Source organism: Ostrea edulis, chromosome 9 (assembly GCF_947568905.1).
Source record: "Ostrea edulis chromosome 9, xbOstEdul1.1, whole genome shotgun sequence".
In the NCBI taxonomy this organism is placed as follows: domain Eukaryota; kingdom Metazoa; phylum Mollusca; class Bivalvia; order Ostreida; family Ostreidae; genus Ostrea; species Ostrea edulis.
Window position 1 is genome coordinate 27,042,071 of NC_079172.1, and position 144,179 is coordinate 27,186,249.

At 35.2% G+C, this 144,179-nt stretch overlaps 8 protein-coding genes and 1 pseudogene across 22 annotated transcripts; 6 read left to right on the forward strand and 3 right to left on the reverse strand.

Annotated features, from left to right (window-relative positions):
* The first annotated feature begins 11,238 nt into the window (after positions 1 to 11,238).
* Positions 11,239 to 12,848, forward strand: LOC125657594 (uncharacterized). Its single transcript, XM_048888273.2, has 3 exons — positions 11,239 to 11,501; positions 11,829 to 12,046; positions 12,306 to 12,848. The coding sequence occupies exons 1-3, from the start codon at positions 11,383 to 11,385 to the stop codon at positions 12,413 to 12,415; spliced, it is 447 nt and encodes a 148-aa protein (XP_048744230.1). The 5' UTR covers positions 11,239 to 11,382; the 3' UTR covers positions 12,416 to 12,848.
* Positions 12,849 to 17,312: 4,464 nt separating this feature from the next.
* LOC125657595 (uncharacterized) lies at positions 17,313 to 37,322 on the forward strand. Of its 2 annotated transcripts, none has more exons than XM_048888274.2 (12): positions 17,313 to 17,437; positions 17,769 to 17,839; positions 20,456 to 21,169; positions 22,295 to 22,684; positions 24,498 to 24,620; positions 26,860 to 26,951; positions 27,203 to 27,326; positions 27,763 to 27,957; positions 29,416 to 29,511; positions 29,879 to 31,553; positions 32,849 to 34,719; positions 35,128 to 37,322. In XM_048888274.2, the coding sequence occupies exons 3-12, from the start codon at positions 20,686 to 20,688 to the stop codon at positions 36,600 to 36,602; spliced, it is 6,525 nt and encodes a 2,174-aa protein (XP_048744231.2). In that variant the 5' UTR covers positions 17,313 to 17,437; positions 17,769 to 17,839; positions 20,456 to 20,685; the 3' UTR covers positions 36,603 to 37,322. The 2 variants fall into 2 exon arrangements, with proteins under 2 accessions (XP_048744231.2, XP_056005974.1); XM_056149999.1 differs by having other exon boundaries at positions 17,315 to 17,426.
* A 9,146-nt stretch (positions 37,323 to 46,468) lies between these two features.
* On the forward strand, positions 46,469 to 77,727 carry LOC125657592 (histone deacetylase complex subunit SAP130-like). 5 transcript variants are annotated; one of them, XM_048888271.2, is made up of 18 exons: positions 46,525 to 46,543; positions 50,094 to 50,228; positions 53,005 to 53,098; positions 56,840 to 57,070; positions 57,651 to 57,852; positions 60,425 to 60,846; positions 61,469 to 61,552; positions 61,723 to 61,951; positions 62,596 to 62,741; positions 71,691 to 72,105; positions 72,247 to 72,372; positions 72,658 to 72,770; positions 73,202 to 73,301; positions 73,797 to 73,903; positions 74,533 to 74,667; positions 74,924 to 75,027; positions 76,039 to 76,167; positions 76,643 to 77,727. In XM_048888271.2, exons 2-18 carry the CDS (start codon positions 50,112 to 50,114, stop codon positions 76,790 to 76,792), a joined length of 2,904 nt encoding a protein of 967 aa, XP_048744228.2. In that variant the 5' UTR covers positions 46,525 to 46,543; positions 50,094 to 50,111; the 3' UTR covers positions 76,793 to 77,727. The 5 variants fall into 5 exon arrangements, with proteins under 5 accessions (XP_056005978.1, XP_048744228.2, XP_056005976.1 ...); XM_056150001.1 differs by lacking the exon at positions 46,525 to 46,543 and adding an exon at positions 46,745 to 46,880 and having other exon boundaries at positions 56,861 to 57,070; XM_056150000.1 differs by lacking the exon at positions 46,525 to 46,543 and adding an exon at positions 46,749 to 46,880.
* On the reverse strand, positions 77,708 to 80,116 carry LOC130050309 (uncharacterized). The gene is made up of 2 exons (XM_056150004.1): positions 80,006 to 80,116; positions 77,708 to 79,531 (listed from the first exon to the last, which is right to left on the reverse strand). The coding sequence occupies exon 2, from the start codon at positions 79,407 to 79,409 to the stop codon at positions 78,117 to 78,119; it is 1,293 nt and encodes a 430-aa protein (XP_056005979.1). The 5' UTR covers positions 79,410 to 79,531; positions 80,006 to 80,116; the 3' UTR covers positions 77,708 to 78,116.
* On the forward strand, positions 79,872 to 91,270 carry LOC125657593 (uncharacterized). Of its 3 annotated transcripts, none has more exons than XM_056150005.1 (10): positions 79,872 to 80,151; positions 81,413 to 81,516; positions 81,925 to 82,038; positions 82,878 to 83,036; positions 83,921 to 84,057; positions 84,997 to 85,096; positions 85,902 to 85,996; positions 88,873 to 89,036; positions 90,251 to 90,391; positions 90,729 to 91,270. In XM_056150005.1, the coding sequence occupies exons 1-10, from the start codon at positions 80,127 to 80,129 to the stop codon at positions 90,845 to 90,847; spliced, it is 1,158 nt and encodes a 385-aa protein (XP_056005980.1). In that variant the 5' UTR covers positions 79,872 to 80,126; the 3' UTR covers positions 90,848 to 91,270. The 3 variants fall into 3 exon arrangements, with proteins under 3 accessions (XP_056005980.1, XP_048744229.1, XP_056005981.1); XM_048888272.2 differs by having other exon boundaries at positions 79,873 to 79,986; XM_056150006.1 differs by having other exon boundaries at positions 79,939 to 79,957.
* Positions 91,271 to 94,809: 3,539 nt separating this feature from the next.
* LOC125659129 (uncharacterized) lies at positions 94,810 to 117,740 on the reverse strand (annotated as a pseudogene).
* A 190-nt stretch (positions 117,741 to 117,930) lies between these two features.
* Positions 117,931 to 129,531, forward strand: LOC125659410 (protein N-lysine methyltransferase METTL21D-like). Of its 3 annotated transcripts, none has more exons than XM_056150012.1 (5): positions 117,931 to 118,172; positions 122,191 to 122,368; positions 126,468 to 126,587; positions 127,135 to 127,198; positions 129,132 to 129,531. In XM_056150012.1, exons 1-5 carry the CDS (start codon positions 117,934 to 117,936, stop codon positions 129,176 to 129,178), a joined length of 648 nt encoding a protein of 215 aa, XP_056005987.1. In that variant the 5' UTR covers positions 117,931 to 117,933; the 3' UTR covers positions 129,179 to 129,531. The 3 variants fall into 3 exon arrangements, with proteins under 3 accessions (XP_056005987.1, XP_048747038.2, XP_048747037.2); XM_048891081.2 differs by having other exon boundaries at positions 127,135 to 127,272; positions 129,132 to 129,270; XM_048891080.2 differs by having other exon boundaries at positions 127,135 to 129,531.
* On the reverse strand, positions 129,457 to 130,932 carry LOC125659409 (uncharacterized). Its single transcript, XM_048891079.2, has 2 exons — positions 130,695 to 130,932; positions 129,457 to 130,128 (listed from the first exon to the last, which is right to left on the reverse strand). The coding sequence occupies exons 1-2, from the start codon at positions 130,814 to 130,816 to the stop codon at positions 129,528 to 129,530; spliced, it is 723 nt and encodes a 240-aa protein (XP_048747036.1). The 5' UTR covers positions 130,817 to 130,932; the 3' UTR covers positions 129,457 to 129,527.
* Positions 130,933 to 131,844: 912 nt separating this feature from the next.
* Positions 131,845 to 140,125, forward strand: LOC125657934 (NFX1-type zinc finger-containing protein 1-like). Of its 6 annotated transcripts, none has more exons than XM_056150009.1 (4): positions 131,845 to 131,956; positions 132,399 to 132,449; positions 133,601 to 138,927; positions 139,016 to 140,125. In XM_056150009.1, exons 2-4 carry the CDS (start codon positions 132,439 to 132,441, stop codon positions 139,207 to 139,209), a joined length of 5,532 nt encoding a protein of 1,843 aa, XP_056005984.1. In that variant the 5' UTR covers positions 131,845 to 131,956; positions 132,399 to 132,438; the 3' UTR covers positions 139,210 to 140,125. The 6 variants fall into 6 exon arrangements, with proteins under 6 accessions (XP_056005984.1, XP_056005982.1, XP_056005985.1 ...); XM_056150007.1 differs by having other exon boundaries at positions 131,845 to 131,952; XM_056150008.1 differs by having other exon boundaries at positions 131,895 to 132,093.
* The last annotated feature ends 4,054 nt before the right edge of the window (positions 140,126 to 144,179 follow it).

Genomic DNA, 144,179 nt, shown 5'->3' on the forward strand with positions numbered 1-144,179 from the left:
GATAGACTCAATTTTGAAAAATGAAAAAAAAAATTAACAATTAACTCGATATAACGAGTTAATTATCTCGTTATCTCGTTATACAGTACTGTACATGAGGGTATGAACCGCGTACCTCTCATGAAGAGCGTATAAAAAGTACAGTATGTCGGCGTGAAGCATTGCAGTTCATTCCCTCATGTATTTTAAAAATTGAAATTTATTTCTTATATTTACATTGTACTTTTATTTCTGTCGCAATTCCCAGCCGTTGAAATACACGTATTATATTCATGAAGATTCATACGCGCTTCCACAACTGCGAGGAATTGGCTATCATTACAATCGGTAAAAATATCAAAGACACAACCAGTGGACATGTGTCCACTCTGTATAAAGACTACAGTGGAAGTACTGGGACTTAAACTGGAGGGGAAATAAGGATGTGTATGAATGTGTATAAACAGTAGCAAATTCAGAATTGGGCGGAGACTAGTGATACATGTAACATGTAATAGTTTGGCGTGCGTTCTTTTGTTAAAAGTGTGGGTTATCTGTACATAACCAACAATATCATATGGGGTCAATACTACAAATCACACACATGCATACAATATCTTCCATACAAAAACTTTCTACATGAACTGGTATTTGACAGCTAGGCATAATTTAAAGTTATTGAAAATATACATATCAACAAAATGCTACTAAAAGTAATGATAACAAATATAACCTATAAAGCTTTGGTTTTTCATCACTTGTTATAAACAATATCATATATTGACCATTAAAACATTTTTAAAGAAAAGTTTATTCAGTAATTACAAAAATATTGTCCCGTCTGAAGATTACTAAAAGCACTGAATATTTAAAACATTTTTGATAAAAAGTTTATTCAGTAATTACAAAAACACTGTCCCATCTTCAAAGGCCCCTAACATACCATATTCAGAAATACATCAAAACAAAAAAAACACATTTTCATTGCATTGAAAAATATTTTTGATATGCCGTTCTGCCACGGTGCAGTTTTCTTTTTCGTGACATTTCAGTTGATTTATAAGTAAAGTGAAAAGAGCGCAAATGTTTTCTTTCTTGCCGTTTGACAGCCACCATTGTTCTACGTTTGATATATCTGGACATCTTATGATTACATTTCAGTAATCATGTTGTGGCTTGCCGCTGTAGAAAACACCCAATTGCAGATTGTATTCATTCACCAATAAACGATTTGCGGAAAATTCAGTGACATACTTTGTAGATATGATAAACGGCCTTTTACAATAATATTTGTAAATTTCATTACCTTACATGTTCTGGTTTTGTGATAAATGCTAGTAAGTCTCGCCAAGACATGTTTCATGTGTCACAAAAAACAAGTGTTTCCCTTTGTCTTCTTTGGTTGTTTATTCAGTATATAGTAATACAGAAATTAAAACTTTTTAACTTTCTTTCATTCATCTTTAGAAAGAATTAGAAGATTATTTTGACTTTCAAAGTTTCGGTTTTTTATGTAACCGTATCACCAGTCGGTATTATGATATGGGGGGGGGGGGGGTGCGGCCGAGTATAACATATTGTTTTTGCTCCGTTTCTTATTATTCTTATTTTCTTCTTCTTCTTCTTCTTCTTATTCCTCTTCTTTCCTGAGAAATTTGTCCGCGCTCGATTGTATGAAAGTGCTTTGACAGATCCACTTCAAACTTTGTGAGCTGATAGGTGGTCATGAGGAGGGGTGCAATCAACTTTCCAAATTTTCAAAATGGCGGCCAAAAACGTCAAAAAATCAAGGTTGTCGGATTTCAACCAAATTCTCTTTCTAGGGTAATTTAGTGACCCTGAGTCCATTTCCACCATCAAAATGTTTTTTGAGCCGCCATTTTCAAAATGGCCGCCATATACCGAAATATTTAAAAGTGTTAAAATCTCTACAACATTTGGGTTCCGGAGTAAATGGAGAGTCCACAGTTTATTTCTAGCATCAGTATTTCCTTCCAATCAATTTTCAAATGTTTCAAAATGGCCACCATTGAAGAAAATGGCCAAAAATCAAGTCCGTCGGATTTCAACCAAATTTAGTTTCTAGGGTTTTTTGGGGATCCTGAGTGCATATCTGGCATCAAAAACCATTTCTGACATGGGGAGGTATTCGGAGACATTTGTGTTGGCATCCCAACACAGTTATAGCTCGTTGATATTGCTTTTTCTCCAAGGTATTCTTTTTATATTTCGGAAAGCAAAACTTTGCGCATTGTTCTCATTAAATTCATTTCGTGTAGAAAAATTATCTCCTTACGAACATGTTACCACCCATGGTTAAAAAATTCAAGTATGATAAATTGCCATGAGAACACCAAGAAATTTTCAGGTTATGCCTAAACAGCAAATTGAATTTCATTTTTGAAAGAGAATTTCCTTTCACTATATTCGTAATGGAACATTTGTAGCTTTTGCATTGGGTAGAAATAAAGACAATGTTACATGTATATATTTGCATAACTTCATTAACCTAGAATTAAAACACTAGAATTAAAACACTAGAATTAAACCACATGGTATTATCAAATACGAGTAGCATCTTTATAAAACACAATGAAGTCTAAATTACACCAAATGATTAGTTTTTGGTCTAACATCATTAAAGTTGGACGTTAATATCGCTTATGTAATATATTCATATAATCTGCATAATTTTTACTTTCAATATCTTTAATTCTGTGTTTTAAACAAGCGGCATATAGATAAAAATGCTCGCTCATCTGCATGTATAATTTTGGGTTCGTGTCGTACTTAGTATGCGCCGTTGTCTCCCAAATAAAATCAAAAGTGTAGTTGTCCTTTGTAGACATTCAAAAGGTTGTGCACCCGAATGAAGATTGAGAAGTTGAAGCATCTATTTGTTTTCTATTCAGTAGTCGTAACTCAATTACGTGGTCGCAACTCCTCAAAGTAATATATCCCCTCGCGACGCGAGTCAACTCCTCAAAGTAATATATCCCCTCGCGACACGAGTAAATTCCTCAAAGTGCTCCTCTTCTCTTGTGACCTTGAGAATGTCTCAGTCTTACCTCGCTCTACGGTTTAGTAGACTGCACGATTGAATTTTTTTTTCCATTAATTAAGTAACCTGGGTTCAGATACAAAAAACGATCACAATTACCTTCCAATCAACGCTATAAAAGCTGAGTTTTAATGAACATTTGTGCAACTGATTCCATTTTAAAATTGGTTTGTACTTAATTACGTTTCTCAACAGAACATCAAAATATATTTCCGATTTATATGCCCAAATGCAACTATATCGTATTATTGTTATTATTTAGTTGTTTATCAATTATACATATTAGGGACAAGTGTCGAAATCGTGCAAATTACTCTACCGTAACCAAAAAACCAATAAATCCATTTACGTGTAATGCAGGTAAGAATTCATAACATTTTTGTTATGTATACAGGAAGACCAAAGGACAGCTCGGACAACACACGATGGTGTGCTTATTTTACGTTATGACGGACAAATTCCCCGTGCTTGACAATGCGATACAGACTAAAGGACCTTGGCTAGTTTGAGTTATAGACAATACCGGCGACTCCCAAAATGACCGGAAATAGTCTACACACCCACCCACGCAATGACGTTCAAAGGGATTTATATTGTTTTGTTCTTCGAGAATCCGGGGGTGGGGTGGGGGGGGGAGTTCAATACTATATCAGTGAATATTCATTATTGTACTTTAAATATATCCTTTGTCTATATAAAGCCAATTTTGTCATTTCTTGTAATTACAATTGATCAATAAACACATGTGTACATTAGTTGCTCTTGACGAATAAACTAATGAGAAAATACTAGTAAAGTACCCGCAAAACGACATTTTACATTTAAACTTAAAACTGAACCGGGAAATGGATTTTCTGCTGGGTACAATGCTATAAGATAAGTAAATATCGAACAGGAAATAACAATCAACCTGAAAACTAAATCATCTCCAAACAGATGAGGTATTTAGTTTTCCCTCCCTCCTGAGACGTACATGTAGTTTGATGGCGTCAAATAATTCTTTTACAATCTTTTAAAGAAAGGAACCTATGCAAATCTTTATGCGAGTAGCATTCAATTTTGATTTTTAAAATGAAGAAATGTGGCTTTATTATTGTAAAACACTGTGTGCAATAACAATCTCGGGTGATATGACCAGATTAAGGTTTTATGCAACGTCTTTATAAAAGATATCGACCATTGGTTATGACGTCTTCGATGAAAAGCGCATGAAGGTAACAAACACTAATCAATCTCAAAAATCCCATAAAGCATACAAAATTAAGAGTTTGATAAACATGGACCCTGGATACATCAGAGGTGGAATCAGGTATCTAGAAGGAGTAAGCATCTCCTGTTGACCGGTCGCACCTACCGCGAGCCCTCTATTTTGATCAAGTAAACGGAGCTATCCGCAGTCAAAATCAGTGTCCCAAGAACGGCCTAACAATCGGTATGAAACACGTCAGACAGCATTTGACCCGATGAGAGGTTGTATTGGCAAACTAGATCGTTATAACGACCACAGAATTTGTGAAATGCTGATTTCAAACGAGACTGTGGAAACCCCTTTAACATCAACTTATTTGTCAGTAGCTTGCCTCGATTTAAAAATATATGCAGAAATATCCTAGATGAGTTCAGAAGAATAGGCCCATTGTTACTATCAAGACACCATACCTCCCAAACCACAATTTGGCCGTCGAAATCCGGCTGAAATATAGTTTACTCGGCTCAAACTCCAAACAGTCATACTGTCCTTGAAGCGTAGGTTTAAGTTTTTAACTTAATTTTGACACTAGACAAACTTATGTTAATTAATTGTTTAGATTTATGTAATATATTCAACCTTTTATACACAAATGACATTTATCATGTTGATACATTTGTACTAATATTCATAACAAATGCACGATCTTCGACCTCTTAAAAGTTCATAAAATGACTCTGTAAAATTATGAACGGCCACTAGAAGACAAAATCGTACGTATACATATACAAATCCTATTTGGCATTTAGAACATGTATATATGCAGGTTTAAATTATGAAAATACAAGAAAAATTCTACAAAATCCCCTAATATACACACCGTGTACTTGAATTGTCCCATGGCTAAATCAAAAAGTTCACATTCAGAAATGGGCGGAGTGGAAGCACACCTCGGCAGCTGCTCTGCTGTTTACAACATGGGGCGAAGCAAGATCGTCCAGTACTCCGTAATATAGCGGCAAATTAAGCTATGTTGTTACCTATTCAGAAAGGGTCGGTATTAATTTCTTTGATCAAGCACCTTTCAACTAGAAAATGAAATAAATACACCTTTAGAGTACAGAATTAGCATTTCAAAATATAAAGAAGCATTATTACTTAGTATCACTCATTTGGTTAGAAAGAAAACAGATGTATGAATTCGTTTATTATACGACACTAACCGTATTTTATTATATCTACCCACAATAAAATAATGAACACGACCTCAAAGGATTTCACAGAAGACCAGAAAATGAGTTCCTAAATATTACTTGCAACGTAAGAAATGTATTCATCTCGTATACCGCTATTTTCTGTAGAAGATTGTCATATTTTACGGGGTGTGTGTAAATACAAAAATTAGAAGTTATCATATTGTAATTTTTGTATTTACAAGCACCCAGTAAATTAAGAAATTCTTAACCATATGACAAAACGAATCATAAAGTGACAACGCTTAGATGCAAGTCAGCAATGTTGTGGTCTTTCTCTAAGTTCCGTAAGTCGCAGTCATCCACATTTACTTTTCACAGAAATCCTGGTACTCAACAACTGGGAGAGTTCTTCCCCAATTCTCCGAGAATAAGGCAGAGGCGGCAAGTAATTTGTTATTAATTAATGGAATTTCACCAGTTCATATGAACTGAAGGTCCTCAAGAGGATATGACAGTCTACTCATAAACAGGGAGGAAATGACACCATTTTGTAATTAACCTGTATTGTAGACCACCAACGCCAATGTGATAAATGTTCGCTGTACCAAGATTCGGATCTAGAGCACTATTGAGTACAGATGTATAAGCATTATTAATAGTGGACTTGGGAAATTGCAACCCCACCTCCCTCACGTTTTCATGACGCAAGCTTGCGATTCTCTTGGTGGACAGAAAAGCGGTGTAACTGTCATATGTTAGATTGTTTTATGGAATAAAATTGATAGACACATTTTAGTTCATATAAATCTAATAACTGGATGATATTACAACATACCTCGTATAAATGATTCACAAAATGAGAAACCGTTTAAAGCATTTTTGCATTGTATTTTTAACAGTAATTTAGAACCATAAAAATTACATTACTCTACCATTAATTAAGCTTAGGGGCCAGCTGTACAGCAATATAGGTACGGAAATATCTTGTACAGAAGCTTTTAATTCACAGGCTATGTTAATTGTGACGGGAAGCAATTTCAAAATGATATATGCCTTTCGTTCTATATTTAGCAAATAACATGTATTTGTGATCATATTTAACCATCAAGTATACTCGTATTCATGTAAAAAAATAAAAATAAAAAAGGTGGTTTTGGGATAGAATTTCGCGTAATTTAGCTTTCATCAACGCTACTTCCATAATGAAATAATTTGAAATGCATTTATCCTCTTGATATACTTAGTAATTCCCTTTGAAATGTCTTCATGTTATTGATATGTTCGGAATATCTCTATCTCATTGATACATGTATGTTAATAAAATCTCTATCTCATTGATATGTTCGGAATATCTCTGTCTTATTGATATGTTTATAACATCTCTATCTCATTGATATGTTCGGAATATCTCTGTCTTATTGATATGTTTATAAAATCTCCATCTCATTGATATGTTCGTTACGTTATGGTTTATAACATCTCTATCTCATTGATATGTTTATAATATCGTTATCTTATTAATATCTCTGTTTATAAACTCTTATTGCTTCTCTGATGGTCCAAATTGGATTAATAATGTATTTATCCTATTGATGTATTTGGAATAGTTCAATGTTGTTGATATATATTTGTAATATCGACCGGTCGCGGTAGCGCAGTAGTAAAGCGTTCGCTTCGTACAGCCGAAGGGTCATGCGTTCTCGCGTCAAATTGTTCCTTCGCCAAACGCTCGGCATCTAGAAGTGAAAATCACGTGTCTTTTGGATTTTCAACCTTCAAAAGGGAGATCCCATGTCGCGGCAGGAGTTGGCACGTTAAAAAACTCTCACTGTAACGACCTTGAGATGTGGTACCTCACTTGATGACGTGAAATATGAGTGGAATATTCTGAAAGAGACGTGAAACAAACAAATTTATTAGATGATTGAATAATTCCTAGCTCTCTAATTGGCTGAGATCGAACAATGTAGAAATCATACTACGTTATGTTTACCTGCACGTGACCTTCCAGGTGAACATAAGGAATTATTTTATCCACATAGGACCAAAAATAGACCTTCCAGGTGAACATAAGGAATTATTTTTTCCACATAGGACCAAAAATAGGTTGTTGAAACTTACAATTAGAGCAAAGAACAATCTTGAAGGGTTTTTTAATCATTTAATCATATGATAAAACAATTATTGCTGTTTTTGAGGTCAATACGATGATTTGGCCACCTTCGAAGTACAATATTCACCTCGCCCTTCGGGCTCAGTGAATATTGTACTCCTCAGGTGTCTAAATCATCGTATTGACCTCAAAAACAGCAATAATTGTATAATATCTTATCGAGGTGTTTGGGATGTCTCTATCCTAAAAAATACGCTTGCAACATCTCTATCGTATTGATATTATACATGTATTTGGCATCATCTCGATCAATCTAATTGATATGTTCGGAATATCTCTATCTTATCAATATGTTTGTACTATTTTTATCCTATTGATATGTTCGGAATATCTCTATCTTATTATTATGTTTGTAACATTTTTATCCTATTGATGTATTTCTAATATCTTTATGTTATTAATATGTTCGGAATATATGTATGATATCTCTGTCGCATTGGTATGCTTGTAATACCACTGTCTATTGATATGTTTGAAATATATCTATTTAATATAAATGGTTGCTCTATCTATATTCCATAACAATGGAAAGAGAAGAAAACAGCTCGTTAAAATTGTATATCTTTACGTCCCATGTGAAAAAAACAGACTTTTGTAAAAGATGAATATAACGGGTATTGGTCAATCTCATAAATCCAGTAAACAATATGAAATCGAGAACAGGGTGAACACGGACTCCTGGGAATATCAGAGGTGGGATCAGGTGCCTAGGAGGAGTAAGCATCCCCTGTAAAGTGTAGACTGTTTGCATCCGCCTAGCTTGAGCCCTTTTGTCTTGATCAGGAGAAGAAATGATCCGCAGTCAAAATCAGTATGTGAAGAAAGGTTAATGATTGGTATTAAACTCATATAGAGACATTACCAGCTTCAGGTAAAACGACAAAACTTATGACCTATGCATGGCCTTGAAAACAGTAAGTAAGTAAGTAATTTATTTATTATAGTGACATGTGTTTTAAAATACAATATTTTACAACATTTTACAAAGTACATAAATTGTTAAACACCCGGCCCAAACGGACCTATATGTCACTTTGAATCAATATATATGTATCATAACATTGTTTATATACATGCGAATGGTGATATAAGATTATCAATTTCTATGTAATTTTTGCTGTCTGATTTTGTAGGAATTAAATATAAAGTTTGCTGTCTGTCGTGGATAATTATTGATTACGTTTACAAATAAGGAATAATCTAAAATTAAATTTTGGTATTGAGATACACCTATTCTGCTGAAGAAATCCTTTCTTAACCTATTATATAAAGAGCAGTGTAACAAAAAATGTTTCTCTATTTCTATTTCATTTTGTTCACACAAAACACATATTCTGTCCTTAAATGGTTCGCATTTATATCGACCAGTTTCGACTCTCATGGTAAAACTCCACATCTAAACATGGCCATAGTTGATCTCACGTTTTTGGGGAGGTCGAATTCCACATATTTCTCAACAGTGTATCGAGTTTTAAAGAGAGAGTAAGTTCTGAGTTTGGGGATATTTTGAATATTTTGGAGCCAATGAACCGAGGATTGCTGATGTAATGTGGCTTCGGTGGCTTCTATATCGCATACTCTTAAAGTCAAGTAATGTTGAGTCATATCTAATGAATCCATTATGGCTTTAATATGTGCGGCCCAGTTTGACTGACTTGACTGAGCTCGATCCCAGTAAAATACTTTTTTGGTAGTTCGTTCCTCGTCCATCGTCAATATATGGTTCCAAAGGCGTATCATGTTCAGTTAATGTCGGCAGAATGAGGTTGACCATCCAATTTCTCCTTGGATCGCTAGGATCGGTGTAAAACGATGAACGCCGAGGCTCTGTTTTGGACCATTTCCACACAGTGATATTTTGTATAACCCCACACTCCACTACAATAATCTAGAATTGGTGCGTCACAATTAATTTTTCATGTTTTAAATCCAACGTCTTTCAAAGAATGTATTTTTGAAATTACAGATCCCAATGCACGCCCTCCAGATTTTGCAAGGTTTTCCGCATTCCTTTTGAAGTCAATTTTTTCGTCAAATATCACTTCAAGATATTTATAAGATGTTTCATATTCCAGATGTTTATCTCCTATCAAACAAACACCTAATGTGATACAGACATCAAGGTCATGTCCAAAGACCCGTGACTTTCACTTTTAATGCCGGGCGCTTGGCGAAGGAACAGTCACTACGTATGTTAAATGTAGGCTTAACTTAGTGATGAAACGATTGTCGATCGTTTTTGGCGCTTCGATTCCGATTATCGATTCTATTTTTCATAATCGATTGTCGCTTGTACACTAATTAATATCTAATCTGAGATTCATCTGACTGTTACTCCCGCTTTTATATCGAGACATGTGCGGGGGAGAGTCAGAGTGGACTCCACATTGAAAATTGGGAATTCAGTGACACCAGCTAGTGTGTATACTGCACATATCCATAAAATTAAATAGAAATAACTCCAAAAATAATAAACATTATTAACTACATGTACATGTAATCACCGATTATCTCGATCATTGATCGAAACAGTTCTTTCGATTATGACCGATTATCGATTATGAAATTTTCCCGATTATTCAACACTAGGCCGCCGCTTAAAGTGGATCGATCCTCACGTGATTTCTCAATATCCGTTTGTCATTAATCGCATTACAATTACACAATATCAAGCTCAGAGTTGTTTGTTCAGCTAAAGGCTATAGTCCCTTGTCTAATGGTTTTGCTTTTGTTTTGCATTTTAATAAATACAAATGACCTTTTCTGCAAAGTCGATTTATTTTAATTTGCGACGATTTACTAATTAATTATGTTTTGAACATATTATTGTTTTGGGTTGTACAAAAGTTCGGTCACACGTTATAAACCACTTTCTGATATCCTGAGTAAAACTATCACATGTATGTAGATGAATAGACACAGCATGAATAGATCTCCAACGAGATCTCCTGTAATAACAACCAATTTGTTTTCCAAGTTTCACATTCTTTTAGTTTACATTATATTTGTTCATGTCGAAATACATCAGTTGTAGACCTATATGTCTATTTGCTCAGTAGTACCTTCTGTCGTCTGCAAAAAAAAAACGTCTGCATGATTTCCAGGCAGATGTAAACAGAAAGAATTTTGTTTTGGTGAAATATTCATCAAAAGTACATGTTTTACCATTCTTTAGTACTATGAATGTTTTCACTCCATGCATGCGTGTTTAAAGGTATATTTGACACTGCGTATATCCACTCATATTTCAAAATAACACATCCATTAAAAACTTTATTAGTCAAACCTTTTTGATGCTTTTCCGACTGTCCTTTATTCATCTTATTCACAAGATTGACCAAATTGACTGATTGTGGAAGACACAAAATTCAAAACAATAAAAGATTGATCTGACATGCTGCACCACAAGATGCATACTTGAACAGTGTATTCATTATTTAACTTTCTTACGTTCACACAATACATGTAAATCTATATTTGTTTTGAAACGATCATACAAAATATGCGTAAACGCAAACATATGCTCGACATTTTTGCGCTCGTTTACCTGTATTGTTCATTGTCTTCCGTTCAAATTTCTCACCTTGCCGAGGTGGGAAATTTGTAATATTCGGTCACGATTTATTTACTCATTCATACATGTGCGTATTTTGTGTTTACTCGCGGCATGTTTTGAAATGTGTAGGATGACGCTTTCGAGTAGTATAAATGTCCTCCTGCATCCTTCACAACCATCATATTCTTTCAAAACGGTTCTCGAATCGCATCTCTGTAAATTACAAGCATGTCTACATTTAATGTTTGCGTCGCCCTTGCTGTATTCATATCTCAGATACACGTATTGGTCTCTGTACCAATCTGGGATCGAGCCAGTCTTGTATGTCAAAATATTAATGGCAAACAGTAAGTATCATATAGAGTCAATTTTAAAATCTGAGAAATGTCCTCTTTTTTTTTCTTTTTTCTTTTTTTTTTTTTTTTTTGATAACAACTTTTTTGCAAGAAAAAATTATATTCATCTTTTTTTTTTTTTTTTTTTTGGTTGAAAAACTGACAGATTTCAATTTCTAAACTGAACAAAAATCCTTTCAATTTCATTTTTGTAAACCGTCAAATTATGCAAAATGTATGCTCTTGCTTACAAGTTCTTTTGATTTAATTACAATATCATCAACAATTTCGTTTGTACAGTATTTGTTATATTTTAAATTCACGTTACTACATTTTCAGAATAATTGATGAAGATTCACATCGTGAGTTATATGTTGACTCTGCATGCTCCTCTGGAGAGGTTGTGTGGCGCATGACCAAAACCCTGGTGACACTGCGCTTTCAGAAGGCTTCGCCATTCACAGTCTGTTTCAGTAGCAAGGCGCCTGTAGGTTACGAGAAGTTTGGTGTCTACAGCTTCTCGTTGAATAACCTCTTTGTTGGCAATCCAAATATTGGTACGTTTTTATAAGTCAAACAACAATGACTACTTAAATCACTAAAGCTGAACATTTTATCTTTACTGATACATTGTAGTTCACAAATTAACTGACGTAATTATCAGATTCACGGCTTTTTAAATAATAAAAATATGATAATTTTGTATGATTTCATTTGCTGAGTTTTCTTCGTCACATTTTCTCTTTAAGGCAAACAATATTTTTCTTCATTATTATATGTGCACACGGTATAATTTTCCTTTCTTTCTTTCTCTAGAAACTGACGTCTGTTTGAATTCCGTCGGAAACGCCTTGGATGTAAACTTACTGTCGCTAGGGAAATACTACGCAATGAAAGCTTACTTCAAAGTCAGATGCCTCTCGTGACGTCATTCATAATTATAGCTGTTCGAAATCCCTCCAGTGTCCACAATTATTCATTGTGGACGTTCAGCGCTACTGACCAAGTTATCTAGGGCTTGGTGTAAATACAGACTGTAGTAGAAATGCGCAGTGATGCTTGAAATTACCATATACGGCTTCTAGATAGATTCACCATAAGAGCGATTGACGTTGCTCGTTGCAGACCCGGTGCTCAACACAGTAATATATTGCGAAAGTCGCTGTGAATAGTTCCATGCATAAAAACATCTAAAATAGTTGTAGTGTACATAGAAACTGCTTTTCGCCATATTATTGTTCAATTGTTGCTGTCATTGTGTTACGGAATTTAACTTCCGTTTTGTAAACATGTGCACAGTATCGTATCAATTTGTAGATTTAATCTGCATTTCCACCAATTACAAATTGAATAATTCAATTACTCAGACTTTATTGTATTTAGTACATGGGGAAATATCATTGATGCAATGCATGAGGATAGACAAACGGATCCTTGCATTATGCCATTTAAGCGGAGAAAACACCGATCGCGCTTTCTCCATCTTGACAAAATACTTCTTTTTCAATCCCTCCTTTGCCCAAAATGAACAAATCAATGAGAGTATTGCACGGAAGCTTGAAATCATCATTATACGCTGGAGTTTAATAATAGGCATAAGGGCAGTTAAGATCATGTACATATAATTTGATTTAATTTTGTCTGCATCAGGGACCTATATAGTATATAGGTCCCTGGCTGCATATAGAATTCTGACAAATATATTGAGTTGATAATTATAATTTTACGAAATTTCTTAAAATCTGCTTGCAATAAACATTGCAAAGTTCGTGGCATGTTTTTTATATTATTTTTTTAGGGAGAGGGGATAAATGAAAAAAGTTTAATTTTTATTAAAAGAAGGTATTTGTAACATGCATGAAAGTTGAGGTTAACGAACAGTGAACAAACTCATAACTCCTATAAGCAATACAAAATAGAGAGTTGGGCAAACACGCTCCCCTGGACACACCAGAGGTGGGATCAGGTGTCTAGGAGGAGTAAGGATCCCCAGTCAGCCAGTCACACCCGCCATGAGCCCTATATCTTGATCAGGTAAACGGATTTATCCGTGGTCCAAATCAGTGTGCCAAGAACGGTTTAACAATCGGTATGAAACACGTCAGACAGCATTTGACCCAATATTAGGTTGTATTAGCAAACTATATCGTTATAACGACCAACGAATTTACGAAATGCTGACTTTAAACAAGAGTGTTGAAACCCCTGTACCATCAACTTGTTTGTCAGTAGCTTGTCTCGATTTAAAAACTGATCATACGCAGAACACACTCTTACGTATCGTGCTCTTGCATATTCAAAACAGTCAACGAAGTAAAGTATTACATGTAGTAATTTATTGTCAAAGTCTGACACTGGTACAAGAGGTTCATTGGCGTCCACAACACTCACCTGAGTCACCTTGAGCCCGCTGTTCTTAAGAGGGGGATTTTTAAAGAGTTTTACCCTCTTTAATCTCTTATTTTGACCCCAATCTAGCCGTGTGGGATTGTGTTTTAACTGAACTAACCTTAATCCCATGACAAATGTTGACATCATTTTATGACATGGGGGTGCCTCAAAATCAAAATAGTTAACATGACTTCGCTGTTCTGGAGAAGAATTCCCCCTATATTCACGTTATTACTTAGAATTTTATCCCTGATTTCAGCTCCACCCTAACCCCCAGGGTCCATAAAAAATCCTAGATTTGGAGCATTTGCATATTGATATGATTTAGTGTGACCCTGTATTTTTTTTTCAAATTTCCTATATACGATTCCAATGTAAAACTTATTTCCTATTTAAACCAACCTTAGTCAAATATGAATCTGAATGCTTGCAAATTAATGCATGTATATCTTATCAGTAGGCCTAGTCCTTAAGAAAAATTTAAAGATTACATATATTTCAACGTACAACTTTTATCCCTCATCCTACCCCCGGGCCATGATTTGATTGATTGATTGTATATTGTTTTACGTCCCTCTCGAGAATATTTCACTAATATGGAGACGTCACCTTTGTTGGTGAAGGGCTGCAGAATTTCGGCCTATGCTCGGCGCTTACGGCCTTTGAGTAGGGAGGGACCTCGGTTTTTGGAACATACTTCGAAAGTGTGTAAAGTTTACGGACAGACGGACGGACAACAGGTGTTCAGAAAAGCTCACTTGAGATTCTAGCTCAGGTGAGCTAAAAAAAAAAACTTGATAATTATATGTCACAACGAATAAAATAGTTATAATTATTAAAAGGCACTTAATTTCATTCGGGGGATTGAGGTGTGAGGGTGTTAAAAGATAATTCGGGAAATGAGGTGTAGGGGTGTTCAAAAATGGTCACAACATGTATACTTAACCTCAAGGAAGCAACATTACCGCTGGAATATACTGGTAAATATTGCCGATGGAAGGATTAATTCAAACCTACAGTTCGATAATCAAGAAGTCAAAATAACATATGAGTATATCAATTTCTTGCTATTTACAAATGCTTCTCTGAAACAACATTTTAAAGCATAAATTGTATTTAGAAAATGAAATAAGATAATGATTTCTTTTAAAGTTGTAACTTTAAAAAACTCTTTGGAAACTGCTCGATAAGCTTTTAAAAAATCTTATGATACCACCAGGGCATCTTGTATCTGTAAAATCATATGCTTCATTATTCCAAATAAACATTGATGCTAAAATTGGATAGATAGCGCATTAAATTTTAGCATCAATGTTTATTTGGAAAAATGAAGCATATGATTTTACAGATACAGGATGCCCTGGTTGGTATCATAAGATTTTTTCCACTAATGACTAATTTCTGCAAAACATTGAAAGGCAGTGAGCAGGACCATACGTCTTTAGAGATGAGAGAGAACAAAGGGAGGTAAGAAAAATATTTTTATGAAGTAATAGGGCAGGGTGTTTTGAGGTAGGTATTGAATATTGATCAACTGCTAAAATTTGCAATAAGTGTTAGGAGAGAGAGAGAGAGAGAGAGAGAGAGAGAGAGAGAGAGAGAGAGAGAGAGATGTAGGGATAGATAGTTTCAGGTTAAATATCAATGTATGACACATCGTGTAAATAGCATATCAACTGACAACAAGAGGCCCATAGGCCACATTGCTCACCTGAGTCATCTTGGCCCATATTTAAAGATGTTCCTTATATATTCGCATGTAAACTTTGATCCCTACTGTGGCTCCAACCTACCGTCAGGAGCTATGATTTTTTACAAACTTGAATATGAACTATGTAAGGAGGTTTTCACGTAAATGTAAACTTCTTTGGCCCAAAGATTCTTGAGAAGAAGATTTTAAAACAAATTCTCTATATATTTGTATACATGTAAAACTTTGATCCCCTATTGTGGGTCCCATCTACCCCCACCCACCCCCCGGGGGGGTCATGATTTAAAAAAAAAACAACACTTGAATATGTGCACTATGTCAGGAAGATGGATGTATGGCCAATATATGTGTCTGATGATGAAAACACATCTTCATAACTCTGAATCAGTTGAGAAAGTTGTTGTTTCTGTGCATCTGGTAAACAATCATCAACATGAAGTAATTCAAATTCACTGCTGTTTATGGCATTCACAGATGTAATTTCCTCAACGCTGACTGGTTGAATTTCACACAGTATAGCCTTTGGTGAAATAGTTACTGTCGTGGTTGTAATATTATCCACTTGAACTGGTATAGGCTGATCGCATGGGTACTGGAAATTTACTAATGAGGGTACAATGTCTAAGTCGGTGGGAATCCGAGACCTAGATGTTGCTTGCAACAGTGCACAAGTGGCATGATAAGGTAATACTTTGTCTACTTAACCTTGCAATGTGACTGACGAGTTTGGTGATACAATGTTGACAATCCCAAGTCTGTTATATGGTTTTTCTGAAGTTTCCCCTCTTTACGTAGTAAAGATCTAAAAGATAATTGCCAAATTCATCTTACTGTCAGTGATTCCAAATCCTGTAAGAAATATCTTTCTACCACTACCTGTGCAGTCTAACCAAATGTGGAACTCTACTCATAGACAAAGGGGTTAAAGGCCTTGGCGGGGAAAAACTAACCAATTTTGAATATTTAATTAATAAAGGGTTAAGAGTTTAAGGTTAAAGAAGACTTTTAAAGATTTTCTCTGTATATTTGTATGTAAAATTTTGATCCCCTAATGCGGCTCCATCCTACCCCCGGGGGTCATGATTTTCACAAACTTGAATATGAACTATGTCAGGAAGCTTTCATGTAAAATTGTACTTTTCTAGCCCAGTGGTTCTTGAGAAGATTTTCAACGATTTTATCCATATAATCGCATGTAAAACTAGCTTTGATCTCCTATTGTGGCCCCATCCTATCCCCGGGGCCATGATTTCATCAAAGTTGAATCTGAAGTATGTCAGGAAGATTTCATGTAAATTTCAGCTTTTCTGGCCCAGTGGTTCTTGAGAAAGATTTTTTAGTAGACCCCACTCTATTTTTTGCATTTTTGTGATTATCTCCCCTTTAAAGGGGGCATGGCCCTTCATTTGAATAAACTTGAACTTCATTTAAGGATGATTTTGGGGAAAGTTTGGTTGAAATTGGTCTTGTGGTTCTGGAGAAGAAGTCGAAGATGTGAAAAGTTTACAGACAGACGGACAAACAGACGACGTACAACAGGCGATCAGAAATGGTAGAGCTTTCATATCAGGTGAGCTAAAAGCAATGGAATACAAATGCATGTCACCTCGTACGAATAGCCATTGATTCATACAGGCTCTCAATTATTTTACATGATTTAAGGGTGGGGGGTCCAGGATGACGTTTGCAAATAAAACGTCGGGATGATCCAGATGATTGTCGTAAGATGGCGCTCAAATCTCACAACATCCGGTTGAGGAAATTCGACATGAACCATTTGATGAAAAAAAGATGTGCAACTCTGCATGGGGATGAAAAGATATGCTTTGAAAACAGTAAATAGATGGTAATGTTTAATAGTTCAGTTTGTCGATGGTTGCAAAAAAATTATTTCATGTCAGAGTAAGATTTACGTGAGCCCCAATGCATATACATGTACAGTTACTTTGTATCTTTAATTGAAAGTTTAAAAGTTACAACCATTCGAATATTCAAAATGGCAACACGTACGGGTTCGAAATTGTAATATTTTTAAAGAATATATTAAAGCAATTTATTTCATTAAGTGTGAATTTTGAACAAGTCCATTTTTTTCTAATGCAATATAGAGTTCTTTCCCTTGAACTATTGAAGTTAAATTTACAAAATTATTATTTTTTCTTATTTCCATGTTACAGAATGCAACAATGGAAATAAAGAAAAACCATCTTCTTCCTAAGATGATATGTTGGTGCTGCTACTGTTAAAGGTAGATCCTCTATATGTGCTGTATTAAACAGTATTTTGTTTGAAGTCATTTAAACTAACCAAAGTTTTGTCAGTATGATATTGGTAAACAATGAAAATATTTCGATTTTACTATTTCCACAAATTATATACTGGTAATATGTCTTACGGCTTGATTGTGTTTGAGGGCGAAGCAAAAAGTATATTGGCATTAGTATGTCGATCTATAACACATGGCTCGAAATTAACATATGCCCGTCAGTCTGTGACTGGTTAAAAGTCTGGCGGACTGACATACATTTGTTTTAGTCAGTCCGATTGGACTGGTTAATTTTCTAAAGCATCATTTTGGAAAATATATATATGAAATCTTATACACACATTAGGCATGCTTCGATCTGTAGATATCAGACGAATTTGATTCGTAAATATAAATCCATTATAAGTGTTACAATATTGTCTGAGGCATATTGAGTTAATATTAAAATTTCATTTTAATAACATTAACGAAATCTGCTTAATTATTTCTGGAAAACTCTGTTGAACTGATAAATTTTTCTGTGGACTGGTTGAAATTATACCCCATCAGTCCGGCTGGACTGGTGACATAAAAAGTTAGCTGCAAGCCCTGTAACAGGGTGAAAAATATCCCAAAGTTAGCATCTAAACTGTGAGGACAGATCTCTATTAGCCTATTCATTGAATGTGGGAATTATAATGCAGTTGATGTAAACAGTGCATTGTGACATCATATTCAGTGTTTGTGTTTAGCATTTACAAACATAGGAGATGTGGTACAGGTACGTTAATCGAGGAGTGATTATATATTAAGAAAATGATTTACATGCTTTTACAGATGTTATGTAACATCTCAGAATAACGTGAACTAGGGTAGACAAGATGCAAAATGGAGAATTACATGTCTATGCGATTGTATTCAAATGGATACCATTTGAACCAAAATTTTCAAGTTCAAAAGGCATAGTTTAGTTTTTTATCAATTTTCTTTATTTTCCTTTTAAACATGTATATACGTGTTACCTACAGGGAGAGCTCCGCTCTCACGGCCCTTCGGCTGTGATAGGGCTTTGCCCTCTATTAAAGGGGTACTAGTCTTCTCAAAGTAAGGAGGAAATGATTTTTCTAGCAAATATTTATGAAGAAGAGACGTTTATGGTGGTAGCGTGAGAAAAATATTGTTACTAGAATAAACATCATGGAAGTTCAGGTATATAGTCATAATGGATGGTGGTTTCATGTTAAACATAAAATTTAACTCCCTTTCTATTGCTCAAAATGGTTCTCTCTACCCTCTTTTCTGTCTGACTGTCTGTCAGCAGCCTACAGGTCTTGCATGCTTTTATGTTGCCTTGTAGTTGTTTACTTATGGGGTGTTCACTATCCTACTCCGAGAATACATAATTAAATAGGAAATTAGGTTGATGATTTTTTAATCCGATCGAGTTAAATTGCATAATTTGCATAAAGTGTATAGCTTATATAGCTTGATATGAAATACACACGTTTTACTCCTGCAGTGATATCCAAAGAAAATGACATATATATAGCTTTAAGGCGAATTCCACATACATATCAATGTCTAAGGGGGATCTAGAATTTTTCATAGGGGAGTGGGTTCCACTCCATACAATTTTTTTTCAGGAGTTCCAATTTATACTCTGGACAAAATGAAATAGATAAGCATAATATTTATTTTTGATCTAATCTAACCTTGGTATGACATAGGCTCATCGAATAGAAAAGATTATCCATTGAAGACACAAAAAAAACCTGGAAAACCTTTGTAGTGTATTGAAAATCACACCATAGGAGATGGAAAAAAATCTTTATAAATATCTATTTAATAGCAAAGTGATGATGTATCCTTAAATTTTATGTGATAATTAATCCTCATGCAGCATAAACATAGTTTTCATAGTTTAGAGAAATTAGAACAATATCATATACAGAATCCTATCTTTAACTCGCTGATTAAATATTTTGTAATTTAATGTAGATTTAACTTAGCTACTGTTAGACCCCCCCCCTCCCCCTTTTAATAAAGTTGATTAGAATGGCATCTCCATGTAAAAGTAGTTCATTTTGCATATTTTCTTGTTCATTCAATTCAAGTGTCAAGAGATGAATTGATCAGATTATTTTATCATGTTTGAAAGGTAGACATTACTAAGCCATTCTCAAGAGCTTGATAAAATATATAGCTAAATCAAGATGTACCAGACGGGTTAAAGTATCATATAGTGTAGTCTCAAGTTTGCTTAAAGCATCCTCTTTGTTCAGTTCAGGCCTACATTTGTAATCCAAAGTTTTTCCATGCTGCATAGGAATCACATTGATGTATGCTACAACAAAGGTCAACATCTCTTACAATTATTCTGAACAACTAGATTGAATTTTAGTCAAATTTTGAATATATGCAAGTATTCCCTAGTAGTGTAAATTTGAGTTTGTTTGAACCATCAGCCTTAACATAGTTTGGGGCCACAATTGTGGACAGAGTAAGACATATTTCTACAAAAACAAAACAATCCACATCAGTGTTGTAGCCCTTTGACCATGTGTTCTCCGGATAATATCATAATATAATCTGAAGTAATCTAATTTCTATTTGTTTCAGGTCAATAGAAGTTTGGACAAAACCACTGTGATTGTTGTATAAGACCGGCTTCCTTTGAAAACGGAAAAGATCCCAAAATGCTTGTATTTTATTGGAACATGTAACAGAATCTCCTGTACTCAATGGAATACAAGTTTTTAGATTTTAATATGCACTGTGCATTCTCATATTTGTACTAAATGAGAGCATATAGTGATACTATAGTTGTCCTGATTTCAAGATTTTAAACAATGGAACAAAGTAGAACTGATAAAACACAGTCAGGTGAATTGATCAATAGAAAAGATCCTAGGAATTCCCCAGCTCTATGGGTACACCATAGACCGAATGCTGGGAGCAGCTCACAAACTTCAAATGAACAAAGTGTTGTAGGAATCTCCTCACAACTACAGACAAATGCCTGTAGATCAATTAGTAGTACCCAGCAGAAGACATTTCCTGTTATTCAATTGAATGCAGATACCAACCAAACTGCACTAGAATTCTTCAAAATTGAAAGTACTTCTTCTCCCTCGTGTCATGTTGGAACAGTGCGAAATATTATACCCAGTAATTTACAGTGCAGCGTGTCAAGGTCAGATAGAGATGACCTCCATCAGACAGTTATACCAGCCTTTATTGTAGTGTCAAAGAAACGGAAGCTAGGAAATGAGGTCATATGTATTGATGAGGAGGAGGAGGAGAATTCTTCTGGCAAAAAAGATGGCAAACCAGGTAACTACAAACTGACGGAGAGATGGTATATGGTCATTTGGCATTCATCTTAGTAGCTATAGAACGAGCTGTTTGGGGAAATATTTGGGGTATCCCAATTTTCAGTTCTACAGCTCTCTGCTTCATAATGTATGGATAGAATCATTGAAAACAATCTCTAGCTCATTGGAACTATACTTTTATCCCAGCCAAGTTTTCAATGGTGTGTGTTTATAGGTCACTGCTGATAAAGTAGTGATTGGATATTTGAATACTTGCGTGGTCATTTACATTAAAAATGGCTGATTATAAATGAATCCTAGTCGGGTTTATAATGACATGTTTCACTACTGATGTAATTACATCTGGAGATGGTTGGATGTGGTTGATGACTCGACGGTCCATGAACAACATCAAAGCTGTTTTAGGTGTCACTACTGATGTAATCCATAGATTGAATTTTTGAGTACTTGTTAGGTCACATTACCCAGAAATACAATGGATACAAAAGTCTTATGTGAGCTACACCACCCAATATCAATAATAAACACATAGTCAATCATTGTATAATTTTCTTTCTCTCTCTCTCTGATATCATGCACATGTATATATACAAATGTAGATATATACCGCATAACGGGTATTTTCTGCAGATGGAAAGTTTTGCAATTTGATTCATAAATAGTAGCAAATTATAGTCTGGGTTTGACAGTTTCCAATTTCTTCGATTCGTTTTACACACACACACACATATATATATATATATATATATATATATATATATATATATTGTGATTGTTATTTTGTGGATTTTCCTATCTGCAAAAAGTGGACAACTGCGGAAAATACCCATTATATAGTAATACCCATTTACCTATGTAGCAGTAAGATAAGTTCGATCGCCTGTGGCCAGATAGCTTGGTAGAGCACCTGATTAGGGGGATCTGAGTTCAAATCCTAGTCTTGTCCATTTTCTCTCTTCCTGTGACACCTAAAACAGCTTTGATGTTGTTGATGGACTGTCAAGTCACCAACCGTATCCAACCAGCTCCAGATGTTTTATCCCCTAATCTTCGGGACGTAAGGACACCAGAAGGTGATCAGTTTTGGTTTGTATAATTATTTAAGCTGTTTTTATCTTTTCAGATCAGAGTACTAAGGCAACATCAAAGACAACACACTTAATTCAACCAGTGGTTGGCCAAGGAAGTGTTGGCAGCCAAGTGCTCATTCAAACACAAACTATAAGCACAGCTGGCTCTAGAGTACCCCAGCAACCTCCTACAACTATCCCCCAGTCCTCTAACCTTATAAGCAAACTCAACTCAACTCAGCCCAACCCAGCAATTAGTACTCAATCATCAAAACAGACAACAAAAGACATCTGCAAAATAGGAAATATAGATAAAGAAAATGTGCCCACTTCAGCCATACTGTCAAGACAGACTGGTTCTCTCCCAAATGCTGGTTCCTTGTGCTGCAGTAAGGAATGTACGTACTCATCCTCATCGATTCCAGCAACAGACATATCAATTGGTAAGTTCATGTTAGCAATAAAAAAAAGAGAGTGAATTTTGTAGATTTCATTTGTTTTGCTACAGAAATTTGATAATGAGAGAAAAGCTGCCAATTAATTGCTTGGTCAAAAGGCTAAAGTTCAAGATCTTGGTCAGTGATTCAATATTGCTAATGTTTTGGATGCAACAGCAAGAGTCTCTCAGCCTCATACTTGCTACATACATGTACATGATTATTGTAGGTGGGAGGGAAAACATAGCTGGGATTTTAATCTGTATGAAAACTTTTAAAGTAAATAACAATAGAGTAGTGTTTCAAAAGTTCTCTTTATTTTGTATACATTTGACCACAGATTTACCTGTATAAAAAGCTAGCACCACACCAGACTAAGTTCACTAAAGGTTTAAACCCTGGTATGGACACAACAAAGTGAATTCCCTATTGAGAAAGTACTGCTTTTCTCTTTTGATTTATTAAAAAACTATAAAGTTGTAAAGTTTTTTTTACATGAAGGAGATATTTCCCCTTAATCACCTCCAATGGTCATCCCTAATCTGCATAATTTTCTCAAAAACGAAATTGTTCAGTATTTAAATTTTTTTTCCACAAAATGAAAATATTCAACCTATTTTCCATGGTAAATGGGGCAGAGCATCGGGCCATTAGAAGGTACCCTGGTTTTTTGGGGTTTTTTTTCCATATTGGATTATGAATGTCCTTTGGACATATTTCTAGTTTATATTCAATGTTAACTAAATAAGTAGAAACACTGTGAGAGCATGACACCCTGTCATTGAGTACTACTAATCATTCATAATTATTGCTTTAATAATGATGAATACAATGGCATGGTTACTCAATCATGAAGCTTGGACTTAGGGGGTGCTAGTACCAAGTGATTTGGTAGAGTTAAACCTCTTTTGTTTGAGGGTGAAACCTGTACTAATTGATATAATTGGTTCAGTATTACTGTGTCTGTGAGGTGATCCATCAGCACCTTGGCTTGTGGGAAGGATATAAATACAGATGTAGTACTAATAAGGCAAGAATGATCAAACCAAACTTGGCATACTTGTTCCCCAATGTGAGAGGAAGATTCCTGTTATTTCTCAAGATTAAAGGTCTTGGGTAATCAAAAAGTGAAAATAGTAATAATGGGTTAGTATTTTCAAAGTTGTATGTCTTCCCCATGGTGTTGGTTCCTAGTCTATTTAGGAACATAATATTTTGCTTCCCAAGTTATATTTTGTTTGAGGGAAATCTTTCTACTTTATGATATTTAACAGAGCCATTTGAGAAATAACATTTTGTTAAAACTTGCCAATACAGTATTAGAAACATACATGTATATTCTCTTGCAACTGCATCCTTGATTGTTTGAAATTGTGTTTAGTCAAGTTTTATTTTCTACATAATTTTTCATTGTCAGAACCATATTTTGACCAAAGAGTGGTTTATTTGGATATTAATCTTTGATTACTAAGTACTGCATTGGATGGGGTTATTGCAGTATGAGCATTGAAAGCAATGATGGAGGGGGGGGGGGGGGGGGGCAGAGATGAAAAGAATTATAAATGAAATGATATGTGATGATGTCTGGACAATTCTACTCAGCAGTAGTGTGTATGTTGCATCATCTGGTTTCATGAAGGATTATTTTCCAGACTTTTGATTATATGATAAAACAATGTATGCTTTTTTTGAAAATGTTACTTAAATGAGAAAACTGTTATTATAATGTTTTTATATCAAAGTTGAATAAGTAAATTAGTTGTCATACTTTCATATTGTATGTGTTGAAATATTAATGTTGTTTTCATCTATATTATAGATCAGAGTACATCAACATCACCAGATATGTGCAATGTCTATGATAATGAGGAACCAATATCACTCATACAGCAAGGCATTCCATTGATTGGTAACTCCCAAGATCTCTGTGAATCAAACCCAGGTAGGATATTTGTTTTGTTTTTGCAGGGTTCAAAGTTCAAATCCTTTGGGGAAAGGATTTCTTCAGACTTTATTGCTGGTATAGAAATCATGGACTTTACACTGAGTGATGAAATCCTACAGGGGAAGGATTAGGTATAGCAAAATCCTACAGATGGACTTTACAATGGCTAAATCCTAAATCTTCAGGATTTTATAGTGGTTAAATCCTAAATATGAAGGACTTTATAATGTTTTATTCCTAGAGATGAGTAACCTAATGGTTCAACTCATAATGGTTGAATTCTGCAGATGAAGTTCATAATAGTTTTAAAGTCCTTTAAGAAAAAAATATAATTATGGTCATAGGTTGATGAAGAAAGCAACGATAAGGCCAATAAAAAATTAACTAATAGTTTCTCAGGCCCCGCCACATCCGTTGAAAAAGATACCACATGGAATTGTTTTTCCACTTTATTGTTGTTTATTTATGTAAATGAGGTAACTCTTATGTAATAAAATTTTAAGTATCTTTTTGATCAAATAATTATTGAATGCATACTCATTTATGTGCAAGTGTTTAAAAATAATAGTATAAACCTAATAGTAAGTAATGTGAAGCTATTTTTGATATACATGAGGAAGAAAAGGGTAACTCATTCTACAGTCAGCATAAAAAGAAAGATAACTCATGCTTGTCTGCCTCATCAAAATTTGAAACTTTTGGCCTGAGAAACTATTTATTAATTTTTTGTGACCGAATTTGGTTAACTTTATAGGGTCCACTTTCCATTCGGACAGAATAATCTAAAAATATACTGATAACAGCATCAATGACCTGCATATTTCACAATTCCTCATGATTTTCCCTGAATATAGAGGGCACTAAGTATGTTGTAGTCCTTTATTCATGATGTCAGTACTAGGAATGATAGAACATTTGTTATTACATGTATATTTGATTACAATATCAAGTGTCGGTTCAACATGTTCAAGGAATTTTTATGTCACCGTAATCAGAGATTCTGGGACATACAGGTTTTTTTTAAAAGTTAAGTGTAATGATTGAAAATGATACAATCGACCATTAATGTTCACCACTAATTTTATGTCTGTGTCCTTTTGCGAATTTTTATGCCACCATAGTCAGAGATCCAGGGACATATAGTTTTCTATCTGTTTGTCCATAAAAAACTTTAACCAGTTACCTTCGCCATAACTTTAGAATAGATGGTGAAAAGCCTTTCATATTTCACTTGTGAATTCTTTGTGACAATTAAAGATTTTTTTTTTGTACCAAAATTTTTTACCTTGACATTTTGGCCATATGGGGGGTAGCAGTGTTTCACAGACATATCTTGTTGTGCAAGCAATATTGGGTCATAATGTAACAATGTACATGTATGTAATTATAAAGATAATGAATATGAAACAACAAGTAAAAAACAACTAATGAAAAAAACCCAGTTTAAAGCAAGAAAATAACCTCTAAAGGGTTAGTAAAAGTACTAATAAGTATCGTCGACTGCCCTATTTCAGTGACTGACCAGAATCGGTGACCTGTTGTTTACGTGTGCGCGTTGTCGTTTCCGGGTGTAGATTGCGTCATAAATTTCGCTGTAGTGTTTGCAAACATATATAGAGTACGTCTTCAATTTTTTTCCGAAAATGAACTACTAGAAGGAGAGTATGCAAAAAATCAACACGAGCACCCCAAAAATAAGCCCATTTACTTATTACTTTTTCAAGCAAACCTTCAAATTAATATAAAGTATACCAAAAGTCTAGAATTTTACACTATGTTATTTTATTCATTGACATTTAAATGTACATTCCTCCTGTATATACGTTTTAACAGTTAAAAACTTTGGCAAACCTGTATTAACAATGATTACCGAAATAGGTGACGTCACCGTTTTCGGAGCACAAAGTGACATGTTTTTTGTTACAAAAATATATTCAATTAACGTACCAATGAATTTGGAATTTTTGGATGAAAGTAAAGGAATTTAATTACTTTAAAGGTAGGTGTGTAATTTATCTATTTAATCCAAGTGATTAATGAGAAAATCATGGTTTATCACTAAGGTCACCGAAACTGGTCAGTCGACGATACTAAAAGTACTAGTAAAAAGCATTAAAAGTACATTAGAACTGTACTATGATTGATGAACTTACAATGATATTTGTATCATATCATTATATAAATTTAGACTGTGGCATGAAGTAAAAAAAAATTTCTTTATTTGTTTATGTTTCAGAAATGTTGAAAGAAGTCCCAAGGATTTGTAAAGTGTGTGGTGAAGAATCCAAGGGGAGTCCATTTGGCGTCCCTGCCTGTCTTTCCTGTTCGGTATGATGCCGATCTAAATTATGTAAAATTGTATAGCTGGCTGGATGAAAACACACTTCATTTACATAAATTAAAAGTAAAGTGTAATTTTGAAAATTCAATGAGGAAACAAGCTCTAAAAATAGATACACGATAGCAGGTGTAATGTGCATATAGATGTTTGTTAGGGTTTGCTTTTCTTGATTTTATGTCCCAGTATAAATGGCACATTTTGTTCGCTAATTCATAAGTTATGAAATTCTTTTTGACAGGTGTTCTTCAGGAACTGTACTGAAGACGACTTGAAGATAAGTAGACATCGACAGTACATGGGGCGCTGCGGTTGTCAGCTTTGTCATCTCTTCTGTTGCTACTTACGCGGGATGAAACCAGAAAGTAATTATCAAACAGTCTGACACTCACATTAACTATGCTACTCACAAACAAACAGTGTGACACTCACATTAACTATGCTACTCAAATGATTCTAATTTCTCTAGAATCATTCATGTATGTAAATGTCAATATATATTGTGGTCAATGATTTTTTAATAAATTTCCTCCAAATTTTTTATGGGATGTAGAGTCAATCAGTAGTTTTAAATTGAAATATCATGATTATACACTTTAGTATTAGCTAAGTTCCCAGAAAAGAATGATTTCACACCATGATCACTCTATATAGAGCTAGAAATTTTCATTAATAAATGTATAATGGATATGTCATAAATCTCTGTTTACAATAATCATAGGCATTGTTTTCTTCATTGTACCTATGTAATTTTCTTGCTTGATTTGTAATTTTAATGAAGTATAATGTTTTATATTTCAGATTCAGATTTTCTGGTGTGTACAGTTTGTAGTAAACCTTTCATATTAAGATACTTTCTGATACAGCATCAGAAAAATTGCCAGAAGTCTCCAGTCAGTCCAAAATGTGACACATGTGGCCTCACGTTTGCTACAGACAGTCAACTGAAACAACACAAGAAGAGCAAGGTCTTTTGTGAAAAGGACAGTACTGCTGGTAAATGCTTTAATTTATGAGGTGGCCAGTCATTACACTGTGCAGAAGATTTTCAACCACTCTTTAAAAAACATTTCATCATCTGTTGTGGCCTCATCCTAACCCCATGAGCCAAGATTTGAAAGAAAAAATATGTAAGGAATGCATAAATGTTCTGGAGAAAAAAGATTTCGATTGAGATGTGAAATTTTGAATATTTTTTTATTTCATTACGAAAATCTGATCCCTTATCACGGTCCCATCTTCACTCTTGTGCCCATGATTTGAACAAAATTGAATCTGTTGCACAAGAGGATGCATGCACCTCATTTTTACAAATTGTAGTCTTGATCTCTAAAGGAGATTTTTTTATGCATTTGCCTGCAAACTTTTTCTTATAGTTCATCCCTATGGTGTGGATGAACTTCCTTTCAGTATTGTTTTGACTAATTATAATCCTCTTTTTAAAATGAAGATTTGTAAAGATCAAGGATGTATAAGGAAAAAAATATAATGATAAACAGCTACACTACGAATTCCCAAGACATTATGATAAACAGCTACATTACGAATTCCCAAGACATTATGATAAACAGCTACACTATGAATTTCCAAGACATTATGATAAACAGCTACACTATGAATTCCCAAGACATTATGATAAACAGCTACAATATGAATTCCCAAGACAATATTATGATGAAAAGCTACACAAGACAATATTATGGCCCATAGGGTCAGGATGGAGTCACATTTTCACATTTGGAATCTTCAATATCCTTTCATGAATGACAAGGTTATAGTTTGCACAACATGCAAGCATCCTCATGTATTGTAGCTTCCGGGTTGTTCGTATCAGGATAGACCCATAATTTTACTTAGGAATATAAAATATTAATGTACATATGAAAATATCTTCTAAAGACAACATGAAAGTGCCTCCATGTAAAGTCATCTTGGTTCAAACCTTGGCTGTACAGTCCAAAATGGCCATTATAGGTCACGACAAGGGTTCATAGTTGTGCATGAAATTTGACAAATTTTGTCCCTTTTTGTTATGAAAATTAAGATTATACAGAAATAAATTAATTCATTTTTGTTCTCAAAGAAGGCTATATTTGACTAAAATGCAATTACTGTACATTTTTGTGCAGTGTAGATTTATATGTTCATGGCCAGGCCTGCTTCTTTAGGGCAGAGTTTTGGGTACCGTAAGGGTGAAGTGACATACCTTCAATGATATATAAACAAGAATATATAGTTTGTCAATGTTGTTTGGTAATATTTATGTTTATTTAATTTAATTACTTGCATGACTCTTTGTAGGGTTCAAAGGGGGGGGGGGGGGGGGGGGGGGGGGGTTACTAAAGAGATCCTTAGAAATATGCACATCTCCAATGTATACAGGAAATGAGAGAATATAAATGTTTGGTTGATTCAACAATTTCAAATGAAAATAAATGTCTCAAATTATTTCAGGAACCGATGGGAAGTATAAATGCGATATCTGCTGGGAATCTTTTTCATTGCTGGGTGCCTTAGTATTGCATCGGTACACACACCTAAAGGTGGATGGTGAGTGTGTTTTAAAAGATTGTTATGTAGAGTAAAGAATCTGTGAAACAGAGACATGTCCATGCACATTAGCACATGAAATTGTAATGAGAATTCTTTGATTTTCATGGTCTTCAAATTCCATGTTTTTGGTATAGAGTACAATTTTATTGGTATGTAAATTTCAGGAGAACTACACTTTGTTTTCTCCTCTTTCATAAGTATTGGGCATCATTAGTCACATGATTCCGTGGTCTTGCTTGACCACCAAAAAAACCCAGTCAAAATTGGTGTACAACAAATTGTGATACCTCGGTGTATCTTTTCTTTCACTTTCTCTTTACAAAATAATTATTTTACGGGTTTTTTTTCATTTTAACTATTATAGACGAGATGACAGAGATGGAAAATTCATTAGAAGTAAAGACATTCCAGATTAATCCAGAAAACCCTATTATCATTGATGATTGTGAAGAATTAATTGTCATTGATGTTGAAAAAGAAGGGAAAAACAACGACTCGGAAACTAATGATGAAAGTGGGATTGCAGATAATGAAATCAAAACTCACCAAGATGGAATCCGAACACATATTGATAATGTTGAGCATGAGGATCAAAATTCGAATATTCCAGAAGAAAGAGAAAATATTAGACATCTTGTAGATGGTCAGCCTGGGAGCAATAGTGAAAAAATGTGTGTTGATGATAGTGCAGTTTATTCTGAGGAAACCGAAAGCAGATTACAATCTGGAACACAATTATCACAGGGATCCCAGAAATGCTCAACTGTCAACGACAAGAGTGAAATAAGCAGTGATGACACAGGAGAAATGGAGTCAGAAGAAAACCATGTAAAGACAGTGATTGGTGAAGAAGAGACGGAGAAAGAGTCTGGTCTTGGAAACAGCTGCAGTATAATTGAATACAACGAAGAATCATCAGATGAACTCCTGGAGGAGGAGGATGATGAGTACATTCTGGTCACCTTTGACTCCAGTGATGAGGAAGACAATGTTAGTACTGTGAATCACTGTGGAGCTGACTGTATGGATAACAATGAACAGGAACATGATAATTCAAAAGATCACGAGATTCCACCCACTGCAGATGTGATTATAAGAAATAACGAAATGTCCAGCCAGTTTGCCGAATCGGGATCCACAACTATGCTTCCCGTTTCAACATCACACCTGGTGATGGAATCAATTGCTGGTACAGACAAGAATATAACTGAAGGCACCAAACAAGGCAATGCAATCCCAGAAGTCAGTGAAGTTTCAATGGAATGTCAACAAGAAATTTCAGAAGAAAAAAATGGTTATGAAAATACAGATTTTGAAAAGATGCAACCATCTATGGAAATAGAGGAGGAAGAAAAAGCGTGCATGGTGAAAACTAAATCTAACACGAATATTCAGAGTGCACAATCAGAAACAGGAGAGACATGGGAAAAAAATAATTCCCCAGAAAGCAGTAACAAAGATTCTACTGTTACTGTTGATAAAGCAACAGCCTTACAAGACAGTTCATTTTCAGCTGATCAATCAGGATCGAAATCGCATGTGAAAGTAATCACAAATGAAGATGGAGGGGAAAAGCTAGAGGTCCATTTTGTTCTGGATGATAAGACGAAAACTGGGACACCTGATATCCTTGAGAGTTTATCCTCATCAGAGAATGCTGTCACCGTTGATGAAATTTCCAGTACAGTACCAGATGACATTAATGTAGAATATCCATCAAACGAAAGTGCCATAGATAAGGAAAACATGACTCCTGGAATTCAACCTCCACAGAATGATGACAGTCAGTGTAAGACGACAGGAAAAAGTACAAATGAAAATATGAATACCTGTGAGGAATCAGCAGAATTGTCGACTCTCTCAGACAAGCAGTCAGATGTTGGGAGGAAAGATGGAGCAAGTATGCCGCTTATTCAAGATCAAGAGAAAAGTGAAAGCAAACAAAAATATCAGAAAAATGAAGAACAAATGGCTACAGCAGACATCATTTGTTTATCTTCAGATGAGGAAGAGGAAAATGTCAAGGAGAAAAGTGCTGGGTAAGTAAACCAAACGGCAGCATAAGAACCTTCATCTTGAATGGCGGGAAGAACGGCATCAACAGCTCATGTTTCAAACACAGGCATTTATTATGTTCCAACAAAACCACATATTCATGTTCCTACACTAAATACTAGTATTCTGTATAGGTACTTTTAAAATTTGTAATGTATTCTCTTTAGAGGTATATCCATCATATTACAACTGCAGTGCAGTCTAATTAAATGTAGTACGGCATAACAAATAATAAAACGTAGGGGCTAATTTTAATTAGACTGAACTGCAGTGAAAATAACATCTAGAAATAAAAGTACACAGGTGAATTTAAAGCAGAATGACAATAGATTTTAATCAAAAATGTGAAAATAATCAGGTGTGAATTCAATACTGTGTACAGTATAAGTAGGTAAAAGTCAAGGTCAAATTTGCCCAAGTCGCATTTAGCCATGGTTTAGCACTAATAGAATCCTCCATTTGTACAAATGTGTGATAGGGAAATTCCACCAAGGGAACAAGTTTCGAAGTTAGGATGAGGCTTTACAGAGTCCTAGACAGCGAATCTTGTTCCAGAGGTGGAATTTCCCTATCCCACACATGTAAATAATGAAGGATTATTATTCTCACATTTTATCCACAGTTTAGTCAATGCATAGATTCAGGAGCTTTAAGAAAATCCTCATTTGAACTTCAATACGAAAACTAATTAGACAGGCAGAGAGAGAGCATAGCCGATAATGACTTACACTTGAAGCGTAAGCTAAAAAAAAAAAACACCAAGGTTGTCCACCAAAAGCTACATGAAATTGAAATTTTAAGAAAAATACGAAATATTTTACTTCACTATGTAACACAATTAATAGAAAATATATATCACAATCAATGATGTTGCAGCAGTGTATTACAGAAAAATCTCTCATACATGTAGCTGTCTCACATGGGTAAAGTCGATATAACACTGGTGTTAATGTGAGAAATAGTTTTATTAGTTATTTAAACAAAACATTTACAATGTATGAGGTAAAATGCCACTACTGTGTAACAGAGATATACAAGACCCACACGTAGCACAAAGATTGCTAATGACTACAGTCTGTCATGACACTGAGTCAAGTTCATTTAGTCAAGGTTAATGAGAAAAAAGTTAGAAATATATTTGTTTCAGGCCATTTGTAGAGGATAAGTATTACTAGTTGATACTTGGCTAGATTTTTTATGATTAAACAATGTGATGTAAGTCTGAATTAGTTTCAGAAAGGCACAAAGTTTAAGTTGCCATGTCTCTTACCAATTTCAGGGACACAGGCCAAGAAACTGTACAGATAACTGACGACTCTTCGACAAATGCCCAAACATGCAAGGTCATACAGAAAGCATCCAAAAACAATATTTTGGGAGATGATCCTAAGAAAGTACTCAGAAATGAGTATTTGGGGAGTCATGTTAGTGAGCTCAATCCATCTTCAACAGGAACAACAAGTCGGTCTCACAAGTTAAGTCACATGGATATCGTCATTGATTTGGACCCTGAGGAAGATTCGTACATTTGTTACTTATGTAAAAGCAAATTTCCTTCTGTTCAGGACATCCAGCTGCATTTAAAGAAAGTTCACTCTTATTTCAATAACAGTATCATCCTAGACGGTTTTTTCTGCTGTCATTGTAAGGATAAGTTCAATTCTTTAGGGGAGCTTTCAATTCATGAGTCAACTGTTCATGGTTTCAAATTTTCATGCCCTTTGTGTGGGATTCACCAGAAAGACCATGAACTATTTTTAACCCATATTATGGAACATCTATCACCATGGATCCTTTATTGTGTTTTGTGTAAACTGGAATTTAGAAAGGAAGATGAATTCAAGGAACATAATTCTATCAAGCATGGTGGCAAAGTGGTGTTATCAGAGTCCTTGAAATGCTGTATTTGTGACAGTTTCTTTGCTGACAAAGGGAAATATTATGAACATCTTAGAATTTTTCATGATAAATTGTTTAAGTTTCCGTGCAAGGTCTGCTTTCAAAGTTTTTGTACAAGATCTGCACTGAAAGTTCACAGAAGCTCTCTTGATAACTTTCTTAGTGGATCAAGAACCAAAATAGCAGAATTCATTTTGATTGATTCTAATGCAGTTGACGTTAAAGTGATCAGTGAAATTCCCTTGAGTAACTTTCATCGCAGATATTTATCAACTCCAACAACCTCAGAAAAGGCAAAACTTGCTTATAAAAGAATAGACCAAGAATCCATACTTAGAAAATGTAGTTTGACAGATACAAGGAAAGGGATTGTTATTAGTGGTGTAAATTCAAGGTCATTGCAGAATGACGAAAGTGCAGACAGCACTTTGGAGAGCAGACAAGGTCAGCCTGTGACAGATATCAGCACACATGGAGATCCAAATGACATGACGAATAGGAATATTGCATGTGAAGAGGAGAGCTTGCCAGATATACAGCGTCCTAAGCAGTCAGAAACCTCTGCCAGTAGTATAACTGATCTGGTGTCTGCAAATGACGTCACATCAACTGCTGAGGACATGGTTACCAATCTTAGAATTGTTGGACACAAAACGGATAAGGAATCACAGGGACATGAGAAGGAATCACAGGGACATGTGAAGGAATCACAGGGACATGAGAAGGAATCACAGGGACATGAGAAGGAATCACAGGGACATGTGAAAGAATCACAGGGACATGTGAAGGAATCACAGGGACATGAGAAGGAATCACAGGGACATGAGAAGGAATCACAGGGACATGAGAAGGAAACACAGGGACATGTGAGTGAAGAATTAGCATCAAACAGAGACCGGATTTCAATGGAGGTTGAATGTAAGGATACATCTTCAGTTACCACTCAGTCTACAACATCAACCTCAATAAATGACACAGAACCTGCCAATCGACCGTTCAAAAATCCTGAAAAAAGAAATTCAGTTTTGCCAACTATTGACGGGAGTGGCATTTTAGATGAATCCACTCCAATGTTAACAAGCTGCGAACAGGGGTCATCCGGAAGAATGCCTGATAGTCAGACAGTCGATTTAACTACAATAACTGATGCAGACTTTATAGAGGAGGATTCAGGACAATGTAGCAATGGGGAATCTTTTATTCCTATTGGTAATATCATGACCATTCAACCAAAAGAGATCCGTGAGAAAGGTAAGATGCTGTGTCTATCATTAGAATTTAGATAAATAGGGGGAAATTGATTGTTATGTTCCTTATGCACCCAGATTCCTGCAGAAATCAGGTAGAGGTTGTTATGTGGATGTGTTAAGTTTAATTGTTTTATGTATTTTATAATAATTATAGGAACTTCTATTGTCAGTGTGTCCATGTACTACAGGATTGTATGCGCTGCAAGTTTGTTCTTTTCTTTTTTCTTTTGTATTTTACTTCAAACTTCTGTGCAGCAGCGTATCATTAGTCAAAAAGAAAAGAAAAACATACTGAATGCAGAAATTTAACAATTTCTTTTTGTTTGATATGACGTGTTTATTCATAAATGCATTTAGTTGATGAGCTCCTTTGCTATTTATTCTAACAAGTCTTTTTTCCATTTTGTAGAAAATACCGGAGTCATGCAACATAGAGGAAATGTTGACAGTGGTATGAAAGATTCAACCATTTTCAGTTTTGATTGTTTAGTAGAGAAGGTATTTGATGAATATGAGCATAAGACGAGAGACGCTTGGAGTAAAGAGGTCATTGTTGTGGAAGACGGAATGCCAGATAGTGGAGAGGCTGGAGAATACCATTCGTCCCAAAGGACATTGAGAAGAGTTCAAAATAATGAAAATTTACCTACATCTTCGTCCAAGAGTTTGAATTCATCTCAGGATGAAAATATACCAGTTGAGATAGAGAATGTAATTTCAAATCTCCTCAGCTATTGCAAGAGACCCAAGATGATGTCATCACAAAGAAGGTCTTCTAATGCTGTCGAACGTATCTCCCCAAAAGTGAATTCTATACCTTATAAAGGAGCAAAGGGAATGAATAACTTTCCAATATTGCAAGGCGATCTAAAACATAACAGTGTCCCAGTTATGGTTGATCAAACAACCGAAAGGAATTTAAATGTTGACCAATCTAGTGATTCGTTGAGAAGCTTATCATCTCAGGAACATTCCAGAACAGAAGAAATGGATCATCAAGTAGCATCAACACCGGATAATATAAAGTCAAACAATTTCTTTGTGACGAAATCGGTGTTATCTGTGCTTGAAGGCAATCCTTCATTGTTGTTGAATGACTGGAAAGAAACTTTGGAGGAAAGTGGCAAAGGGACGCGCCTGCGTGCTATGCATCCAGATTTGAACGATTTTATCAAACTTACAAATTGGAAATCTTCGCCACTTGTACTTGCTAAAGTCAATGCCCTTTTGCACAAAAAATTTCCTGTAGACAATAATATATCTAGAGCCGATACAACCAGAAGTAAAGATGGTCGCATTTTGATTGGAGAGCGAAAGGAATTATTTGCTGATATAAAAAATACTTTGGAAAAATTTGAGGATGACCCACATCTGAAAAGAAATCCCATTAATTTTGAAAATTTGGATAGAATGCAATGTACAAAGGATGAATCCCTATCTAAAGAGAAGCACAATATGAAGAATACTGTGGAGGCTCAGAAAACGTACGTTTACAGCCACACTGACCTAGATAATGCTGTAAAGCGGCTTAGTTCAGTTGTCCAAGCTATTGCGAAACGAAAGCTGGATGAATGTGGTCCTCCGGACTCAACTGAAATGCAAGTTGAACAACCCAAAAAGAAAATCAAGATCGTTCCGGCAAAAGATGTCCTAAATCAGGATCAGGTCGTTGTTTCTATGGAGGGGGAAATGAAAAATGATGGAAATGAACAGGGGCCTTCTTCAGAAACGTTGAATTCTAGAAAATTGTCAGACCCATCTGCAGTAGTCATGGCTTATCCAGTAACAGTCACACAATTGTCAACGACCGTTCCACAAGTAGATATTAACAACACACTTGGTGCTGAAGAAGGTGGAATGCAGTTTGACATTGTAAAAGAGTAACTGCAATATGTGACTTTTGAAAGAATTGAAAACATCTATATTTTAATACGTGTATGTGTTTTATATCTGTGTACTAGTGATTACTAGTATGGCCCAGAATTGGGACTATGCTGTTTTAGTCCCGTTTATCAAGAATGAAGAAGTCATGGGGGTAATTCTTTTTCTTAAAAAGTGTAAATTTAACTGATTTATAATGAAATAATTTTTTTCCAAGTCTTATTTTCACCATACATGTATGTTGAAAATGCATCAATCACTTTCAAAATGTCCATGAATATACGCACATGTGTGGTTCTACTATTTTTAAGTTTTTTATGTATATTTGATGTATACGCTGTGAGGGTTTAAAAGTGACATTGTTTCATGGTAAGTGATTAATGTATATTTTTGTTCTTTTGTTTTTAAAACAAAGTTAAGTTTTAAGTTAATATATGATCTTGCAAAAAAAGAATTCCGTTCAGGGATGTTGATTTTCACCATTTGTTTGAATTGTATGATTATGAGATAATACATGTTTAATACTATATATTTCTATGTATTATGATGTACTGTCACAAGGGATATATTGTCAAAGCTATCATGCAATTTTATTTTACTGTTACATGTTATAAATTGATATGCTGAGAAGTATCTGTTATGAATAATGTAGATGTACATGTAGACTTATTGATGAAATTTGTAAAGATAAATCATGATAAATAAAATTAATGTTGAATTGAAATCAAACCTAAGTATCAAATGCCATGAATATCCAATAATATAGGATACATTGATGGGTATAGAATAATATAGGATTCACTCAACTTTATTGATGGGAAGCTGTTTTACTATTTCTTTAGAAAATAAGATATCTCTTATTTAGAGAGATATCTCTTATTTTAAAGAGATATTACTTATGAAAAGATATCTCTTTAGAAATAGATTGATTTTATTTGAACTGAAAATTTTCAAAATTTTATTTTTCCATCTTAAATGTTTGCAATGCTTAACTAGGGTGTTTCTAATGGTCAGCTAAAATTTGAATGTCAGTCGTCGAGGTACAAAAGAGATGCAGCACTCACAATTCTTTGTTATGTACATATAAACAAGGCTCATGCCATGTTTTTGTTTACATAGGTTAAATATTCCTTTTAAAAAAGTTTCATTTAAAGCAGATTTTTCAATTTACAAATTAATTCTGAACACAATTAAACAGTTTCTAGTCTTTGTAATATCTCATTTGTTTCAAACATGATATTTCCTATTAAGCAATCTTAAATGTAAACAAAAACATAGCACGAGCCTTGTTTACATAACAAAGAATTGTGCTGTGTCTTAAAACAGACATTCAAATTTTGCTGACCATTGCATTTACCGGTAACTTTTTGCCCCGCCCCTAAGCCCTCAGGGGTGCTGGAGACCTGAAATTTACAATTCTTGTCCCAAAGATACTTCATACAAAATTTGAAAAGAATTGGACTGGTAGTTATCAACGAGAAGTTAAAAATGTTCAATTGTTGACGGACGACAACCGATTGCAATAGGTCACCTGAGTTTACTCCGGTGACCTAAAAAGATAAAACAGATGTTGAGGTGCAATTCTCCAAGACAGTCCCCCATGAGTCGTTGTTATGTAGCTACATGGGCTGTTTGATAATCCAAAGGGCATCCGGTTATGGGCGATTCTCTCATTTCATTCACAAACTGGCAAAGTATTGTCCCATGTTATTTTTTTTCAAATTATTACGATATGTCTTGAAAGTTTGAATTGATTCTGTGTCTACACTTTAAAAGCTTACTAGAAAAAAATATAAATCCGTTTGGTCTAACAACACAACTCAAAATTAATGAATGTTAATTGCCCAATTATCTCATTACAATGACGTGACGGTAATGTCCTATATTAAGTTAGTGTTGGAATTTTGAATATATTTCTTAGAAATGTTTGGAAAATAATGCAATTTAAACTTTTTACTTATTTTCTAAAGAAAATTAATTGAATGCATGGAATACATTGTGGGGAAAACCACTCATGGAATTATTTTTGAAAGAAAATATTTTGTCTATCAAAACATGTTCCATACCGTAACGCTTCTATTTTCTGCACTTATGATACACCCATGAACTTCATTGACATATTTCCCACCACTGCAACATTTTATGACGTCATATTAAAACACATGTAATACTTTCTGAATGATGGTTGCCAGTGAATGCAAGAAGGCAGCAAATAAGTACATTTTCTTCAGTTGTAGTTAATTAACGTTATCTGTACCGTTCATTGATTTTTGATTAAATAATCCCTAGCAACCAACGATATAGACACATTCATTCAATTAATTTCCAAAGTAACAAGAATCGCTTAATTAGGACATGATTTGAAAAATATATATGGGATAATGTAAGAAAATATCCATACCACAACACTCCATACCGTCACATCAGTAACAATAGCGGTACGATCTATGTTGTGACGGTATGGAAATTCTTTCAATTAAGTTAATAAAATTGATATTATGATTGGAAATTATTTTCAAAATGGCAAATATATAGGTTTTTTAAAAAACATAAAATCACATGAATTTGCTGAAACAGAAAAAGAAATACATGTATTAGGCCTATGGTTTCAAAAGCTTAAATCTGGTGCAGTGGCCCATGTCAGAATTTTATGTAAGTCTAAGAATGTATGATCTCACAGGGTAAGGGTTCTGACTACTTGTTATTTATATATATAAAGATAAGTCAACATTACCGTAGAAAACAGCCAATCTGCATAGCAATGGTAAAAACGGCAGCTAATGAAAAAAATGTATAACATACAAGCTACATGTATCTGTCCTGTTTTGTCCAGCCAAATGTGCTTGTTTCAATCCCTCTGAACACATTTTTCATGAAATTATTTAAGAATGCAATGAATCAGAGCAGTCTACAGAAATTCGCATAAGTTGTAATGGAAAGGTGAAGATAACGAACAGTGATCAATCTCATAACTCCTGTAAGGAATACAAGTTAAAGAGTTGGGCAAACATGGACTCTGGACAGGATATACCAGAGGTGATATTAGGTGCCTAGGAGGAGTAAGCATCAGATTTTCAAGATAGCAAGATAATGAAGGTCACAGATGGAGATGCAGAACTTATAGAGAAGTGCATCTTCGCAAGTCAATGGTTTCTGATCCGCTCCGCTCCACATATGTTTATGTGGAGTGGATCATATCAGAAACCCTTGACTTGGGAAAATGAGGGAAGTGGTGCGTTGTAGAGTCTGATAGAAAACCATACCCAGGTACAATTTTGGGTGTAGACCATGCTTCAGTAGAGATCATGGGCCTTTAGAAACATGTATTAAAATGAAATGTAGAAATTGAACATGCACCCTAGCAAGAATTCGTGCAACTGTTGGAGTATACAATGGATATGAATGCGATTGAGTGTGCTTGGTGATCGGACTTATTTGATTAATGTATAGAAGCTGAGATATGAACTAAAAGATGAGTTAAATTCTGTTATTTTGATCAGTTGAGAATTGATGTGTGATGTTGCATTATTTGACAATTTCTTTCATAGTAAATCCCCTGATAGAATATCTCAGTTTGTTAATCAGTCTGTTATTCTGTACCGTAACATTGATGTCTTACCGTCACAATGCATATTTTAACTAGCAACCTCTTAAAAGCAATGTACAATTATCATCATAATCTTTCAGAGGAACAATTATCTTATGGGATTTCCTGTATGATATAAACAGCCTTGATCTCTGTTCAAATTTGAGCGCAAATCTAAGTTTTCAAGTTCTTAAACGGGGGGAAATTCCACTTTCCGTACCATCACCAAATTTCTTGATAAAAGATTATTTCTATTTAATTATCTTTTATAAAAGAATTATACGATGACTGTGAATCTCATCATTTTAGGCCATTTTAAATGTTTAACACCCAATAAACAATTACAAAACAAATTTAACAATTATATTACGGTATGGAATTTTTTTAACACGTAACGTCGAGAATGACGTCATTACGTAAAATCCGTAAGTCCAAGTGTGTGGCCAAACAACATTTGACACCTTTAAACTTCATAATATTAGATTATAACTGAAAAGTTGGAAATAATTAACCTCAAATAAAAATCAATACCCATTCTGAAATGTTAACTCAACGAGAGAATAGCCCTTATATTCAAAAACTCCTAGAGGACCCGCAGTAAAAGGTGCCCTTTCCTTGTGTTCCTTATCTATCTCAATTTGGTAGTATCCTGATTGTGCACCAAGTACGGTAAAGTAGTGATTCCCTGATAAATTGTCCACGATCTCAACGTGGGGCAGAGCATAGGCATCTTTTTTCGTCTTGTTCAGCTGCCTGTAGTCCACACACATTCTCAGGTCTCCATTCTTCCTCCTTACAAGGACTACATTGCTGGAGAATGGCGATTTGGACCTCCTAATCACCCCTGCCTCCACTAATTCCTGTAGGTGATTCCTAACTTCCTGGAACATTGATGGGGGAATACGTCCACATCGCTGCTTAAAAAGTGTAGGGTCCACCAACTCAATCCTGTGCTTAACAGAACATGCTCTTGTTTTATCAAATCAGTTAAGAGACATACAATGTATGAATACCACATGCAGGTGACAATGTAATATTGATACATTGTATAATACTGGGAAGTTGACGATGGAGAAACTGAAGCCATCCAGTTTGACATCACGTGATCATCTGGGAAAATTCTATGAAGCTTATATGAATGGAGAAATGAAGATCTGAAGCTGTTTGTCACACAGGTGCTGTGCAAGGGCGGATGCGGAGGGGGGGGGGGGGGGGGCCGGACACACCCCCCCCCCCCTTGCGGAACAAAAAGTTTAAGAGTTATTCAATTTTAACGAGACTTTGAGATGATATGAAAGGTGGATACTTACATGAAATTGCATCATTCAAACATATCAATAGCAGTATATCATAGACGAAACACCGGTATACGAATATTTATAATAATTGAGAAAAGTAGCAAATTATGAAGCACTTTCAGACACCCCCCCCCCCTCAATTTTCGCTGTAAAATGTGTTTATACGAGTTATAAAACATGATGCAACCTATGAAAAATGTCCATCAATCTGTAAACTTCTGCAAAATATCATTAAAATTAAACTTTTGAATAGAATATGTAATTTTCAAAATATCATCTCTATTTGAATTCACATGAAATGCTTGAAAAAATAGTCTCGGAGAATCATTGACATTGCATGTTTTCTGTAGTTTCCGCATCTAAAACTAGCAACCGCTCGACCACGTCCTAGTTTAATTGTACCTGATGTTATCAACAGTGCCAACACATGGTCATTGTGACAGCTCCCTCCCACTTTCCTGCTACCCATGGCATTTAATTTAAATTATTCTGTACTATGACAGAGAAATCTCTCTCTCTCTCTCTCTCTCTCTATATATATATATATATATGTCTGTGTGTGTGTGTGTGTGTGCGCGCGTGTGTGTGTGTGTGTGCGCGCGTGTGTGTGTGTGTGAAAAGATGTATAATCATTGTTAGCTTGATTAATCATAATCTCAATGCATTTCACTGACTGAGAAAAAGGGGGAGGGGTCCAACATGTATAGCAAACTTGAATCTACATTGATTTACAATATGTAAATGCTTCTTATTCAGTGAGTGTTGAATGTTTTTCATCTATCTGCACATCGTTTGTTCCTATATCCTTTGCCACATTAACGAAATAGTTGTTAAAAATATCACATACAGCACCTTGATCGTTGACCAAACTGTCATTTTCACGTATGATAGTATTTCTGATGGTATTATTGCCCTTATTAGTCAAAAACGGTTTGATTGTAGGCCAGAAATCTTTGGACCCCCCCCCCCCCCCCCCCCCCCGTCACATATCTCTATAAAATGTTGATTTAGAGACTGCCTTTTGATTTTTGTGACGTAGTTTCTTTGAGTTGCATATGCTTTCCAATTTTTGTCTGTATTACATTTTTGAAATTTGTGAAATAGCATCTTTTTCCTGTAAACAGTCCTCTTCAGAGTTTTATTCATGAACGGAACTTGTTTAGGTAAAACCTTCCCCTCCTTGAAAGGAGCATGTTTTTCGATCGTTTCTAAGAATTTGTTTTCAAAATTTTGGTATGCCATATTGACATCTTCTACATCAATAGCATTAATGAAATATATACCACTTAACTCTTCTAAAAAGCTACAGGGGTAGATAATATATCACCCTTGCTATTAAGATTAGCCGTGCCATCTATAGCTAAACCATTAGCATGTCTTATAAATAAGGCCATAGAAAATTCAGTTTTCCCCGATACATTAAAGAAAGTCAAAGTCTGTCCTATTCATGAGAAAAACAGCTGTCTAGGCCAAGGAAATTATAGACCGTTCAGTGTGTTGCCAGCCATCTCAAAGCTCTTTGAAAGAGCCATCCATATACAGCTTTCTGAATATTTTGAATCTATATTTCATCCTTTCCTTGCTGCTTTTAGAACTGGGTATGGATGTCAGTCCACCTTAGGATCATGGAAGACTGGAAGAGAGCCTTGGATGAGAATAAGTATGTAGCCGCAATTCTTATGGATCTCGCCAAGGTTTTCAACTCCACCATTTGCTTCTCTTAAAACTTAAACACTACAGTCTTGGAAATGAAGCCTTAAGTCTTCTGGAAAGTTATCTCAGTGATAGATATTAATATGTGAAAATCGGGGAGTTTTCTAGTTTATTTCAATCATTTTCAAAAACGTTCCTCAGGGCTCGATACTTGGACCAATACTGTTTAATGTCTTTATAAATGATATTTTCGGTTTTATCTCTGACTCTTCCATTTATAATTATGCTGATGACAACACTGTTTCTTACTCTCATGAAAAGCAGATATATTAAAGACCACATTGGGAAATGATAGCTTAGCCCCTTTAAACTGGTTCAATTGCAACAAAATGAAGGCAAACCCTGACAAATTTCAGTAGGAAAGAAGAGCAAAGATTTAAGAATTAACTTTTGATTTAGGAGAAACTACTCTATGCAGTGAATCGGGGGTTAAACTATTAGGAATGACCATAGATTATCAATTAAATTTTAACTCCCATATTGCTGACATCTGTAGGAAGGCAGCTAGGCAATTAAATGTTTTAAAAAGAATAGGACACAATCTTAATCGTTTAAGTAAACTTACAATTTACCATTCTTTTATTTTATCAAATTTTAGCTACTGCCCCCTTACCTGGCACTTCTGCTCTGAGATGAATACCATAATGATGGAAAAACTACAGAAATGAAATGGCCCTCCGTTTCATATATAATGATTATGTTTCTACATATGATGAATTGCTCCAGAAATATCTTCTCCCAACCTTAAAAGTAAGGCGTATGCGCACACTGGCTATAGAAACTTATAAAATTATAAACAAATCCAGCCCTCTGTTTCTTCATGACATCATTGCATTTAAAGATCATTCTTAAAGTTTTAGATACACAAACACTGTCATTGTCCCCAGTGTCAGGACAACCAGGTATGGGATGCAATCCTTTAGGTACAGTGCTCCTAAGATCTGGAACTCTTTGCCAAATGAAGGTAGGCATCTTACCACCTTAAATCAATTTAAAAGTTTTATTTCCACTTGGTCTGTCCCCCACATGTAAGTGTAAATCATGAAGATCTTAGGTCCAGTGTACGTAGCTTTATATGTTGCTTCTATGGCAAGCCCTTTTACTATCTATTCGAAAAATCTCTTATTTTTAAAGAGATATCTCTTAAAAATGAGAGATATCTCTTAATCTTAAATCAAACAAAAGATGTTTAATTTGTTGACTAAATAAGATCATGAATTATAATTGGTTTGTACATATGACACTCCTTGTTGTAAGTACACACATACACGGGATTACGTGTATACATGTGTAAATACGTGTACATGTGCGTTAATGACGTTTTGCCACCGGTGGGGGGGGGGGGGGGTATAAACCCGTGTGTTCTTTTCATTCTCTACCCACAGGTGTCACTGCTCGCTAACACCTCTGTCATTGCCGAAATTTCGAAATTCTTGTAAAATGCCTTGTAAATTCTTATACTAACGTTAAACTAAATTCGCTTAATCAATTTAAGATGCAAAATTTTAAGATAAAGTTGTTTTATCGCTTGTAAACAATTCCCAAATTGTTGATTTTAATCAAAATGACCCCCCCCCCCCCCCCCCCCCGATTTTTACCGTTATCTTAGATTATCTACATTAATCATTCCAATTCTTAAATTCCGTTCCGTTTTCCGTTCCGCGTTTTAGCAACACCCTGATGGCTGCAATCCCGTGGGAAGATTTTTTGCTAATGTATACATGTATAGGTAACAAAAAACAAAGACAAGAAATTGATGAAATATGCGAGCTAGACTAGATTTCGCCTCTCGGCAACTTGACAATGTTACCCCAACTACCTCTTCAACCTTTCCCGCCATTTGTACACTAGAAGTATTTTGCTTGGTTAAAAAATAGGGTTACATCATTTCAATGACAATGCAATAGGGAGAAGTCATTATGATCACCGGGGGAAAAATCTAAAGAGATATCTCTTTAGATTAAAAAGATATCTCTTTTTGAAAATTTAAAGAGATATCTCTTTTGTTTAAAGAGATATCTCCTTTTACATCGATAGAGAGATATCTCTTTACCCTAGAGAGATATCTCTTTCTCTCTGAGAGATATCTCTTTAGCTTTGAGAAATATCTCTCAAAGAGAAAGAGATATCTCCCAAGCGTAAAGATATCTCTCTAACTTACAGAGATATCTCTTTAACCAATAAAGATATCTCTCTTATTTAAAAAGATATCTTATTTTACGAATAAATAGTAAAAGGGCTTGCCATATGCTTCTGTCCTTTTTCTCTATGCAGCGTTTATGTGGTGTGTTTGCATGGCTCAATAGACCTTTCTTTTCTAGTTTATTATTTATTTTTTTAGTTAATTCCAGCAGCAATGAATTTTTAAATATGTAGGCCTATACGATTAATTTACTACCATTATTGATTTTAATTATATTTAAATTATTTTCAAAATTCTTATACTATTTATCCAGCTTTCTATTTGAAACAGCTTACACTTTTCGCAATATTCGCAACAAACATTGCTATAATTGGGTTGAATTTTAATGATGATTTTAATATACATATACTCTTGCTTGTAGTATTTTATTTCTTCCTCTTAATCTTATGCTTTCGTATCTGTATATTCTTGCATGAAATGTTTTGTTTTATTTTGTATTCTTTTGTTAATCTGTGATATGTCTGTGTATATGTGTACATGCATGCTATGTGTCTTTGTCTTTGATATACATGTATGTGATAGTCGGTTAAAAGGCTCTACAGAGCTTGTGTTTGATTTGTTGAATGTATGTAGTTCCGACTTTAAATAAAATTTACTTTACTTTACTTTGAGTTCAAGAGTAGGATTCTGTACAATGAGCAATATTGTCAATTTGTTCACGACTATGAAAAACCATAAGCTTGCATTGGTTTATCAAGTACATACATAATTTATTTTTGATGATTGCATGGCACGGTGAAAAGTGCGTCAATGATGGGGAGGGGTAGCCTACATGTACCTTGCTATTGATTTTTACCCTTTTTTTTTTTTTTATTCTTTTCGTAATAGACATTGCATAATTTTTCCGGTGTGCTTTTTTCTCTATTACAGTAATTCTTTATTATTTATAATCGCCTTGGTTATTTAAGCAATATGTTAATTATTCCAGTTTGCAAAAGAACCCTGTGTCAGGCGCGCGTAAAAAAAGGGGGGGGGGTTAGATTGGTAGAAAATAAATATCACTTTTCCCTATTTGTATGCATCTTTGCTAGCTAAGAGTTTTCGGTCCACTCCGCTCCCCGTAAACGTCGTAGAAGCTAGAATGGGTGCGGCATTGGAGCTGTAGGCCTAGCGAAAATTACTATGATCAGATGCACCTCCATTTGTAAGTGTTAGTCTCGAGTATAAATTGGACGTTCTGGAAAAAGTTCCATGGGGTGGAACATACTCCCTTGAGAAAAATTTTGATCTACTAACGGTAAAACCGTCAACATATTTAAATGTCAAATAATCAACTGAACTTAGTGTCTATGCCCAAGACGACTTTAGTCACGTGGATACTTCAGCCAATGATTTTTAAGTTTACAAATACCATTGGTTCGGCATGCTTGACCTCGGAAGCAAAGCAAAACACGACTGTGTTCAACGGTAGAGTTTTGTTCCTTCGCGATTATCATATATATTTCTGTTCTGGATCAATTTAGTATTGCTGCCATGACTTGGTAAGTACATAACTAATAAACGAAACATCGCCAGAGGTTTTTTAAAGACCCTGATAGACGGTTTTTTATTTTCGATTGAGGTTTCTTATGTTTTCCCCATTAAACATGCTGAAGTGTTGTCAACAGGTAAATTTGTTAATTCATGACATAATATATGAACTTGGAGGTAGGGATTTGTAGACTTGTGTATTATTTGTGCAATGATGTAAAAAAGAAGCGTTTAATAATAATGTTGGCGGGACTCAAAATGGGTCTGTATTATGAGAGGTGGCAAAAGAGAATGGGACGTTTCAAAGTGTGAAAATTTACATATAATTCCTGAAATACTGAAGATGGCAGATTGTATGCTAGAATAATTATTATAAGTATAGGTGTAACATGTGAAACAGTATCTATTCAATTGTTTCATGGAAAGGTAAGGTTTAAGAGACATTCTAAAGGAATTGAGTAAATATTGTGTACATTCCTATGAAGAAGTACGAGGATTCCGAACGATTTCAATGATAAGCGTTGGACGACGCGAGGGAAAATTTCAAAACTTAGATTGAAATGTTATGACAGTTAACAGAATCGAAGATTCTGGGGCATGTAGTTTTTGGCCTATCTGTTTGTGGCAGAAAACTTTAACCTTGGTAAATCTTTTACACCTTAAGAGAAGGAGCTTTCATATTTGGTATGTTTATTTTTAGCTGCAATAATACATTATTCCTCTCTCCAATTTTTTGGGGTGGTTGGGGGGATAGCTACAAGCCTACAACTCCTAAAGATCTCCATAATGATAATGGTGCAGATACAGGAGTGATTCTCTTCAGCAACATTTTCAATCATTCTAAACATTTGCTGACTTTCTTTATGCAAATAAAATGATATTCTGCATGCAGGGATAGAAATTAACTTTTTTCACTACTAAAGGGTGTTAAGAAAGTTCGTTCCATGATTCACATCATGCCTAAACTTATTTATAAACAACTCATATACAAGTTTTTATGTTTTTAATAACCAGACAGTCCACCTTTGTTTTTCAATACATTTTTAATTCTGTTTGGCATTGAATGAATTAAAGAAATCAAATGTTTCTGAGGTATCTCCCTCCATGTACGTTGAAGTCGGCGGCGTAATTGGTTCATTGTTGTTGGGCGCGGATCTTTGTAGGCCTCGCTGTTCAGAATACTCCAAAGATTTTCTATACAATTTAGGTCTGGGGAATTGCCTGGCCATTCTTCTTTCGAAATAAAGTTTGGTAAATTATTTTCACACCAATTTTGTGTTAGGAGGGCAGTGTGAGGTGTCGCTCCATCTTGAACAAACGTAGCGTGTCCTGGATATTGAACCAACTTTCGTTCGTCAATCCCACCACTATTTTTCTGTCGATTCAGAGCAGGTTTTAGTTCTTTTTGAAGAATTTTCTTCACATAATAGTCAGCATTAATAGTTTTACCGACTGGAACAATGTGAAGTTTGGACAAACCCTGAACTCCCATCGCACCCCATATCATGACTTTAGCGCTTGACTTGACACAGCTTACGTCTGGAACCTCATCTGACTGGGACCCCCATACAACATCGTCCTGTCGGTTCGGAACATGAAACAAATATTTTGTAGATTCATCACTAAAGATGTAGTTCTCCCAGTCTTCAGCCGTCAAATGCTTGTGATCACGAGCAAATTTCAATCTCTTTTGCCTCTGTTTTTTTGTCAGAAGTTGATTTCTCGATCTTTTAAATGCCTTCCATTTTTTAACTTTTCGCAAATAATTATAAACAGTTACATGACTTACATTAAAGCCTGAGTTCTTAAGTTCCTTGCTGCATTTTCTTGTTGATTTTCCTCTTTTGTATTTTATGTTCTCCACTTTTTTCTTTACTACACCCATTATTTTCGATGGCCGACCGGATCTCGGTTGATCGGTTAGTTGTTTATTTTGCTCTCGCCTTTGTCTCCACTTTGTTACCCATCGCTCACTTTTACATAGTTGCTTAGCCACATCCTTCACACTTAATCCTGCATCTAATAAAGCCAAAGCTTGAGCTCGTTCATTAATTGTATCGACACTTGTACAGGACGTCTGCTTTTTCAACGAACTCGGCATATTTATTTCATGACGTAATAGACATTATGTTTACATCACTCCATAGCAACACGAGAGAGTGCACATAGGGAAGGATAACTATCGATATAATGGAAAACAAATTCTAAAGTGTTACCAGTAAAAATTTGAAACAAAAATATTTAGTTTTTCTATTTAATTTTTTAAATTTACAAACGGAACGAATTTTCTTAACACCCTTTAGATCAAGCAAATTTTAGCTGGTGGATTATTTTGCAATTAACAAAATTGAGCTTTTACTAGCATTTTTCAATCAATTTTTTTTTTACAGGAATTTGAGAAAACTAGCATATAATAATTTATTCCTCTGTATCAAAATATATGAAAATAAAGCGCAATAATAAAAATAAAGATTCAAGGTTGTTTAATTTTTTAGAACACTGTAGCTCAATAACAAGTATTACGACCCCAGTTTTTCTTTTCAATTTCCTAATTCTCCTTCGTAGAAATTAAAAATACACTTCCCAAAAAATTGACATTACTTCAAATGTCAGGTGCCAACCTCTTCAATCCCTGCTATTAAATGAATTCTCATCCGAGTGAGCCATCATGGCAGCTGTTATACAACATTTACACCTTGTCATATGTACAGGCAGTACACATGTGCACCATTAATTACAGCTGTGCATAATTGATTACATCTGTGCATATGTAATTACATTTGTACATGTGTATGTCACATCACCATAAAAATATAATGCAATGAATCCATTGATTTACACAAAATTATCATTTATACTGAAAATAAGACAAAACTTGGTGAAAACATGTAAAAACATTTCAAGGGTCACACCAAAAACATATCTTCTATCATGTGTATGATATACAGATTTAACTAACTCCTAGAATTTTTAACTTTAATTTGTTAAATATATGGAGATGCAGTAATAGAATATATATATCGAAGCACTATTTCCGTTATGCCTTAGGTGCCATTTTGTTTCAAATGGGTAAGTATGACAGATTCCAACCAATTTTCCATTGCATATCATTGTACACTGAAACATTCCAAACTCCAGTGCAGTACTGTATACTACTCAAAGACAATAATCAAAAGTGGTAGATGAAAGCTCACTGTAGACTCAATAATGTTGATTTTCTTTAGGTAAAATCCTCAGACGACATGAGTAACAGAACTGTAGGAGAGAGAGAGGATCCGTCTAGCACCATATCCTCCAGCCCTGCCGTCAACCTCCACAGCCATGCTGTCCATAGTCATTTATATCAAGAGCAACTGCAAGTATGTACATGTGTGACTGGTCAGGCCTTAGACCTTTGAAATTCATTGATTGACGTTGGGCCAAAAGTAAATAAAATTATTCACATTCAGCCTTTTTTTTTTTCTACCATACATATGAGAATGGTACCTATACTCATTCCATTGGTCAAAATAGTGTAACTGTTTCATGTCACAAATGACATTTATTTTAAAGTTAACACTAAGTAAGCCATTTTTAAAAGAATAAACAAATGAACTAGTATTCATTGCTTACAATTTTACCAACGTGCACTAGCTATTTTATTGATCTCTACTTTGTATTTTTAATAGAAGAAGTGAAGAAATCAGATAACTTGTACAAGTTTCCATACAATGCAAATTATGAGCCTCAAATTACGATGCAATAGAAGTGTCTTACTGAGTATTTTTTGCTTCAAAATTGGGGAAAACTTATTGTATTTGGCTTTGGGAATGGTACTATTTATTGTAGGGCTGTGCAGTGCATCGAAAATTTCGGTGTACCACGATTCATACCATTCGATTCGATGCATCGATTACAAATTCCGGAGTTCGGTTCGGTTTAAATTTTACATGCACCAAAACAGCAAATATGGCGTCCGAGTGATGTGCAGAACATGTGGGTTTTTTATGCAACAGGGATTTAAATCACTATCGTGTTGAGAATTAGCATTTTCACCACTCGGATACGTAACAGAATATGGTCCGTAAGGTCATTGCAGTTTATCTTTACATGACATATAGCATTTCTGTCAGTGGTGAAATCAACATCGTAGGTAATGATACAGATTTGACAGTTAATATAAGAGAAGTAAATCAATAAAGGAGAGATTTTCAAAGACTCTCAATTGATAGAATTGTTGAATTTTTATGTATCAATGAAAACAATATCATATACATTTTAGATTCACTATAGATTTGTTTAATAAATAATTAAAAATAATTGAATTGAATAATCCAAAACTTATGCAGCACATTAATATAACATTTTAATAGACTGTCAATGTTTTCTTTTTTCAATCAAAGTTATAAAATGTCATTATAAATAGATATGATGTTTACAAATGACGACATATAGTTATATAACTTGAATAATATAAAATCAAAGATGCTACTCATTAAAATTGTTAATTTTTGTGCTATTATTAGATAAATTAGACCTAACATGAACCGAATCGAAAATAATCGAACCGTGGTGTTCAGAATCGAAACCGAACCGAATCGAGCTAACCCTGAATCGTCCCAGCCCTAATTTATTGGTACCAGTTACACATACACATACACAGATATATATATATATATATATATACAAGCTCTTATGGTAACTCGTGTACATAAGTAAGAGAATTAGTTAAAAATCCAACGTTTAGGCTACATTGTTTACCCTCATTTTCTGTCGTTTGAGTCATGTGACTTATGCAAGATGTCACCGTAACACATCTGCACAACTTGTACCAATAATTTTCAATTAACTAACATTCTAGAATGGGACATCATGATTATTCAAAAATAGATATTGATTGTATGTGTGGCTGCGATGTCAGTACTTTTCTTTCAACCATCATGCATGATTAGGCAAAAATTGTAAAACTAAACATCCAAGAAATCAATTTTGAAAATAAGTTAATTGCTTTTAACGAATACATTTGGAAAAATATAAACTATTTAATTAACTATTTTCAAAAAAAGACATCAAAACAGTGACAATTTTCCTTAATTTGATTCAGTTCACGATCAGTCATATTGAACACAGCTAGTTTGAGATAGATATTGTTTGACGCCTCATTCATGTCGTACAATTATGTTGTTAACACCGAAGCTAGATATGATGTCACAATTCACCGTTTACATCAACTGCATTATATTTCCTACATTAAATGAATAGGCAGATCAAATGTCTAAATTAGTGCTGCAAGATGATAAGATGTTTTGACAGCTGTCTATGCACATCCAGATAACTTTGGAATTTTTTTTATTCCACATTGCCTGTTGTGGATAAATCTATACATAAAAGTGTACACTGACTGTGCTTGCCCCAACAGTAACACTGTAAACTTATTATAAGAGGAAAAAACCTGAATCTTTATTTCCTCTAACCCAATTAATCCATCGATTTTGCCGCCCACCAAAATTCTTTTTGCTTTTATGCTTTTAAAATTTTTAAAATATTCATGTTTGGTTTTCAATAAATGTATGGTTGTCAACAGAATTGTATTCATCTTCAGATTGGGTCCTTGATATTACATGTACCTATACAACTGTACTACAGAATTGTAACTTGTTAGCAATTTGCCCATTCACAAATTGCAATGTACTTAAAATTTCATTTGTGCGACAAGTAATGAAACCCTATCTAGTTGTTCACATCGTGAATGAAGTTTTTCATGAACATTCTTATTTACAAATGTCTAATGAATTGTATCCTCAAACATTCCCATCTACAACTCAGATTGTATACTTTTACTTTCATTTTTCATGAAACAATTTTCTAACAAAGACCAAGATCAAGCATATATGTTTATGTAGAAAATGAGGCAGTTTATCAAAAGGGTTTCAAAGCCCCCAGAAAAGAGTTGGGAATATTGAGGGAGCGTATAATAATGTATAGAATGAAAGTTAGAAAACTGATGAGAGATAGAGTTGGAATGCTGGAAGGATATAAATTTTAAAAATTTGAAATTCGTAATTAAAAGTGAGAATATCTCTTTTGACCATTTCTCTGTATGTGTAATAGCTGTTGCAACATTGAATTTGATCAGTATCTTTTCCTCCTGTTCAGGCAGCATCGAAGACGTTAAACCAGACAATGGTACCAATAAACCTGTCCAGTGGGAAAGCAGCTGAAGGGGCAAGTTTAGCCATTATTCCTCAAGGTGCACAATCTCAAGTTTTTACTCTCAACTTCATCAGCATTGCATTGTTGCATATTTTCACATACATATATACGGATCTGTATTTCACATGTCAATGTGAATCATAAGTTATTGTCAATAACTTTCACAATATTCAAAGTAATGAAACATGATATGAAGCCACCCTTAGAAAATAATTGATTTGCTGCATGGAACTAACTCATCCAATTCTGGTCTACTCAAAATGTTTATACCCCAGCATGACATGGCTGGGACATGCAGCATTACCCTTTCCTATCATTCCATCATAATTCAGTTTCTGCTTTGATATGTTATCTCTGCTATGTATGCACATATTCAGCTGAACTCTGAAACACGTGAATATCGGGCCAATTTTTTATTATCATTATCATTTATTTTATTTTTTTTGTTCTGGTTGAATAATTTTTTGACAGAGTAGTGCCCCTTAGACTTAGAAAATTTCAAACAATTTATAGTTTCCACTTTTTATCTCAGTCACACATGGATTTTTTGAATTGAAATTTTGGATATCTAGAGAATATGCAGGTCAAGTTACCTTAAGGTTTCAGTCAGATCATTTTTGGCAGAGTTATGCCCCCTTTGAGTTAGAAATTTGTAAACAATGCAGTTTCTGCTTATTATCATATATATTTGAACATTTTAATTTCAAGTGTGGGATATACACTGTAGGTTACCCTGAAAATATGCAGATCAAGTTCATATTTGGTTCTAGTCCAATAATTTTTGGTGCTTTGCATTTAGAAAATTTCAAAGAATTCACGATTTCTGCACATTATCTCTGACAGTCATACATGAACATTTTGAATTAAAGTTTGGGAAGCAGGTATATTTAATTATTAGAATGTACTGGCCAAACACTTCTATTTAGAAGAGTCATGACCCTTAGGCCGGGGCATTTGTGTCACTATGACACATCTTGTCATAAACCAACAATCCATCAATTGTTTGCAACTTTGCATTTTAAATTATGAAAAATGTGTTTTTAACAATGACCTCCTTTTTGACCCTATGGATTTTATTATTGGACTTAAGCAAATTAGTAAACTGTGGAATTGAATACATTACAATATTCTTGAAAACATTGAAAAATAAATTTTGGATAGATGTATTTAAATCATGGCTTACATTGCATAACCTTAGTAAAAAGTCTGATGTTGCTACCGATGCACCTCTATTTTATAACCCAAATATTCATATTGGTGGAAAACCATTTTATAATAAACAAATGTTTGACAAGCGGCATCAGACAACTTAATGATATAATCAATGAAGATGGTTCATTTCTTGGTTTTGAATCGTTTTGCAATACTTATCCAAATACAAAGATGAATTTTTTAGAATATGATAGCATTATTCATGCTGTTAAGGCTTGGGTGAAAAATTGTGGATGTGACAAAACTATCAAAAAGCTCACAAATCCATTGATTATGTCAAATATATTTTCAGTGTTGAAATGCAACAAATCAAAACTTTTTTATGAAATTATAAATCAAAATACCTCAATCACATCAGGCAAAACAAAATGGAGTGAGCTTTTGGAAGTTGACACTAAAGAATGGAAAATAATTCATAAAATACCCTTCAGAGTGACAAAAGATACCAAAATACAATGGTTTCAATACAGAATTATGAACCGAATCTTAGCTACAAACTCTTTTTTATTCAAAATCAAAAAAATTTACTCAAAGTACTGCAATCATTGTCATTCTGAAGAGGAAACAATAGAACATATTCTGTGGGAATGTGATTTTTTACAATTATTCCTAGCAGAATTTGAGCATTTTTTAGAAGATAAGACTGATTTACAGATCAAAAAAATCTTTTATTCTTGGTTTTATTGAAAATAATAGTATGATACAAAACACTATTGTCTTATGGCTTAAATACTATGTGTACACAGCAAGATGCACTGAGAAGTCCTTGAGTGTGCATGCTGCAATTTCACAAATCAAATTTTTTTTATGAAACTCAAAAATTTATTTCGTATAAAATGGTAAAAAGGAAGTTTGATGCCCAATGGAATCGATGGAACCTTCTGTTTTCTTAACTTCTCTCTCTTCCTCTTCTTCTTTCTCTCTCAAATCCCACATACCTTCAGCTCATATGCTTTGTTCCTTTCTTTTTCTTTTCTTCTCTGGATATAATATTATTGTATATCTGATATACCAGTATGTGCACAAAAATAAAAAAAATGTGTTTTTGGTTTTATAGACAAAAAATTGAAAGAAAAAATACAAAAACGACAAAAAGAATCAAAGTACTTATATTACTAAAATGATGTGTAGCATTATAACAAATCAACACATGTTTAATAGGATGGTCTCACTGCAAATTGTTGTAACAACCTTCTAAAGTTCTAATAAGGACTAGGATGAGATATATTAAAGTATTGAAAAGGTCCAACTAAAGCACTCTTTGATTTATGAAGTCGTAAAACACTCCTTTGAAATTCTAGCTTATTATCTCTTAATTATATATATAACAGTTCTGATTTAGGTGGTTGCTTGATAAAAGTAAAACTTTTTGACAATGAGACAATAAAAAATGAAAATGTATGATATATATATATATATATATATATATATATATATATATATTGAAGAAACTAATTTTCCAACCCTGTGATTTTTAAAGATTTAATCCCTGTAAACTTTTAGACTGAATTCCTGTTTTAAGGCAATCAAACAAGAGAAAAAAAATTGGATAAACACTACAGGGAATGTTTTTACTGTACAGTGATGTGTTGTAGTGCATAGCTCTACTTACATAAAGTTTTTAATGGATATTTTAAGCTATATGTCAAGATATGACCAACACTAAATGAAGAATCTTTCAAATGTGATTTTTTTTTCTAAAAGAAGAAAATAACTTAATAAATTTGTGTTTTTAATGATATTTAAGTCAGTTTTAATACCATTCATGGATTTCCCTGCAGATTCTGATGTCACACAGGGGTTAAGAAACCTTTTTAAATGATTCATGTGAATTGAGAAGATCTTTTGTAACATTTTAAAAAAAAGAAATATATCTATATTTAGTGATGGGCAATCGGACCTAATACCACAATCGATTATCGGCAATAATCGGACGCATGTAATCGATTATAATCGGAATTGGCATTTAAGTGTTTTCCCCTCAAATTAGATGTAACAGAATCATTAAATGTATGGAACAACATTTGAATTCTTCTTTGTTTCATTTATTCACTGGTATATAAATCAGAATTCCAATATATCAAGTAATGGAATTTATCTATAATCTCAATGTATCACAGATATCAGAGATAGGCTCCTTTATTTGACTGTTGAATGTTATTGTTGTTACCGTCCTTTTTATCTCCCGCCATTTTCTATGCTTATTTTCGATCGGGTTTGACATACAGAAAATAAAATTTGAACAAAGTTGAAGTGATATCCGGATTTTATTTGGTCAACGATGTCGGCGACTTTTATTTTGTAATCGATTAGTAGCATCGTAGGTCTCTGAACGACCGACAATCGATCATCGGCGACAATCGTTTCATCACTATCTATATTGTGTCTAGGCAGCTGTATTGAGATATGGATGACTGCCACATCATCCCAAAACTACTTCACACAGTGTCTACTAATTAATATTGATGTTTTCATCTTGTTGCGGACTATGGCAAAAGTCAATAGAAAAATGTATCATAGACTGATTAGAATTTCTCTACAACTAACGCTGCCATATTAATTTTAGCTTTACTTTCGGCCACCACAGGCATAGAAATACCCAAGTCTATGGCCAGTATGATTTCCACACCTGCCATCTCTACACCTTCCTCTCTACCCCTCATCAGCTCTGCCAGTACCCCAACCATCCCCCAGGGTAGCATTGTCCAGATCAGTCCTGGATCAGCAGCCAGTGTCAGCTCTATCTTAAGGGGTGGTACTGCCCAAAATCCGGGGTTTGCTTCTCATCTACCCAAAGGTTTGTGTCTGCATTTATTTGACATACTTGTGCATTTGCCTAAACCTGGCATGGTGTGAAATTCTTCTTGAGTACAGTAGAGCATGGTTGCAGTGAACATGCTTATAATGACTTCACACTTAAAGCGAAATTATTTTTATTCCCTTTAGTTTAAAAACATGTTATTAACTTATCGGATTATGTTTATCCCCGGTATTTCACTATAAGCATGTTTTACCTTATTAGTGTTTTAGTAGTGTTTATAAAGAAAAAAAGTATGAAATCTTTGTTTTTTGATGGTTGTAGATGATACTTTTTATGCCACTGAGATTGAAGATTTAGAGGCAGATTGTTTCATTATGTGTCTGTCTTTTTGTCTGTTTCAGCTTTAACCTTGGACATAAGTTTTCAACTATACAAAATTGAAACTTGATACTGAGTGAACTGAAAAGTGAAAGTCATTGCTATATAACTTGTAAATGTTAAAGTCATTGGACAAGGAAGAATTGTGGGTTTTTTATAAACGATAAAGATATTTTTTTAAAGATAGATTTACCTCGTTTTGTTTTCCTCCTTGACCATTGTCTTATTTCTGTTTTAGGAGCTATGGCGGCTGCGTCAGCATTAGCTGGACCTAAGTCCATGACAGCCCTGCCAATGGTGAGACATCCAACTGTCAACCTACAGAGCCCTGGTACTAAGGTGCAGACCGCCTCTCTCATCAGATCAACCACACCCCCAACTTCCAAATCCCCTACCCCAGGGGTAACCATTTCTGTTACACAGGCCAACGAAGGAACAAGGCAAGTTTTACTTGTATATATATGCTGGAAGGATTTACCAAACACAAACAAAGATCTGTTGTAGGGTGGGATATTGCCTAAATTTTTGTATCATGACATGCCTGGTATTTTTCCCTTACTGTTTCGATAAATTTGTGATATACAGTGAAACTTCTCTAAACCGGCCAGCTGTCGGACTGAAAAAAAACGGCCAGTTTAGAGGGGTGGCCGGTATACCGAGAATTTAGCATTTAGAGACATTTCAGCTCAATTTTTATTAGATATTTCATTGACATACCACAAACCATATAATATGGTGTTCAAGGACTATTATTTCACTATTGGAAATAAAATAAAATAATTTACTAACATGTTTATTTTCAATTTATAGCACTAAAACTAATTAAACATGAATAAACATTTTTACATTGACATGCATAAATAATGGAAAACATTCCGTTTAAAAATCTGTAGACTAGCAGCATTTATGTAGAATTTCGGCTTATGTTTTAATAAACAAAACAAACACATAGCCATTTGATTGCTGCAATTAATATGTGTTTTCTTTATGTATCCTGTTATAAATTTTAAGTTAAAATTAGATGATTGCAGCAAGACTATTTCTGGTAATAATTACCTGTAGGTACAAGCAGTCTAGTTTGATCTCCATTGATAATTGATCATAGATCCCCATATCAAAGTGATCAGTACCTACTCTGTGTAGGCCTATTATTGGAATTCCTCTTACCTTTAAAAACTCTGTTTACGTCCATTGCTTATATTGTTAACAAATTTGTTTTGACGTTTTTGAAAAGTAGAGTAGTAAAAATATAATTTTAATTGTGATGTTTCTTTGGAATTTTAAGTCTATGGAAACCTCCAAAAACTTATTTATCTATTGAAAATTATCATTAACAGTCATGGGTTTGTTGTTTATTAACTACTGCTTATATCCATGGTGCAACAATATGGGGTATTGATTGTAGTCATTCAATATGTGCATATCTGTTTATAACACCTTGTACCCAAATTTGAAAGGGTCACTTGGATTAGATAAGCACCAATTAGCACCCTGGACAGCACAGGTAAACTAAAGAACTTATAGAGGCCACTTGTGTTTTTCACACCTCCAGTTGATAATTTCCCACCTGGCCAGTAGATCAGTCATTTTTCACACCTGGCCAGTCTTAATCACCCCTCTGGCCAAAATTTTCTAGTCTTCAAATAGTGGCCAGTATTATAAGGGTAAATTACACATGTTTGTTAACAATTGTACTTTAAAAAGTGGCTGATGTCCGGTTTTCAGGGGTGGCCGGTTTTGTGAGACTTTCTTTGTAAGGAAATATTAAGGTTTCTGCCGGGACTTTGAAAATCGGCCGATATTCAGGGAGAACCGGTTTTCTGAGGGGCCAGTTTGGAGAAGTTTCACTGTACATGTACATTGTTTTATTTCTTTCAGTTGGTTTTGGGTTTTATTTTCATTTTTAATTTTCACTTCAGTGGATAGTGATATGGGTAATTGACATGATATTTTTTTTTCAAGCCAGTTGTTTATAATGACTCAGAGATTGAAATTAACTTTTTTCACTACTAGCAAATTTTAGCTATTGGATTATTTTCCAAGTAGCAAAATTGAGCTTTTACTAGCATTTTTCAATCGATTGCTGTTTTACAGGAATTGAAGAAAACAAGCATGTCTTTATATCAAAATATTGGGAAAATCTTCTTTAAAATGCAATAATAAAAATAAGATTGAGAATTCTTTCTTTTGAAATTTAATGAATTATCAGACAACATACATGTATCATCGGTGCATGGTGAGGGTCATAGGGTACACTTGTGCGGCTTACTCGCTGTCCAGAGATCTACCACCTATTTACAACATCATGTGGTTTGAAATCTTGGAAGACTATTTGCGCCAATTCAAACTATATGTTCAAAACTTTGGAAATTTCATGTAAAAAATTCTAATTGAAAAAAAAATAGTGTTTGACTAAAGACTACAGAAGGACACCGCATGAAGCGGTGACAGTAACACTTTCATGTGTTGTTTCATGGATGAGATCAACATGCTTGCTATTTAAATCAGACGTCTCTGAGACACTTGAAGTAGGTCATCTTTCATCACTGACTGAGATGACCTTGGCCTTAGTTATTTATTCGATCCACATTTTCTTTTTCAATACTTGTGTATTCATTCTGTAAAGCATTTCTATGCACAAGACAAAATTATTGTAAACTTCAAAGTACAGCCAATAAACGGACTAAATCCAGAAAAAATATCTTTTTTTTTCACTCGCAAAAAGTTGCGATCACTTGTGATTTTTCACTCGCAATTTCAATTTTTAACTCGCATTTAGCGAGTATTTCCCCTTAATTTCATTGCCTGTGACTGACCAGCTGATTTGTATACATGACTGATTCACATATGAAATAATTTATCAGTGCAAGACTGGCTAGCTTAAATGTAATGTGAAAAGAGAATATCCACTAACAACTGGTGTTAAATTAGTATTAGACCAAGCAACATTATACAGATTTTATTTGAATGCTTTTAGTTGTAGATATTAAGGTATCAACTTTTTTCCAACAGGACAAATGTCACAGTACAGAGCACGGCCGCTGCCCCACAGGGCAGTATCCAAATAACTCTGCAAGCCCCTCGCCCTGCCGGAGAAGGACCTTCCAAGTCCTCCACCATGCAGAGAACAATAGATGTCCAGAAACCTCTAATTCAAGCCTTGAGAACAACCACTGTGGATACAGCCCCCAAAACAATAATTACAACCCAAGTTCGACCTGTTGTAGACGCCACAGTGAAATCTGTGATAGCAGGCTCCTTTCATGCTAAACAAGGCACGAGGCATACCGTTGATCCTGTCATCCGGCCACCAAAGACTATACATGTGCCGCAGACCTCGGCTCTCTCGGGGTCTAAAGTGTTGCTGACTCAGGCTTCTAATTCCTCCGTGTCTCCTCACAATCTAGTGGCAAGTCAACTTAAAACCAACAAAGGTAACAGTCTAGGAGTGGTTTATTTTTTCAAAATACATTAAGCCTGATGTCCACGACTTACTAAAGTCTACGGTACTTGCCTATAATTGAATAATAAATGGAAATATAAATGTTAATTCTTTAATAAAATCAATGTGATTATCTATAATTTCATGGATGTGCATATTTTTATTTACTTACATGTGAATGTTACATAAAGATAGAAAATTTCATAGTGACTTCGATTAATTTACAGCATAACGAAGTTTGAAAAGGACACTATTCAGTGTGCACTTCAAAATTTCTCTCGTACATGTTTCGAATAAAGACCTAGTCTTGAATTCAAACAGGTGGGAAAAATTTTGAACCCCGGTTACTAAATTGCCTAGAATATTATCCTTCATCAACAGCGGAAGGATATTTCATTACTGTGATTTTGCTTTGTGTATTGATTTGTTTAGAATCATTGCTATTTGATGTTAGGTACATGCACATTGTATAAAGTGTACTCATGAATTGTCTATTTAAATCTCTTTACTTAACAATGATTGGCTGGTTGGTTGTTTTTAAGTTTTATCAGTTAACCAGTAGTAACGCAGAACAAATTTTGAAAATTTCTGTATTAAATATGTCATCATTACAGGTATCACCATCCCTTCATCCTCTTCTGCGGCATTATCTGTGGCATTGTCTTCTGTTACCACGACAACCACAGCCATTCCTATAGGTATACATACCAAGTTTTCATTCGGAGTAATGGAAACTCCAAAGAAATAACTAAGTACTGTCATGTTCATGTTTTGTAATATATTACTTTTTGGAGATTTTAAGATGATCTCTATGATTATTCTCAGACTTGCACTACAGAAAATCCACAGTAGAGTTAATGTTTTTCAGCAAAAGTACCCCCCGTGAGACAGCCTCCTTTGTCTCTGGCCCCCCACACAGTCAGTTCGACCCTCCCAGTTACCCCCAGCACCCTGGACAGACAGAGACTGGAGACGTCCAATCCCGGGACAGCACCGCTGACGGCCCACTCCACATCTACTGCCAGTCTGTTCATGCCTCACCGAACTCAGCCCAGTACCTCTCTCACAGCTCCATCAACTCTCACTCACACAGAAAGGTACTTGTTTTGTTTATGTAGGCCTATATCTTTTGTTCTTAATAGAAATGAAGAACTTATTCTTTCTAGGTTAAATTAGTGTGGCCCCTTTTCTTTCTTCAATTTCAAATTAGACTTTTTCTCTCTCATTTTTTTTCTTTTCTCTCTTTTTCTCAAGAGCAACAGGGCAACATTAGTTATATTAATTAATATGTACTAAGCATTCTCACGGAGTGCAGATTTGAAGTTTGTTAAATTTTTGGCTCCCGGGGATAGGATGCCCCCCCCCCCCCCCCCCCAAATAGGGAATCTAAAGTTTCACATACCGGTTTGAAGATATAGTAAAAGTCATGATTAGTCTTATAATAGGCAAGCATCTTCAGGTATTTTAAAAATACATATTCTAATTTGTTGAAATCAATGCCCCTGAGGGTAGGGTGGGGCCTTTGGTGTACAAAGCTTTGGTTTTGGCAGTCATGTTTTAGTTTACAGTACATTGATCCTTCAAAGTAGTATCTGGTTGGATTCAGAAAATTTACTTGAATCAGTTACATTCATCGCATTCAGTCCTTGTGTGTATGAAATCAGAAGAAATTTAGTAACTTTGTTAATTTTCTTTTGAAATCTATCTTCTTATTTAATTCAGTCTCATTGTATTGTTGTAGGCCAGCCTTGTCCAGTCAGCTTTACCCTTACTTTATTCCCCCTGATTACTTAATGCACTATCAGATGCAGGCTCTGGCAAATGCACAGCCAAGTGTACACGCAATTCCTACAATATCCACGTCATCAAACATCAGAACAGGGTTACGTAAGTATAATATCAAACTCACTTGTATGTACAATAATAATGTTGATTTTTTCCAAGTTTTTATGCCCCACCATAAATATGGCATATAGTGCTTCTCATATCCGTTCGTGATATCCATGTATGTTAATGAGGATCTGCATTTCATGTGAATATAAAAAAAATTTTTTGTTAGAAGTAATTTTGAATAATGATAATCTTTCTGTTTATAGATAAGCATCATTTAACCAATACAGAATTGCTATTTATCTTTATAGCAATTTTCTTAGGATTTTGATAAAGGACAAGGGACGTTATTGGCCAAAATTGGCCGCGCTTCAAAAACCGATCATATTTTGCAGGTAGAAAGGTGATAATTTTCTCGTTTCATTCATATATAACATGTACCATTTACTTGTTGCTGATATTGAGAAAATAACGTTACAATATTGCATTGTTAACTCTGACGCTGTCTTCCGAGGGTTGCTTTTTCGGAACGACGTCATCGACCTTATAGGATTTACAGTCCCCTGATTCTTCCAGAATATTTTTCTAAAAGTTACAATTTTAACTTTTTATATAAAAATACTCATTGAGATCAAAGACAATTGAAAACTGGCAAATACATTATTCATTTACATGTAACTTTATCGTGGTCATATACATTTTGCGGAAGAATCTTGTGTTAATTAGAGCGAGGAAAATGATGCGTGCATTTGTCAAAAATTGTTGAGTAGAACGCAATCATATTTTCGAAGGTGCTGTTGGATGTCCTCCTATTCAAATAAAATATGGAAAATAAAATGGCTTTTGAATTTAATTTTTCCTGGGTTTTTTTTGTTTTTTGTTTTGGTCATACATATAAACACTTTGATTAAAAACGTCGAATGAGTCGGATAAAATCACTTGTTATGCCATGTACACCAAGGACTATATAACAGGTCTGCTTACATGTGTATGCAATATACATGTTACAGTACATACGAATAAAATATGCTGTGGGTATTTACAAAATATATTGGATAAGGTGTGGTAAATGTACATATACTAAACGATACAAATTTATGTTGCATGAATGGGATCATTTTCTTGGGTACAGCAAAACACGTCAAGTAATATGCATGTTACTTCAGATGGTATATTTCATATAGCAAATGTATTTAAAAACCTCACAAAAATGCGTCCGTGTTTATATCTTTACATTCCCCTAAATGGTCAACAAAGTAGTTCCAACTCTCTCTCTCTCTCTCTCTCTCTCTCTCTCTCTCTCTCTCTCTCTCTCTCTCTCTCTCTCTCTCTGTCTGTCTCTCTCTCTCTCTCTCTCTCTCTCTCCATATAGTGTTCATCTTTGATAAATGAAAATTACATCATTCAGTGGGCATGTCATTGTAGGCACCGACATTCAGTCTAAATCTAGAACGGAATCTGGGAAGTTGTTTGAATACATGTATAGACAATGTGGTATATGTAACTGCTTTTCCCAGGCACTTATTTTCATATGCGAATAAGGATATATTGAGCGAAACACCCCCACCCCCCATATTCTTGATAGTAGTATTGAATGAGAAAAAAATAGGCTTAAGATTATGAATTGAACCCATGTAGCGAAGGATACCCCCCACCTCCCGACAATTTAAGAATTCGAAGATTTTTTTTTCATTTGCTAATTAACTACCAACTTATCCTTCGAACCCCCCCCCCCCCTCCCCCCTCCGATAAATGATGCTACGTGTCTGTTTCCAAGAGAGAGTGTATGTAACTACAACGGACCTTTTTTAAAAATGAATTTAATAAATATCATGCAAGTATTTTCGCTTTCCAATGTGCGGGCCAGACCTATCCAGAACACATTGACGAGAGAGAGAGAGAAGTGAGAAGTGTCTACATCACCTTACGGTTATACTCCAGTATTCCTAATCATGGAGGGGGCGTATGTCAATACTAATATAAACTTTTAGTAACAATCATCGCAACACACACATATATATATATTATATATTTTTTAAGATTGATAAAAGTTGAAGTGTCATTAGACTGGTCAAGTTGTTCCCATAGCAAGGAAATGGTCAACATCACCCCCCCCCCCCCACCCCACCCCCACCCCCCAAAGTGGAGGGGCAACCCCTCCTCGATACTACGGTGTCTGAATATTTTTATCTATACATGTATATATACACATGTACATCCTAGCTGCAATAATGTAGCCCTATCCATTTTTTTTTTTAATTCTGACGTTTTCGGGATAGGGCTACAATTCCATAGGATCTCCGTAATGGTGCAAACTAATTTTATGAATAACTGTTAATAAACTCTGTGTATTAGTCCCAAATGTTGTTTACACCAAAAGGAGTACCAACTTTGTGCTTGGCCATGTCTAATAAAGGTGTTTTTCATTAAATACAATGTACAGCATGCAAAATTCTTCGTCTGCTCCGCCATGCTTGTTATCGCGAGGTCTCATAGGTGGATCTAATGAAAACCTAAGCATTGACAATTAGCGCGAAAATGTAGTTACTCGAGCCACTTCGACAAAGAAAGGAAAATCATATTGTTGCAGAAAAAATTTACACTCTGCTGTTCGGTTTTTAACTTGATATTAATTTCAAACCTTTTCAATACCGACGAAATAGCTTTCGCCTCCATACTTGTCCATTGATGTAAATACTACCTTATATGGCATATGCAAATGACTTGACAATCGGAAGTTTATACTTCAGTACATCAAACATGGCGCACAAATATGAATCGAGAAATTGGAATTTATCGAAATTGTTGAAAACGGTAGAATAGAGCCTCACAAATCTTAAGTTGCAGGTTGTAAATTTATATATTGACTAAGAAACATAGAATATCATTTTATTTACGTAAAGAAAGTCAGGAAATGTTTAGAATGAGCGCAAATGTTGCGGGAGTGAATCACTCCCGCATTTGCACCATTACGGAGATCCTAAGGAGTTGTAGCCCTCCCCCCTCCCAAAAAAAATCAGAGAGGGCTACATTATTGTAGCTAGTACATCCTGCCCAATTACCTTTGTTATATATGTGTACCTGTAAATGTGCATCTATTACATATATATATGAACCCGTGGGGATCCGGGTTTGAGTAAGTCCACAGTACTCCTTGCTTGTCGTAAGAGGCGATTAAATGCGGCGGTCTTCGGATGAGACCGCAAAAACTGAGGTCCCGTGTCACAGCAGGTGTGGCACGATAAAGATCCCTCCCTGCTCAATGGTCATAAGCGCCGAGCATAGGCCTAAATTGTGCAGCCCTTCACCGGCAGTGGTGAGGTCTCCATGAGTGAAATATTCTCAAGAGGGGCGTTAAACAATATTCAATCAATCAATCATATGCGATATAGAAAAAAATCTGCCACCACGATGGTCGAAGTTTCAAATCGGTCACAGGTTTTCGACGTTTTAAAGAAACCACATCTCGCTGGAAGATATAAATAATGATTTGCTGTTATTTTATTTTTAATTTAAACCGTTTTAAGAACCTATGGAATCAATATCTAATTATACTAATGTAGTAATATTTAATTTCAACATGCATCATATATATATACATGCATGTACGTAAAAAATGATGTAAGAAAACTGCTTTAAAAAAACCCAACCCGCATTATATTTGATATATTTGTATAAAATTTAGCGAAAAAAGTAACAGACATCCCAACTATCTAGCTCTTGAGATATAACGTATCAGTACCCATATTTGCCGAAAATGAACGAATTTTTCGAGTTATTGAAGGTCTATGTGTGTCTTTGATTTTTTTAAAATGCAATTTATTCTTAAATAATCTTATTTTGAAAAGACAGGACGTCCAAACATATTCCCGTGACCTTTAAAAACGAAAGTAGAATAATTTCCATTCATCATGCGGTGGATTTTTGATCCGCCTCCGTGACTCGAAAGGCAGACATCATCTGTATTTATTAGGTGCAGATTTTTATGGCAAACTAGGTAACGCATTAATTGTTTTACTGGACATACATGTACTTATTAAATCGCAAAGTAAGTAAAAGTTTATGGAGTTAAATGGTGGAACAGTTTGCTTCAGTTCTATAACATGCAAATTATTGACATTGCGTAACAAAAACGGCTGATTCATTCTTTTTTAAAATTCATATTGTTTGCATCCAACCGACACCATATTGATATTGAAAGAAGAATATTAATGGATAATTAAACATGCAAAATATAAATCTGGTTGTTGCATGCAAAAGTATTATTATTTTTCAGTTCTATAACATGCAAAATATTGACTTTGCGTATCAAAAATAGCCGATTTCTGCATTCATTCTTTTTTAAAATTCATATTGTTTGCAGCCAACAACCGACACCATATTGATAATAAAAGAAGAATATCAATGGATAATTAAATATGCAAAATATAAATCTGGTTGTTGCATGCAAAAGTATTTTTTCCCCAGTTCTATAACATGCAAAATATTGACTGCGTATCGAAAACAGCCGATTTCGCATTCATTCTTTTTTAAAATTCATATTGTTTGCAGCCAACAACCGACACCATATTGATAATAAAAGAAGAATATTAATGGATAATTAAACATGCAAAATATAAATCTGGTTGTTGCATGCAAAAGTATTTGTTTTTGCTAAAGTTTATTCATAATCTATTTCAAATCAACAGATTCCGCTAAACAGCTCATCTTTAGCGTATATTCATGACGTCATAATAAAATATTACGTCATTTTCATGTAAGTGGGATTAGAAGAACATCCTAGTTGTGTAAATAAAAAGAATAATTAAGCATAGTATGAAAGTTGAAAAAATGAAAAAAATCTCGGCGGTATATAGCCAATAACGTCCCTTGTCCTTTGAATAATATTTAGAGTGAATTGAATGGGTGATACTCGAGTCAAAAGATTTTAAAGATAAAAACGAAAAATATTTTGAAAACGGTGACATTTTTAATGAGAACACTTCACTTTGCCATAGAAATAATGCATTAGGTTGATAGGGGAGAGTGTTTGAAAGGTTTTCTTTTTTATTAGCTCATCTGCAGTGATTGGGGAGGCCAAAATGGCCCATGCGACAATGGCCACACGGTTCAAATTTTGAATGGGCCATTTTCATATTTAATGGGCCATTAACACATTTTGAAAGGCCATTTTCAATGAATAACAAGTGTGCAGTGGAACATTATGTTTATTAAATGAAACCATGACCATGATCTTTTCCACCGCTCTAGAAATTGTTTCTCCTTAATTTCATTTCCCCCCTCTCAATGGTATCATTGCTTTTATCGGCATCGGTGTCTGACGACGGTCTCTCATTGATGTTATTTTTATCATTCGTTTTTTCATTTTCTGTCGTTTCTATATCCTTGGCCTTCTGAAGCTTAAACACTAAAGGAAACATAAGCAGACGAGTGCATGGTGTAAGAGGAAACAGTTTATTGGTTGTCTATTTTGTTTGTATTGCTTCAACAAATGAGATTTGGTGTATCAGAATACATAGGAATTGAAAATTAAAGTACAAAAAATAAACAAGTTGTACTCAATTCACTTCTAGAGAAAAACGTAAGTTACAATCGATAATGAATGCGCACTTTGGCGCTTGGATCAGATAATCTAATGGGCCAATTTTCATCTGAATTGGACAATGGCGCAGAGCGCATGACCATCCCAATCAATGCATCTGAGCTGAAAGCTCAAGTGAGCTTTCCTGATCACCTGTTGTCCGTCATCCGTCTGTAAACTTTTCATATTTTCGACTTCTTCTCCAGAACCACTGGGCCAATTTCAACCAAGATTGGTACAAAACATCCTTGGGTGAAGGGGATTCAAGTTTGTTCAAATGAAGGGCCCTGGGGCCACAATAGGGGATCAAAGTTATAAATGCGAATATATAAAGAAAATCTTTAAAATCTTTTTCAAGAACCATTGGGCTAGAAGAGGGGATATTTACCTGACAGCCTCCTGATATAGAGTAGATATAAATATGTTCAGATCATGGCCCCGGGGGTAGGGTGGGGCCACAATAGGGGATCAAAGTTTTACTTACAGATATAGAGGAAAGCCTTCTCCAGAACTACTGGGCCAATTTAAGTCAAACTTGGAACAAAATCATCCTTGGTCAATGGTGTGAAGGGGATTCAAGTTTGTTCAAATGGAGGGTCATGCCCCTTAAGGCCTTCAAAGGGGAGATAATCACAAAAATGCCAAAATTTACAAATCTTCTTCTTAAGAACCACTGGGCCAGAAAAGTTCAAATTTACATGGAAGCTTCCTGACATGTGCTAATTCATGTTTGTTAAAATCATGACCCCTGGGGGAATGATGGGGCCATAATAGGAGATCAAAGTTTTACATACGAATGGATAGGGAACCAAACTTGGCACAAAGCATCCTCTGATGAAATTTGTTAGTATGAAAGGCCATGCCTGTCTACAAGGGCATATGATAATTAATGAATTTGTAGTAAAATTTAATAATTAAGTTTGATCATTGATGAATTTTAGTCATTACCTTTGAAAAGTTTTTTTCTGAACCAAGCTGCTTGTATAATGACATTTTTGCTCGAGCTTGTTTTTTGCTAGGAACTACTGCTCAGGTGAGCAATGTGGCCCATTGGTCTCTCGTTTATGTGTGATATGACTTGTAAGCCACTGAGGTTTCATTGTATTAAAGCTTTTAGATTAAATAATAATAGAGAGGAGTGTTTCAAAGGTTCTCTTTATTTTGTATATATTCAGTGATATGACTTGAACACCACTCAGATTTACCTGTATAAATAGCTAGCACCACACCAGACTTAAGTTCACTAATGGCCAGTTGAGTATCTCTAGAATCTAGATCAGGTAAGAATGGCTCGGCAGCTTATCTGTGGAACACGTAAGCCAGGTTTGAATGCCAGCTGAGTCGGGTTTATCTGAGAAGGAATTCTGTTGCATGTTATAAAACTAAGTAAGGATTACCTAATCTAAACTTGCTCAGATGCTGAGAACTACATGTAGTAAGTCACCCAAGTCCACAGCACTTGAAAAGTCAGTTTTACTTGAAGTTGATTAATCTCGAAAGGATATCATTTAAAACAAACAGAATGGTGGCAAGATGGCTATTTAGAAAAGTGCAAAATGGGAAAACACTGCAGCAAAGATAAATTCAAACCACGAGGTCCATCAACGAATCTGAGACCTGCTGAACTAGCTCTGTAGTTAGGCTAGTAACAATCTAGTGATCAATGCTTTAAGGTTATTATAATAACTAGCTGTACATTTGTGTACACCAAACAAACCACTGTTTACGGTCAATAAAATTATGGTAGCTTTTAAACGAGACCCTAAAGAGTTCACCAATCTCACAATTTATCAATTGAAAGATAGTTAAAACCAGGTCTTTGGCAAGCCAACATTTGTATTTTTGAAATATGAAATAATATTATATTCAATAAGTTTTTCACAGTTTGTTCATTTCTTATCAGCCTATATCCACATCCAAATGATCCAAACTATCCAAATATCCTACCCATTATTTAAGGTGGACGATGTAAAGTCAGATTTAAACCACTTCTACCTTAGGTTCAGCATTTACAGTAAATATGAGCCGGACTTGCGCCAGTTTTACCTGTGTGCAGCCAGTAAACCTGGATTTAAACCTCGGATTCATTATCGGAGATTTAAATCCAAGATGTGCAACCGCCCATAAAGGTTCAACCCTGGTACTAACACAAAAAAGTAAATTCCGTATTGAGAAAGCACTGCATTTCTCTTGTAATTCATCTATAAGGTGAATGAAAAGGCGTGCAGCAACTTTCCCTCTCCATTGAAAAGCTATAAAGTTTTTTTTATAAAGGTTCAATATTTTAATTTTTTTCACAAAATAGAAAAATTCAACCTATTTTACATTGTGAATGGAACAGAATATTGGGTCTGAAAAGGTATCGATAAATCCCTGGGATTTTTTTTTTCATATTGCATTACAAATGTCACATTGATTGAGGCATTCATGCCCTCTGGACATATTTCTATGCCTCGTTCACACGAAGAATTTAATTCGCATTAAACGTAAGTTAATGAGAATTAAATCTGAACCGCGTTCACACAGTGATTTTAATGCGCATTAATTTACTTCGAATTAAAATTTACGTCGCGATTTAATGCGAATTAAATTTACTTTGCATTAGCTCCGTGTGAATGCAAATCGAAGCTAATGCGCATTAAATGTACACGCATGTGTTATGGCAAATTTGGGTCACATGCATCATACCTGTGGTCAGCTATACATGTTAGTGTAAGTTTTGTGCGAAAAACTAATCAAAATGATAATAATAACTAAAAACATGTACAAACAGCATGTCATTGGATAATGTCAGACGTAAATCTGCTCTGCATAGGCATACTGAGCAATACATATGGAAGGAATTGCATTTAAATACGACAAAAAAATGTTAGAATAGTGATAGATTCCAATATGATTTTCTTTTTTTATATTTTAACAAATATGCTGCTCATTGTTAAATTTTTTTTTTTACCATATGACGCCATAGTAGACTTATAATATGTATTAGTAATTAAAAATTACATCACAACAGTAGTCAGCAATATAGACCTAGTGTTTTGAACAAAAAAAATTCTGTATGTACACAATATTCATTAAAATATCTATAAAATAATTTTCAATGATAAAGTCTATCCTTTAATTAGAGATGCATACAAATTTAATGCGCATTATTTTACTTCGCATTAAATATTACCGCCGTGTGAACGCTATTTAATTCAAATTGATTTAATGCGCATTATTTTACTTAGCATCAAATTTAATTCGAAATAAAATTTAATGTGCATCCATGTGAACAAGGCACTGCCGCACTAGTTTTGTGATGAATTTAATGCACTTCTCATGCTTATCAATGTTGTCATACAGGGCCATAACTGGTTTTAAAAAAATATTATTGAAGTTGATTCTGATGTTCTTTTCTATACAATATAATCTTTAAATTTTAGTGCCAACTCAAACTCCAAATTTAACAGCATCATTGCAAGCAGCACACACATTTTCTGGAACAGCAGGGGCAGCTGTGCGTTTTAATCAGTCTCAGCCAGTGGTGGTTACCATGGACACAATCAGAGCACAGCAAGCATTGTCTGGAAACCTTCCATTTACAGCATCAACAACTGTTCCCGAAACAACAGCCCGTCCGACCACTCCAACGGAAAGTATACCAACTTTATCATCACCTGCTGCAGCAGCCATCCCCATCCCTGCTTTAACAGTCATGGGACAGTGTAATCCCATGCCAAATTATCCGTCAACTCCAGTGACGCCTCAGAATTCTCAGTCCAACAGCAGCAGTACCCCAGTCAGCACCCCTAATGCCTCTCCAAGGCCCAGCATTCTCAGAAAGCGAACCAATGAAGGGTAAATTATTTTTATTACCTGTGTAATACCTGTTTCTAAATTCATTGTCATAGAAATATGAAATTTAGAATCAATTCTTGCATTTAATATACAAATCCTGGAATACTTTGGAATTTGACTTGATATTTGCACATTCTTCAGACCTGTGAAGAAACCAGTGTGTGGTCTTAACACGATGGACAGACACAGTCCCCGCCCAGATTCCAGGACAGACTCCGCCCCTCAATCCAATACTAGCTCCCCCAAAACTCCAGTAACTCCTGCTGGGTAGGTTTATGTGTTGTTGCTTTGGAATGAATTAGCATTTAAAACTTTAATATTGTACTACAACAGTTTTGTTGTTGATTTTTTTTGGTTGAATTTTTGAAATATCTTCTGAAAAATCATTTATTATGAATTGTAATTTGGTAGAAGTAAAATGTAGGCACACAAATTGATTTATTTTTTTGTGGCATATAAGTTTATAAATGTGTTCATCTTTATCAGGTGAATTATTTACTGTGTGAACAGGAATTTAAATGCACTAATTGTGTTATAACTGAATTGTTACAGTGAAAGTCAGTCATCTACTGATACAGCATTGTCCAGTGAGGCCACAACACCAACACAGAATAACATGGCGGACCTCAAAATCAAGCAGGAACCTATGGATGGTCTAGAAAATGGTGAGCTCTGACTTTCTGTTTAAGAAATATTCCCTTTGCACACCTCAGAATTTCATTAAATCATGCAAATATTGTATTTGTATCTCAAAAGTTCACATATTCAACGTCAAACCAGTTAATGTACAGTCAAACCTAGTCATTGTACAGTCAAACCTAGTCATTGTACAGTCAAACCTAGGTAATGTACAATCAAACCAGTTAATGTACAGTCAAATCTGGTTAATATACACTCAAACCTAGTTAATCTGGACACGTGTTCCGAACAAAATTGCTGGATAATTGAAGCATCTAGATAAAATGCAAAAATCTTAGGAAATATCATCTAACCACTGAAGCTGCATCTGATTGTAAGTGTCCAGATAAACGAAGCTGAACTTAATTAGTCCTTGAAGATATTTTGATGTAAACGTGATGGTGCTTTTTGTTTACAGGTTTGTCTGCAGCAATAAGTAGCAGTATTGCCTCTTTGTCCAACTCTTTACCCAACAGTATGGATGCTTCACCTAGGAAGAAACCACGAAAACAACTTCTGTAAGTTCTACAGAACAGCTCACTTATATCTGTATTGGACATATGCTAATGCTGGTATTGAAGATAAAAATCACTGAAAATGTTCAATGTAAAAGCCATATGAATATTAACATTTCCATTGTTTCTCTACAAATTGTAATGATAGCCATTTCCTCATGAATGCATGGCAGTAGTAAGCAATGCACATCCATGTATGAATACAGATAATATATTAATATTTCTATTTCAACTACTGGGAATTCTGACAGAATAAAAGTAGAATGTAAAGAATGTAAATATAAGAAATAAACCTCATTTTTGAAAATACATAAGGTTATGAAATGCAACGCATTACATCATCATACTTTTATGAAGCGCTAACATGCTTCGTGAAATATGCCACTGTGATGTGTTGCAGTCCATATCATCATGTGTTTTAAAAAATGATTGTCAATCTAGAAAGTTTATGTCTATCAATGGTACTTGGCACTCCTATGTTTTTGTTATGGTTTGTAGGAATGCTAATGAGGAGTTTAAGGACGCTGTGTCCTCGGATGAGGAGAAGGTGGCTATAGAGAATGTGAAGGAGGAGGAGGAGGACATTGTTGCTGAATTCAGGGAAGGTAAGTGTATTCATCATCTCATACATTTGGAGTTAATGCACTCTTTGGCGTAATCATGATTTCAATAGTACTTCATTTATGAAGAAAAATCGATAAATTGAGACTTTCATATTCTAGCATAACTACATGCATATATTAGCACTGTTGCTTCACCGTCAAAGCTGCTAAAATTTGAATCCCTCTAAAATCAGTACATGTACATATGTTCAGAGAGAAAGAACAGAACTGCAGTTCTTTGAGTAGATTTTAATACTGTATTCACTGAATTGATAGATGGTTTTCTTGCTATTGCTCAAAAGGAGAAAAAATGTTATTTCTCAATTTAACTATGACATTCCTCCTTCAGAAATTTCACAATGTTAAAAATCTGGAGAGGACTATATTATTGCAACTTCTTGTGTGTAATTCTGTTTGGAGACTTTTGCACTTGCCAGACATTTGCACATGTTGATTTCCTCACTTGCTTTGCAATCAATTACTGTATAGGCATAAGTTGAGTTTTACACTCCCTATGCAATTGATCATTGGATATGCTTCCTTTGTTGACTTTTGCACTCGCCATACAATGATTACTGAATATACATGTGCTGATTTTTGTAATTCAACTTCTTTCATATTTTATTTTTTAGAATTTGTGGACGAGGAGGGTGTTCGATGGACAGTTGAAAAATGCCGACCAAATGTTTCCCTTATGAACTTTTATAATATATCATGGAAACCTAGAAATAATCATTTTAATAGACATACAGACATTAAACCTAAAGGTGTGTATAAGATTTAATTCTCTGTCCTCTGATCAGTTTCAAGATGTAATCTTAGAATAGAGAATGTACATTGTAACAATTATTTAGTAAGTACCTGTATGCTGCATGCATGATGTATAAAATATAGGTATTCTTTGGAGTGAAAATTTTTTGCTATCTGAAAATGATTACAATTTCCATTTATACAAAACTCTACCGAGATTTCAGTACCACATCAATGCATATCTAATTGCAATACATCATATGTATAATACAGAAGAGCGAAGACCCACAGTTAATGAACTAGCCAATCAGAGAGGAGCTTCTCAGAAGGCAAGTGGCTGGAAGCTGTATCACATGGCAGCACAGATGGAAGATCTGGTGAGTTGGCAGAGATCTCCCATTTAGTGATATCGATTGGGGGACGAGTATTCAAAAATGCACCATGTACTTCCATGGGAGGAATGGCGTCAAAATAGAATGAATTGGGAATTTTCTTTCATGTCAACAAATGGCATTTGTTTTAAAATGAGTGCTGAATAAACCATATTTTAAAGAATAAACAAGTATTCATTAGTTACAATTCATTAGTTACAATTTTACAAACGAGTGCCATTTTATTGACTTTTATTTTCTATTGTAGAGGAAGTGAAGAAATTAGTTAACTTGTACAATGTTTCATAATGGCGAATTACCAGGCTTGAATTATGAAGACTTAGCAGTTTGTTTCACCTTGGCATTTTATAGCCTCAAAATGGGGAAAATTAATAGTATTTGGCATTGAGAATGGTACCATTTACATGTATCTGTACCAGTTATATAAGGGAAAAAAGCACTGTAATATATCAGGTTATGAATAATGAGCCTATCATTATTTTAGTTTGAACCTTACCTGGATAACAGTGAATGCCTTGGGCTAGTGTGACTTTGTTAATTGGGTGTTTACACAAGTGACACATCGCTTGCACTTCTGTTTGGGGTAGATGATTGTTGTCAGTTTTAATCCTACAACTTTGCTTCGTTTGGAGGTTGATAATTAGTGTTTAATTGTACTTTTTGATTGACAACTAGTTAGCTGTATTTGAAAAATTTGTTTTGACTTAACCATGTTGATGAGACTGTAATTTTTAAAAAATAATTTAGAGACATGCCAATGGAACCTCCTAAATTCTCAAAACAATCCCAAGTTATTGTAAATATACAGTTCCAGTTACTATAAAACCTGAACAATAACAGTCAGACCTTTAATTCCTGGATTTAATTCAACACAGATCTCTCTAAAACTTTCTCAAACTCTCTAAGTTGTAAGGTCACTTTAACTTTGATGTTATCGAGAGTCACACCTGTAGTAATCTGATGTTATTTAATTGATAAACAATTTTAACCTTTCAGAATGATCTAGAGAAGACACTACTAAGCAAACTATCTTCTGTACAAACTACCCTGACACCGCGTCATCAGAATAAACTCAGCATGGTGTGTGTGGAGGACGAGCTCAGTATGATGCACGAGTTAACTCAGGTCAGTGAAAATCTCATGTCCCTTAAAGGAATCATTTCTGTGGAAAGTAAATTCAAATTTCAAGTGTGTAGCTAACAGCAGCTTAGAAAGAAAAAAAGGAACATGGCAATTTATTTTCTTATATATCACAGTTGGCAGATCCAGAAGGGGGTTGGGGGGGGGGGTAAAGACACACACACACCCCATTTGTCAGAAAATTTTGCTAAAAATAACATATTTTGAGGGTGGAACCTCCCCTTTGAAAACCAATATTAACAATAGACCCCCCCCCCCCCCCCCCTTAAAAAATTCCAGAATCTGCCCCTGTATTAGGTCCCAGATGATCTCGCCCAAAAGTTTTGAATAGTTTAAGTTGATTATTTGATGCTGCATTGCTATTATTTTCTTCTACTGGCATTTGCACTTCATTTTTAGACCAAATGGTGGCAGATTTGATGTATTGGTACAAGTTTATTTCATTCATTTTTTCTTTCAGGCCAACATTCAAAGATGCAAACTCATAATGGATCAACTTGAGGAATCCAGAACAAATATGTTAAAAGTGCTGGATCATAAACAGAAAATATCGGAAATTATCAATAAACATGTCAGTAAGAGACCAATCAAAAAGAAGGAAAGATCATAGCATTGACCAATCGGTGAAAGGATACCAGATTGACCAATCCATGGATGACAACTTACAACCTGATGACAAAAAGACATTGCTGACCCTCTCTTAATGCATGTATAATGTACCTAAAATTTCCACCCTGTGTAAAAAGACAGGTTTATTTTTTTTAAAAAGAATGCTTTAAATAGCATCTGGTTCATTGCAATTATTTTTAATGAAATCCAAAATTCAGTGAAGAATGAACAAGTTCCCTATGAAAACATTAGATGCAGAGTTGTATGTGTTAAAGGCTGAAGTGGTAATAATCTCGTGGGGCTGCAGGGTCTGATTAATTGTTTACCTTCATTAAATGTCCTTGTTATGCATCAGTGTAGTTTTATCATTTTGAAAATCATTTGTTGCATCATGACAGAAAAAAATTGTCTATTTTCTCTCATTTTATTTATTTTGTCATCCGACATGTTACACATTTTACTCCTACTCTGCCACCAAGTTATGAAAACAGGAGGTTTTTAGAAATAGTAAGTAGACTATAAAGTGTGGGGTGTGTACAAAAGTAGAAATTTATAAATCAGGTGTGACTACTAGAAGTAGTACTAATGGTTTACAAATGACTGATATACTAGTGTTTGTTCAGTATACTAGTGTTTGACTGAGATACTAGTGCTTGATTGGTATACTAGTGTTTGATCGATATACTAGTATTTGACCGGGATACTAGTGTGCTTGACTGGTATACTAGTTTTTGATCGGTATACGAGTGTTTGACCGAGATACTAGTGTTTGATCAGTATACTAGTGTTTGATGGGTATACTAGTGTTTGATCGGTATACTAGTGTTTTGGAGATTAACAGATGGTTGTTGCATTTATTGTCTGACAGCTAAGCATCACATTGTATATTTCTTTTCATTTTTTCATGAAAAATATTAATAAATTGAAAAAATTTAACTGTTGTATGATTGTATTTTATGGAGTTTAGAGATGTAATACAACACAAAGAATTGTTAGACTTGCTGAACAATGTAGAGCATTGTTGAGGCCGAACTTGTGATGTGCAAGTAGATTACAGACTTAAGACATAGAGATACCTTTGAGAGGTGGGAGTTAAAAGACACAAATATTTGTAAATATACTTACTACATAACACTGATAATCCCCTGTAGACATAAATCGAGACTACTAAGGGCATTCATTGGTAGAGAGATAATACTGTATGTGAAAAGTGTTGTAAGGAAGCATGCATTCAAGTTGCCAGTTCACAATTCTTGGAGTACCTGTACAATAAGCAATTAAACATGTCCATTACATGAAACTTGTACAATTCATGACAAGTAAATTTAAAGTGTGTTGCACTTGGGACAACGGGTACTATTCATAGTAGCAAACCAGCAATAATTACATATCTTATGTCCACACATATATTTAACTTTGATGACATTTTTAACCATCCGTTTACATTGAACGCATTTCTGGAAATCATTCAGTGGTCGTAGTGGTCTTCTTGGTGACCGCGAGCTCACCATGGCAACTTCATCTGGATTGTCGTCTGCTTGTTCTGCAGTTTCGTCTTCTAAACCAATTAATTTCCCAAGCATGATTTGAATCTGATCTGTGTCGATTTCTCCAGGTATGAAATTGATGTCTGCATTAAAAGTCGCCTCGTTTGGTTCTGTCTTGAGAAGAATAGACGAGAGTCGAGTTTCCATCTGGACAGTCTCTGCGTCGCTCGCACAGTTTAAAGTGGCATCCTCCAACTTGGAGGCCACGAGTTCCAGTTCAGAAACATCGGTTTCCATTTTATTGATGGTGATATCATTTCCTTTAAGTTCTTCCTCACAAGAATTCAGCATCACTTGGCTTAGTCTAGAGACTGTTGCTAGAATTCTATCTCTCTGAGCAACAATTTCTTCCATTTTTTTCATGGTTTGACTTTGAACTCTTTCCTTTTCCATTCGCGCTTTCTCCAGACATGCCGCGAGATTAGGAAGGATGGTTTTGTTGATGTCTGTTCTGTACTGGGTGAGCTTCTTTCGCATTTCTATTCCGGCTTTATGGAGTTGAACCCAGTCGTGCTCCTTGTGTTTGGTTCTGATGCACTCGGAACATACCGATGACTTACAGTCGCTGCAGAACATAATCATTGTCTCTCCATCGTGATCCAAGCAAATTTCGGGTGAAATGAACGATTCTTTTGGCTCTGCATTATTTGCAGAAAAAGACTTGTTGATATTTTCTGATGAAGATTTGAGGCTTCTCAATTTCACACCACTTGTAACACTGTTATCGTTATTCGGTTCTTCTGAATCTCTGGCTACGTCAATAGCTGTATTTTCGGACTTTGCGGGATCGCTATGAATTTCGCCATTCTGTTCCCCGTCGTCTTCTCTTTCAGCATCGTTCTCCTTTTTGTCATTTTGAGAAGATTCCCTGAGTACTTCGGTCGTTTTCGGTTCTTCGCTTTGAGTTGCACTGTCATTTTCTCTTCCTTGTGAACTATCAGTTCCTTCAAATTCAGTTGACGGTTTATGCATGTCTACCGGTACTTGATTTTGAACGTTTTGTTCTCTGCCTTGGTTCTTTTCACGAGTGCTGGAGTTGTTTGTTTTCGATCTAAACTGTCCCATTGACATTTTCTTGGAGTTGTTTTTCACAAAATCTTTCGGCCTCTGGGTTGGTACCGTGATGATCGGCCTGGCCGCGTAGGGAGATTTCCTAGTCTTCCTCGGATTATGCAGCGTTCCTGTCTCTGGTCCTAAAAAAGAACTTTTCTTTGAACTCATTCTTACTTTATTATCATGGAAAACATACTACGTTTGCAAGTCTACAATTAAAATGTCATTGAAGTCCTAAAAAACAATGAATGCACTCGAACGATTCGTTCCATGTCGGGGAACATTATGCGCATGTATAATTTCAAATGCTGTGTGAATATTATTCCCATAATTGTTTCATCAGTGTTCTTAATAATTTTAATTATGATTTTGTTTATCATGGTATAATTTTGACAGCATTAAAGTCCTAAACAAAATTATACTGAAACACATTCGGAACTATAAGGTTTGGCTGGGTTTTTTAATTTAGTGATCGTCTAAAGTTATCCTGTTTGAATTTCAACAAAGTAAATAAAGTTTTATTAGACGGCAGTCTAAGATAATCGGAGAAATAGTCGTGAAAAAATGTAGGTGACAGTATCTTTTCACAATACAGGTAATTTTAGTAGTCCTACCTTATGCTGTTTGATAGTCTGTCAGTGGGTCGTTTATCTCGCTCGGGACGTTATATACAGAAGTAGGTCGCAGGTATACACCATAGGCCATCACGCAACGTCAAGATATCTTGAAGATAAAATGGACTCAGAATGTGTTGTAAATGGTATTTAAAAGTATATAACGATTTTGGTGTATTTAAAACAAAATTTGTTACTTTAAACACTACAGTTTGTGTATCTTTTAATGTTTAAACCACAATATGTCATGAGACTCGTGACCATGAGTGGGTGTACTGAATTTGTAGTCCGGGGCATATGTATCATTATGCGTTAGTTTTTCTTCAAAGGAGAGGGTATGTTCTCCATGTTCTTTTTAATGTCCTCCATTTTACATTCTGCATGCAGTGTTCAATATCATATTATATATCACAAATTACTTCTTTACAATTTACATGTGTTGTATTCATTTGAGAATAAATAATTTTGTTGTTGTTGTTGAATATGTTTTAAGAAAATTACTAGGAGTCTTTATTGTGAATTTGGTAATTTATGAAAATTGTCTAATGAATAAATGGCTGGCTATACCTATTGTTTAATATTCAGATGGCATAATAAAGAATGTAGTATACATGTATGTGTTATATAACTATCATTGGAACTGCTTATCTTTCATGATTACACCAGGTTTCTTTTTGTCTCCCCCTCCCCCCACAAAACAAATCACAGATTTTACAGCTGGTCACTATCCAATATTATATTATATAAATATTGCATGTAGTTGAGTAACATTGAAAATATTCACCCCGAGAAAACCATTGTCAACTGAGGCCGAGGTTGACAATGGTTTCTCGAGGGATGAAAATTTTCAATGTTACCCTCAACTACATGCAATATTTGTTTTATTATACTGAATGTTATATAAACAACAAAGCAGAAAGACTTACGTCTGTTGACATTTGAACAATCATTGTCATGCGATATTTCGTATATCGATGCGGGTATTCCTGTTTATTACAAACGCTCAAACGACGTCGTCTAACAATCTACGGTGAATCATATATGCATGAATTTGACACATGTGATAATTTTTTTTATAATATCACCTGTTCAAGTGTTGCCAAGTACTGTTACCCGTTGCTAGATACTATCACCCTGGAGCGCATGCTCTCTGTTCTCAGAGGGTAACAATGTGTTTTTTCAAATGCTTCTCGACCAATCAGATTCGAGTATTTTACTTGAAAGTATGATAACATGAAATAAAGATTGAATAAGTCTTTTTTTTTTGGTATTTGATTGATATTATATTTATCATGGTATTTGATTGATTCATATTTAATACATTTGTAGATGTGTCATGAATTTATGAATCTTTAAAATTTGTAATCAAAATCTGGTTTTGTTCATTTAAATACTATTTTTTTAAAGGTAGCATGGCAGCATCTTCCTCATCAATGTTGTCTAGATTGAAGGTGTTTGTTCCACCAATATGGGCTCAAGGTCTTCAACACATCCCTAAGTTCATGATACCAGTAAGCATGAAACAATATATTCATGTACATGTAGACTAGTATATATATATATACTGTACATTCCTAAATACACGCGAGAAATTTATTATCGCGTAATTTCGCAAGAGGCATCATTTGCAAAATAAAATAACTAGCTTTTAATTTTCTGGTGCTAAAATACATGCAAGTACTCTTGATTAACAGACGACATGCGAATTAATGTGCACGGGATTTGACGTATACGAGTCCTTTTGCCATATTAAGTACTCGCGTGAAATAAGGAATCTACAGTATATATGTCGATGGAATAAAGATCACTTGTTCATCTAAATAGATCCAGAAACTATATACCCACAATTTGCAAGCTCCATTTCTAATTCAAGGCACCTCTGGTTAAATTATATGTTATTCATAATTCATTTTTGACAGCTTAGCCACAAAAATAATCAAATAAATTCCTGGAATCTTCCTGGTGTTCCGGAGTCATTTCATGTATTTCTCAGGCGAGAGGATACCGACGGAACAGCCATTGCAGGAAATAAGGTACTTATAAGTTTCCATTCAAGATTACCATAGTATTAAGGAGGTACTCTTAAATCGTCATAATGTCCGACTTCCTTTTAAAACATGGATGAAAATATAAATATTAGCAATGTTTGTCTGCTCATTTAAAAAATTCTTGCCTAGCTCAGAGTAGCTCTGTAGATTAGCAAGTCGACTGCTGAACAGTAGATCGCGTGTTCGAATCTGACGAGGGTTTTAAATTTTTCTCAGATTGCTTTCTACTAAAACTGCATTTTTTGACTAAATAAAGTAAATTTGAAAGTTTTCAATTTCAAAATATTGTTGTACATATCCTCCACTTTTTATCCATATCAAATTTATCTGGTGTAGCATACATGCACCTCCTTAATGTAAACACTTTTCTTTTAAAATACCCCATTTCCTAATTTTACTCCGAGTCAGTTCAGAGTGTGTTATTCATTGAATTTTGCTAATCCCATGATAGTTACATACAACTTAGATTATATATTTGAGCATGAATTTTGTCAAGTTCAAATCAAATAGAGAATGTCTTGGATAATATCCCATGAAATCTATGTGAAACAGAGGTCAGAAAATTACTGGCCAGCTGTACCTGGGCTACGTTCAAAATTGTAGCGGCTAGGATATACATGTAGGAGCTACATGTAGTTAATCATTTCGTGATAAAAAGTTGATATCGTTTTGTTGTCTTTTCGCCTTGAAATAACAAAAAGACGATAAAGTGTAAAATGGCACAATCAGCCACCTTTTGTAGCCCCTAGGCTAGCCTCTACGATCTTGAACGCAGCCCTGGTTCATTTTCTGGTTGTAGATGTTAATATTTGTTATTTTGACAGGTCAGAAAACTTGAATTCTTATTGGCTGATGCAGTGTCTAAGAACTGTAAACATGTGATAACTTGTGGTGGAATCCAGTCCAATCATTGTAGGATTACTGCTTTAGCTGCCAGAGAATTAGGAATGACTCCACATCTAATCCTCAGGGCTGATGTTAAGGTACTATCGACAGTCTCTCGTGATTATAGTATAACTGAACATATAGTACAGTGTGAACAATGCTAAATTGAAATTGATACTGGTATTTTTTTTTCTTTACAAGTTACTCTGGTACAGTTGCACTAGCTGCAGCTCATTAGTCCATGGAAACTGTGTGATGGACAACTAGAGATGTATAGTCCCATACAAACCTTTGAAATGTTAAATTTATGACACAACAGAATTTTTTTTTTTTTTTTTGCACACATTGTTTCAGGAGATATTTTTCGACATGTGTAATTATATGTTTATTATATTGATGCATCAAAATTATGACACTGTGTGCTCAACATTTTTACAAGTAACAAAGACCTTTGTTACTTGTAAAAATGTTGAGCACACAGTGTCATGCATCTCTGTAATTCTAGCCTGAACTAAGATGTCTATATAGAAAAGACAAACCACATTGTTGAATGTTGATATATTTCAGTTACTATGTTGTAGTCAATCTTGTCAATGTGACATTGACCACTGAGTCATTGTATCAGATATGAGAAAGATTATTTTATTTTTATCTGAAGAAAAAACCAGTTTAAAAGTTGTTGAGTTTGTTGTATCAACATCTTCAGAAAACGTCTTTGAAGGAGATACAGTTGAACTTCGATCTCTCAAACACCAATATCTCAAATACCATGGATATGTCGAAGTGACTCGGATGTTCCAACCACTTACTCTTTAAGTATTTTACCCTCAGAACCTCGAATCCTCAGATATCTTGAAGTTTTTTCTCGGTTCCATCAAGTTGAGATAACGAGGTTTGACTGTATATAATACTGTTGTGTACAGTGATAAATTGATGATCAAGAGTATAGTTTCTAAATTAGAATTGTCTTGGTTAATTGTAGAATGTAGATGATGTTGGTTGTGAAGGCAATGTTTTACTTAACCGAATGTGTGGTGCTCATATGTACATGGTGCCTAAATCATCCCCCTACCACACGGAATTGAACCCGCGAATGGAAAAGCTGGCTAAAGCTATTCGGTATGGTAAGATAATGGAAAGATTAATTTCCTATTCATTATGATTACATTTGTTCATGTATTGTGATTGATATGAAACTTTGAATGATTTGATTCTGTGTTATGATTATGGTTACATACCTTTTCTACAAAACATTGTAATTCATTTTTCGGTCAAACATTTAGAAAAGGAAATATTTGTATAATTATTTTACTAGATCTTTTGTATACCTGTTTGCTGAATGGATTAAACATACAATACAGGATTATTTTAATATATAAACATACAATACAGTGTATCTTTCGATGAAAAGAAATCCTTTTATAGCCGTACACTGTATGTACAATGTACTTCGAGAACTTTTGTGCCATGCTGCAACGTGGAGGGGGACATAGAAATACTAGTGTCCGTCCATCACACTTGACCTTGTGGACACAACTCCTCGGAAACCGCTTAACGGATTTTATTCAAATTTTGTAGGATCGTTAGTCACCATACATGTATGTAGTTGATCATGTTGCACTGCCATTTTGATTCGACAAATTTTACAGGAGTTATGGGACTTTGTTGAATTTGTACATGCTACACTATGGGAACACTTGTGGACGCATCTCCTCGGAAACCTCTCAACAGATTTTGTTCAAATTTTATAGGATTGTTAGTCACATTATGTAGTTGATTACACTTTGATTTTGATTTGACAAATTTTATCGGAGTTATGGGACTTTTCTGCTTCAACCTTTTTTGTGATATAGCAGGGGACATATGGCTATGCATAACAATCTTGTAAAAATTGGTTTTGTCATACAGATGTATTCTTGCACGGGATGGACTTTGTAACTCAATTGACCATTAAGGCCCATGGGTCTCTTGTCTATAATGACTTTTGGATTTGATGAAGCAAGACACTACAACTTCTGCACTGCCTTACCATTGATTGGTACATTTTTTATGTGTCAGAGAGAAGACAGGAGAAGAGAGCTACTTAATTCCTGTGGGTGGATCCAATACTGTAGGAATGTTTGGGTTCCTTATGGTTTTCGAAGAAATGCAGTCTTCTGCAAGTATTTCATGTTTTGAGTTCCTGTCTATAATTTTAGTTATTTATCTCACATACACAAGATAGAGTATGATACATTTCTTAGCTCACTTGAGCTGAAAGCTCAAGTGAGCTTTTCTGATCGCCTGTTGTCCTCCGTCCGTAAACTTTTCACATTTTCGACTTCTTTTCCAGAACCACTGGGCCAATTTCAACCAAACTTGGCAAAAAGCATCCTTAGGTGAAGTTTGTTCAAATGAAGGGGAGATAATCACAAAAATGCAAAAATAAGGTGGGGTCATTTAAATATCTTCTCAAGAACGACTGGACCAGAAGAGCTGAAATTTACATGAAAGCTTCCTAAAATAATGGAGATTCAAGTCTGTTAAAATCATTACCTTTGGGGGTAGGATGGGGCCACAAAAGGGGATCAAAGTTCTACATACAAATACACAGAGAAATTCTTTAAAAATCTTCTCAAGAACCACTAGGTCATAGAAGTTTATATTTACATGAAAACTTCCTGACATAGTGCAGATTCAAGTTTGTAAAAATCATGGCCCCAGGGAGTAGGTTGGGGCCACAATAGGGATCAAACTTTTATATGCAAACATTTAGGGAAAATCTTTAAATATGGGCCAACGTGACTCATGTGAGTGATGTGGCCCATGGGCCTCTTGTAATTTTTATCATCAACACATTTAACTGAGGTTCTTCAGAATTTACATTTGATCAACTGAAGCAACTGTCTGTATATCTATCTGTATGTATATCTGTATGTCTGTCTGTATGTATGTATGTAAACAGCTCAAATTGATACATCCAGATATCAGATATCACAGACATTGTGGTGACTTGTGGAAGTGGAGGAACAGTTGCTGGATTATGTATAGCCAATCATCTCACAGGATCAAAGTTCAAGTTAGTACAGATACATATATATTATTACTACAGTAACTTGATCCGAAGAGTCGGATCACGTCGAGTTGACAGGCGCGGATCATCAGATCACATGAGTCGCGAAGCGTCGAGTTTGATCTGATGATCCGCACCTGTCAACGAGATGTGATCCAACTCTTCGGATCAAGTTACTGTAGTAATGATAAATTTATCATATACTAGTGATGGGCAATCGGACCTAAAACCACAATCGATTATCTGCAATAATCGGATACATGTACTCGATTAATAATCGATTATAATCGGAATTGTCATTTAAGTGTTTTCCCCTCAAATTAGATGTAACAGAATCATTAAATGTATGGAAACAACATTTGAATTCTTCTTTGTTTCATTTATTCACTGGTATATAAATCAGAATTCCAATATATCAAGTAATGGAATTTATCTATAATCTCAATGTATCAAAGATATCAAAGATAGGCTCCTTTATTTTGACCGTTGAATGTCATTGTTGTTACCATCCTTCACATCTCCCGCCATTTTCTTTGCTTATATTTGATCGGGTTTGACATACAGAAAATAAAATTTGAACAAAGTTGAAGTGATTTCCGGATTTTATTTGGTCAACGATGTCGGCGACTTTTATTTTGTAATCGATTAGTAGCATCGTGGGTCTCTGAACGACCGACAATCGATCATCGGCGACAATCGTTTCATCACTATCATATACCCCCTTGTGCATTTTAAATCCACATTTATAAGATAATAAATGTAATCCAAATGATCAAAAACACAGACATACATGTACCATGAAATTATGTTTTGTATACGCAGGTTCGTTTGTGATGCGGTCAACATTTTCCACAAATAACGTTGCGTTGTTGCATTGTGACGTCATTGTGACGGCATCAGTTTCAGAGGATACTGATACGGAATCAGAAAACCATAGTGTGGTGATCCGGAAAACCGGATCACACGCTGTGAAATCCACAGTATCAAAGAACGATACATTGATGGGTATATAATAAATATATATTATTACTACAGTAACTTGATCCGAAGAGTCGGATCATGTCGAGTTGACAGGCGCGGATCATCAGATCACACGAGACGCGAAGTGTCGAGTTTGATCTGATGATCAGCGCCTGTCAACGAGACGTGATCCAACTCTTCGGATCAAGTTACTGTAGTAATGATAAATTTATTATATACCCCCTTCTGCATTTTAAATCCACATTTCTAAGATAATAAATGTAATCCAAACTATCAAAAACACAGACATACTATGAAATTATGTTTTGTGTACGCAGTTTCGTTTGTGACGCGTTCAATATTTTCCACAAATAACGTTGCGTTGATGCATTGTGACGTCATTGTGACGGCATCAGTTTCAAAGGATACTGATACGGAATCAGAAAACCACAGTGTGGTGATCCGGAAAACCGGATCACACGCTGTCAAATCCACAGTATCAAAGAACGATACATTGATTGGTATATAATAAATCCATATACAGTGTCCAAGATTTACATTCTTCGAGCAACGAACATGTATCACTGTAGATTCCTAATATTTTTCGTGAGTACTTAAAGCCACATCAATTTGTAAAATAGTTCTTCGGATTTTCAAACAAAAAAAGTGAGGCGAGAGGGCGAAATTATTTTACAAATATTATTTTTGATTTTGGAGATAAAAATTATGAGGCGAGCGAATACAAGAAATATAAAAATTTTTAATTGAATTAAGAGTGATTTTAAAAAGCGGGCGCCTAATAAGAAAGATCTAAAATCATCAGATATCATTTGTTTACCACATAAACTTAATATTTTTCAACTTTGTTGATATAGTTTACAATAAATTAGAAGTATTTCAGGTTTCAAAGACTTATTTTCTTTATACCTAATACATGTACTTTGCAACATTAACTGATAAGGTCTTTTTGAAGAATTTTATTTAAGTTTCATATCTACAAACTTTCGATTCAGAGATCTGCATATTGCTAGGGACACATCCAGTTTTGACATTCATTGCAATGTCCATTGCATCACTTTGAGCATTTTGTTGAATTTTGATAGGACATCACCAAACCTTTGGTGAATTTGTTGTTAACTGTCGGTCCTGTTTAAAATAGTCCTCGATCAGTACCCCTTGCTTGTTGTAAGAGGCGAATAAATGGGGGCGGTCCTTCAGATAGGACTGCAAAAACTGAGATCCTTGTCACAGCAGGTGTAGCACGATAAAGATCCCTCAGTGCCATAAGCGCTGAGCATAGGCCTAAATTTTGCAGCCCTTCACCGACAATGGTAACGTCTTCATGTGAGTGATATATTCTCAAGAGAGACTTTAGTCATTATATAATCAAACAATCAATCGTACGCTGTCGATGTTCTCTAAATAGTGGCATCGAATAGCGCTTCAAAAGTTTCATCGGCTTCCAGTTCGATTCCAGCATAAGGAACAACTTCCAATCCAGTGTTATGAAGTATCGTACATATTTAGATAGACATCATGAATAACTTAACCGTATTACACTGTTAGGAAATTTCTCAAGAGCCCGCACTTCTGTCATTTGTCAGCACATATATGAACATAGTTCTTATATGTATTCTAGCAACAGAAAATTAAAAGTGATTAATTTTATTTCTTAAGTGATGCCTTTTATGAAATTACATGATAATAAATTCCTCGCATATATTTAGGAATCGTACAGTATCTGTTTTCTTTCACTTTGATTTATGAATTAAATCTTAAGGTTTGTGTTTTAAAAAAGGCATCATGTATTAAAGCCAAAAGATCATATCAAACCAGCATTGCATTAGAGAATTTTACTGTATAATGCTAAAAGATTTATGCAATAACAATCATCACAAGTTATGAAATTTCTATTTTTGTAGAGTACATGCAATGACAGTGAGTGATGATGCCAAATACTTCCATAATCATATCAATGAGACACTATCAGAACTTGGACTGACCGAGGTCAGATCAGAGGATATTCTAGATATCATAGATGGCTATAAAGGCCGGGGTTATGGTCTTTCAACTGAGGAAGAATTGGGTATGTTATAATACACAGAAAAGAAAACTACTATCTTTTAGCTAGGCCAAATTTATTTCATTTTTAGGTTTATGGATTTTTTCAACCAAAACATAATCCAGAATGTAAATGATGTTGAAGCTCTGATTTCATATAAAATCATGCCCTCTGGGAGATGGCGAAATAGGGCATCCCCTATAGCTTGCCCCACTATATCGCCCTCAGAAAAAAGTTTTGGGATAAATAATGTGCAATCTTTAAAACATCTTAAACATAATTTTAAAAAAGACATGCTAACTGCCATGTTTACATATATTCCTGTTTTTAGTCACTGAAACGTTTGAATCAAGATGTTTTAAATGCATGTATTGCACCCAGATGCATTTACAAAGGTTAAATACATTTAATGTATACTAGTAAAAATTTTGTTTAAAGCAGATTTTTCAATTTATAAGTTGATTCTGAACATAATTAAACAGTTTCTAGTGTTTGTCACATCTCATTTTGTTTTAAACATGCTATTTTTTATGAAGCAATCTATATGTAGACAAAAACGTGGCACGGGCCTTGTTTATATAACAAAGAAATGGGAGTGCTGTATCGACACTTGTAACTCAACAAATGATATTCAAATTTTTGCTGACCATTAGAAATACTTTAGTTAAGCATTGTAAACATTAGAAATGTGGAAATCAAAATTTGAAAATCTAAAATTCAAATCGTGTTCAGCTTTAAAATTTTGGATTTAATGGGGGCCTAGAGGGAAAAACCTGAAATTTAAGATTGACGAGTTATGCATGTGTATGTTCAAATGGAAATGTAACAATGTTCTGATTTTATAACCCCATGAAACACACCCAAACTGTAATGTGTATGAAATATATCATATTTGCATATTTTGAATCTTGACTTTCTAAATGGCATATTGACCCAAATCCAAAAACATTGAACAATTCATGGTCTGATCTAAGAATCCCTTTGTGTTTAAATTAAAACATACTTTGTTTTTGCTTTCTCCATGGAAAAAAAATCATAATATTAATGTGAAATTTCTCAATCATTTCCATATCAACCTTTTAAAATTCTGAAATAAAATAAAATACATCAACCCCCCCCCCCCCCCCCCCCCCCAACATATGTACTTCATCAAATATGCCAATATTAAAAGTTAATAAATTTTACAATCTCATTTATAAAATGAAAATCAATGATCTGTTTCTTTCATCATTCTGTAGAATTCATTATGGACACTGGGGCAAAAACAGGAGTGATTCTAGATCCCACATACACTGGGAAAGCTGCCCGAGGCCTAGTGTCCGAGCTCCAAAACAATCCTCAGAGATTCCAGGGAAATAAAATTCTATTCGTTCATACAGGTATACCTGATTGTCTCAATTATAGACCTTTGTAATACATTGACAATCATGAATCTTTTGAATTATTTTTTGATATGGCAATACCGTTTAAGTGGAATTTTAAGCTATAGACACAAATTTAACAATTGTTCCATAAAAATGGGTATATCTATTTAGCGAGAGGTAATTTTAGTGACTTTATATTCCAAGAAAGATAACTATTGCGGAATAAATTGTTAGCGATATTCAATTTTAGCAATCTCAACACCCTCACTGATAATGCCAAAATCGCTGATATTCTAGCTGCTTATATGTTATTAAGTATTTTGTAAGATATAAATTGAATTTTTGATTTCAGGAGGAATGTATGGACTTTTCGATGGTCGGATCAATCGTCTCTTACAAGAAAGAAAAACACCAAATAGCAGTGTCGTTCATTTGTGGAGTGACAAATGTGACGCCATAAGCATTAGTTAACAAAGGATTATAGATAATCTTTTCTATTAGATATAATTGTTTTTTGTTGATAATCACATTTAACAGCCCAATGTTTTAAATATACATGGGTCATACTTGTCAAATAATGCAATATTACCTCAGGTATGCTAATCTGTGACATTATTTATGAATTAATAAATTGAAAGTTTTTGTACATTGTGTACATATATTGCATGTTTTACGGTAATGGTTTTGTTTTGATTTTTCTTTGATAAACCATTGTGGATTTTCATGCTAAACGGTTTAAACTGACATAGCAAATTTTATGTTGATATTTTGTGAAAAGGAGAGAGAAGATCCACAATATTTTCAATTTACAGGTACTAATAAGAAATTTGATAGCCAAGTATGTAATTTAATTATAATAGAACATGGTACAAATTATGTCTTTATTGTTCTATAGTGCATCATTTAGTAAATTTTATGTTGATATTTTGTGAAAAGGAGAGAGAAGATCCACAATATTTTCAATTTACAGGTACTAATAAGAAATTTGATAGCCAAGTATGTAATTTAATTATAATAGAACATGGTACTAATTATGTCTTTATTGTTCTATAGTGCATCATTTAGTAATTCAATCCTTATGGTATAATTTTTGTCTTAAGAAGTACACTTTTAATTATGTTTCAGAATGATTTTTAAAGAGAATGATAAGCATCTGTGAATGACATCATAATGGTTAGTGTATTGTTTAGCCAATCAAATTGTGTGTAACAAACAAAATTAAATTATAACTACAATCTATATGATTTCATATTCTAAATACTTATAAATTTATAAATCATAAAAATATTGCAAAGTAACTGCTTGTTATTAGTTTTGTCAGTATGATATATTTTAGAAATATACATGTATACATTTTAAAACATGGTTCATTGTCAAATTGATGGCCAAGTTTGTCACTTTGAGACTTTATCCGGTGGTAATGAATGTACCCATGTAATGACAACCTTTCAAAGAAAGCAAGATCCACCGCAAGAAGTGGTTAAGGAGGAGAAAGGAAGCTTGCATACTTTAATGGAACACATGTGGTAGAATTCAATGTCAGTTAGAATGCTGCACACAAACGACTAGAGACCAAATGCGGATTCGTTGTCAGAGGGCAGTACTAATAGCCGTCAACAGAAACTGGTTACAAGTGTATTTATCATCCAAACTTTATAAGGTAAATGTGTGGTAGGAAGATTTACGTAGTGTTTATACATAAAATAACTACTTACCTTTATCTATAAAACAGTTGTTGGAATTCCATAGCAAGCTCTCAGGGTTTCTTAACTAGGCATGTATCAACTATTAACACGTTGATTGTGATCATGTTTTCAGGTACTAGAATGTAAAAGACATTCATTTCATGGAATGATATATAATTAGCGGTGGAATTAAGGAAAATCTTGGTCAAAGGGCTGACAGATGTGCAACTAATTCATTATTAATTAAACCTGTCCTTTAGTAACAGGAGATATGTTTTATCGTGTTGAAAGTTTGGGTATCGGTTACAAATGCAATTACAATGTTTTCAGAATACATAATTAACGTGGATAATAAAGGTGTCACAGTGGAATGATTCAATAAAAGACACATAGTGATTGGGATTTTTATTTTTGTGACGGGATATGGACATTTATAGATAACTGTATGTAGGAAATTATGGCTGCATATAATTCGATGGAATTTATTGCAGAATAATATCCGAGGTTGGGGCTTTTGGTGGAAAAATAGAAACCAAGTCCAGCCTCTGAGGAGATATTCTTCAACAGTTCCAACTATTTAACGAGGTACTTGTTTATATTCCACTAAAATGATATTTGTAACATATTTAAAGTTCAGTTCTTCTGTATCACTTCATTAGATGACAGTTGGAATAGATTCTCTGTAGTACAGTCTAACTTAGCTGCAATGATGTAGCCCTCTCCGGCTTATCTTGTCTTCGAAAACGACAGAATAAAAAAGAAATCGGAGAGGGCAACATTATTGCAGCTAGGTATTTCCCAATTTTATATTCTACAAATAGATGGTTACTTAAAGCGTTTGTTTCGCGACCGGGGGGTCGTGAGTTCGAGCCCCGCTTGTGCCAAGGTCTCGTCAAACCTAAAACGTAAGCATAGGTAGTGATTGCTCCTTCGCCGAAGTGAGCAGTGCGAGTCGCGGCTCTTTCGGATATGACGTTAAAAACGGAGGTCCCGTGTCGGGGAAGGCGTTTTTTCACTACTACGGCCATGAACACTAAACAATAAACATACGTCTAAATTAATTTATGATACTTCACCTACAGCTGGTGACGTCTCGATATGAATGTACGATATATTTTGGAAAGAACGTAAAACAAACACATAAATAAACAGTCGTGACTGGGAGGTCTTAGAATTGAGTCCTGCTCGTATCTAGGCCTCTTCAAAACTTAGACATAAAACAGGCAGTGACTTCTCCCTCGCTAAACACTCGGACATCTAAATACACGTAGGTGGTGACTGCTCCCTCGCTAAACACTTAGGACATCTAAATACACTAAGTCAGGGTCGCGGGCCATTCTGTTTAGACCTAAAACCCGAAGTTGCATGTTACAACAGGCGTTGGCATGATATAGTATTCTCAACGCTATGGCTCGAATTGTCATGCATCTAATCAGATTTTGTGCTGTACACTTACAGCTGGCGACGTTTCGATAAAAATGAAAAAACCTCGACGGGACGTTAAACCCAGAGAGCTACAGTTCTGCAGCTACAAATGACGCCAATGTCTCAAATTTCCAATAACTGGTCATTTTTTCCCCAGAGGTATTGTCCAATATTCCCCTGAGAGCTACATATCTGCAGATACCTCTACTCATGTGATGTGACCACCCATTTTAGAGTTGCTATACTATTGGATGTCTATATTTAACAAGATGTTTTTACATTACTATCGGAAAAAGACTCCAACAAAATTTAAATGAATCATTGATTTTGCAAAATCCCATATCTATGGCAAGCCCTTTTACTATTTATTTGTAAAATAAGATATCTCTTTAAATAAAAAAGGTATCTCTTTACACTAGAAAGATATCTCTATTGATTGTAGAGATATCTCTTTAAACAAAAGATATCTCTTTAAACAAAAGATATATCTCTTTACTCTAGAGAGATATCTCTTAAAGCTAGAGATATCTCTCAAAGAGAAAGAAATATCTCTCTACCAATGTAAAAAGAGATATCTCTTTTAGAGATATATCGCTTTAAATTATCAAAAAGAGATATCACTTTAACTTAAACATATCCCCCGGTGATAATAATGACTTCTCCCTGTTGCATCTCCATTAATATGATGTAACCCTATTTTTTAACCAATAAAAATATTTCTATTATAAAGAGATATCTCTTTTGTTTAAAGAGATATCTTTTTAGTTAAAGAGATATCTCCCTAGCGTAAAATATCTCTAACTTACAGATATATCTACAACCAAATTTCCAATAGAGATATCTTTCTAGTGTAAAGAGATATATCACTTATTTAAAGAGATATCTTATTTTACGAATAAATAGGAAAAGGGCTTGCCATAGAACTGACTCGAATCTTCAGCCCAAGTGAGCTAAAAACAAAAACACAACATGTTCTCTCCTCTTTATTTCACTAATTAACACTGGGGCATTAATGAACAGGAACGTTGTATATTCAATGATGTTATGAATGAACACTCGTCTATAATGGTTCATTAAAAATAACTTGTAGGTAGCCATGTACACACACATGTTGTATATCATCATTCTGAACGATGCCTTCAGTGACGTGAATTATATATATAGTGATCAAATCAAGTGGTGCGATCACACACAATGTACATGTGCAGCTGCAGAAGAATGCATCGTGAATAGTTTTCAAAACAAATTTTCCGGACGACCATTGTGCGAGATGGGTGCATATCTAGAGAATCTGTGCTTCCTCAACCGACACATCACCTAAAACGACAAAATGATCCTCTGAAATGTAGTGTTGATTAAAATAATACAATATACTAGAATATCAATAAGGTCTTTCAATATACTAGAATATCAATAAGGTCTTTCACATTCTGAAATTTGCCATATATAATGTATGTTTTGCATTAGATAATAGTTATATTTGGGAATACGTATAGGGATTTTGAAAATTTAGCAATACGTTATGATTTCGTAATCAAATGAAATGCAAAATATTGCAAATTTTACATGCATGTCATCATAGAGTAATACATCTACTTGTATAATTCTAATATAAAATTATTTAGTCATATTGGAAACCCACGGTCTTAAAGAGACGCTTATCTACACGTATAATGTCTTACTATGTACTCACAAGGAAACATATCTACGTGTATGTAGTCATGGAGACATATACCTATAGTGTATGTGTATAATTCTGAGCATTGCTCACTCTACCTTTGAACATTGCTCAATTTACTATTTGCTGAAAGTGAGACTAAAAAATATTGGAGAGAATAATTGTGCAACACAAAAGCAAATTTGATGGTCGTCATTCCAGTCATCGTCGGATATCCACAGCTGATCTCTTCTTGTACTGGGTGATGAGTAGAAGACGAGATCAGCCGTCGGTACCCGACGATACAATCCGGTAGGCTAAGATGAAAATTGGAAGCCATTCCGTTTACCCTGAAGCCTTTGTAAAGGATATATTGTGAGAAGTTCTAAGATTTAGATTTTTATGGATATATGTATCTATAGTTCTCAAACTCTTGGTGATACTAAATACAATGATCGAGTGTTCATTACAAATATATCTAATCACACAGATGTAGGGGTTTGTGATGATAGCGATTTGTTTTCCAATATCTGAAAATTTCATCGAAGTGTATCTCTAGTCATCAGTTGACTTTCATCGTCGTAATCCTCATCAATATCATCTAAATGACTTCTGCCCCTTTTGGAGACAGGAGGGTAGCGTTCTCTTAAACTGTCTCGTTCATACCTGTATATCTTGGTGAAGGGATCATACGACTGTCGCCGTCTTGGGTCGTAGATCTCTCGTTGGTTGCCGGCGACGGGCACCTGTCTCACTGGTTGTTCATACACATAACCAGGGTTATTGGCCACGGTGTCGTTCGACGCATTTGGTGACGCATATATGTTATATTCGCCTCCCTGGGCTACGATTTTCACATCAGTTCTCTCCATCATTCTATAGGTTTTGTATAAGTCTTGAAAAACAAAATCTGGAATTTCACGATATGATATATTGGAGTTTCGAACCTTTACCGACACTAACTTTCCATATTCCAGCATCCCTTCCAAAGTGAAATCCGTTGGATACCTAGGGCGCGGCAATGGTCCAGGAAGTCTTTCACCATTTGGTCCGTAATACACGTGGACTTCGTTTGGTTGCGTACCATTCGGCACTTGGTCAGGAATTGGCACGGGTGCATGTGTTGATGTGGTATTATATTGTGGCACTGGTTGGGGCATTTGAGGTTGAGGTCGATAGTGCGTATAATTATATGGAACCAAATTAGAATCGGGTGCTAAATTAGAGTAATGGTTTTGCTGCACTTGTGGTTGAAAATGAGCTTGTGGTGGTGGTGGTGGTGGTGGCTGATTTTGATATTGGGGCTGATAATAGCTTCTGTTTTGACCTTGATGTGAATGTTGATGATAATTGGGCTGCTCCATGAGAGGTTCCTGGTACCGCCGTTGCGGTTGTGGTGCAGTAAGCGATACTTGAGGAGATCGCGGTGGCTGGTGAAATACATGAGATGACCGTTTTCCAGGCACTCTGAATAGGTGGTTGGGAACGTCGTCGTCATCGGCTCTGCTTGATAGTGACAGTGGCGGCATGTCGATTAAAGGACGTTCACCGTATTTGGTCAATACGACAGAATTTCGGCCTCCTCCTCTGGACATGTCGACAGGTAAGAAACATGGACATTACAATAACTCGCCCTTTCTCAGTTGATTTACAAATCTGAAAAAGATAAAACAAAAAAAAAAAAACAACCAAAAAAAACCAAAAAACAAAAAAACGATCACTATCCGTATTTACTGTGTACTTTATATATAGTGTAACCTTCAAATACTTCAATATATGTTGTTTTACGCCGATTTAGAAAAAAAGATATAATCATTACAAAAGACAATGCTTAACAGACGTTGTGGAAGAAAACATAATATGATGTCAAATTAATGTTTCATTTTTATTTTATTTTTGTTGTTGCTCGGAATGGTCACACAATTTTTTGGTTCCAAATCTGTGATGTGAAATGATTCATTAAATGAAAGGGTAGTAAGGGAAACGCGTTACTCCGAAGCACGAAAGTTTAATTAAAAAATTTACCGATGGTACATTTTTCAAAGATGAAACATCAGGGTTTTTTTTACATAATAAAAATCGGATTCACTTGGCCACATGGCACTTCCAATAGTAGCTACCGAACTGTAGCTCTCTGGTTACAAAGACCACGGAGAGAGCAACAGGTCCATTTTTCCTACCAACCTTCCATTTATGATGCAACCTTTTCCCCTAGATTTTCACATCACCGCATCAACATGATTTTCATGTCAAGGAATTCATAACATAGTTCACCACCTTGGCCTACCCCCCCCCCCCCCCCCCCCCCCCCCCAGCGCTACAATTCAGCAGCTATACAAATGGGGGGAAACGCCCCCAAAACATCCTGACACTTTTTGTGATAAGGTGAATAATTAGCAATGTGAAGTGGAAGTACATTATATCTAAATAATCCTAACATGGAGAGCGCATTATCAATTCACACATTACATGGCCTCCTGAGTGTTTTGTAAATACAGGATAACCAATATTAACTCTGTGTGGTCCAAACAAATGTTAATATTTTGGTCTATGATATCATCAACCATTTAGCCTCTTTTTACAAATACTTGGCGTTCTGAAAGAATGCGGGCTTATCAAAAATATCGAAATGTTTACCAACCTATAAGCAGTACTGCTTTTGGAAATAAACAATACAATACCAAATCTTTTCTTAAAAATGTGGTTTCTATGGCACGCCAAATTCACAAAAATGAGCTAAACATAGCTTCACAGTTGATAAACTAGTTTATCGACTGTAAACTATAGTTTACGGACCGTAAACTATAGTTAACGACGTTAATCTATATTTCACATATGTAAACCATAGTTAACAGATAATCTATGTTTCACAAGCGTAAACTATAATTAACAATGAAAACAATCATTAGCGATTGCAAAACATAGTTTATCTGATAAATATGGTTTCACGATTGTAAACTACAGTTTGAAAGTCATAGTTTATCTGATAAATATAGTATCACAATTTGTGAAACTAGGATTAACAATATTATTGTGAACTATAGTTAACGAATGTAAATTATAGTTTACAAATGTGAATCTGTATTTATCAGCTAAATCTATTGTTAACGTTTACTTAAAGACAGATAAACTTGGATTAGCATTTGTAAACTATAGTTTACAACCGTTAAATATAGTTTTACGGATGAAAACTATAGTTAACGAATCGTTAACTATAGTTTACAGTTCGTAAACTATAGTTTACAGTTCGTAAACTATAGTTTACAGTCGATAAACCTATCAACTGTGAAACTATGTTTAGCTCATTTTTGTGAATTTGGCGTGTCATAGGTTTCGTCTGACAGTTTAATGAAAGCCTTCAGCGTGTTTAGACACTTCACAATATTGAGAACGTAGAAGCCACGTCGGAAGATGTGTGGCCTTTAACAAGACATGGTGTGTCTCTGTTGCGGAAATCGCTGCTAGAATTGCAAATAGAAAGTTCTGGTATGAGTGACATGTAATTATCTCAAACATATAGAAAGCGCGAAGTATCGAAGAATACAAACATTTCACGACGTGAAGCCATATTTACACACTTTTGTAAGACTTTCACCTGGTCATTTTGAAAATCAACCTTAGTTGTTCTACTGTTGTAAAGCGTGGTATATTGTATACTGCGTTACAAATTATAAAACAAGTACTGTGGGTCGTCATCTTCCTTTAATTTATCTTTGTCGGATGTACACAATTAATGACTATGTCAAGTACGTACAGGGGCGGATCCAGGAATTGTGGTTACGGGGGGCGCCACATTATGAGGCAGGGGGTCTGGATTTTACCGATTTTATAGGGCTTGAAATATGTCTCCTATTTAGTCATTTATACTATTTTCTATCATTTTTGTAAGGTTAAATTAATAAAATGACGCAAATTTTAACGAGTTTTGGAAAAAATTAATTTCTCCGGGAGTGGAAGAAATTATTGCTTCTTTTATCGTTTAGTACATTTTTCCTAAACAAGATACCACGATTTACCTTAAATTTGAAGATTTTAAGGGGGGGGGGGGGCGCCTGCGCCCCGCGTTAAATCCGCCACTGAAGTAAGGTAATTTGTTTTCGTTTTGGCAGCAAATATTTCTTACTTTCCAATGCATTTGCACCGAGTTTATTAGCATGTTTAGACAACGTAATTACGATTTAGTCCCGTCCCAGCTGTTGAAATACTACTAGGTATCTATAAGACTAGCAATTATACATATATCGAATTCATAGCATACCGTTGTTTATAAAGTCAATATTTAGAGAATTTAAACTTTTTCCATTGTTCACATCTTGTCTTAACAGAATCTTTAAGTCCCGTCCATAAAAAACAATTTAGTGGATAGACAAGCTAGTTCATTATATATATACACCGCCCTTGTTTAATACTACTTTGTAACTTACCCTATAACTTCATATGCATGTTATTCATTCAGTTGAGATATGAAATATATATTTTTTAAATGTACCTGATAATATTTTGCGTTTACATCCCAGGAAATAGTGTCTAAGTTCAACAAATGTTTAGAGGAAATTTGGAAGGATGCAAACAATGACCGTCTCCTAGGAGTCGAATTGCAGACACCCATTAATGTTTTTTCACGTTCAATGAAGACTAGTGAATTCGTTTTTCAAATAAATTCGGCTATGAATATTTATGAATGATTGAATTTATCTGTTTCAATAATCTAAAAGGAAATAATTCGAGCATTATGCAAACAAAACAAAAACTTGGGTTCAAGTTAGTAATTTTCTCTCTCTCTCTCTCTCTCTCTCTCTCTCTCTCTCTCTCTCTATATATATATTATAAGGTATAAAATATAAAACAAAAAATAAAACAAAATATACTGTTAAGGATTATCTACCTAGAACTTACCTGCCGTGTCCCATATGTGAGGCTTTTTTCCCCTCCGTTATATTTTCTGTGTTAGTAACCCGGAAATTTTAAAATCAATATCGAACATTCCATTATTTACAGATATTGACCTTATGAAACAGCGCGGTGTTTCCACTGATAAAACGTATGTATATATCGTACGTCACACACAGGTAGCTTCAATAGCAGGTGTCCCCTCGTCGATATTGGAGGGAAATGTCTCGGTATATCCAGGGGATGCTTGGGTAACTCCCAAATCTTCAGTAGTGATTATATAATGTCCTCGTTCGGGAACACGGTTATTAGCAGAATGCAAAAACAGTTTCCCCAATATTACGATTTAGCGAACTCTGGTCTGAAATTCTTTTTTCTCGTTATGAGATTTTAAATACCCTCATATATAGTAACCCTCATTTTTATTGAATTTGACAAAGATATATATTTACAAGAAGCATAGTACAACGCAATATTGAATGAAACCCCGGCATGTAAACTTTAACGGAATGGTGGTTTCCTTTCTGTGCATTGTATGATCAATCAAATGAATTTCTGAAAAAGATCTCGTGTCTAATGGGTAGACATTTAAACTCTCTCCCCCTTGCTGAAGAATCATTCACATGCATTCGGTTAGAACATCTTTCTTTTCATTCTCGTCGTTGTCATGATCAAGCGTGATTTTATTTTCGGCAGTCTAAGCAGTATATTTGCACTTTGAACAGAATAGATTAATGCTTATTGGCGAATGAATTTTTGAAATGATATACAGTAAAGTCATAAAAAATATAAAGGGCATCAAAGCTAATGCAAAAGAACATTAAAGCTATCTGCTAAAAAGTTCTTCGTTCGAAATAAACGTATGAATAAATTTTCAGACTACACACGATATTGTTTAATGGTGTAATGTGCCAACGTGCACCCCCCTCCTGAGTTGGTCCAAACTTCATTTTGAGAAGTAATAAAATTAAAAGAAAGGGTTATTGTGTGGATATCTTAGCTTGTTAACATAGAACAAAACACCAAATTAAAGTCGGCGACGATTTCCTGGCAGAGTCCTATAGGTTGAAAGTCCGCGACAAAGTTAAAAGAAAACCATTAACTTCCCTTCACACTTTTTGTCCTTTTTATTATTGATACAATAGCTCCTTTGTCTACTAAAGTTGTATTTTAACATAACTGGTAGATTCTCGCCTTTCTCACACGTGTACAACTAGCGGAGTATATTCTCTTTAGAGAAGTGGACAGGCATAGCCTATGGCAAGCCCTTTTACTATTTATTCGAAAAATAAGATATCTCTTTAAATCAAAGAGATACCTCTTATTTGAAAGAGATACGTAACCTCTTTAAAATAAGAGATATCTCTCTAAAAAAGAGATATCTCTTTCACTTAGAGAGATATCTTTTACTTTTAGAGATATCTCTTACACTTAGAGAGATATCTCTTACACTTAGAGAGATCTCTCTTTATCTTTTAGAGATATATCTTTCACTTAGAGAGATATCTCTTATGCTTTAAGAGATAATCTTTCACTTTTACAGATATCTCCTTTATTCTGAGAGATATATCTTTTACTTTGAGAGATATCTCCTTCATTTAATGAGATATCTAAGATTTCCTAGAGAGATACCTCTCAAAGTATAAGAAATATCTCTTTAATCGTTGAAAAAGATATATCTCTCAAAGAGAAAGAGATATCGTTTTCCAATATTTTTTATTAATTTGAATACTAAGAAATTCTCCATAAACCGGAAGCCCGCTAAAGCAAATCTTAGCATAATTGCTGCAATCCCGGGCAAAGATTTTGCGTTTACCGCATGTGAAGTGTATACAGGTAACAAAAAACAGAGACAATAAAGTGATAAAATATGTAAGCTAGGCTTGATTTAGCCTTTCGGCAACTTCATAATGTTACCCCAACCACCTCTTCCGCCATTTGTACACTCAGGGGCGTAGCTTCGTTAGACTCAAGTAGGCACGTGCCTACACATTATTTTTCTTTATTTTCAAAACACATTTTTGTCCATAAATGTTTGCAAAATATAAGTTGTTCATATATATTTCTAGTATTTAAAATCGGATATAAAATTATCATTCCGTCGGACCTTTTCTTTTTATAATGTATTCTACATAATGGTTAAATATTTTTTCTAAACTTTGGTGATCACAATGGCTCGTTCTCGAACTTAACAGTTTAAATTTTTTAAAAGTTGTACAATATTTAATGTCTGTTGCAATTATTTTGATGCTCAGAGTAGTGCAAACGAGTTAAAAAATAGGGTTACATCATATCAATGGCAATGCAACAGGGAGAAGTCATTATGATAACCGGGGGGGGGGGGGGGATCTAAAGAGATATCTCTTAAGTTAAAGAGATATCTGTTTTTGAAAATTTAAAGAGATTTCTTTAATTTAAAGAGATATCTCTTTTTACATTGATAGAGAGATATCTCTTTATACTAGAGATATTTCTCCTTAAGATATATCTCTAGGTTTAAGAGATATCTCTCAAAGGGAAAGAGATATCTCCCAAGCGTAAAGAGATATCTCTTTTGTTTAAAAAGATATCTTTTTTTTAAGTTGAAAATATCTCTCTTTTGGTTAAAGATATATCTCCCTAGCGTAAAAAGATATCTCTCTAACTTACAGAGATATCTCTACAACCAATAGAGATATATCTCGTGTATAAAGAGATATCTCTTTTATTTAAAGAGATATCTTATTTTACGAATAAATAGTAAAAGGGCTTGTCGTAATAGCCTACAGTAGGCATTTCTTCTAAATAGAATAAGAAGTGGAATAGATCGGTAACCTTTGTTTCACCTGTCCTCTTAACTTGTATTGGAAGATGTTTGTCAAATTCATCGAAAAGGAAATAAATAAAACTTACCGAAAATAGTAAATAAAAATATCAATGAATGCAAATTTGGCAAGTTTTTATAGTTACTTCAATTTACTTTTTCAACGCATGTTGTTTTGTTTTTTTTAACGAAATCGGGGTTATTTACGGTGCACATGTTAGAACCCCAACTGTTTAAACGGTCTTTTAAAATTCAAAATAATTCTACCTAACTGACACGAGGTTTTTTTGTAACTCGTCATGAAAAGACTTATTTACACAATTAAATTAACTGGATTTTAAGTATAATGCAGAAAATATTTCTCTTTCTCTCTGTAAAAAAAGAAACAGGATATCTTGAAAATATTTCATTTTGCAAGAATTCAATCTTTTATCTAATTGATATTTATCTAAATTCTCTCTATATTATAGAGGATCCCAGAATCCGGGTGGTTTTGCCCCTATGTCGTAGACAATGGACGTTTATATTGGAAGTAACTCAGTGTGGTGGAGTCGATTCTTGGCCTAGATGTACACGATATCAAGAAATAAAATTGCTTATACTATCTAAGTTTCATATTTTAATGAATGAATAGTTTCCCAACTAATTTTTGCATCCAGTAAAAAACAAAACAATTGATTAAAATCAGATCTTTGATCCGCTCTGTTATTGTTAGGTAGCGACATAGCAATAACGGAGCGGATCAAAGATCTGATTTTAATCAGATTGGGGAAAAAATATAGAGTTATAATTTGCAGAGGTTACTCGGATAGTGCACTGTGCAAATTCAGCTGGTGATGGCAGATGCTACAAAACAGCCATATTCTCCAGAAATGTTTCCAATGGCAAAACATAGGCCGTCGCAGGGTTGTTTAATAATTATATTAGCATTCACCATTAAGAATTTTCATCAGCACTAACCATTAAGAATTTTCATCAGCACTAACCATTAAGAATTTTCAAATTATGCGTTTTACAAACTTCCTATCATCTACCTAGGTAAGATACATGTAACAATTTTTTTTTTTTTTTTTTTATCACACACGGGTATTCATTGTGCAAAATGCACTTGGAAAAAGTCATGTCATTTAACGACACACATGTACCTGAATTTTCTCGAATGCAGCCAGACACTTGCCCCTCACTTTTCGAGGGGGAGGGGGGGGGGGGGGACCAAATTTTGATAAATTTGGATGAAAAGTGGAGGATATACATGTACTATAACATTTTGAAATTGATAAACTTTCAACTTTACTTTATTTAGTCAAAATATGCAGTTTTAGCAGAAGGTTGTCTGGGGGGAAAAAAGTAAAACTCGTTATAGTCAAACGATCATCAGTCAACACACTAAACGACTGAGCTAACCTCTATGTGAAAGCCCTATCTTAAACAGTTCAGAGGATATTGCTTAGGTTAACTAGTAAAGGTCAAGATTACAAGGTAAACAATTTTGGTACCAAAAGAAAGGTTTTGTCACAAGGATTACATACATGATCATGAAAGACGTATGACTTGCGATTCAAGTTATGAGCAAGGTTAAGGTAAGTTTTAATTTGGGTCAAACTTCAAGGCCAAGGTCACATGGTCAAAAATTAAATTACTTGCCATAAGGAATTTATCCACTAAATATGAAAGCTCTACCTTAAATAGTTCAGAAGATATTGCCTAGGTTAGGTTTTCTTAAAAGTTGGTCAAACTCAAAATCTTTGATACAAAAAGGTCTTGTCACAAGGAATAAAAATATGAAAGCCCTATCACTTACCATCCAAAAGTTATGAGCAATTAAGGTTCAAGTTTCAGACAGACAGGACAAAAATAGTATGCACCTCCCCCCCCTTACTTTTTGGGGGCATGAAAAAATTGAATCAACACAATTCAGGAATATTTGCATTTTGATATGATTTATTATAGTCCTGCTAATCCTCAAAAGAATTTGTTTTATTTCCCTAATTCACATACATGTATCAGATTTTGATCTCCTATTATGGGTCCATCCTACTTCTGGGGCCCTGAATTGAACAAACTTATATTTACACTACCCAAAGATGCTTGCAATCAATATGATTAATCATTGACCTGCTGTTCTTGAGAAGATTTTTAAGGATGTTTTCCTATATAAAACTTTGATACCCCAACAGTTATTGAGAAGATTTTTCCTATATGTTCCTAAGTAAAACTTTTGATCCCCTATTGTGGTCTCACCCTACCCCTGGGGATCACAATTTGAATCTGCAATACCTAAAGATGCTTACATATTACTATGAGTAATCACGGCCCTGTTATTCTTGAGAAGTAGATTTTTAAGATTTATCCTATATATCCCCATGTAAAACATGGATCCCCAATTTTGGCCCCATCCTACCCCAGGAGTCATGAGCAGAACGAACTGTAATCTGCACTTCCAGGGGGTGCCTGCATATTAATACGAGTATTCATGACCTTGCTGATATCTTCCCTATATATTCCATTGTGAAACTAATCTCCCTATTGTGGCCCCACCCTACCTGTGAGGACCCCAACTTAAACTTGAATCTGCACTACCCGGGAGTGCTTGCATATCAATATGAATAATTATTGCCCTGCTGTTCTCGAGATGATTTATCCTATATCCTCATGTTCAACTCTGACTCCCTATTGTGGCCCCACATTACTCCAACGGACCATGATATGAAGAAATTGAAATCTACACCATGTCAGGATGCTTGCATGTAAGTTTCTGACTTTTCTGGCCCAGTGCTTCTTGAGATCCCACCCTAGTTTTGTATTTTCTCAATTATCTCCCTTTTGGAGAGAGCATGGCCCTTCATTTGAACAAATGTGAATCCCCTTTACCCAAAGATGATTTGTGCCAAGTTTGTTTGGAATTGGCCCATTGGCTCTTGAGAGGAAGACTTTAAACGATGCCATAAAATATTTACTAATTTTTAATTATCTAAACTTCATTTGAATAAACTTGAATCTTTTTTACCCAAACAGGCTTTGTGGGAAGTTTGGCTAAGATAAGCTCTGTGGTTCGAAAATGTTATAAGTTTACAGACGGACAGACAGACAAAATGTGATCAGGAAAGCTCATGTGTGCTAAAAACGGAGGTCTTGTATCACGACAGGCATTTGCACTATAAAGAACCCTGACTGCAACATCCCTGAGTGGTAAGCATGGGTCTGAGTTTGTGGTACATCACCTACAGCTGGTGACGTCTCAATATTGGTGAAAAAATCCCAACAGGACATAAAACAAATGAAAACACCCACTTCCTCCCTCAGAATGCAAGTACTTAACCCTTCCCCCACCGGCACTTTTTAAACATTTAGAAAGACTAGATGAAAATATTTTTAAAACTTTCTGTGTTAAATGCTTTGTTGTTGTCGGTTCCTTTTTATTTATGTGTAGATGTATGGGTATTGTCCACACTAGTGGCCCCCTTCCAGGTATCTGGCTAGCTGCACGCATAGCAGATCTCAAATGTCTATGATCATGAGGGTTGGCAGTAGAGAGCTTCCATTCTCTTCAATCTTTCTCCGTCAGTTCTCGACATGATATCATGGGGCGACCAATTCTATGCCTACCAGGAACTTTACTTTGAGAGCGCATTTGACTGCACTGCTGGATCTGACAACGTGGCCATACCAGCGGAGTTTCCTTTCCCTTAAGATGAGGTCGAGGTCATCAAGACCAAGCCACTCCAGCAATTCAATTGAACCTACAGTGGCCATATCTTCTGGCTTGATGCTGCAGATCTGTCTTATCATGACCCTGTCATTGTGCTGTAGGCGATGGAGATTTGGCTTGGTCAGTGCCCAGGTCTCACTGGCATAGCGCTCCGTACACAAGTGCTACACACTCGACTACGGGTCTTGTACGACAGGTGGTGTGATGTAAGGACCGGTAGCAGCTCCTTGAACTTCTTCCAAGCGGTCTTCACACACATACCGTAGTGATTGCAAGGTCAGCCACCAGCTGCAGAAAGCATGTCTCCGAGGTAGCAGAAGGAATCTACAACCTTCAACTTGTCCAGACCAACTTGGACATCACTCTGCAGCCTGCGGTCAAGCCGTTCCCCTGCATCTTGAGTCAAATGCTAAGTAGCACTGACATCTTTCCACCGTATACAATATTACAAACGAGGGGTCGTCATCAGAGCCGAAATATCTGCGAAAAAATCACTTCGTCATATAAAATATGGATTTTGCGTAAGATTGTAGTGTTGTTTACACAAACTATACATATTAGCTTTTAATGGTAACAAAACTTGTCTTAAGGAAAAATTTCACACCATTGAAAGCTATAATAAATTTCCTAGGTAGCATTGATATCTTTCCTGTGTATACAAAGTCACAATCAAGGGGTCATCATCAGAGCCGAGTCCTCATGCTCCACAACTGAACGCTCTAACCACTGAGCATCCAAATTCCCCTAAACATATTTTCACTCATTATTCTATTATTTCAAAGATGCCTGTGTCAGATTATGTTTAAGGTCTTTATCTACATTGTATAAACAAATTACAATGACAGAGCCAGTCTATAAAATCCTGAAAGAAAGAATTTATCATTAAATTCAATAACAAAATTCAGAAACTTTTAGGGATTCTTTATTTGAATTTTCAGATTACCTGGGCATGTCCCAAATGTGAATATACAGTATTATTCTTGAATGTACTCAACATATTTCTAAAACAATGTGTACAAATCAATTTTCATAGAAATCAGTCTATCAAAAACTACTGAACACATGTATTATGAATTTCAAGATGATATAAACACAAAGCTTTATATAGAATATGTAGTGAGCCTTTTTTCAGACATTATTTACTGCGTGATTCTGAGCCTAGTCTGCTACTAATAACTAATCACACTTTTGTATTTTCAAGAGATTAGAGGCACTAGTAAACATCTTGATTATCAGGTATTAGTCAATGCTTTTTTGAAGAGTGATGCACATAGACTTCTCTAGTCTGTACAATATTGGCTGCATCAGAATTCCCTTAGATTAATATGAAGTACAAGTAGTGTAGATAAAAGTGGCAGCATTAGACTTCCTCTACTCCATGTAGTGTGTGGATATTAGCAGCATCAGATCACATTCCTTCATGCAGCACGGGATATTTTGCAACATCATATTATGTCTAGTCCATGCAGTATGTGGAATTTAGTCATATCCATCTTCTTATGGTTTGTACAATATGTGTGGAAAATGACAGTGATTGTCTTCTATCTCATGCTGCATGTGGGGAATAGCAGCATTAGACTTCATCTAGTCCATGCAGGATGTGGAGATTGGCAGCATTAAACTTCCTCTAGTTCAAGCAGGATGTGGAGATTGACAGCATTAGAATTCCTCTAGTTCCTGCAGAATGAGATTGGCAGTATTAAACTTCCTCTAATTCATGCAGAATGTGGAGATTGGCAGCATTAAACTTCATCTACTTCATGCAGAATGTGGAGACTGGCAGCATTAAACTTCCTCTAGTTCATGCAGGATGTGGAGATTGGCAGCATCAATATCCTCCTCTGGAACTTCACTGAGTGTGACATCATCATCATCATCAAACATAACAGTGTCTGCATCAATGTCATTAACCTGGTTGACGAGAAAAATAATACAGATTAAAGACTATTGCATCTATGTAAAAGATTGATTAAAATAATGAACAATACTGGGCCTTCCTCTTCCTTGTAAAGTTTTAAGGTACATGAATAATGCAAGAGAAGTTATGGCACTAAGAGTTAAAAAGAGTTAGGCTGAGACAAATTACTTTCTTTGCATTGTATGGATAAAAGGTCCTAGCTTAAAAACTGTGACAGGAGGTGGATAGACAAACCAAGAGTTCTGTGTGTAAAATATTTCCACAAATTTGACCAAGTTCAACAACCTGTAGATAATTTAAGCATCAAAGAAAAATAAATATTGTTGAGAATCAAAATAAACATGGTTTGTCCTTTATTTGATATAATATTTCCTCAAAATGGACCACGTTCAACAACGCAAAATTTTCTCAAAAATTGAAAAATATCAGTCCTTGCCACATGCACATCTTCCATACCCAAGAGGAGTTAATAGGACGAACCATGCCCTTTATCTAATATATTTCACCAAAACGGACTAAGTTCAACAACCTGTAATTGTCTCAAAAAATGAAAAAAATCAAAATCCTTGCCACATGCACATCTTCAATACCCATACAAATACTCTATAAAATAAAAAGGTCCTCACTTGAAAACTGTGGAAGGAAAAACAGAACAAATCATGTACTCTCTATGTAATAATTCCTCAAAACTGACTAAGTTCAATAACCTATAATTTTCTTAAAAATTGAAGGAAATCAAAATCTTTGTAACATGCACATCTTCAATAACCATACTAACACTCTTTAAAACAAGAAGGTCCTCATCTGAAAATTATGGGAGGAGTTAGCCGGGCAAATCATTACCCTCCATAAAACATGAGTTTTCTAATAAAGGGGCAAAACTCCAGCAAGAGAGGTCGAAATGGATTAAAATTGCACCATGATCTAAAGTGACTCACAAAGAAGCTACATAGCAAGTTTCAGCTTGATACATGTACATGTATTTGAAAGAGAAATGAAAATAGAAACAGAAAACCCCGAATGGACAGACATCGCTGTACCATAATATGTCCAGTCTAAAAACGGACTTATAAAACTTAGAGGAATTCTCTAAAATCTTAGAAATTGCAATCAAGAGAAAAGAAAAATTGTAAACAATAAACTTACTCCAAACAGATTGATTATATATTGTTCAATGTCCCAATTCAGAATCTTTCACTCATATGGAGACATCACCATTGCTGTTAAAGGGCTGCAAAGTTTAGATCTATGCTTGGCGCTTACAGCCTTTCAGCAGGGAGGGATCTTTAAAGGGAAAGGCAACCCAAAAGATTTTTACATGATAAATGATAAGATTAATCATATGATAAAGATTTGTCATACAATTCTGTTGATATATAGCCTAGATAAGTTTCAGTACTAATTTTAAAACGTCAAAAATTGAAATTCCCGCGATCTATGGCAGCCATGATGTGTAACTCTTTTGTATTCAAGACCACGAAAATCAATAATTTTGACATCACACCGTCTGTTCCGGTTTTGATGAGATTCTAAGATCATCCACGGGTGCTTGGGTTCAGGACCCCCCCCCCCCCCCCCCCCTCCGAATAGAATAATCTACATGAGTTGATTTAATTATTTTTTTCTTAAAAATATTTCTAATGCATGTCAACAATGTCTTGCATACTCACAAAGTCCAAAATAATCCCTTAAAAAAATACCCTCACTGGTTATTATAACAGAACTTATAATAACCAGTGAGGGTACAATATGTATTTTTTTTAAAAGGGTTTACTTTGAATTACATATATTTTGGACTTTATGGGTTCAAAATCTATACGGCTCCAAACTTAACTGTTCGTGCCTTGTCATGTTTCCACTTGCTGCTGATGAAATAAACCGGAATAGACGGTGTGACGTCATAAATTAAACTTCAATGGCCACTCTTTTAGCGGCGGGTAATTTAAAATACATGATAAGATTATATTGATTTAATTGTTAAGCAAGAATTTTTGTTGTTAAAGACTGTCAATTACGATACAGTAAGTAATACTTTATTCATAAAAGCAAATATGTGGTTAGGGTTGCCTTTCCCTTTAATGTGCCACACCTTCTGTGACACGTGGCCTTGGTTTTTGCAGTCTCATAAGAAGGATCACCCCATATTGTTGCTTCTTACAACAAGAAAGGGGTACTGAAGACCTATTCTAAACCAGATCCCCACGAGAATACCCCTATTTAAATAGAGGAATACACAGTATATACTTAACACTTCATGCAAAGTCAGTCAAAAAATACCTTCAGAACATTTTCATCATCCAGAATTTTCTCTGTTAATAACAGCTCTGGCCTTGTGGTATCCACTTCTACAGTGACCTTTCCATTTGATAAGACAATAATGATGACCTTGGAAAATGCATTTTCCACAGCACGCTGATAAGCCAATTTCTTAGACTTACAAACTGCCTTTCCCCTACTGGTAGGATCTACAAAACACTTGAAATGATCACATTTCCAAGAGACTGTATCAGGTAAAAATTGCTTGACAGCATATAACACTTATTGCACAGGCAAAGGACTAAGTTTGATAATGGTCATTTCTGACTCTTGAATTTAGACATTCTTCTATTGCTCTGATATTCAGTATACTTTCCATGTCGATATAGTCTGATACTAAAAAGAAAATTTTCTTTTTTGAAAACTTTTCAAATATAACTCTACAAGGATAGCGATTTTCAGTGTTTTTTATGAAAATTGTCAAAAACATCAACAATTCAGTCAGACTTTTGAATAGAAACAAGAGGTACTGTGAGCAATGCTCACTAAGAATACCCCCCGCTTACCCCAATCTCCCAAAGGGTGTTGGTAATAGGTATACACTACCTCTTTTCTGAGTGCAAAAAACAAATGGCATGACAAACCTTGGGTATTCTCGTTTGTAGGGAGAAATGGATAGGAGATGAAATTAAATGTGCATTTTATTATGATCTTTGCTTTGAAGGGGGACCTTTTTTGAAGGATATGTAACACACCACTGGATGGCAAGTGAACAGGTTAATAAAATATAGGAGACTCAATGTATGCAACTGACAAATACAAAGTTGTTGAAGTTAATTCTAGTGAAGGATTACATACCAAAGTAAGTATAATTTACATCATAAGCTTCCATGGGATGATTGTATCTAGGAACACAGCATCTCCATGCAATGAAAAAAGCCGTTAAAGAATTTAAATGGAAACCATATTGCTACTTCGATGTCCAGTGCACGTGACCTTTGACCTTTTGACCCCAAAATCGATAGGGAACATCTTCATCCCATGGGTAGTCCATATGTATGATATGGTGACTGTAGGTGGAAAGGATAACGCTTTAGAGCCTGGAAACCATATTGTTACTTCGATGTCCAGTGCGCTTGACCTTTTGACCCCAAAATCGATAGGGAACATCTTCATCCCATGGGTAGCCCATATCTATGATATGGTGATGGTATGTGGAAAGGATAATGCTTTTAGAGCCCGGAAACCATTGCGTCTACAGACGGACGGACAGACAGACAACCCGATTCCAGTATACCCCACCCCCCACAACTTGTTGCGGGGGGTATAAAAATAAACTTAATTCAACATGAAGAGGGAATGACCCTTTGTTAAAATGGTGAAAATTCCAGTTAAACTTCATTGTCTTTAGTTTAAAACTGATTTTACCATAATTTCGCAAATACAATGTAGCTTAGGAACCCGCATACAGAACTCTTCTTTTGATGAAAGTACATTTAATTGAAATTCCCTTCAACACTTTACATAAGGGTAAACATTTGACAGAGATAAATAAATTGGTTAAAAACACAAAAAACTTGAAGTACTATAAATTTAGGGCTAACATTATGCTTAGCGCTTAGTTTCTTTATTGTGTCAATGTCTGTTGTGATACGAGACCTCCGTTTTTAAAGTCATACCCAAGATTCCCATGATTCTCACCTCTATATGCCAAGTATCTGGGAAGAAGCAACCACTACCACAAGTTTATGTCTTAGGTTTAACGCGGCCATAGGATGTGTAAGGACAGGACTACACAGACTATGTCTGTCACTTAATCCTTATCATTGTATGATACTCGCAAAATAAAATGGTGTTTTAAATTCTTGTTGTAAGATATATCATATATTTTGTACATGCATGTAAAAGGATTTCAATTCTGCTTATGTTTTAAAATGGAATAGAGAATGTCACGGCAGATTAGGGTGTCACTTGTAATGGACCATTCTTATTCAAATTTAAATGACATAACCATCTACATCAGGTGAATAGTTACATAAAGGTATAGAATGCTGTGAAATAGTCTCAGTATATCACTATGTACAGTATATATTTGTGTGTATTGCTGTGTTAGTAATGTTGTGACCATGTATTACTATATATTGTATATATTTGTATGTATTGCTTTGAAATAGATTAGTGCAGTGTGTATTGCTGTGTTAGCATTTGTGTGTGTGTGTGTGTACGCGCGCCATTTTAATTCAATATGTAGTCTTTATTTGTTTTCTTTTGGTTTAGTCTGAAATTCACAGATGTTTCTTTGTGTGTGTTGCCAGTGTACATGTTCTTTTTTCCTCAAAATTCTTTGAACACATATTTATCCTACTGTTGTAGCCTGTTTTGACTCTTGTGTTAACAACTGAATTTTCCATAACAGATGTTAGAGAAGTTCATTGTATGATTTTCTTACAAAAAGGTACCAGGTTGTTTGAGTCTTGCTATTTTAGGAAAGATAACTCTTCCATCCGGAATTTCTTAACCAACAATCTTTTATATTGTTTTTTATATATTGTATATATGTATGTTACTCTTTACCTGTATGCCCTCAAGGACCCCAAATTGATTTAAAAAAATCTATAATTTAATTTATATGGCTGTATAGAAACCTTTTTTTTAAATTGACCTTTACATACAATTGTATCATCATTATTAATATACATGTGCATTTTCTCTTTAGATTTAACTGCCAGTTTTCAAGAAATTGAAGTTTCATTTTTATACCCCCCCCCCCTCCAGAAAAAAATGATAAAAGTATGATGACTAATAATATTGTTTTGTTGTATTCAAACATGGTTAACAGGAATATGTCAACAGACAAAATGTCTTCAGGAGTCTCAGAGGAGATCTAGAGTATGCAATTAAAAAATTATGAAATTCAATTTTCTTTAAAAAATGATTAAAATTAAGATATTAATTTATAGATCAATTAAAAAATGATTAAAATTAAGATCTTGATTTATAGATCAATTAACTTATGCCAACCTTATTGTGATTATATGGTGATACATGTGGCCTATATTCTCTGAAGCCAGACAGAGGTTGAAAATAATGATCATTGATTATGTCAAAGAAAATGGAGATGGAAGGGGGGGGGGGGGGGGGGGGGGGGGGGGAGGTATGGTATTCATGCATTTGTGATATCGCACAACATTAATTCAAAATGAACGGCTACAATTGTAATTAGTTTTATATATCTTACCTATGGCACGCCAAATTCACAAAAATGAGCTAAACATAGTTTCACAGTTGATAAACTAGGTTTATCGACTGTAAACTATAGTTTACGCACTGTAAACTATAGTTAACGACGTTAATCTATATTTCACATCTGTAAACCATAGTTAACAGATAATCTATGTTTCACAAGCGTAAACTATAATTAACAATGAAAACAATCATTAGCGATTGCAAAACATAATTTATCTGATAAATACGGTTTCACGATTGTAAACTACGGTTTACAAGTCTGATAAATATAGTATCACAATTTGTGAAACTAGGATTAACAATTGTGAACTATAGTTAACGAATGTAAATTATAGTTTACAAATGTGAATCTGTATTTATCAGCAAAATCTATTGTTAACGTTTATTTCAAGACAGATAAACTTGGATTAGCATTTGTAAACTATAGTTTACAACCGTTAAATATAGTTTTACGGATGAAAACTATAGTTAATGAATCGTTAACTATAGTTTACAGTTCGTAAACTATAGTTTACAGTCGATAAACCTAGTTTATCAACTGTGAAACTATGTTTAGCTCATTTTTGTGAATTTGGCGTGCCATACTTACCAGTTTAAAAACAATGCAGTTTTGATACCGATGTAAATTACATTCAAAATTAAAAACTACTTGTGAATCTATTTCTTTAGGTAAAATTTAACATGATTAGCAAACAAATGTTTAATTATAAACATATTAAAACTATTTGATCGGGTCCAATGCACTGTTAGAACAAAAAATCCCAGGGTGTATGCAGATAAATAATTGTGTTGGATTGGCATGTGTAACTTACCAGATACAAAGAACTTGTGTTTAAGCACTTTGTCACATACCCTTAGTGCTGTAGATCTCCTCCCACGCTCCTAGTCCCTCTGCATAGAGTCGATCAGTCCTCAGATCAAGTCTGACAACACACACCTCTCTTACTTTGTACATATGTTGCTCTGTAGGGCTGGTTTCACTATCTGTCTAGAAATTCAATCATATATTTTAAAACTACAGGTATTGTATATTGCTGTGTTAGTTGATGTATGGTATTGTCAGTCACTCAATGATAGCTATCAGATCTGTTTGCAGCATGTAGCAGTACTTGTTTTTCTGGGTAAATGAAACATCAATCTGGACATTCAATCAATATGTTTCACTTGCTTATCAATTGTACATAAAAATGTTTCTGCAAAGGCTTACCTTGTCCTAAAAGTGTACTCCATGTACATGTGTATTTTGATCTCGTCGTTTTTTATCAGACAACATAGGAGATCACTACACATCTTGAATGGTTTTGTGTAATAAGTACAGTGTATGAATATCAACATATCATCAGACTGTACTTACGTATTTGTGCGATACGGACCAACCATTAAACCCAAGGAAATGATTGGCGACATCTTGACATTTACTGAAGTGAAGGGCCCATTTCTCTGTTATTTCTTTCTTCCTCTTTGCAAATGTAATCTGTTGAAATTTTAACATTTATACATGTTTTTTTTATTCTTCACAAATGCAGAACACATACTGTACGTTGTACACAATAACTATTGTAAGCCATTCTTCATCATTCACCAGATGATTCATATTAAGTATTCATTTTGTAACAATGGTATAGTGTAAATATATAGTATCACAACCAAATGCTCACAATTTAATCTTTAGTATTCGTGCAACAAGGCATATATATATATTTTCAAAACTTATCTTAAATGTGGAGTTATAAGAATGTCAAGAATGCATCATAGTAAGATAGGTTTATTTTCATAAACAGTATACTGATATATACATGAATATATAAAAACTATTCATTCACCAACTGTTTACATTGGTCAAGTGGTGGCATGGGGTTGATTCTTTTAACCTAAGCTGAGTCAAACTCTCGACATTTAACATAGGTAGTGACTATTTCTTAATTTTCTTTGCTAAGTGTCTGGCGTTAGCAGTAAAAGTAATGAGTCTTTCAGTTAGGACCTTGAAATGTAGGTCCTCTGTCAAAGAAAGCATTGGTACGATAAACAACCTTACTGCTACAGACCTGTGTGTCATGCCTATGGGTAAAAATTTGTGGCATTTCACCTGAAGCTGGTGACATCTCTACAGGCGACAAATTCTCCAATGGGATGTAAAACAACATACAAAAACAAACAAAACCAACCTTACACTCTGCACCATGAAGAGTTATTTTCCCATTAAGATCATCTTTTGCCTGCCGAGCAGACATGGCCAGGTAGAAATTCACAAAAGCATAGTAACCAGGCTGTTTACTGCTGTCCTTATCTTCCCTGGAGGGAGGGGAGAGTTGCTGGGGGCGAGGTGCGTAAGGAAACACCTGTGTCCCAAACATCAAGCCATATTTTGAAAATGTTGAGTAAAGAAGCTCCTGATACAAATAAAATATTATAATTATAGATTAATAGTATGTTATACTGTGAAACATTACACTCTATTTAAAAGTGATAGCATCACTCTTTTCAATACCAACTTGCCTAGGATCTGTTGTATACATAACATTCAGTAATAAAATAACTATTGCATTTTCACCCCTCAAGAAACCATTGTCAACCTCGGTTATGCCTCGGTTGACAATGGTTTTCTCAGGGGTGAAAATTTTCAATGTTACCCTCAACTGCATGCAATATTTATATAATAATACTGAATGTTATACAAACAGCAAGGCATGAAAACTTATGTCTGTTGACATTTGATCAATCCTAGTCATGTCAGTGATATTTCGTATATCGATGCAGGCATTGGCGTCTATTACAAATGCTCAAACGACTTCGTCTAACAATCTACGGCGAACAGTACGCTCATAAATTTGACGCATATGATAATTTTTATAATATCACCTGTTAAGTACTGTTACCCGTTGCTAGATATTATCACCCTGGGGCGCGTGCTTTCTGTTCTCAGAGGGTAACAATATTTTTTTCAAATGCTTCTCGACCAATCAGATTCAAGTATTTTACATAAAAGTATAATTATATCTAACATTTGGGGCGATTTGTTGTTAGGTCGAAGTGTATCTGGGCCAAAGTGTCATTGTACTGTATGTTTTTAATGTAACTATAGTAACTATGGGTGATATAAGGCAAAAAAAAAAAAAAAATTGGGACGAAGTGTCTAAGATGGAAAAAATGGGCTTGAAATGCCTTTAGGCTGAAGTCACGTCACTCACGTGCCTCAAAATTTTGGGCTGAAGTGTCAACATTTTGGGCTGAAATATCTGACTACCATAATAGTATATCTCACAGTATGTGTGCCCTATGTAAAGAGGCTTGCACTCATTTAAAAATATTGTATGCAATACTATATTTTAACTATAGACTATAATATTGTTTACAATATCTTATAGGGAGAAATTAAGCCCATGTTCTAACTTAAGGCATCATTTTATTTGGGGGGGGGGGGGGGGGGGGGGGGGGCAGGGAGATGTCAGTCATATTAATTTTGCTTTCAATCAATGCAGACAATTTCCTTCAATAAAACATACAGTCCATTGAATTTGAATTACCCTTTAACTTTTTTTAAAAACAGTGGCAGAAATTTGGATAAGCCCAAGAACCATTTCTATCGGTTCCCTGTGAAGTAAGTACTGCATACGTACCACTAACGCATCCTCTAGCATGTAAGGTATACCAGAAATAAACAGACTTTTCCTATTTGCATCAGGAGAAATAAATTCAAGAATCTCAACAGACACTTTCTGCTTTCTTGATGACATTTTTGCTTGTTCGTGTTTACCGCCGTATTAAATTTTGGATTATCGATCCCGATCGAAGCTACCCTTTCTGCATGAAGGATCGACCGAAGCGTCAAATCTAAAATAAAAGTTTCATATCTACTCATTCTATTTTCAAAGCAATGGTGTAACAATCTTCATTAATAGAAACGGTGAAAAAAATCGCTCCAATAATTTCATTTTAACAAGCACGGGCTTGGAATCCATACTTATGTCATGGCAGCCCCCATCGAGAACACATTTGTTCGTGAGGTAGAAACAAACACTGGTCAGTTCCTGAAGATCCACCAGCTGGAGGTTGGTGATGTCGGTTGTGTGGTATGGGATGCAGCACTAGTTCTTTCAAAATACATTGAAACGCCTGACTTTAAGAACGGTGAACTACTCCAAGGAAAGAAAATCTTGGAGCTCGGAGCAGGCACTGGATGTGTAGGAATCATGGCAGCTCACGTAGGGTAATCGTTAGGTTAAGGCTAGCACATTTTTAAGACAGATAAAAGATACGAAAACAATAGGAAAATGTTAATTTGCATAGATACGTTAGTAAACAAATATTGATATGTTTACGGTGCACGCGGTTCCACCGTTCACCACCGTTGGGGAGAGTGCAGCCAGGGTACACATTTTAAATTTTTGTATAGATTTATCTATAGAAGGACATTCCGAAGTTATCTAAACGTGTAGGAACAGTTGGCAGAGCATCTGGACATCTTGCAATACGACTTCAGAAATTTGACCAGCCTATTCATTCAACGAGGGAAATATAATGCGACATGTGCGGGGGACAGTCAGAGCGGACTCCATATTGAAAAGTGGTGCCACTGCTTTAACTACCTCTCACAACTTCATTTCGCGAATCTATCTTCCAAGACGCAAGGATTCATTTATCGGAAGATTATTCTACAAATAGATCAGGATGAATACGATGCTATTGCCGTTTAAACGATGGAATTTTGTGTGCTTCACGTGCTAACGTCATGTGCAAAGAGGCGGCGACCTAATTCAAGTGATGCTTCATTTTTCGGAGTTAGTGTGCTGTTTAAAGGAGATAGCATCGTATTAATCATGATCTATTTGTAGAATAATCTTCCGATAAATGAATCCTTGCGTCTTAGAAGATAGATCCGTGATTTAAAGTTGTAAGAGGTAGGTAAAGCAGCAACACCAGCTGGTGTCGCTGAATTCCCACTTTTCAATATGGAGTCCGTTCTGACTCTCCCCCGCTCATGTCATAATATAATTTAAGTGCAGAGCTCCAGATAAGGTGCATATTAGCGTAAATACTCATTAAATTTTACCAAATACGCATTTAAGTTGAAAATCATGCGTACAATTATGCATTAGCGAATGTTAATATACTATACACTCATAAAGTAATGCGTATTTGCGATACATGTAGTATGATATAAATATGAATTATCTATTCATATAAATTGAGGTTAGCCCAGGGCTTGATCATATACATGATATTTAGCGCTATAAAATACATTTTGATGACAATCACAATTTTGAAAAAATTGGAAGAGTTAACTCAAAACACTGTTTTATAGGCCTACTTGTTATACTTTCTTTCTTATAGAGTTAGTTTGCTGTCGAAAGCACAGGAAAAAAAACCTTGTGTTATCAATCGTGGATGAATGATATACAGAATTGGATCATAAATTTATGATTCATCATCATGTGACTGAGTGTCTGACATATTCAAATTTGATGCATCAATGATAAATATCAAATTCCCAGTGACAATGAAAAGTTTTAACAAAAAGAACTACAAAGGATTTTCCCCATAAATAGTTGGAGCGGCTTTTTAGTATAAACTTTAACGGAAGAAGTATCGCTTATCTGGAGACATCTTCTGTGCAAAAGAGTAAGGATAATTAGTAAATTAACAAAATACTCTTTTGAATTTTTCTGAGAAGCAAAATACTCATTGATTTGAAAATCAGGGGATAAATACTCTTTGTGGTAAAAAATTATCTGAAGCTCTGTAAAAGAGGGGGTAAGAGTCAGAGGAATCTCGGATTAATGTAAACAGTGCATTGTGACATCATATTTCGCTTTGTTGTGAAAGCAATTATTAAAACAACAACAACACCCGTCAGATCTCGCTCATTCTTTTCTGTAACTAAAAGGATAACCGAGACATGGATTGGGTGTACCGTGTAAAGATTGCATCAAATTGTTGGATGTGGACATGTGGATGAGGTTACCGGTAATATACTTGAACCGAATCCCTGTATAATGTGTTATTTTTATGATTAATTTTCATAACAAAGTCAGTTTAGGTATCAGTAAATCTTATTCACTCTAATATATAAACATGTGGAAATTTATATATTGGTAGAATATCATATAGCTATGTCTTATATCTTATCCGTATTAACTTTGCTTTAACCCCAGCCCCACGAAGCTCATGTTTCATATCGTAATGTATGGCTGTGGTTTCAGTTACATTTATGTACACATAGCAACAGACATGGATGGTATTGCCATAAATACAAAATTTATTTGCTGTTACTGAAATAACTTGAGTTGTTTTGATTGCAATAAAATGTACGAAGTGTCAAACAATATTCACAAATGAAATTAAAAAAAAATAATTTGAAAATCAAAAACTTTGATTTTAATTTTAAATCAAATAAAATGATTACGAGTTTAATCATAGTTATTAAAGGTCTTGACAAAGTACGTAAAGGTCACATCCTGCAAACACTTTGTTGGAAGGGATCAAGATGGTGGCGCCCAGGATGGGATGAAGAAAATTTATGTGATAGTGCGTCAACTTTCATGGCTTATTTTGGTCAATTCTTTCTTATACACGTGTTACCATTAGAACTCACTGCGCTTGCTGTTAAATGATTTGATATGAGACTGTACTGCAATTCAGATGTACATGGTGACATAGTGTGACTAATATTTAGTGTACTGGCATTCTACAAGAACTAGTGAACAACAGATGTCCAGATAACACACCCACTTTTCACCTCTGTAACCCTAGTTTTGGTTCTTGGTATTGACTGGTTGAATGTGAGAGAGTAATGTGGTTGTTCATTGAGACATGTGGATTTTTGTTCTTGGTACTTCCAACCCCAATGAACTGCTCACCAATACATGTGCACAACAAAACAAAGGTCTCTGGTTGGCAAGCTTTTATGGGTTTAATATCCTAGTCCATGTGTCTATTTTGTTTCATTGGCCGGGTCACAGGTATGATATCTACAAGTGTCCATTACAACAATAGAGTTATAGTTAAAGTGAATGGGCAGTGAAATATTTTGCTGGATTTGAAATCAATCCTCCATGTTTTACTACAGTCAGAGCTAATCAAGCCAATATTTGCAGTCCATCTGCCAGTTCACCACTAGGTGTTTGATCATGGCTGACAAAACCTTTATCTTTAGTTGGAAGGAAAGAGAATAAACAATTAGATGAATTATGTTTATGGCTGGATGGGGACTCCAACTAAAATCCCTTGTGATTCAAATCAGGTGCTCTTATATATGTATATGCATTGCTAATCACAACCCATCTGCCAATCAGCTAATTCATCAATATTATGCAAAGTTTAATATAGGTAATGTATGCATTTACTTACTTACTTACTTATCCTCTTTGTGCCTATCAGCACATATAAGGCTTCAACCACCTGACGCCACAACTGCCTGTCTTGCTTTCTTTTCTATTTCCCCCCAGGTCTTCCCTATATCTTTCATCTCCTGTTCTACCATTCTTCGTCATGTCTCTTTTGGGCATCCTCTTTTTCTCTTTCCATCAGGTGTCCATCTCAGAGCAATCTTAGTGATATCTTCTCCTCCTTTTCGTAGAACATGCCGAATCCAACGCCACCTTCTTCTTTTAATCTGTTTGGTCTTAAGATACAGATCTTTATTCGATATCTTTTTGGGCCAGTAGATTTTACAGATTTTTCGGAGGCAGGTGTTATGGAATGAGGAGAGTTTTTTCATGTCAGTTTGTATTATTCTCCAGCATTCAGCCCCATGGAGTAATGTATGCATTTGGTGTATTATAAAACCCCAAATACTTGATTGTGTTATTTGAAGCCACACACATCTCTATATTTGTATTTGTTTTTTTTATCTCGTACAGAGGTGATGCCATACACATCTCTACAGTTGTATTTGTTTTTTATCTTGTACAGAGGTGATGCCACACACATCTCTACATTTGTATTTGTTTTTTATCTTGTACAGAGGTGAAGCCACACACTTCTCTACATTTGTATTTGTTTTTTTATCTCGTACAGAGGTGAAGCCACACACATCTCTACATTTGTATTTGTTTTTTATCTTGTACAGAGGTGATGCCACACACATCTCTACATTTGTATTTGTTTTTTATCTTGTACAGAGGTGAAGCCACACACATCTCTACATTTGTATTTGTTTTTTATCTTGTACAGAGGTGATGCCACACACATCTCTACATTTGTATTTGTTTTTTTATCTTGTACAGAGGTGATGCCATAATTACAGACTTACCAGATTTTGTGCCTTTAATTCAAATGAACATTGGAGAGAATAGAGCTTTGTTAAAAGGCTCTGCAAGGGCACAACCTTTGACCTGGGGTCAGGACACAGTTGCAGATTATTACCATTATATATTTTTAGCTGATTGTATTTATTATGATGAGGTAAGGATTATCTGACATTATGAAAGTGTACTTCTTCTGATATAAATTTATTCTGATTCTTTATTTCCGTGAGCCATACAATTATACAAACAAGAAAGATGGCATTTTGAAAACAACAATTAATGTTACAACAATGTACAATTTAAATTATTATTATACCCCCCGAACGGAGTTCAGTGGGGTATATAGGAATCACTCTGTCTGTCTGTTTGTCTGTGCAGATTTGTGTCCGGGCCATAACTTCTTTGTTCTTTGACTTAGGCATACCATATTTGGCACACAGGTGGATCACCATGAGACGATGTGTCGAGTACCTTCATGGCCTCTATATGACCTTGACCCTTGACCTCAAGGTCATAATTACAGGTTTTTTACAATGGATTCGTGTCCGGGCATATTTGGCACACAGGTGGATCACCATGAGACTATGTGTCATGTACATTCATGACATTTTTATGACCTTGACCTTTGATCTCAAGGTCAAAATTATAGGTATATGCCATGGATTTGTGTTCAGACTTTATGTTCCATTTTCTTCTACAAAGGCATACCATATTTTTATGCCCCCCTTTGAAAAAGAGGGGGCATATTGTTTTGCAACTGTCGGTTGGTCGGTCGGTCTGTAGACCATGTGGTGTCCGCTCAATATCTTTCGACCCCTTTGCTTGATAACAACCAAACTTGGTGCAGGGGTTGCCCCTGGAGAGTAGATGATCTTTATTGATTTTCAGGTCACATGGTCAAAGGTCAAGGTCAAACTGCTGGTCTTTACCCCATGTGGTAGACCATGTGTTGTCCACTCAATAACTTTTGACCCCTATGCATGATAACTACCAAACTTGGTACAAGGGTTGCTCTTGGAGAATAGATGATCCCTATTGACCTTCAGGTCACATTGTCAAAGGTCAAGGTCAAACCTCTGGTCTTAAGCCCATGAGTTGTCCGCTCAATATCTTTTGACCCCTTTGCTTGATAATAGCCAAAATTGATACAGAGGCTTTCCTTAGAGAGTAGATGATCCCTATGGATTTTCAGGTCACATGGTCAAAGGTCAAGATCAAACTGCTGGTCTTAACCCCATGTGGTAGACCATGAGTTGTCCGCTCAATATCTTGAGAACCATTCACTTGATTGTAATGATATTTCATATGTGTGTTGGTTATAAAAAGAAGAGGACCCCTATTGTTTTTCAGGTCAAAAGGTTAAAGGTCAAGGGTCAATCTACTCTGGACATAGGAATATACTGTCCGCTCAATATCTTGAGAACCCTTTGCTTGACAGACATTGAACTTGGTACACTGGTACATCTTCACAGAAAGATTACCCCTAATGATTTTGAGGTCACATGGTCAAAGGTCAAGGGTCAAACTGGACATAGGAATATACTGTCCGGTCAATATCTTGAGAACCCTTTGCTTGACAGACTTCAAACTTGGTACACTGGTACATCTTCAGGAAAAGATGACCTCTATTGAATTTGAGGTCACATGGTCAAAGGTCAAGGGTCAAACTGGACATAAAAATATACTGTCTGTTCAATATCTTGAGATCCCTTTGCTTGACAGACATCAAACTTGGTACACTGGTACATCATCAGGAGAAGATGACTACTAATGAATTTGAGGTCACATGGTCAAAGGTCAAGGGTCAAACTGGACATAGGAATATACTGTCCCTTCAATATCTTGAGAACCCTTTGCTTGACAGACATCAAACTTGGTACACTGGTACATCTTTAGGAGTTGATGACCCCTATTGATTTTTAGGTCACATGGTCAATCCACTCTTGACATAGGAAGATATTGTCTGCTCAATATTTTGATACTACTCTCAATTAAATGATGTGTGTGTGTATAACCCGTTTCAATTTTGCACCATGGGGGGCATATGTGTTTTACAAACATCTCGTTACACTCAGGAAAGAGGTAATTTATACCTATTAACAACACCCTTTGGGAGATTGGGGTAAGTGGGGGTATTCTTAGTGAGCATTGCTCACAGTACCTCTTGTTATAAACAAATAGTATGATAATCATACCATAGGAGAATTCGTAACTTAGTTGTATTAGTATACTATAGAAATTTTCCAAAATTAATCTGTTCTTTAGTAATTTCAACACTTAGGAGTTCAATCAGTTTGAAAACACTAGGTTTTGTATAATGAATTTTTTTAACATATTTTTATCTTTTTCTGATCAAAATTTGTCCGTTGTCTGTCGTCGGCGTAAACTTTTCACATTTTCATCTTCTTCTCAAGAACCTCTGGGTCAATTTCAACCAAACTTGGCAAAAATCATCCTTGGATGAAGGGCTTTCCAGTTTGTTCAAATGAAGATCCATGCCCTCTTCAAAGGGAAGATAATTACAAATATGCAAAAATAAGGTGGGGTCATTTAAAAATCTTAAGAACCACTGGGCCAGAGGAACTGAAATTTACACGAAAGCTTCCTGACATAGTGCAGATTCAAATTTATTCAAATCATGGCCCCCGGGGGTTGGATGGGGCCACAATAGGGGATCAAAGTTTTACATACAAATATATCAGGAAAATCTTTAAAGATCTTTTTCTCAAGAACCATTAGGCCAGAAGAGCTAACTTTTACAGGAAAGCTTCCTAGCATAGTGCAGATTCAAGTTTGTTCATATCATGGCCCCTGGGGGTAGGTTGGGGCCACAATAGGGGATCAAAGTTTTACATGGGAATAAATAGGGAAAATCTTTCAAAAACTTCTTCTCAAGAACCACTTTGCCAGGAAAATAGAAATTTACATGAAAGTTTCCTGACATTGTGGCAATGTGCAGATTCAAGACTATTCAAATCATGGCCTCCAGGGGTAGGATGGGGCCCCAATAGGGGATCAAAGTTTTACATACAAATATTTAGGGAAAGTCATTAAAAATCTTCTTCTGAAGAATCACTTGGCCAGAAAAGTTTACATTTACATGAAAGCCTCCTGACATAGTGCAGATTAAATGTTGTTCAAATCATGGTCCATGGGGATAGAGTGGGGCCACAATAGGGAATCAAAGTTTTACATACTAATATATAACGAAAATCTTTTTAAATCTTCTTCTCAAGAACCATTGGGCCAAAGAAGTATACATTTACATGAAAGCTTCCTGACATTGTGCAGATTCAAGTTTGTAAAAATCATGGTCTCCATGCTAGGTTGAGGCCACAATAGGGACCAAAGTTTTACATGCAAATATATATGGAAGATCTTTAGATATGGGCCAAAGTGCCTCATGTGAGCAATGTGGCCCATGGGCCTCTTGTTTTCTCAAGTCATCATATAGAGGGCATTTTAAATTAAAGTCGAACTCAACTTCTGCATCATTTAGCTCAAAAACAGTACAATACATGTACATAACCATCGTTCTCTGACTTTATTATAATGTCTTCCGACTTCAACATTCAATTTATGATTGAAGTCTTAAAGCGAGTAATAAAAGATTTGTGAACGGAGTCAATGGATTTAAAGTAATACTGTAAACAAAATTTATCAATCAAATGCCAGAAATGAAAGTAGATTGTGTCCTATAAAATCTCTGTAATATTCATTGTGGTCCAACTTTCCTTGTTTTCTTGGTACAAATCAACCTTATGAGAAAGAAAAGACAACTCTTCAGCTTCAAAGAACATGCCATTTTCTCTTAATACAAAACCATGCAGTTCACCCCAAGAAAATCAGTGACTTTTGAGTAGTTTGATTTCCTTTACACAATTATGTACGATTATGATAATGATTATGATAATTTGAATAGCACATGGGGTTTCCTCTGATCAAGAAGTGCTGTATGTCACTGGCTTGTAAGCTGTACATGGGTTTATGCCAGGTACTCTGTAGTACCCTCCTGTACTGGTGACCCTCCCCCCTCTTCTAGTGTAAAGAAACTATATACGTATGTAACTCAGGCTTCATTGCTTTGGATTCTCTTGTTACAAACAATTTTACAGTTAGGGTTAGGCTAGTGTTATCCCAAGTCTGAAGTTTATTACAGCCAAATGTTACCAATTGTTGACTGGAAGATCGATATTTCAAGTCTTTGACATTTAGCCTACTTTTTTTCACATTGATGATGTGAGTCTATATTTCAGTCCATCGACCCTCTTGTGAAGACCCTTGTGGACCACTGTGGTGAGGATACCAAGGTATTCTGCTGTTATGAAGAGAGAATCACAGGGAACAAACCACAACTGCAGAGGAAATTCTTTCAGGTTCGTTTAAGGGTGCAATCTTGGAAAATTAAATCAATACTTTTTAAGTCATATTCGTTTAATAAGCAAATGCTTGAATTTAAAGACACAGTCATAAAAAATAAAAAAAATTCATTTGTCATCAAATGGTTAATGTTACACTATTAGCTGTCATTTTGTCACCAAATATTGAATTCAATGACAATTGTTCTATGTTATATATTTCAGTAATAACACCAGTATTTAATTACTTCTTATACTTTTTAACCTCAAAACAAGCACATGAATATGTGATTTTGGTGATTAAATAATTATTGTCTTGCAAGACAATAATTCTTCCTTATGCAGTTCATTACATTAAAAGCGGTTATTGGTTATCTAATGTAATTTTATTAGGTTTCTCATATTTTTGTACAAAATAGAAGTTTTTATTAGTCATTGATATATATGTTGATGTTATATATTCCTATGCCATTGAGAGATTTTGAGAAAAAATGCTTGCCATCACTTTCACGGCTAATGCCCCTTTAAGAAAGCGCTATTGCTAGTTTTTTATTTCTTGTTTTAGCTCATCAGTGAACATTTTGACACAGAAGAAATTCCTCTTGAACATCAAGACAGCCATTTCAGGAGTGAAGATATTCATATTTTTAGATTTGTTCGAAAGAAGGCGTAGCACTGCTAAATTAATGATGTGACTCTGCTGGTTAGATGTATTATTCAATACTGAACATTCCATGCACATGACGTAATAGACAAGTTGTCATGATCATATTCCATGCACATGACGTAATAGACAAGTTGTCAGGATCATATTCCATGTACATGACGTAATAGACAAGTTGTCATGATCATATTCCATGTACATGATGTAATAGACAAGTTGTCAGGATCATATTCCATGCACATGACATAATAGACAAGTTGTCAGGATCATATTCCATGCACATGACGTAATAGACAAGTTGTCATGATCATATTCCATGTACATGACGTAATAGACAAGTTGTCATGATCACATTCCATGCACATGACGTAATAGACAAGTTGTCAGGATCATATTCCATGCACATGACGTAATAGACAAGTTGTCATGATCATATTCCATGTACATGACGTAATAGACAAGTTGTCATGATCATATTCCATGTACATGACGTAATAGACAAGTTGTCATGATCACATTCCATGCACATGACGTAATAGACAAGTTGTCAGGATCATATTCCATGCACATGACGTAATAGACAAGTTGTCATGATCACATTCCATGCACATGATGTAATAGACAAGTTGTCATGATCACATTCCATGCACATGACGTAATAGACAAGTTGTCATGATCATATTCAACTACCAAGTACAGCAAAAAATGCAATTTAAATTTTGTATTAAATGATTATTTATATCTATACGATTACGCTGATACAGTTAAGGCCAAAGTAATGCAATTTTATGTTTTGCGTCAGGTTATAACTAATAAAACCTATCAGCCAGCAAAACAGAATAAAAAATACAGAAATAGCACAGTCTATTCAAATACATGTATTTTGAGTATGACATGTTTCTAGCTGCAATAATGTAGCCCTATCCAATTTTTTTAATTCTGACGTTTTCGGGATAGGGCTACAATTCCATAGGATCTCCGTAATGGTGCAAAATAATTTTATGAATAACCGATAATAAACTCTGTGTATTAGTCCCAAATGTTATTTACACCAAAAGGAGTACCAACTTTGTGCTCGGGCATGTCTAATAAAGGTGTTTTTCATTAAATATAATGTACAGCATGCAAAAATTCTTCGTCTGCTCCGCCATGCTTGTTATCGCGAGATCTCGTAGGTGGATCTAATGAAAAATCAGCGCGAAAATGTAGTTACTCGAGCCACTTCGACAAAGAAAGGAAAATCATATTGTTGCAGAAAGAATTTACACTCTGCTGTTCGGTTTTTAACTTGATATTCGGTTTTTAACTTGATATTAAATTCAAACCTTTTCAATACCGACGAAATAGATTTCGCCTCCATACTTGTCCATTGATGTAAATACTACCTTATATGGCATATGCAAATGACTTGACAATCGGAAGTTTATACTTCAGTACATCAAACATGGCGCACAAATATGAATCGAGAAATTGGAATTTATCGAAATTGTTGAAAACGGTAGAATAGGGCCTCACAAATCTTAAGTTGCAGGTTGTAAATTTATATATTGACTAAGAAACATAGAATATCATTTTATTTACGTAAAGAAAGTCAGGAAATGTTTAGAATGAGCGCAAATGTTGCGGGAGTGAATCACTCCCGCATTTGCACTATTACGGAGATCCTAAGGAGTTGTATCCCTCTCCCTAAAAAAAAAAAAAAAAAAAAAAAAAAAAAAAAAATCAGAGAGGGCTACATTATTGCAGATAGACATGTTTCAAGTGACAATTCTATGTCAAGATGATAAATTACAGGTATTCATGTTGAAACTCAGTAACTTTACATTTTACATGTAACAAGGTATATACGACATGAAGTACAAATAGAATATGACATGCTTTTTTTTTTTTTTTTTTAGCTCTGGGTTTGAAAAGCAACACAGAAGCAACATTGGTCTCAATCTAATTAAAATCAGACTTCTTAGATCCGCGCCGTATACTCTGTGTAGCGATTGTTAGCGTATATTAGGATTTTATTTTGAATTAGATTGCATTACTCTGGCCTTTGTGATGCCTGGAGTGCTTGATCCACCTATACTTGTAATGATTACTTAATCTGGTGCCTAAATGCTAATTCTGTCTATAGTCTTCATACCACCCTGGTCAGAGCATCACATCTGCCGATGATATTTTATTTTAGATCAGATTACACAACACCTAACAAACCAGATAAAATACGTTTCATTTAATGTTTTGAAAAATAATTTTATTTAGATATCATCTGAAATGTAAATATTAAATAAATTATTTTACAACTAAGATCTTATTCTTTTCTTTCTTCTCGGAAAACAGCATAGACAACTCTTTTTCTTCTCTTTGATGATTCCTCTAGTGTCGTACAGATCGGTTGGAATTCTGGGTAATTTGTTAGCTATAGGAGCACACGGAGTTGTTTTTTTTCGTGTCGACATTTTATTTTTAAAAACTTTCGCAATAGACGTTACTTTATGTACCGAACTTTTTACTATCGCATCATCAGAGACAGTCTTGTCCTTTTTAAACATGGACATATTAAATTTAGGCGGGATTTCTTTCAGAAATTGATCAGGGACGGGGCTGTTTTTAGCCAAATGTTTCATCCATTTTGTCCAAATTTTGTTTCGGCTCCCGTTCCCACGTGTGATTGAAACCATGAAATATCGATGATGGTCGTTGTGTCCACGCACATCTAGCACAAGCTCGTTGTGCACGGGCTCCGGAATGACGTGCATATTGGGTACCACCCATTCTAGCTCCAAGTCCACGGTGTCTATGTCAATATCCGGAACCAGGACGCTCGCACGCGACTTGCGGAGATCATTGATGACGTCCATGGCGACAATGAAGAACTTGTCAGTGATTCCAATGATAACTGCTCTGTAAAAAAAAATCACATATTATATGGAAAGTTGTTTTAATGGTGACAAAATGATTTAAAAGTTTAATTACTGAAATACGCATTACAAAATTACTGGCCGGCCTATTGTGTATGCTTCTGTACACTAATATTTAGCTTGCATTCAGGGGGATTAATTCTTCTCAATAACTGCCGTGTATGATCGAAAGAAAACTGAATCTCGCGACCCAGTGGCTGGAATTAGATCACTACATGTAATAGGAAGGTGGGTTCGATCTAATTTATTGCAATTAATTTAAAATTCAAATGTTGTGCCCTAAGGAGAGATTTTTGTAGTCTTACTAGAACGGGTACTTCTACATCTGTTTAATTTGACCAGAAGTTTATCTGCGGCGACTTTCTAATACCCATGATAATATCTTCATGGAATCTGTCATGACATTTCAAATGAGTGTAACGTAATTATGATAAAAAAAAAATAATCTCCACATATGTTTAAATGACTAATTGAGGGTAAAATAGTGACCACGTTTCTTCAGCGATCGAATCATGATTTACAATCGGTTGACAATCTGGTTCAACTTACTTGATAGGATCGCCTTTGTGGGTTAACTCTACGAACTGCGATTCTAAGATGATATTTTGATTTTTGAATTCAGGATATTCATCTGTTCTAAGTAGCTTCTGAAGTCGGCCCGTGGTAGACATTGCAATGTATTTTCGTTATGGATCTAATAAAGAGCGACAGAACAATTACTAATACGTCATAATAGACGATAACATGATTATGACGTCTTCGTTCTATGACGTTATTCCTTTTTTTGGGGTGCAGAATGATTGTAATAATAACAGCCGGCTGCGCCCCACCCCCTTTAAATCCGCCACTGATAATGATAGTGGAAAAATGTGTCTGCACACAAGAAGTTTCGGAGAAACTAAATCCGCCGGCCACTTAATTCTAGCAATCAACATGATAATTATTATCACATACTGTTTGACGATTTGTTGGTGTTACCTATGCCCCACATGGAACTATAATCCTTATTTATAAATGATACATGTAATGTGCAATGACTCGATATACAAATTACTACTATATATGATGGGGTTAGCTGCAACAATGTAGCCTTCTCCGTCCCCCCCCCCCCCCCCCCCCCCCCCCCCCCCCAGATGGATAGGGCTACATTATTGCAGCTAATGCAATGGTGGGTATGTTAAGGCAGGTCATACCCCCATTTATGGGTACGCATGTCCAACACTGAGGGAAGGAGTACTAATCTTTTATTAAAACTATTTTGAGTACATGTTTTTACACGAGAACATTTTGTATCATAACAACGTGACAAACAAGCGCTTTCGTGTGACATTACATGAATCAATAGGAAATGAAAAAGTATATGTAACATACACTCCAGGGTTCAAACCTTGATCTAACTGGCGATAATAACGGTAAAGCACCCCAAATTTATCAAAAGTGCTGCTAGAATCCTACCGCTTTCAGTAAGAAACTATTGTTAAACAACTTCACTCTGAAATAGCAGACAATTAAGCCACGTACCATACTATTACATAAATAGTTTGATCCGTCCCTACGATACACAAATACAATATTATTTATTGTGCCAGTTTTCGATATGCAATACATGTATTTATTAAAATATGTATAGCGTAATACGACAGAATTATTTTAAAATTCTTTATAAAAAATACCAGCGAAATCAATTTGCGCTGATGTCATTCAGGGAATCGAGAAAACGAAAGTATGTGTATATAAATAGCCCAAGAGGAATTTTTAGGGAAGGAGTCAGTTCATTCGATAGAGGCCATTCTTCTCGTATGGTCGGGTATGTACGTATGTTTCATTTACAATGATTTTGTAATGATCAGTATTTTGTTCCACTGACCTTATTTTATTTGTAAACAATACAAAGTAACGGAGTATGTGTAGAGAAGGATGCATTCACTGTTCAAAGTGTCCATTACATGTAGGTATATAATCAGCTGTACATGCACTCACTATAAAGGAATGCTGAGAAAACTAGTATATTGAATATAGCTTTGTCGTGAAATTTTAATTCATTTTTATAATTTCAATTTTACTAAAAAAAAAAACAACAAAAAACTTATAGTAACGACGACACGTAAAGACAAGTGAGAAAATGAAAACGAAAGTTCAAAATTCAAAGTATTATACATCTAAGTATAGAGCAGCGATAACTTTCGTTTCTAAGTTCTGAGATCTGATGGTTTATCTATATTCTTCTGCATGATATTAGTCACTATTTTTCAGATATGGAGTTTCCACTTTTCTTTTCTAATTAGGACTAATTATGGAAGGGCGGTATGTATAAAATTTCGTGTAATTTTTTTCTTGGATATTAATTGGCATATGTCGGTAGTTGTATCGATATATACATTGCTATCTCAAGATTTCGATATCAAAGAATTTTTACATGTTTCCACACTACGCTTCTGTAAATCCCCTTTTTGTAATAAAAATTCACAGCCCAACTAAAGTATGTCTATTTCCATTGCCTTCTTACATGTAGCCGCTAATTTTCATGATTTTTTTTGTGTGTGTGTTTTTTTGTTTTTTTTTATGAATGTGATATCTGTTATATTAACGGATGAATCTGTAGCTCTCTTTGTCTATTCCCTTTTTTCACCCAGTTTAGCAGATTATGAGTTATGTAATGGTTATATTTTAAGCACTAGTATTTCTATCATCTTGAATTTGAAATAGAATGTTCTTGTTGAAGAATTACGAACCAAATTTATTTCATCTACATTTTAAGTCATTAAAGATACCATTTTAACTTAGATCAATAAATTTACACCCTGACAGTGATTGATTTATTGGACAAATCTCCGTCTGTGAGGCGTTACAACCTATATGTACATACATCATGATCATTTAATAAGGCTTCATAAAACGGTTATACGCCGACATGAAGCGATGCATTTCGTACGCTGATGTATTTTCAAAAAATTAGCTTATATTCATATTCTACTTTCATTACTATCAGAATACCTAGTCGTTAAAATAATCATACTATATTTATCTGCATGTATTCACACGCGCATTGTTCACAATTAAACGCGTTCATAGGAAAAAGGCTAGCAGTACAATTTGTAGAGATATCAAAGATAACAATGGAAATGTAAATACATGCATATTAAAGTATAATGCTAAATAATTTAGTTCATGATGAGACATTAAGAATACGTGTGATTATATAGATTGGACTCGGATTTGTAGGTCTATAATACCTATACCACAATCATGTCTGGTTTTGACCAAGACTCGAATTCATGAACTACCGCACACAAACGAGGATTCACCATATTTAAAGTCACATTAACAAGAACTGATAGATATAAAAAGGTTAAAAAAATATTCACAGAACTATTTTATATACACATGCTTATAAAAGAGAAACCAACTGTAAAACCATTTCCTGCATTGTATTTTTGCTTTGTGATTTTAAACAGACGAGGAGGTGGAGCTAGAGCGGGACGGCCAGGGGGCGGAGGCGGTGCACGTAAAATTGAGGGGCGACCAGAGGGGTCATGGAAGTTAAGATGTGGTTACCGTCGACTACAAGAACTGAAGATGAAGTCTCCCAACGAAGTTTTGATGACACTCAGTGCACCAGGAACTCGTTTGAAAGAGGCTCTTGCAGATGATGGTCACGATACCAACATGATAGCACTGATGCTTAGGTGCATTGCTAAAGCTTTGGAATGTGAGTCTCAGCGCCAAGGAACTATAGCACTAATATCCACAATCGAGGGTTCACATTTTTTGAAGTATAAGCTGATGGAGTTCATGTTTGGCCTAACTGCAGATGAATTTGAACTGCTGGAGCACCAGGATGCGATTAAAGATGTCATAACCTTGTTTATTGCGTTTGCTCAAAATATGCCACACAGTATTTCAACCATCCTCGGAGTATTTACTACCATTGAAGCTGTGGTTTCAAAGTTAAAAATCACGGGACAGTTAAGTAGCAGTCTAGAAGAAGCATTTGAAATGTGTAAAGAACACAAAACGGAGGTTATGAAACCAAAACCTAAAAAGCAAAACAGAGAGAAAAGATTAGAGAATGAAGATGAACAAGAACCAGAGAACAGTTTTAGAGAGATGAATGTGTGCCCGCAGACTGTCGACGTGACAGCAGGTATGGAACACAATCCGTTTTTGCGACGTAATAAAGCCAGAGGAGGATACAGAGACCTTGAGCACTACTTAGATATTCAGTTCCGTCTTCTGAGAGAAGATTTTATTTGTCCCTTGCGTGAAGGTATTCAGCAATACATCGAGGCACTGCACAATACAGGACAAGTCAGACGTTTACAGGATCTTAGGATATACAAGGACGTACAAATTCTATCCCCTATCTGTGATCGCTCTGGCCTGTCATACAGGGTCTGCTTTGATGTAGAAAAACTCAAACGTGTGCGTTGGGAATCCAGCAAACGTCTCATATTTGGTTCTCTCGTTTGCTTATCCAGAGACGGATTTCGTACAATGCTATTTGCCAGTGTATCTAACCGAGACATAAAACTGATAGGGAAGGGAATTATTGATTTGAAATTCGAAAACACTCATGAGGAAATGGCAGCACTTCCTAGAGATGCCAGATTTGTCATGGCGGAGACCACGGCTTACTTTGAAGCCTATAAACATGTCCTACGTGGTCTGCAGAACATGAATCAAATCCCGTTTGAAAAATACATTTTGAGATGTGAAACAGACGAAGTGAAACCACCATTGTATTTGCAAGGAAGAAGGAATACAACTTATGACCTTCGTCCTCTAGTTGATAACGATATTGTTCTACAAGGGGAGAAAAAGTTAAGAAATCTAGGAGTTCCTGTCTTGCGGGAAACCACCTACAATTTTAGTCCCTTGTCTGCCAGGTGTAGGAGTGTGAAGATCATGGATTTTGATGAATGGCCACCAGCAGATCATCTTTCGCTGGACGACTCGCAGTATAAAGCAGTGCAGAAGGCTTTAACAAATGAATTTGTTATCACCCAAGGACCTCCTGGCACTGGGAAGACATACATTGGTCTTAAAATTGTAAAAGCTTTGCTGCACAATTACAACATATGGAACACCAATGTGGAAGGTATTGTTGACCATAGACCAATGCTAATTGTTTGCTATACCAATCATGCTCTGGACCAGTTTCTAGAGGGAATATTAAGTTTCTATCAAGGTGACATTTTGCGAGTAGGAGGACGGAGCACAAGTGAACAGCTGAAGAAGTATAACATCAATACTTGCCGAATGAATATGAGGAAAGCAAGGGCAATCCACGGTGACATCACCAGAGAAGCTCGCAGAATTGGCTGGGAGTTAAATCAAATCAGGGAAGGTATCAACAATATTGCAATGAAAATAGAAATTGCTGAAAGAGAGGTCATACACGAGGATTATATACAAACGTTTATGGGGCCATTTTACAATGACCTTGTACAAGGACTTGAGCAATATGTTCGTCTTCATGATCAAACTATTTCTCTCAAACGAATAAAGAATTCGTCAGCTATTGTGGAATGGCTCGGCTATGGAACACTTTTACAGATAGAACATGGGAATTTTGAAGTTCCACAAGAACAAATGAGACAAGAAGTGGATGAAGACGGAGATCTTGTCGATGAACTGCAAGAACAAGAGGAACATGTTGATGTATTTGACGATGTGGACCAAATGGTGGAAATGAGACAACTGGACAATGAAGATGATAATGAAATTGATTTAGATGATTTAGAATATTTTTCTGATCTTGGAATTCCAGATATAGAAAGGAAATTGGCGAACATCCATATTAGGACAAAAGCAACGGCACTTAATGTTTCAGAAATGGAAGTAAATGGAGACAACGAGGGATGGCAAATGGATAGACAACAAAAGAAAAGAATGAAAAGCAAATTGCGAAAAGAACTTAGATCTACAAATCGCATGTCAGAACGAGAGTTTCAGAACCTTAAGAGAATGGGTCATGATGTTTGGAGTTTGACTCAAAAGGAAAAATGGCGTCTTTATCGATATTGGACACACAAGTTCTGTTGCACTTACAGAGAACAGATCAGAGGAAAAGAAGCAGAGTATGAAAGAAATGCAACCCGTCTAAAAGAAATCCAGTTGCAGGAAGATCAGCAGATTATGCGCTTGGCAACAGTGGTTGGGATGACAACTACAGGGGCAGCACGATACCAGTCAGTTCTCCAAGAAATTGGTCCAAGAGTCATAGTCGTGGAGGAAGCAGCAGAGGTACTAGAGGCACACATCATAACAACACTGAGTCAAGGTTGCCAACATCTGATTCTCATTGGTGATCATAAGCAGCTCAAACCAAATCCAACAGTTTACAAACTCGCAAAAGATTACAACTTAGATGTGTCTTTATTCGAAAGAATGGTGAAGAATGGAATGCAGTGCGATTGCTTAAATCTTCAACATAGGATGCGACCAACAATTTCAAACATGATGAAAATTATTTACCCGGAGCTTAAAGACCACGAGGTTGTTAAACGTTACCCGGACGTCAAAGGAATTTCTGAGAACATGTATTTTATACATCATGATTATCCCGAAAGTAACGACGAGGAACAGAAAAGTCACTCCAACATGTACGAAGCCGAGTACATCGTAGCCCTTTGTCGATACCTTAAACTACAGGGGTACGAACCGGAGCAAATCACGATTTTGACTTTATACTCTGGTCAGCTTTTCCAACTGAGAAAATTGATGCCAAAAAAGGAATTTTACGGCATACGAATCACAGTGGTAGACAATTTCCAAGGAGAGGAAAATGATATCATCCTGTTGTCTCTAGTACGCAGTAATGACGAAGGCAAGATAGGATTTTTGAAAATAGAGAATAGGGTGTGTGTTGCTCTTTCGCGCGCAAAAATGGGATTTTATGTGATTGGAAATTTAAACCTCATGGCTGGAAACAGTGATCTCTGGAGGAAAGTTATCAATCATGTCAAACATGAAAAATTATTTGGAGAAGGTTTGCATTTATACTGTCAAAATCACCCTGATGACAAAGGGATTCATGCAACTGAGCCAGAGGATTTCAAAAAGGCTCCTGAAGGCGGATGTATGAAGCCCTGCGAACACAGGCTTCCTTGTGGACACACTTGTTCACTTGTCTGCCACGTAATCAATGCTGATCATAAAGAATACCAATGTAGGAAACCTTGTCAAAAGAGAATTTGCAACGTTGATGACCATAGATGCAGAAGAATGTGTTACCAAGACTGTGGTGAATGTTCAATACCTGTCAGCAAAACTCTGCCTTGTGGTCATATACAGAATGTTCCGTGCTCAACAAAACCATATCAATTCAAGTGCATGGCACAATGTGAAACACGACTTCCTTGTGGTCATATGTGCCAGAGTTTGTGCGGTGAACGGCACACTGAAGTTTGTCAACACCCAGTGAAAAAGACGTTTAGATGTGGCCATGATGTGCATGTACTTTGTTTTGAACAGGAATCGGCTGTTTGCCCAGAACCATGTAGTCAAATGTTATCTTGCGACCATAAGTGTAGAGGAACGTGTGGTAAATGTCTTAACGGTAGACTTCATGTTGGATGCAGGAGTAAATGTAAACGAACACTCGTTTGTGGCCATATTTGCCCCGATAAATGTTCAAAGTGTCCGCCTTGTTTGACGATGTGCCACAACCGTTGTGTACACAGTAGATGTACCCAGTCATGTGGAGAAATGTGTATACCATGTGTAGAGAAGTGTGCATGGAATTGTAAACATTTTCAGTGCACTAAAAGGTGTTATGAGCCATGTGACCGTCCTCGGTGCAATAAACCCTGCCGGATACAGCTAGCATGTGGACATCGATGTATTGGTCTCTGTGGAGAGCCTTGTCCAAAGAAATGTCGCATTTGTAATAAAGACGAAGTTACAGAAATATTTTTTGGTTCAGAAGATGAAATAAATGCAAAATTTGTCGAGCTGGAGGATTGCGGTCACATTTTTGAAGTAGAGGGGTTAGACTATTACATTGAGAATTTCGGGAAAGGAGGGGGAAATGAAGATGCTTCCATAAAACTTATTGAGTGTCCTAGATGTAAGACTCTGATTCGCCGGAATATGCGATACGGAAATGAAGTGAAAAAAGCAGTGTTGGATATTGAAGCAGTAAAACGAAAAATAATTGGGGATAGGTTACGCATACGGAAAATGCAACGTGACATTCCACATCAAATCAGAGAAATTGCGAAAGAATCAGGTGGCAGAGAAATGAGAAGGATTTATGACCAGCTCTTTGAAACAACAGTTGATGAGAACACATTGGCGGCAGTGAAGAATCAAATTGGATTCTTGAAAGCGATCAACAACATCGAACACGACTGGAAGAAACACATACGTAACAGTGATCTAAAACAGATGTATGAAAAATATTGTCTCAAAGACCTGGAATTTTTCAGAGAATGGACCCTTGTGACGAGGAGGTATTTCACAGAACAAGAACTGGTGGACGCTGAGGACGAATTAGTTCGTCTGAAATCATTTCGGCTGTTCATTGAATATATTGAGAGAATGATTAATATTCGAAAACCGGCAACTGGTGACCTCAAGAAAAAATTGAGTATGGTGGAATCTCTTTTGAAAGGAGGTAAAAAGTTAAGTCTCGAGGAGAAAACGTTGTTGAAAACGGTGTTGGAACAACTGAAAGAGAAGTATCCTGCTAGTGGACTCGGGGTGTCAGACGAGGAGAGACTTGAAATTGTTAGAGCGATGGGTGAACAGAAGGGCCACTGGTTTAAATGTCCTAACGGTAAGTGCTTATCATTATTTTGTATATTCCATATTTTAAGAGATATTGACTTAAAGGAGTCAAATTCATATTTATTTTTCACCTGCAGGCCATCCCTATGTGATAGGAGATTGTGGAGGGGCCACCATGGAGAGCAAATGCCCAGAGTGCGACGCTAGGATTGGTGGAGGCAGTCATCAACTCCGCAGTGATAATCAGTTTGCAGGGGAGATGGATGATGCTCAGCATCCCGCATGGTCTGAGGCTGCAAACCTGATGAATTACCGGGGAGTGTTTCTTTGAACTATTTAATGTGTACAGAGGGTATGCATACATTATAAACTAATTATATTTAGATGAGCGTGATAGTTATGAAAACGTGATGGGTTTTTTGTATATCGGTTGTTGGTATACATTAAACTAACCACATGAGGAAGAAGACTAGATATTCAATTATTATTTATTCCCACTTCGACATGACCGAAAGAAGTGAATGAAAGACAGTTTGATTTTTGATTGAGCAAGCTTTATAAATTTATGCTTTCTTACTATTCAAGTAGTCACATGTCTGCTGGTGATCATGAATGTTGTGATAAACTTTTGTAAGATCTAGATAACTCGTAAGATATGCGCAGTGTATGGGCAGTTTGTTGACAGCTGAAATGTTACGTAGATCAGTAACTATACTTGTATAGTGTGAAGTATTTGCAACAAACCTTTGTATAATTGCATTTAAGAAAATTGCTTTGTTTTTATACTCTAATAATTTAAATTGAAGCGTATATTTGATGTGAAGAAAATGAGAAAGATTATTCAATTGTATATGTGTACTGGACACTATGATTTTGATGTGATGTCCAAGAATTGTGATGCCGTTTTAACATTCTTTTTTCTATTTTTTTTTTTTTTTTGGTTATAGGTTTGTTATAGATTTATTATAGGCCTACATGTATCTTGTTTAGCAGAATTTGAACGACAAAGCTGATATCTTACTAGGAATTACGAAATACCAGAAAGATTTTCAAGTGCTTGTTAGATAGAAAGTTATCATATTAAGTGTTATATTAGATTCAAATCTAAAATAGAATTAGCATATAATTGCAGCTAAAATAACATGTTATAAGTACGCTCACATTGTAACGTGAACTTGATTTTTAATAATGGAATGATCCCACCAACACAATAAATGTACATCTTTGAAATAAACTTTTATCACATTTTTAGTTTTTGTCTACATTAATGCTGAAACAAAACGTTTATCCCAAATTCAAATATGTATATATGCAGCTAGCAGCTAGATTTTCTGAAGACACTTGCATTTAATGACCGGAATTCTATAAAGAAGTTCCATTAACATGATTGTATTAAATGATTAAATTGAATTGCACATTTTCTTATACCTTTACGGATTTTCCCTATATAAATGTAATGTGATGAAATTGTCTATTTTCCTGAAAATGCAATATTCTCCCCTTCTGAGGACTACTCCCTGCATAATCTGTTCCACTGGGTGTGTCTACTCCCTCACTAATAGTCATCCCTACCGGCGTATAAAGCCAATGGGAACTATGTTTCTTTTCAGTCTGTCGCATTGGTTTTCCAGACTCCGTTATGCTTGCGCCGATTCATGGCAGTGTTCCAGAGTATCAAACTACACACCATGTTCGAATTTCGTAACGTTTGATGGATAAGTGTGAAAGACGTTTATATTGTTACGTTTTTATAGTTTTGATGGACAGTTGTAGGAAGTAGGAAATCTGAATAGAGGCAGTCGACGGAACTCGGTCGCTGGTTGTGTAAATTATCACTTCATTAAATCAACATTTCCAGTTCATTAATTGCAGAAGGAACATATCAATCAAAATATATATCAAATCTGTTAATCATGCGAGTATTTATTTTCTCTACTAGGCGGTACTCAATTTACCGTATTCCCGCAATCCGACTCAAATCGCGGGTATTCAAAATCGGCCTTCGAACAGTTAATAGTAAGTACAGGGTTCAGAAATCCTTTATAAGTACTATCATTCTAACAACAGTTTGATAATTCGCTTTACTGGGTGTGTGAGATTTTCTTACTATGATTACCGCAATCATTCATTGATTGGCTATTTGATTTCAATGAAAGGAATATTATTTTGCATATCAAACACAGTACAGAGATCTTTGGTCTGTACTGCTTTTCAAGTTGAGATATAAAATGTCAAAGTCCCAAGAATGCAACTTTGAAAATTCCCAGTGTTTCTGAATCTAAAGGATTTTTAGCTCTTCTGAGCCGAAGGCTCAAAGAGCTAATCGTATGGCCATATGTCTGGCGTGCGGTGTGCGTCAACTTTTTGGGAAAAGGGCTATATCTCAAGAACCCCTTGGCCAATTGTTGTCAAATTTGTCACAGGGTATCCTTGGCTCAAGGGCTTTCATTTGTACTAAAATTAGGGTTGTGACCCTTTAACAAGGGGAGATAATTAGGAAAATGCAAACAAAAGTAGTGGTTGCTAAAAAATCTTCTCAAGAACCACTGGGCAAATTATCACCAAACTTATGCATAAGGATGAGGATAAGTTGTAGATAAAAAGTTGTTCAAGGCATCATCCTGGGGCAAAGGGTTCGGTCTCAAGGTCACTTCAAAGTTGACCTTAAATTTTGTTTTGTTAAAACTTTGATATTTTGCTTAGTATAAGGACTAGGATCATCAAATTTTGTCAGTTGATGCATCTTAGGACCTAATATCATGTTGTCTCAAAAGTAGGTCATGGTGACCTTCTTTTTGAATTTTGCAGGTAATTATTATTAAATGGATTTTGATGCATATCTTTGACACTTTTGAGCCTATGATCATCAAAAGTTGTCAGTTGATGGATCATGGGACCTTGAACTGCGTCATGTGAAAAGTATGCCACCATGACCTACTTTCTGAATTTTATGGCTAATCATTTATGAATACATTTTAGGTTGTTATTTCAGATACCGAGAGGTTTAGAATCATCAAACCTTGTAAGTTGATGCGTCTAGAGGCCTCGAAACATATTTATAAAAAAGTAGGTCACAGTGACCTACTTTTGAATTTTGCAGACATTCAAATTTCACATTTTCAATTTTAGATGCATATTTTGGACACTATGAAAGCTAGGATCATCAAACTTTGTCAGTTGATGCATCTTGAGTCTTCCTAGTTTGTTGACTAAAAAGTAGGTCACCGTGACCTACTTTAGAAATTTGACGGCTATATTTTAATATTTCAGATACTATTTGACTTACAATTATCAAACTTTGTCAGTTGATGCATGTTGAGTCGTCAGAGTGTGTTGACTAAAAAGTAGGTCACCGTGACCTATTTTTGGATTTTGACGGCCATATTTGAATATTTCAGATACTATTTGACTTACAATCATCAAACTTTGTCAGTTGATGGGTCTTGAGTCTTCAGAGTGTGTCGACCAAAAAGTAGGTCACTGACCTACTTTTGGAATTTTACGTTTCTATCTGAATATTTCAGATACTATTTGACTTCAATTATCAAACTTTGTCAGTTGATGCATCTTGAGTCTTCGGAGTGTGTCGACCAAAAATTAGGTCACTGTGGCCTTCTTTTGGAATTTGACGGCTATATTTGAATACTATTTGACTTGTCAGTTGATGCATCTTGAGTCTTCAGTGTGTCGACCAAAAGTAGGTCACCGTGACCTACTTTTGGACAGTTACATTTAAATTTTCAGGTACTATTTGACTTAACATCATCAAACTTTGTTAATTGATGAATCTTGGTTAGTGAGAATTTTTGCCTGTTCTACAATGTATTAGAGGAGCGATTCTAGGCCCATGGCCTCTTGTTTTTTACGATATGCCATGTTGCGAGTGGATGACCCGCTTTAACTAGCGATACGTATTGGCATACTCGTCGGCAAGTTTGATTTTGCAGCAGTTCAAAGTCCTGAGGTATCCTAGAGATCTGATATAAAAACAAATATATATATATATATATTCTTGTATTGCAGGGGCGGATCTAGGAATTTTTTAAAGGGGGGTGTCTACCTGGTACCATCAATTTTAGTTTCCAAGGTTGGGGTGTGGAATTTAAAAAAAAAAGGGTGGGTCCACTCCTGAAGGCGCTATTTTAACCCTTTTAAAGCAATTTATTCTGACGAACGGGGGGAGGGGGTGTCCCAACCTATGGAGCTGCCACTGTATTACAAGAATGACTAAATGTAATAACAAAAATAAGGACAATAAAAGACAATGTTTGTCGAGACAGCAAATAATAGTACAAGTATTGTAGCTTTTTGTTTCATTCTTGTATACCTTGGTCGGCAAAATAATTTATCTAATCTTGCATGTATTATTGATATCAATTCAAAGTTGTCCATCAGAGGTAAATATGTATTACGATAACGGTTTCCAAACCGAATGTTCTCTCTCCGCCGTCCTTTGTCGGCGTCGTAAACGTTTCTCGTTTTCCTCTCTAGAACCACTGGGTTAATTTCAACGAAACCTGGCGCAAAGCCTTTTTGGGTGAAAGGGATTTCAATATGTTGAAATGAAGGGCCATACCTCCTTGAAAGGGGAGGTAATCTCAAAAATGCAAAAATAGGGTGGGGTCATTTTAAAATCTTTTCAAGAACCACTGGGCCAGAAAAACCGAAATTTACACGAAAGCTTCCTGACGTAGTGGAGATTCAGGTTTGTAAACATTATGACCCCGGGGATATGGTGGGGACACAATAGGAGATCAAATGTTATGCATGCGTATATATAAAGAAAATCTTTTTAAAAATTCTTCTCAAGAATCACGGGGCCAGAAGAGTGGAAATTTACCTGAAAGCTTCCCGATATGAAGTAGATTCAAATTTGTTCAAATCATGCCCCCGGGGTAGGATGGGGGCCACGATAGGTGATAAAAGTTTTAAATGCAGATTTATAGGAAAATCTTCTCTAGAAACACATAGTGGAGATTCAAGTTTGTTAAAATCATGACCCCTGGGGTTAGGAAGTGGCCATGATAGGGTATCAAAGTTTTACATGCGAATGTATTGGGAACTAAACTTGGCACAAAGCATCCTTAGATTAAATTTCTTAATATGAAAGGTTATACCTATCTGCAAGGGTATACGATAATTAATGAATTTGCTATCAAAGTCAATAATTAAATTTGATAATTAGTGAAATTTTAGTCGTTACCTTCGAAAAGTTTTTTCTTAACAAAGCTGCTTGTATAATGATAGTTTTGCTCAAGCTTGTTTATTGCTAGCTGCATGGTAGCGATGTGGTCCATGGAC

Coding starts and splice junctions, on each gene's coding strand:
- LOC125657595 (XM_048888274.2), top strand. CDS start 20,686: ATGGAACAAAGTAGAACTGATAAAACACAGTCAGGTGAATTGATCAAT. Junction 24,621..26,859: donor TCTCTGTGAATCAAACCCAG/GTAGGATATTTG, acceptor TTTATGTTTCAG/AAATGTTGAAAGAAGTCCCA. Junction 27,958..29,415: donor TGAAAAGGACAGTACTGCTG/GTAAATGCTTTA, acceptor AAATTATTTCAG/GAACCGATGGGAAGTATAAA.
- LOC125657593 (XM_056150005.1), top strand. CDS start 80,127: ATGGACTCAGAATGTGTTGTAAATG. Junction 85,997..88,872: donor CTCACAGGATCAAAGTTCAA/GTTAGTACAGAT, acceptor CTATTTTTGTAG/AGTACATGCAATGACAGTGA. Junction 90,392..90,728: donor AATTCTATTCGTTCATACAG/GTATACCTGATT, acceptor TTTTGATTTCAG/GAGGAATGTATGGACTTTTC.
- LOC125657934 (XM_048888860.2), top strand. CDS start 133,530: ATGCTTATAAAAGAGAAACCAACTGTAAAACCATTTCCTGCATTGTAT. Junction 138,928..139,015: donor CTGGTTTAAATGTCCTAACG/GTAAGTGCTTAT, acceptor TTTCACCTGCAG/GCCATCCCTATGTGATAGGA.
- LOC130050309 (XM_056150004.1), bottom strand. CDS start 79,409: ATGTCAATGGGACAGTTTAGATCGAAAACAAACAACTCCAGCACTCGT.
- LOC125659410 (XM_056150012.1), top strand. CDS start 117,934: ATGGCAGCCCCCATCGAGAACACATTTGTTCGTGAGGTAGAAACAAAC. Junction 118,173..122,190: donor ATCATGGCAGCTCACGTAGG/GTAATCGTTAGG, acceptor TATCTTGTACAG/AGGTGATGCCATAATTACAG. Junction 126,588..127,134: donor TGCAGAGGAAATTCTTTCAG/GTTCGTTTAAGG, acceptor TTCTTGTTTTAG/CTCATCAGTGAACATTTTGA.
- LOC125657592 (XM_048888271.2), top strand. CDS start 50,112: ATGAGTAACAGAACTGTAGGAGAGAGAGAGGATCCGTCTAGCACCATA. Junction 53,099..56,839: donor TTTAGCCATTATTCCTCAAG/GTGCACAATCTC, acceptor TATTAATTTTAG/CTTTACTTTCGGCCACCACA. Junction 61,553..61,722: donor AACCACAGCCATTCCTATAG/GTATACATACCA, acceptor AATGTTTTTCAG/CAAAAGTACCCCCCGTGAGA.
- LOC125659409 (XM_048891079.2), bottom strand. CDS start 130,816: ATGTCTACCACGGGCCGACTTCAGAAGCTACTTAGAACAGATGAATAT. Junction 130,129..130,694: donor CACAAAGGCGATCCTATCAA/GTAAGTTGAACC, acceptor TTTTTTTTACAG/AGCAGTTATCATTGGAATCA.
- LOC125657594 (XM_048888273.2), top strand. CDS start 11,383: ATGTCTACATTTAATGTTTGCGTCGCCCTTGCTGTATTCATATCTCAG. Junction 11,502..11,828: donor CAAAATATTAATGGCAAACA/GTAAGTATCATA, acceptor CTACATTTTCAG/AATAATTGATGAAGATTCAC. Junction 12,047..12,305: donor TGTTGGCAATCCAAATATTG/GTACGTTTTTAT, acceptor TTCTTTCTCTAG/AAACTGACGTCTGTTTGAAT.